The sequence below is a fragment of the Amblyomma mixtum genome, chromosome 2 (genome assembly GCF_055824585.1).
Source record: "Amblyomma mixtum isolate Tamu chromosome 2, ASM5582458v1, whole genome shotgun sequence".
NCBI classification, from domain to species: domain Eukaryota; kingdom Metazoa; phylum Arthropoda; class Arachnida; order Ixodida; family Ixodidae; genus Amblyomma; species Amblyomma mixtum.
Window position 1 is genome coordinate 213,786,205 of NC_143013.1, and position 133,240 is coordinate 213,919,444.

Here is a 133,240-nt window from a genome sequence, read left to right on the forward strand (position 1 = left end):
AAATAGAAAGTCAGAATATAGTGACTATTAGAAGCAGATTTTAGCCCTCAGTTTTCTTTGAAAAGATTGCAGGATTTCAAAGGCTTGACGTTTAATTTCTGCAAGTCTATCACAAACAGAAAACTCAAATCTCCATAATGTGCACCTTTAACGTTTAAAGCAGACAAAAGTGACACTTGAAAGTTTTTTTCTGGTAGCTTGCGTTGTTACTTCACAAGCAGCACTCTTTAGTCAGTCTGGTAACTAATACGACTTCACATGTACTCCGATTTTAGATGTTAATTGTGTTCACTTTAAGTGCTCCAACAGAATTTCACAACTTCACAGAATTTTAATATTCATTTTCATTTAGGGCTATAAGGTTGCAGATGCAAAATTTCAAAATTCTGCACCTTTGGCTATCTTCCACAAGCAGTTTACTTTAAGCCAAATTTCTGCTGCTCTTTTAAATGCAACCTCTTTTGTAAAAATTGGTAATCAGTTGCCTTATGAGAGCATTTTCGCATTCTGCGCATATTTGCATTCGAGTCAAAACTTGCATCTCAAGCAGTTTGTTTCTTCAGGCTTTTAAAAAGGGTGTTCTGGACAGCCTTTATTGTGACAGAGCATCAGAATCAGTATTGAAGTCCCAATGTGTTTCAGAGGTCTTTTAAGGCACCTGTGTAACTTTCAAGACATTTAGTAAATAGCCCTATGCCAAAGCCATCAATGTAAATGTTAAACACCTACCGTCATAACGCTTTTTGTTTTAATGAAAAAACTATAAATAGCCACTCCCACACATTATCTGCTAAAAACAGGAAGAGTGCCTGAACATTACTAACGTTATATGATAGCATCAGTATATGATAGAGCAAAAGTTCAGTTGGAAAGCAGTAACGAGGTTACCATTGCGAGCAAAAAAGGTGTAGCGAGCAAAAGAAATCAGCCAGCTTTCACGGAATGTTGCGTGTGTGACGAAAGCGAGGAAAAAAAAATAAATAAAAGAGTAGCAAAGTGAATGCTGTTGCAAGGATGAAGAACAATTCAGAAGGGCATATGCTAGGGCTTGTTGGTTCATATTTGAAAGGTAAAAACGTACACGAAACGCGCTACATTTTTACCTTTCAAATATGAAGAACAACTTTTGACCACTGATTTCTTGCAAGCAAAGGAATCAATACAAATGGTTCTTGAAGAGATTCGCAGGAGGAACTGGCTGGTTAGGGTTGGCCCCATTGTTTCCTAGGAAGAATTCTGCCTTAATCCACTTGGACCTGTTAGTATCAGTCCTATCACAACGCTTGTCTCCATTAGTGCTTCCTTGTAACCGTAGCAGAGTTGTGTCTCCTTTGCAGTGGCGTGCGAGCTAGGCCTGGAGCAATATTTGCCCCTGCGTTTCTCCTGCTATTCAGTGTGTGTACATAGTTCGGCACGTACGTGACGCATCTTCTACACACAGGTGTAGTTCCTGAATTAATGTGCAGGATGTCAGGACGCAGTTCAGTGCCTTTGTTGGCGCATCTGCCACATGCACACGTGGATCCTGAATTAATGTGCAGGATGTCAGTGTGTGTGTGTTGCAGTAATGCCAAAGAACAAAAGCCGGGGACTGTAGACTCAACGAGGAAGCCATACTTGCACTGACGTTACCGTGGCAACACACCAACTGTATCCAATGCGCTGGTGGCCATGGGCTTGTAGTACACCCAGGGTACAGCAAAAGTGCCTGCTGAACATGCCATGCCAGCAAACCCCCTCCCTTTTTTTGCGCTTTATACGTGGTGATTTTTTCATTTTTCTTCCCATCTATTGTTGTCACATTGCATACTGCCTCACTGTTGTTACACAACAGGTCCCTTGAAGCTGCAGAGCGTGTGCGACATTGTGTGATGCACCGTAGCTACATTTGTGATTTGGCAATAAAATGTTTGCCAACACTCCGCCTTATTGTTGTTCCTTCAACCCCTTTGTATTGACCGTGAGATCGAGAAATTGCCATCTGAAGTGGACAATAAGTGCACAGCTGGAATGACACAGTAAGAATAAGAGTGACTTGTTACCCATCTTCTTTTGCTTGGCAAACTAGTGCGTATATCTCTTGTCTTTTGGTAGCCAGCAGTGCCTGCACGGGTGGGTTTGGCATGCATTCCTGGCGACTGCAGTTTGCTCCACAGTTTCATTATATTTTCTTCTCTGCCTTGTGCAAAAGAAATATCAACCAGCCTTCGCATTTTCATCCTATGCTACACTAAAGGCCATGAATGTCCCATATTGAGTACAGTAAAACCTCGGTGATACGTTCTTTTTTTCTGTTGTGGGGAAAAACTTATTATCCGAGAAAACGTATGATCCAACCCACCTAATTTCGAGAAATGTAACTGTTAAATAAGGTAAAGAAACATTTATTGACAGTTTCACTGTATAAAAATGTTGATTGGCATTTCTTGCCGCAAGAGCTGAACAGATCCTGTTCCAGTGCTCGCTGAGTTCAGTCCACGTTCGTGCTGTGTTTAGCGCGGAAGGGAATTCGTAACGCATCCGCTCTGTCGGCGGCAATGACGAAAGTAACCAAAATCTCAGAAGTACTTGTATTTGGGCGTGCTGGTTCATAACTTTTCAGGAAGACACAGGGGCGCAATAAAAGACACGGACATAGAAGTAGACAGGGACGAGCGCTTACTATCAACAGGCTTTATTCGACGTAGACCGTTAATATACCTTCGCTTTACCCAAGCGCCACTGTGCGAATCACAAGCACGTGGATACCAGAAGAATGCACTAAGAAGACTAAGGTCGCCTGTCTTCCCCGCTTATCGGACTGTAGACTATTGTTGAGAAGCCGCGATCAGATTGAACGGGAACTGGTGGAAGCCTATTACATCAGAAAAAAAGGAGATAACTGCATCAGTGACTCATCTGAGATACTTTGCCGATCTGAAATGGTTTTCTTAGATAGATTTCTGAAATCGCTTGCCTTTGGATTTCTTTTTCTTTTTGTGTTCTCTCGTATCCACGTGCTTGTGATTCGCACAGTGGCGCTCGGGTAAAGCGAAGGTATATTAACGGTCTATGTCGAATAAAGCCTGTTGATAGTAAGCGCTCGTCCCTGTCTACTTCTATGTCCGTGTCTTTTATTGCGGCCCTGTGTCTTCCTGAAAAAACCAAAATCTCATCCGTGTCATTTTCGGACGCTTCGTCCCTTTGCACCCAAATATTGTGGGGAAGCCACCTGGGAAACGCAGCTTAAAAAAGCAGAAACACTGCGACAATCAGCTACCGCGGCGGTTGATTGTCGCAGTGTTTCTGCTTTTTTAAGCTGCGTTTCCCAGGCAAAAAAAAACCTTCTCCTCCTTGCCCTTATGCACCGCGAAGAAACTTCAGCGTTTCTCCTCTTCACATCGCGTCCTCGCAGAAATGGCCGGCGCAAATGCTAGCGCACCGTTATTTTCTTGCTCTGGGTGGTAATGGTAATGCTCCGCATTGTTGCACTGAAGCACTGTAGAAAAGCCACCACAGCGGGAGACTGCCGCAAAAACCATGTTGCGTGTCCTTTCATTCGGCCCGCTTGAAATGCACATGGCGGTTGGTCAATAAACGTATTATACGAACACAAATTTTCAAAATTTTAAACGCAGTAGACGGGAAATTGTGTTTTCCGGGAATGTATTAACCGGGAAAAATACAGTGTCACTCAACGGGACATCTTTAATGTCCGTGATTTTGACCATACGAACCGAGAAATCGTATGAACCGGTAACGTATCAATGAGGTTTTAGTGTATATATCGCGTGTCATCAACACAACCTCTGTCAGCCTTCAGCGCTTCAGGTTTTTTTGCTGCACGGTGTCTTAAGCTTGTTGACAGCAGTGTTAGACGCCACATAAAAACACACTACCAGATTACTGTCAAGCATAACTGGATGCAGCCATCCAGAGATATCGTATGCAGTCAAACCTCGATAATTCAAACGAGGTTAATTCGAAATCGCGGATAATGCGAACATTTTCTGCGGTCCGGTAATTTCTGATGCGAATTTGACCGGATTATTAGATGTGGCGGCCTGTGCCAGCCCCATTAATTTGAAGATGTGGAGCGCTACGCGGAAATTCCTGGTTTCACCGCAAAGTGGTGTCGCTTCGTAGGCCCTTTGGACCTACAAAGCGACACCGCAGACCGATGCAGATGCTCGATGTGCGAAGCACCCCAGCACAGATACTCCCAGCACAAGAACCAGCCTATGGTATGGCTAGCGGACCAACAAAACGCATGCTTGTGGGTCATTCCACGTGATAGGAGACGCAGCAGACACTTGGCATTTTAGATTTGGGTGGAAAAATTCATATTAAACGCAAGTCTCAATAAAAGTGTAGTTGTCTTCTGTTAAAGAAAAAAAGTTCTTTTCTCATAATATCGTGCTCCAAAGTGCAAGAAATTGCCTTAATGTGGACATTTTAAGAAACTATTGTTCAGGAACCATTTGTTGCAGAAAATGTTTGTCACCACACGTAGTCAGGTATTGAGATGCCCCGTCATGCCTAAAATGATAAAACGTGGATGACGCCATTTTGGTTCAAAATAGATGAGCTTAACAGGGGAAAAATTTCAATATTTTCACATATTTTTAAAGTGAATTTGGAGTTTAAGATTTGAGAAAAGTTTTTTGCAGTGTTGTCTAAAATCTTGTCTCATCAGTGTTTGCGTTGAAGTTGAAAACAGCTCTTGTGTTGTTCTTGAATTTAATTGCGAATATCTCGATTTCTGCGAAAACGGTCACATTGAAGGCTAAAAAACCCTGTGTGGGCAACAGCGTGCAACAAAACAAAAATAGCCAAATGGCCAGACCATTTAATGAGTTTCACATATCAAAAAATTGGAGAAGTATTTTTTGTTATTGGCAAGAATTAAATTTTTAAATATGAGTCGCATTGATTTGGCACCAGCTATGGTTGGGTAAAACACGGCTTTTATTTCTGGTCTCACTCAAATCATTGGTAGCTGTCATTAGCATTGAACATATTGTGATAAGACGGCCCAATTGAGCGATTTCACTTTTTTAATTATTCTTGAATATATTTGGGTGGAATGCTTACAGTATACATGCATTGCCATCAGGGTAGATGCCTGGTCACTGCATCAACACAACTCCTTTTTAAACAATGATTTCTTGCCAACAACAAAAAGTACTCTTCCAATTTTCTTATAGGTGAAACTAATTGACTGGTCTGACCATTTGGCTATTTTCATTTTGTTGAGCGCCGTTGCCCAAATAGCATTTTCTGGCCCTCAGTGTGGCCATTTTTGCAGAAATCGAGATATTTGCAGTTAAATTCAAGAACAACACGACAGTTTTCAACTTTAACGCAAACAATGCGATAACAAGATTTTAGACGACACTGAAAGTTGTGTCTCAAAATTTAGACTCGAAATTTACTTTAACAAATGCAGAGGTCTTGAAAATTTTCTCCTGTTAAGCGCTCCAATTTTTAACCAAATTGATGTCATACAGGGTTTACCTTCTGGGCCACAACAGAGCATTTCTATACTTGACTACATGCGGCGACAAACTTTCTCAGCAAGGAACGGGTCCCGAACAATCTTTTTTAAAAATTTATCGGTAGCACAACAGCGAGCCACTGATCATCTCCGTGGCATGCGCAATGCGTAATCCGAAACTACAGGACTGTTTGCAGTTCAGTTTGCTGCTATAGTCAGTCACATCACACAGGATGGAGCGCAGCTTTTTCGCTCTTGATCTCCATTGGCTTCAGACTGCTGTCCCTATGATCGCATTGCTAAATATTTATTGCTTTGAGTTGCACACGCACGTCAGGACGATGCAAGAGGAGGGGGGGGGCTATTGTTCAATATAGGGAGCACATTTCCACAATGAAATTTTTTGTCTGGGCCCCATTTTTTTTACTGTGCTCAGTTAATTCGAAAACTGGATAATTTGAACATTTTTAGAAGTCCCAGAGACTTTGAATTAATGAAGTTTTACTGTGGTTGTCAGTTAATTAGTCCTCACAGTGCTCAGGATTCGACAGGTACTCGCACACATATCGAGCTGAAGATTGCCGCTGAGCAGAGTACAGTTGAAATGAGCACATCGCATGCTCTGATATGCATGGTCAAGATGTTTGAGCACTGTGTTCTTGAGACATGACTTGTTTATATTCTTTGTTGTCGTTAAACTTGAAGGCTACTGTACCTGTGACACTGGTGCACTGAGCAAATTTTTGTGAGCAACTTAAGGAAGCGTATAAGTACTTGTGATGCACTGCACTTAACTGCAACCAAAATGATGCTGCATAGTCAAAAAGAGTACATGCATGCATACATCAGCCTGCTGTTGATACGCTTCTGCTGCTGTCCACTCTCTCCAATGAGAGCCCACTGTTTTCAACGGGTGAAAGCTGAGAAAAATACAGGCAACCTGTGAAACACACCTGACCACATAACTTTGCTGCTTATGCAGTGGTGTTGAATTCACGATCAGTGACAGTATTGTGGCATGAATGTGAAAACAAATATGAAAATAAACTAGAAACTATTTGTTTTCAGGCAGTAAATCAATACGGAAAGCTTATCTTTAGGCGTCTGTCCTGCAGATATTACCTAACTGATTGCGCAAGTATCTGTTACTTACAGAGGCAGAGAAATCTTGGTTCCCTCCGAACTTCATGCGCAAGTTTAGCACATTCATGCAGGCGTTGTGATTTCCAGTGTCAACATAGTAGGTTACACTGAGCCGAGTGTAAGGAGATAGCGCCACCCAGCGGCGTTCGTGAGGCGAAGACAAAGCACGAGGAGCGCGTGCGGAGGGGAACGCGGGGCAGGTCGAAGAGGATTACGTGGCAGAGAAGAGAAGAGCGCGGTGGACGACGGACGTGGACGAGTTCTGCTGGCTCCCCGAGTTCCGGGCTTGGGCCTTAGCCGCAGACGTCCGGGCCACCAGACCTGGACATCCATCGTCGAGAGCCTCAACCACCAGTCCCAGGCGCCACTCTTCTCCGACCACCCGTCAGCTGCTTCACACAGGCCGCCTCTGGCGCCTACGTGACCTTTTCCGGGTTACCAGACCTGGGAACCGTGCCGGGAGCCCACGAACGCTGACGCTGCGGTAGCAATTGCATCGACGTTGGAACGCCAAGAGACTCCTTGACTGCCCGACACCCAGCCAGTCCTCCCCGCTCGTTGCTCGAATAAGACAAGTAGTGTGAACTTTCCTCTTTGACTCTTTTTCCTGTATTTATCATAAGCACTTTGTTCTGTTCCCCCGTGTGTTTTTCCCGTGTATTGTTGCGTTGTTCTCTTGTTCCTTTCCTTTCTTCTCGCTCATATTGTAATTGGTTTCCTTTCCGTTAAAAGCCGCCTCGTTTATTGTTTGTACTTTGGTGTTTGTTGAAAATAAGACCTGCGATCTTCTCACAGAGTCCTCACAAATTTGGCGTCCACTACGACAGGACGAGGTCGGTTTTTATTTATTTGCCTGTTGTGTTAATTTAGGAACAATATGAGCGCTTCAGATTTGGTTGCTTTAGGCGAGCGCATGGGCTTGTGCGGCGCGGAGTTACGAGCGTGGGTGGAGGACGAGCTTCGTAAGGCACGGGAAGAGAGAGCCGCGGAGCGTGAAGCTGCTAAGCAGAAATTGGAATTAGAGGCACGGAATTTAGAGGCGGAGCGTGAAGCTGCTAAGCAGAAATTGGAATTAGAGGCACGGAATTTAGAGGCGGAGCGTGAAGCTGCGAAGCAGAAATTGGATTTAGAGGTACGGAATTTAGAGACGGAGAAACAGAAATTGGAGTTAGAGGCGCGGAACTTGCAGCTACAAATAAGGCTCATGGAGGGTGGCGCAAATCCTCCGAGTGACCGTGGAGAGCGTAGCGTCGCACCGGCTAGCTCCATTAACCCGCACAGCCTCATACCACAGTTCAATGAAGCGCGGGATGACCTCGATGCCTACTTAAAGAGGTTTGAGCATGTGGCCACGGGGCAGGGCTGGCCAAAAGAAAAGTGGGCAACGGCGTTAAGCTTGTGCCTTGGCGGCGAAGCACTTAGGGTCTTCGGTCGGCTCTCGCCTGAGGATTCCGTGGATTATGACAAAGCGAAGCTTGCCTTGCTTCAGAGGTTTAGGTTCACCGCGGAAGGGTACCGAGAGAAGTTTCGCCAGAGCAAGCCCCAGGATGGAGAAACGGCCTCGCAATATGCTGCCAGGTTGTTTAGCTTCTTTGACCGTTGGGTCGAGATGCGGGGAGAAGGCCGCACTTTTGAGGTGGTTCGCGAGATGGTCGTGAGCGAACAATTTCTGAACAACTGTCATTCTCGTTTAGCCCTTTTCTTACGTGAGCGGGAGGGCAAGACAGTTGCCAAGCTGGCGGAGGCTGCCGATCATTTTCTTGAAGCACAACGGCAAAATAACTTGTTGGTCTTTAAAGAAAAGGGGGAGCACACGATAGGTAAAGCCAAAGACGAGATTTCAGGTCCACAGTCTCGCCTTCGGTGTTTTCTTTGTGACAAGACTGGGCACAAGGCGTCGGATTGTCGGACGAAGCCGAAGCAATTGTATTGCACCTGGTGTCGCAAGGTAGGACACGATACCCAGTCATGCAGAGCTAAGAGGCCAGGAGACCGTGAGGAGTCCTCCTGTTGCATGACACTTCGATATTCACATCCCGATAACCCTGCAGGGGTAACGCGCGTAGAGGGCCAGTTGGGGGAGATGGTCTGTCCTTCCAACCCGGTGGAAACTGCTATGCCCGTGGGGCACGGTGAGGTGTTCGGCCAGCCTGGTTCGGTATTACGGGATACGGGCAGCACCGGTATTGTTGTGCGTGAGTCTCTTGTACCGCCAGCGGCACTAACAGGGAAAAAGGCTACATTATTCTTGGCCAATGGGACCCGTGTAGAAGTTCCGGAAGCAGAGGTGGTGATTTCTTCTCCATACTTCTCGGGTAAGGCCATCGCGCGCTGCTTGTCTACACCCTTGTACGACATTATAATAGGCAATGTCCCCGGGGCTAAACCTCCATTCTCGGTCGACCCGCCAGTTCTAACTGATCAGGCAGTTTCCCTTGCCATGACGAGTTCGGTCGATGTTCCTTCCCTTACGTTGACAGCAAAGGTTTCAGAGAGTAGTAAAAGCCCCACTCTGAACACACTCCACTTGTCACGGCCGGAGTTTCGCCTCAAACAGGAAGAAGACCCGACCTTAGAGGTGTGTCGCAGGAAGTTGGGGCAAATATTTCGTGGCAAGGGACAGACCGCCCACTCCTTTGATACAGATGACGGTGTTCTTTTCCGGTCGTACCAAGTGTGTCCCGGCCAAGTCGTTGAGCAAGCGGTGGTACCGAAGGGCTTACGCACGCAAGTTCTTAAGTTGGCACATAAGAGTGCATTATCCGGCCATCATGGAATACGGCAAACAATAGCTAGGGTGCTCAGTGAGTTTTACTGGCCCGGTGTACAGGCTGACATTAAGAGTTATGTCAGATCGTGTGACATGTGTCAGCAGACTGTGTCGAAGGCAAGGGAGAACAGAGTGAATAACATCATAGGACGGGAACATGTAAAATCATGGTGGAAACCGAGGTCGGTTTGGAGAAAACGGTTTCACAAAGGAAAACGGAAGTACTAGCCGGAAAAGTTCTCGCGACGGTGAAGTGGTTTGATGTGAACAATGGAATACGGAAGAATGTAGCCCACACCTGTTCTTGTTGGAATTGTTTTTGTTTGTTCATGTTTGTTTTTGAGTGTCGGCTATCTACTTTTTATGCTTTTCGTGTTTCTTCGCCCTCTATGGACGCTTTACATTGACTTTCCATGTGCTCTCTGTGCTGTGTGTGCGAAGGTCTGTGAACGCTTCAAACATTGACGACCGTCGTATTGTGTGTGATGTGTAGTGTGCGCACTGTGGTGCGGTGTTCTGTGTTGCGATCGTCGAACGCGTCTGGTGTCGCTCTCCTGAAGTCGAGTTCTTTCCCTTGGAAAAAACTTCCGAAGAGGGGGCCTTCTGTAAGGAGATAGCGCCACCCAGCGGCGTTCGTGAGGCGAAGACAAAGCACGAGGAGCGCGTGCGGAGGGGAACGCGGGGCAGGTCGAAGAGGATTACGTGGCAGAGAAGAGAAGAGCGCGGTGGACGACGGACGTGGACGAGTTCTGCTGGCTCCCCGAGTTCCGGGCTTGGGCCTTAGCCGCAGACGTCCGGGCCACCAGACCTGGACATCCATCGTCGAGAGCCTCAACCACCAGGCCCAGGCGCCACTCTTCTCCGACCACCCGTCAGCTGCTCCACACAGGCCGCCTCTGGCGCCTACGTGACCTTTTCCGGGTTACCAGACCTGGGAACCGTGCCGGGAGCCCACGAACGCTGACGCTGCGGTAGCAATTGCATCGACGTTGGAACGCCAAGAGACTCCTTGACTGCCCGACACCCAGCCAGTCCTCCCCGCTCGTTGCTCGAATAAGACAAGTAGTGTGAACTTTCCTCTTTGACTCTTTTTCCTGTATTTATCATAAGCACTTTGTTCTGTTCCCCCGTGTGTTTTTCCCGTGTATTGTTGCGTTGTTCTCTTGTTCCTTTCCTTTCTTCTCGCTCATATTGTAATTGGTTTCCTTTCCGTTAAAAGCCGCCTCGTTTATTGTTTGTACTTTGGTGTTTGTTGAAAATAAGACCTGCAATCATCTCCCAAGATCCTCACACCGAGGCACTTCAACACAGTAAAAAGAAAGAAAAAAGAAATACACATCTTGAACTGGCCTCTTACTCATTCACTGCACTGGACATGTTTCCTTCAGCTGAAAGACCTTCTTAGAATTCAAAGCAAAGCATCACCGCACATATTTCTAGGAGTACCACCTAACATTCATTATTTAAGGCATGTTTGCAACACAACTGCCAACTTTCAACTTTGAAATTCTAAGAAAAAGCAGTTTCTTGGATTCCAATCAACTTACTAAGCACGTCTAGTTGCAAGAAGCTTCCATAGATGGCGCTAGCTGCTCCAGTGACTGTGAAGGTTTTGTAGAGACAGCAACGCATCAGGTGACTAGGCGCACTGGCGCTGCAAAACTATTTGGTGGAATGAGACAGCTGCGGACAATCCGCCCCTGTAGCCTTCACCTTGATTTCCAAGAAAAGCTACCACCGAGTATAGCTCTTCCATGTCGCACTGCTTGGCTCGCTGGATATGAAGAGACGTGGGCCCTAACTGAATAAGTTAACCAATACCAAGCAGGCCAACATGGCATAACAGTGGGATCAATATATGTTTATTACTTCGCTACATACAGCCCTGGCCCCCGTCACTACGAGCGTGTCCTGTGGTTGAGCACTTTGTAGAGGAAGCGGATGCGCTTGTTGAGTTTGTCGAAATCGGTGGGCCGTGACCGGCGCCAGTGGTAAACGACGGGCCGCTTTCGCAGCAGCATTTGGAACTCGTTTCCCTGGAAGCCCCGCAGCCAATTGGGGACGCCCTTCATGATGTCGATGGGCTTCACGTCCCCACTGCCCAGAATGTCTGCACACAGAGGAGAGAACAAAGAGAATTTAGGGGCGATCGATCGGACTGATTGTGGAAAAAAATGCGGTGGCTTTCTTCTTTCACTCGCCAATCAATCTCAAGCCTATTCCAATTCCGAGTCCATTGTCTTTCATTCCCCAATCTATTCCAATTCTGACTACTGAGTTGTCTGATGGAAACCTCCCAAACACCGTCTGCCATGGTTGGCCGGACAGTTTCTACCTTCGTGGCACTTCCAATGTTACTGCATTAAAAAAGAAGAAATTCCTCTTGAGAAACTGGGAAATCAGCCATCAATGACTCCGGTAGAGCATAAATGCTGACTGATAGGCATCTGGCACAAAGCGCAATGCAGAGATCACAGTGAAAAAAACGCTTGCAAAGGTCGAAGAAAGGCCAATGACACCCCTCAGCCAATGTCTCGCAATGGAGCACCATCTGCAATCACCTGATAACATATTGCCTTGCTTACCTCAAATATCAACACCTGGAGCAATCCTAGCAGTTTCTGTTTCATTATTTTCGTCTGTAATGGAAGCCATTTTTCTGGCCCAGGCAAGAGGCAATGTAAGAGAAACTCGAGCAGTATCACAGCGAGAAAAGAACCGCCAAACAGGGAAAAAAAATTACGAACGATTTGGCACAGTTAGGCCAAATGCGAATTTGCTGCACTAGCACTTTGGCTTTCACTTCGGTTTCGTTAGAAGCTCGGTTTTCAAGGTCAGGCAGTCCTCGGACAAAGATCGGCAAAATCAGACCTCAGACGCTTTGCCTTGAAGGTATGACACGACCGACAGCGTTAATGGGTTAATAATGCCTACACGTACGGTACCAGTGATTCTCTTGATTCTCTACTTTGCATTCATAGATCGCTGGGAGTGGAATAACGTCGCGACCAATCATTAATTGAACTGCTACCTGCCATGGTGGGCATCATATATGCGTGCGTGTGTAAACACATGCACACACTCTTGGCAGGCTGTCCACAACACGAAGGGCAATCTTCAAACTTTGAGTTACTGCAGGAATGCTGCTAGTAGAACTACTGCACTAAAAAACCTATGCAACATATCATGTAATCTGGTACACAAGAACTACTGAGACACAAGCAGACAAAATCATTACCCTCAGAAACACTGCACAATAAAGAATGTCAACTCTGACAGGAAGAAAAGAACAGTATTTAAAAGCATCTGTTCGAACAAACAAGGGTTTTGTAGAGCACCAATGAGTATGTCCAGTAGTCATTGAACTTTAAGGTTTCACGCATTTTGGCAGTGGGTTTATCAGTACCAATAAAAAACCCTCATTTACTTTGAGTGGCCTTCCAAAATGCATAAAACCTTCCACAAATGTCCAAGCCCTAATAAAGCAGGGTGCGTAATGCTTTGCTCACTGTCACTACCATCGAGTGCCTAGGACCTCCCTTCTAACGACATGCAGAGTTATTCTATGAACTGCAGTGCACCTATTACAGTATGTACATCAACCCATATTTATTCATTAAGCTGCACACCATCACTTAATGCACCTATTAAAAGTCTCTACGCACCATGAATCAATGGTAAGGCAGCCATCTAATTCCATCAGCTATCGTGCAACGCAAGACTGTGAAGCCAACTCCACGATGAAATGTGAGCTCAAGACAAACCTCACTGAGCAATTGCATTGCCAGCAAGCACTCAATGGCAGGGAAACAAGAGGCACATTCATAGCAAGTAGAAAGAGTGAAAAAAACTGCTTTTACAGAGTTGCAGAAATAACAACAAAACAGTCGTCAATCTAGAGTCACAGTTCAGAATTTTCTCCACTCACTGCAGCACGTCTGAAGCATTTCGAGACTGTCATTCTACATGTACTTAGCAAGGTACGGTATAGCACGTGGGGCTTCCCCAAGCTACATGCGGGTTATGAGGGACACTGTAGTGAGGAGTGGCTCTGGATTAATTTAGACCACATGAGGTTCTTTAATTAACGCTGACAACTCATAGCGCATGGGCTTTTCTGCTTTTCCCCAAAGCTGAAATCTTGGAGCCGCAGCTGGGATTCGATCCGGCAACCTTGAGCTCGGCATTTGAACACCAAAGCCACTCAGTCACTGTGGTGGGTTGTGTCAGGAAAGCAATGGGGATGAAACTGCTTCGCTTCTGGGGGATTCTGCCAGGCAAGAGATGAAGCTTGGACCACTTGGACTCAAACTGCAATTACACTTTTAGTCAGTGGTATATTTGGCACCCCTCAGTGTCCAGACACTTCATATTGGGATACACATATACACACTCTGTTACAAGAAAAGTACCAGCTCGTCTGTTATGATTGAACGTGAAAGAATTCTGCATTACAATGGGCAGCGATGCATTAAAATGACTATACGGCATGTGAAGAGGAAGTGAAGAAAGCCTTAGGAGCAATGCAAAGGGGAAAAGCAGCCTGTGAGGATCAGATAACAATAGATCTCTTGAAGGACGGAGGGGAGATTGTGCAAGAAAAACTAACCACCTTGTATACGCAATGCCTTCTAATATCGAGCGTACCAGAAGCTTGGAACTACCTTAATTCGCAAGAAAGAAGACATCAAAGATTTGAAAAATTACAGACCAATCAGCTTACTGTTTGTTTCCTACAAGATATTTACTAAGGTAATTGCCAATAGGGTCAGGACAACCTTAAACTTCAATCAATGCAATGACCAGGCAGGTTTTCGTAAAGGATACTCGACAATAGGAAATATTCACACTATCAGTCAGGTGATAGAGAAATGCGCAGAATATAACCAGCCCCTATATATAGCGTTCATTGATTATGACAAAGCATTAGACTCAGTGGAAACCTCAGCAGTCATGCAGGCATTGTGGAATCAGGGTGTAGGATTGCACAACTGCCATAGTTCTCCATAAAGTCAGCAATAAAACTCCAATAAGGAAAGGTGCCAGGCAGGGAGACACGATCTCGCCATTGCTATTCACCGCCTCTTTACAGGAGGTATTCCGGGGCCTGAAATGGAAACAGTTGCTGATAAGAACTAACGGAGAATACCTGAGTAATCTGTGATTCCCTGATTACATTGCCCTGCTAAGTCACTCAAGACATGAACTGCAAAGCATGATCAATGAGTTAGACAGGCAGAGCAGAACGGTGGGGCTAAAAATTAACATGCAGAAAACCAAAGCAGTGTTCAACAGTCTAGCTCGCATTTGGTAGCGAGGTGCTGGAAGTAATAAGAGAATACGTCTATTTAGGGCAGGTAGTGACCGCTGATCCGGAGCACGAGAGGGGAATAACTAGAAGAATAAGAATAGGGTGGAGCACATATGGCAGGTTCTCTCAGATCATGAATGGTAGCTTACCAATATCCCTGAAGAGAAAAGTATACAATAGCTGTATCCTACCGGTACTCACCTATGGGGCAGAAACGTGGAGGCTATGGAAAGAAAAATGATAGGTGCAATGTTGAGAGACTGGAAGCGGGCGGAGTGGGTGAGGGAAAAAATGCGCGTCAATGACATCCTAGTCGAAATCAAGAGGAAGAAATGTGCTTGGGCAGGGCATGTGCTGCGAAGGGAAGATAACTGCAGGATCCTAAAGGGTAACAAAGTGGATTACCAGAGAAGGCAAGCGTATCAAGGGGCAGCAGAAAGTTGGGTGGGCGGATGAGATTAAGAAGTTTGTGGGGATACAGTGGCCACAACTGGCAAAGGACAGGGTTAATTGGAGAGACATGGGAGAGGACTCTGCCCTGCAGTGGGAGTAGACAGGCTGATGATGATGACGATGAAGTGAGCCAGATTTCATGTGCAGAAATCAAAGCTTACTGTCATTTCTGACTCTTCAGGAAGGTGCCAAAAAGCCCATCAAGAGCTTTAGTGACTTGAATGCTCTTGGTCACTTGAAAAAGTTGCATATGTGCTGGCTGAAATCATGTTCACAGATCCTTCATCACAATAACGCACTAATGCGGACTGCACTGTCCATCACAGTTCCTGTTTTCCTAGAAACCCAATCCCGGCGATTTCAAATCTGCTCCAGAAGCTAAACTGTGCCTAGTCCTTTTTTTTTTTCTTCCAAATGTTAAGGACGCATTCGGAAAAACGCCACCTAGATGTGGTAGTCAATGTCCAAAAGCCAGGACACAAGCACCAAATGAAGACATCTAACGAGGGCACCAAAAACAGCAGAGACACTAGAAGCGTGTGCAGTCCAAGGACTATATCTGCAGCAACACGTCCGTCTTTTCATTCCGTTCAGCACCAGAACTCATTGAGATTAATTCTCATTTTCTGAACATCCCCTGAACCTTCACACCATGCTGGGAAAGCATTAGAGACTTCGGAGCCGAAATGAAACGTCCCAAATGGAAACTGAAACCTGAAACGACCTTGCAAACGTCAAGCTTTCTGCCTAGTACAGTCGAACCCGGATATATCGAATTCGAAGGGGATCGGAAAATAGTTCGATATAGCGAAAATTCGATATACAGATATAGGCTAAAACTGCACTCCCGATCATAACAAATTGTGGCTTACCGTTTGGAATAGCCGCGAATCACATAGTATGGGCACGTAATGTGAAAGCACTTTATTTCGCGGAAAAAAAATCACTAATTTTGGGCTGCTTTTTCCCCTGGGAAACGAAGTTCAAAACACTGGCCTCGATCTTCTCGAGACTGTCCAGGTGCGAGAGCACAGTGCCTTCCATTTCGCCGCAACAGCGCCGAATCAGGCTAACGCTGACGCCAGTTCAGTGGCTGCGCACGGACGCGTTTCTTCGACAACACAGTTGCCCTCGTCATCGCTGGAGTCGGCGTCTTGAACGCCAGTTACCGCTTGAACTTCGCTGTCAGCGTTAAAGTCCTCAACAGTCACTTCGGACGGAACGGCGCCGAGAAAATTGGACAAGTCGCGAAACGCGTCGTCCAAGAACACATCGTCATCTAAATCTTCCGGACATTCATCTCCGGCCACTTCAAGGCCTGCCTTGCCAAAACAGTTGGCTACTGGGGCCTGCTTCACGTCGCGCGTTGAAACACAGGCACACACACAAAAAAAAACAAAAAAAAAACACGCGAGGCGCAGATGGAGCGATAAGAGCGAGGCCTATGCGAGCGGCAGTCAACGCGGCTGCGAAGGAACGACAGAGGGAAAAGAAAGAGCAGGGAGAAAGATCGACGCTCTGGGCTGCGTTTTTTTTTTTTTTCCTGAGCTCTCTCTTTTCCCCAGACCCACGATGTGCCCACGAGCGACCGTTTTCTCTCTCTCCCTTTCCCCAAGAAGCGTGGCTTAGAACCGGCGCCGCGCGTCTCCATGCCGCACTCTCTCTTCGCTAAATGACCTTGACGGAGCACACGCCGGCGATACACGAGGAGCGGGAAAGCTCGCGCCGGTGGGGCGCAAAAACGGGGAACAAAAAAAAAAAAAGGGTCCTGCGCCTGCTGACTGACTGCGGAAATGTTCTCGCTGAGGCGGCTGAGGACCGGACAGGCATGTCTTTGGGGAAAGCGCACCGTCCAGGGGCGCGGCGCGGCGTTCGATATATCCAATGTCCGGCGAAAATGGAATTCGATATACAACGCAACTGTCCTATACTTTTACATAGTATTTTCAAGGGGGTAATCTGTGTGTTCGATATAGCCAATAATTCGAAATATGCGGGTTCGATATATCCGGGTTCGACTGTACTTCACTCTGGATCATTCTTGTGTAACCCTCTAGAAAAAGACTGCACACAGTTGTAGTCATTCCGAGCATTAATTCTGCTCTCAATTCTACCTCGAGACTTCAAAAAGCAGTACTCTACCAAAAATTTTTAGATGGCAGCAATAATTTGCGTCCACTCATTGTTTGCTGTTAAATAAAATGAGAAATGAAGTTATTATCCTAAGACGTCCCTAGAAATGTTGTAGAGGTGCAATAGCTCTGAACATGTGACCTCGCTTCTTGCACTTCCCAAAACATCCTAATTTGTGGCAGGTCCCACGCAGCGAAATTAGTAGAAGCTCTGCTCGAAAAAGAACATTTCCCATATTAACAGCAACCAAACCTAACAACTACTGCTTGTTGAGTCTCAATAACCACCACAAAGCAACCCTCAGTAAAGAAAGTTAGCTTACGTTCAGAAGAACAGAAAGGAAAATCAAACACTGACCGACAAGATCCAAAACCTGGCTGCAAACCGCAACTCTCATCCGCCCACTCCTTGTTAGATGCGAAACGAGGCTCAACTTTGTAACTCTTGCACGACACTAGGAAACTTCCCATGAGCTGCATAATGTGAGGTGGCAGTGTTATTAAACGAGTCCACGGTACAAGCTCACTGAAGAGCATTCTGCAAGCTTCTCATGTGCCACTAGCCAATGAGAGACCGGCGGGTGAAAAATTCGACTAACCACCGGAATGAGTCATGCTGCGATCAAGCGCACCACAAACTTGCACAGAATCAACCCTTCTCCGGCGAAAGTGAACGAATTCGCCCTCTAAGCAGGCCGAGCAGAGTTAGTGCATTCTGGGGGTGGAGCATGGCACTAAGAACTGAACACAGGAGCAGCGAGCAGAATCAGTGGTGTCAATTCACTTGTCATTTGCGTACAGGAAACTCGCATCCCCACAGTGCACTGCAGCCGTGCAGGGGAGCATTCGCTGCATTTCGCACGTGCTCTTGCGAACCATTTCATGCACACTGCGAAACAAAAGTTCGACAAACACATTTCCTTAATAGCACATCACAAGCAAAAACTTGTATGCGGATGAGTGCATAAGAACACAACTCCCACAGTACGCTGTTGCATGTTGGCGATACCAAGCTTGACTCAGCAACAACACACATTACTATTACAGGAAAGCAAACACAGAAGAAATCGAACCCCAACACGGCAGGTAAGTGCATTTTGCGGCCATCGATTCAAATAGTGTGGATTTCGGCTGGGGCCCCTGCAGACATCTCTGACCATCTTTTGTTCTGAGGTAAAACTGATTTTATTGCTCTCTCGGACTATTCTGGGGGTTTTCGGCAGCGAACAACGTATTTATTGCTGAAGAAATTGGATTTAGAAACTAGCCCCTGCCAAATTTGCGACATCAAGACTGAAAAAGGACTCTGTGAACGCTGTGTTTGCCAGTTAGCGGTGGTGTGAGCCTAGCCTCTGGTATCCGTGCACAAAAAAAACTGCACTGGCACGCCATAGTTCACTAACACAACTAGTCAGTAGTTCGTCTTTCACTAAAACGCACTACAGCTCGTGATCCAGGCCAACTTCAGTTTCTCTCGGCGTTCCTTTAACATGCGTCTTCATGGAAGGAGGTGCAAAACTTTGAGACACTTAACCTGACCGTATGAGTACAATGCCATAGCATAGAGATCCCTTCTGCCCAAGTACTCCTTTCCTTTCGTAGATTGCGGGGAGTCCTTGTACCACTACTGGTGCAGTGGTTAAGCGACACATCACTACTTCAGCAGGTGGCTGTTTTAAACATAGCCACCAGTCAGCCATCAAGTCCGCCCCATCTGCCCACTGACATCATCAGGGTAGGAGACGTGTGGTGAGGTGTGTCGCCCTAACTGGTTGCTAGTTACTGTGAGCAGCAATTTTTCAAAAATACTTCTATATTAAATTTCAGTAGCTGAGTTTGGGCTAGTTGATGACAGTTCTTCGAAAGCATAGTGGAAAAAGGACACGGACGACACAGAACTGGACGGGACAGGCACTAACTTCCAAATTTATTTTCGAAAAGCTACCACGTCAAATATATAGGAGCCGATCACCACTATAAAACAACAAGCATGCGCAGAGAAGAGCGCAATGAAGAGTACAGCACGTGGAAAATAAGCAAATAAAAAAAACGCAACATCTCTTTTCTGTTCGTTACTTCCCCCAGCACCGTACTTTTCTTTTCCTTATTTCATCGTAAATTTTCTTATTTCCTTATTTTCCACACGCTGTAATCTTGATTGTGCTCTTCTCTGCGCATGCTCATCGCTAATCGCTTGATGGTGGTGATCGGCTCCTATACATTAGACGTGGTGTCTTTTCTAAAATAAAGTTGCAAGTTAGCACCTGTCCCGTCCAGTTCTGTGTCGTCCCTGTCCTTTTTTGCGCTATGCTTTCGAAGAACTATAGGGTCCGCATAGAGCTTTCAAATTTGGTTCGAATACCCACAAAGACCAGCTCTATAGATCTGTTCCGCTAAGATGTGCCCACCGAAATCATTTCAAGGTTCCTTATGATTACAGGCGGACATGGGAGAGGCCTTTGTCCTGCTGTGGATGTGGTTGAGCACATGATGAGGATGATGATGGTGCAATATGTCTCTTGCTGCAAAACAACCAAGTCCACTCACCAATGTAGTCGTTCTGACCAAACAGGGCTCTTCGTTCACACCAGGCGTCCTTGGGGGTGTAGATGGGCTGTGTGGCAAGCTTCTTTTTCTCCTTGGGAAGCCGCGGCAGGTATCCTGGGAGTCCCAGCAGCATCAGAACGAGGAAGAAGGAACGAAGTTAACGGCCACAATCAACACAGAGCGTACCAAGACTTCAAGAAATCCGAACGTGAAAAGAACCGACAACACATGTGGACACGGATGTACAGACTGACGGTTGCTAAGCATGTCGCCTTTGAAATAGGGTGCTGGTAGGTTCCACCAGGCTCAGATTTCTTTTTTTTTTCTCTATATATATTTTTTTAAAACCAATGTTTCAAACTAGCAAAAGCGCTGTGTAAAAATGAGCCCTTTTAAAATAAATTCCATTGGTTTTCATGCACATGTTGCCAAGAATTCCTCAAGAAATTGAGCACTCTTACATTGCATACCCAGACATACTGAGCCAGGGCATCTGAGGAATGGTTCGTGTTGCGGCCCCATAAAAACTATCTGTTGCAAACAATAATTTACAATGTACTATTTCTTCTAAATAAGCTGAAAACACATTTTGTTCCACTGACATAACTCGCAGAGCACTGCACGGCACATACGTTACTAGACAGTTTTCTTAGTACTTAGTTTTTTATTCAGTCACAGAAATTCTGTTAATGAATATGCAAAGTGCATGTGTTATAATTGCCTGCCTTTTACAGTGGATCCCAATGTGCGACACTTTAGAGAATGTTGTTTCTTTGTAGAGCGGTTTTATTCTTATGTACTTTTTTCTTTTTGCTTTTGTAACATAAATTACGTTCATGAATGGATCACATGTATTATATTTTCACTTGCATTCCGAACCACTGTACTGTCTATGTAAAGTTGCTGCTGCCAAAACGGCTCCCTAGCCTAGTCAAGCTGTGTTCACAGCATTTTGCCACAGAAGGCGCGAACATTGCACTAATGCTGAGACTAAACCTGATTTAATTTGATACGGTACCAAGCTTGAACCCCAAACTTGTGTGTTTAGATCCTTTCCCAGCTATTAAGCCGCCAGTCCTCCAAAAGTTTCTTAAAAACGTCTACGAGAGATACATTCACATTACATTTGTTGCCCCTAAACCATAGGCTCTCGTACATAGATAGTACCAGTTTCGTGCTTGGTTCCGCATCTGGATGCGCACAGGCAGAACATGCCCAACTGTTCCTTCAGATTTACCACACAATGCCCATCAGTTATCATCCTGAGCACATTTCTTTTTGTAGCTACGCGTTATAAGGCATATCATGCTTAAAACAGCAGGATGGCATCATGGCGCACATGCAGCTAAAAGCAACAGTCGCAATTAAGACCAGCAGTTGGAGGCAAGTGGCCATCAAAGTCGATAGAATGGTGCAGCTTCCATGCCTTCCACATGTGTGCAGCCCATTTGACTAAGCAGGAGACCAAACTGCCAATGGCCTCGCAGTTTTGGACCCCAGCACGACACACAGAGGTTAACGGAAGCACTTATGCTAGCACAAGCAAGTCAGACATATGGCGTGCAGCTCGAATTCTTTTCAGTGGAACCGTTTTGTACATGAACCGACATTTCTTTTTTTTTTTTTACATGTGGAGTTATATGAGCCATAGCGGGAACAGGCACCGACATGTGGCGCATAATACTGACAGCTCGGTTCAACCAACTGCTGACCCCACAAATAGGTCAGTTCCATGAGTAGGTCAAATACACTGATTTCGAATAACCAATTTTCGCAGAAGGCCTACACACCTTCAATGCGTGTCACAATGCACCGCACCTTTTCTATATTTTTCACGTAATGACTTTGTGCTCTAAAATTATTAAAAATATTCACTTTGATATTATTTGGCGAAAATCACTACTCGCACCAGAATGCCACTATTCGCACAAGCCTAGGCACGAACCAACAAGTCAGAAAGGAACTTTCTACACAAAGTTTAGAGCAACTTTCACAGCAAGTTGCAGTTCTGAGTTTGAAGAATGCTGTCTGTGAGAGCTGAACGGTTTTTCACGCTTGTTAAGGGACCCCAAGAAACACCTTCTATCCAAGCTGGAATGCACTATGGTCAGTATCAGAGGCCAGCGCTTATGGACTCACCTACTGCTAAACTTCTTTCAACGTGATTCGCCTCAGCAGAGTTACTAGCAGTTGAAAACATCCCTGTAGCCCTTGCAACACTTCCCATCCCTTTTTAACATTCCTATTGAACCAGAGGTAATGTGATGGCGGTAATTACTGTCAGGTTCTCTAAATTTCCAGAGCAAAACTGGCTAACAGCAGGTAGTACATCCCCGCCTTGATGTGATGGCAGTGGGAATGGTGCAATAACAGCGTGGAAGGAAGGGCAGCGGTTAGAAAAAGTGCAGCGAATGGCTAACGATTCCTATAGAACAACTCTATTTGGTTCAGACATTTGTCACTATGTGAGCTAACGACTCGGCGAGTGTATATACCGTGTCCAAAAGAGCAAAGGGGGCCATGTCAAGTACGCTTTAATAAAATGTAGTGCAAATTGCAACAAAATAAAGGCAGAAAAAAAGGGAAAGACGGAAGCAGCTAAAAGGCTCCAACCTGGGGGATGCAGGGGGCTCTCGTAGCCATAGCGCCGGATGTACTTTCTCCGTTCCCAGAAGCGCACCGACATCTGGATCGGGGTCCGAGCCACCAGCCGCTGAAGAGCTGAGTGCAGTATGGTGCTCATCACTGCTGCTGTTGCTGAAAGAGAGGTGCCAAATAATAACCACTCAACAAATGCAGATGTAACCAGCCTGTTTGTTGGGTCAAAAGTTTGGATGGTGTACCATCTAAAGCACAACACTGCGAATAATAGAATGCCTTAGATGGTTCCTTATGCAGTCCATCTCTTTCAGAGTTTGCCAGTTCAGTGCCTAGTCATGTGGCTTGCTAATACCGTGTTCACATGCGTATCGCTTCTTGTAACTGCTCCTGCATTGTCTGTTGACAGAGACGAAAGTTTCTATAAAAAAACTCTTGGCGACCCTCGGTGGATTGTTTGAATGTGTTAGCAGCCAAACGTTCGTTATATCTGAGATGGTATGTTTAGGTTCGTCATACCGAGGTCAACACACTAGGTTCGTGACATCCAAGGTTCAGATATCACAAGAGGTAGCATACTTTAGTTCATTATATCTGAAGTTGAACCACTAAGATTAGTAATATCTGAGGTGGGGTTTTAAGGTTCGTTATACCCGAGGTTAACACCTGAAAGTTCATTATATCTGAGGTAGCATACTAAGGTTCTTTGTATTCGAGGTAGTGTACTGAGTTATATTACAGGCAGTATACTAAGTTCGTTCGTAGCCCAGTGGCAAGCGACCTGCCCACTGTGACAAGTGGCCACCCAATGCTTATGCATTAATCAATACATAAAAAAAGATAGCAGGAAGGCACACCCAAGAGCAAATCTCCCCAAAAATGCTGGTAAGCATTCATTCGACAGGTTTAAAATTGACATGTAAGAATCATGTTAAGGTTGCCCACCAAGAATGTTATGCCACTTTGACAAAACACAAGCTCAGTGACAGCAGTATCAGCCAGCCTTCTTTAGTGGTGTTTCATACGAGCTAGGCACTGTACCACACAAGACGCTGTGTAGGTTAATACCTCCAAGCAGCAACTTGGTTGCAGAGACTTGCTACGCTACGTCAAGCATTGCTGTCATTGGTATAGTGCAGAAGAAAGTCACGGAAAATGCATGAACTATTTAGATTAGCTGTGAGCCCTTACTCTTATTAGAAACTGATACTCATTAATACACCAACCGGTACACTAAGAATCCGAAATCGCTGCCTGGCTTAAGGCTGTTTGCAAAGAGCTGCCAACAGCTTTAGACCTGCCTAATACAAGTATGTACACAGTAAATGTGGCTCTACAAACCTGTTGACAAGCATCACAAGATGACAGGTGCAGCTGACACCTCTTCACGAATGTGCACAGTAAAAAAAGGGGCAACAATACAAGGAACAAGAAAAGCAAAAAAAAAGCGCTGGATAAGTGTTGCAACAAAATTGCAAGAAGCAAACAGAATGAAACCGCCACTTCAACTCTCCTGGCGCAGTCCTTGCATTGATTTAAAGTCTGCTGATCGAAAGGTATGCGAATGAATGAACGACGACACGCACTCATGTTGCGCCCCAAGGCCTGGGCCAGCGACATTGGCCGAAACAGTTGCACGCTATCACATGGCAGGAGCGAGTTTAATTACGCCAGTCTACAGTGCTAAGAAGTTCGCACTATGCACGCGGAAGACGCATAACCGTTCACTTCGGCAGGATTACGCCAAGTGTCTGTACTACTACAGGATTCCAACATGCGATTTCTGAACTAAAGGTTCTCTCAAGAGGATCACCAACCCAAAAGTATCACCATCTTCTTACTGACAGTTTTTTTCCGCTCTCTCTCATGAACCTTTGGTCGGAATCTTTTCTTTTCTAATTCACTTCCCGACCAGGCAAATCTCTACCGATGTGTTCACGTTCCAATCTCTGATGCCTAAACTGCGATGAAACAGCTCAGCACGCTGTCGTTAAAATGATGGTAACAACAGTACTGGGCTGCATTTACTCATAGTGCTTTGGCGCCGCTGCACTTTAAGCCCGGACATCTAAACAAGGGAAAAGACTTTCGCTAGGTGCTCGTGCTTAGGCACTTTTCGAAACGATAAAGGAGCGTCCATTCTGCCGGCAGCCGTGCCGAAATTCTCGAAAAAAACTGTTCGGGAGCAATCGATTGGTCGAAAGTGAACGCTTTATCGCTCTCTTCAGGCAGCACTATTTCTTTTCTTCTCTTTTAATCGGCTAACATTCTTTTTGATTGGACCACGTTTGAGAGTTGAAAGTTTCCTCCGCGAGTGACTTCTCGAAGTCGGCAACAGCGGACGACGCAATCACACGCTAGTCAGGAACGGCACTTGCTACTGAGCGGACCGCTTTAATTAAACGCAATAGATGCTGCTTGACTTACCTTGTAGCTAATTCCGAGTACTGCAAGTAAGTACTTAGGCGGTAATCAAACACACCGGCAAGTATGTCCCTGATTTATAACGCTTGTACCAACATTTGCATGTACTGAGCGGCGTGCGATCATACGGCGGCTGCCATATTTGCCGTGCGGGTTCCCACTTTGCCGCTGCTGATGATAGTGAAAGTAAATAAAGATGAACTTAATTCTTGTGCAGCAATAGCCTAAAACTATTATTTATTTTTATAATTCTTTAATATTTATTACACTAAAGTTTTTGTAAAAAACGTAGAGTTTGAAACACTGTTTAAAAAAAAGCAGTTCCGGTTTCGAAGTTCCTGCGCAGTAAACGTCGAAATTTTTCTTCGTTGCTAAGAAGGGTTTCCGCCATGCATGCACTTGAGTGAGGAGAGCCCAGATAGCCCAGTCATCGGTGAGCGCACGTTCAGTGCCACTGGCGATTTCACTATTTTTAAACTTTCAAACTTTCGTCACGAGCAATGAAAAGGGCGCCCATCCAGCGCTGCAGCGTCAAGAAACTTACAAGTCAAGGCACACAACGACGTCTGTATTGACCCAGATATGCACACTATCTATTCGTGGAAGGTTTCTTTCGATTTACGTATACTTTGTCCCAAGCGCCTTTCGATCTCCGAGTAGCCCTACTGCACCGTACACCGAGGTGGCCTGGGACATGGAAAGGGACGAGAAACACTTGACTTCCATCTCATTACACCTCCCTTCTTGGAAAAACGCACGCGTGTGGAATGGCAGCCGACAATATCGATACGGAAGGTTTAGGAAGTAATTGTGCTATCTAACATCATTCTTGTGCCGTGTATTGAATTCTCCATGGTAAATATAGCGTATCCTGAATAGGTCTCTAAACGGGTCCTGTATATATCTGTGTAGAGCTTACGCACGATCGATCGAGCCGCTCGCGCGAAAACATGCAACTATGATCACACAGGTAATTATGTTGCATGCCTGTTAACTGCAATCAACGCATGTGACAAAATTCAGGGGGGAACATGAGAGCACATGCGCGCCTTCATTTATTCAGCATAAGTGGGCGCAAGATCGCGCCGCGGGGAAATGGAATTCTTTTTTCTTCAAATTCTTCAGCGCCTCTCCCACTTGTTCTTGTACATTTTGAGCCCAAAAGTCCATGGGTGAAGGCAGGGCGCAGCACTGTGCACTGAAACAAAAGGAAAACACACACATGTTGTAGCAGCATTTCCGCGGAAAGGAACATGTTTGTGCTGTGCACGTACGTACGATTCGGCGGTGTCTGTGCCGGATGCAGACCGCGTGCGCATTTAAAAATAAAGTACCACGCATGCGGACAGGAGCTGTACATATAAAAGATTGAAGGTTCTGTAATTACACCCCAGTCAAGCACATTCGACCCTGCAGCGCATTAAACACACCATGCGTGCAACAATTGTTAGAGGAGTTAATTGTTGGCGGTTGAGCAAATAAATAGACGCGTGTCTTGGTGCTTAACTTGGCGCTGCTTCGTTAAGTCCAGTTGCACAATTCACGAAAGGAAGTCATTGACAAACAGAACTGCATGTTGATGAAAGTCAGCGCTATCTAATAGGCCAAAATGACGGGAAAAATCATGTCCTCACCTCTAGTCCTTTCCCTCGGAGTCCCAGTTACTTCTTGCACTTGTCGCAGGGGCATCCGCCGGTGGCGCACTTGCACTGCGTGGTGCACGTGCACTTGGGGTCTGTGGGATATAGGAATATATTAGCAGTCAGATGTGCACGTGGCCTCGAATTTACGAGCGCGTTCACAGGACCCGTTTCGAGCCATATTCAGTATACGCTATATTTAGCATGGAGAGTTCAATACAGGGCGCAAGAATGATGGTAGCTAGCACAATTACTTCCTAAACCTGCCGTATCGACATTGAGAGTTTCCACCCCACACTCGCGCGTGCTCTTCCAAGAAGGGGAGTTGTAATGAGATGGAAGTCAAGCGGTCTCTCCTCCCTTTGCATGTCCCGCAAGACGAAGGTCACCTAGGTGTACTGCGCAGTAGGCCTCGGAGATCGAAAGGCGCTTGGGGCAAAGTACGTAACTCGCTGCAGAGAACCTGCCACAAATAGATAGTGTGCGTATCTGGGTCAACACAGACGTCGACGTTGTATGCCTTGACTTCGACGTTGCTCGTACAGGGGGTTCAGGAATACAGGCGCCTAACGTAGAGGTAACGGTGAGTAACCTTGACAGAAACCACTAGTAAACCCATATGCGGTTCGATATTTATTGCGTTGCTTTTGCGCCAGGAGGAATGATTTAGTTCTTAGAAGAGTCAGTAATGCAGTAATCCCCCCCCCCCCCCCCCCTCCCAGAAACCTTTGGGCCTGAATCGCACCGGCGCACAGTTTCCCCTTTTAAGTTTTCGCGAGGCTTGAGTTGAAGCATATGCGGCGCTTCCAATGACGTCACGAGTGACAGGCATGGGATGACGAAGCGACTTTGTACGCAGTGTATACCGTATTTCCAGGGCCGCAAGTCCGGGCCTGAACACTGACAAACGAATACCCGTACACTTCCGCGAAAGAAATTCATTGGTCCCTTTTGGGTTCACTAAGTTGGTAATATGCGTGTAATTATATTACTGAGAATACGCTATTTGCTAAATCGAACCAAGGTCGGCTGCACCCGTATAAAGAGGGCTACGACTTTTCTCACTCGAAGCAAGGGGCACCTGCGTTCGATTTAATTTATAGAGTGCCCTGTCAAAAAATCTGCCGCAAACTGCCGAGATACGTTCGTTTGCTTTCCAGCAAGGAGAGAAACTTAGAATCGACACAAAACTTGAGCCTATCACGAGAGTCCTAAGCTGAACATTCAGGTGTTCAGTCAAAACCCGATCATTCAAGTGCAAGTGGTCCGATTAGTTCTGCATCTCCACTTTCAGAACAGACGAAAAAATATGTTGGAACTTACCTCCACACTTGCAGGCACGGTCCATGGTCCTTGGAGAAAGGGTTGGTCTTCTTTCCGCTCTTTTCTTCGCACGAAGCCGGCTTCTCGCTGACGGTGATTTTGAACAGCGCGCCGCGACTTTTATAGCAGGTTTTCGAGCCGCCGTAGCGCCGTGTGCAATGCGTGTCTGATTGGCCCTCGCCTTTTTAGTGCCGTGCGCAAACCGCGTGTGCCATGCGCAAACAACAAAGCCAATCAGAATGCTGCGCTCGGGGGAAACACAAAGCGGACAGTGGACTGATAATCGACCTAGCAAAACCACTCTCCTCTATCGGGCCACACATTCCAAGCTGGGTAGAGGGTGTTGCCGCAGCGTGCCGCCACCAGTTGATATCCAGACTGCTGTCACGAAGTTTCGAAACTGACTTTACAAAGAAGAAAATGAACCTCCTCTGCTGATAATCTGGTTTGCAGGTAAATGCATTCTGACACGAAAGATGTTACAGATTTCCCTGCTTTCGCTCAGATTAGGACTGTTATGATCGTTGCAGCAGAAAAGAGAGGGGTGATAAAAGCCTTCATCAATCTGGTTCGCTCAAAATGACACTAACTAAAAACCGTTGTACGCAGCCTGTAGCAAACAATCAACTGCATGACTAGAGCGCTTTCGTTGCTATCAAGAGAACTGTTCTGAGCATGGTTCTGAGTTTATTTGTTCGTGTTACCGACGCTAGCGACGCGCAGCGGCGAAGGCGATTTTTTTCTCCACATTTGATTCGGGCAGGAAGAGTTTCTTGGCTTAGCTGCGCAGCTGTTAGCAGAATTTCTCAACGGGCGTAGCATCTCCATTGGCGGAAGTATTTGCACGATTTGCACGCGGTATGCTACGCTTGCGCACGGCACCGATGAGGCGATAGCCAATCGCGTATGCCTCGCGTTCACCTCCGCGACGACTCACAAGGGTAAAGTTGAAGCGCGCCTTTCAAATAGTACCAACGGCAGAAAGCTGGCCCCACCGTTCAAAATCGCAGTGGTGGTTTCTACGAAGGTGTTCTTGCAGGGCCACGGGCTCGGCATTATCATCCAATTCATATTCTTCCCGTATTTTCCAAATTAAAAAAATAATTCTTCAGCGCTTGACTTCTTTTTCTAACAAGTACAAAATCCGAACTAGCGCAGTATGGTCTCGAAAAAATAAATAAACCGAGTTAGCTTTACTTGCTCTAAAGGAACTGATATGACAGAATTTTGCAAAAACGAATTGGTGTTAGGCATTTTTTTTCGATTTCACGAAAGCGTTCGTCCTCATCAACCACGGCATTCTCCTTCAGAAGATGTAATACCATGGCTTTCGTGGTGAAGTTCTCTCTTTAATAGCTTCTTATTCAGAACGTCAACCCAATTTGTCGACATTCAAAGGCATTGCTCAGGCGTAAAAGCAGTAGCTTCGGGTGTTCCTCGAAAGAGCATTTTAAGGCCCTTCCTGTATTTTAATTTACGCCATTGATACTTTAAATACCGATAAATCTGCTGTCTGTATTATAAACGCCGACGACATGAGTGGACTTTTTTCAGGACAATCGAGCATCAATTGAGCCGATGGAGCAAACAATACATTAGCATTAATAAACACTTGGGCCACTGCGAATAATCTAAAAATTAACGTTGAAAAGACTAAAGCGGAATCTTTCAACCACGACAAAAAGTGCTCAATCTTCCATTCCTTGAAATTGATAATACTGCAATTGAATTAGTTCCTCACTTTAAAACCCTCGGAATAATTTTTTCTGAGAATATGTCATGAGGCAGCCATGTTACGTATACCTTGTCCGGAAACTTTCGCGCACGACTGGCTATTTCTTATGCTAGAGTACCCGCCTCGCATTCGGGAGGTACTGGGTTCGATCCCCAATGCCGCCGGGTACCCACCGGTTTCTTTAATGGGTGCAAGATTTCACCTGGCCTAGTACTAGCTTTTATTTGGGTGAACTGCTTGGGAAAAGGGTCTTGGACCAAACCGTTGCGTTGGAATTTATGCTGTAAGACGTGGTTCACAGTTGCAGCCGGTGGCACTTGCACTCACAGGGAAGATCTGACACTCGCTTTTAAGCGTGTGCGCCCATCCACACGCAATCATCTTATTGTCAATAAAAACCATATTAGTTCACACCTCAGTCAGCGTCAGTATTATTTTAGAGACCGCTTTAAGGCGCGCCACAATCTTATTTTGGCAAGCTAGACACAGGGAGTCAGAATGAGCAAAAATGACTATTAACTCGTATAATGCAGTAACAACGAGCTAGTGAGACATAACATATTTTAATAACATTTTATCAGCTCTTTAAAAATTGCGAGCCGAATTCACGTGAGAGCAGTGAGCGTGCGGCAATACGTGTGCACACAGCTTTTCAGTCCCTGTCTGGTATATGTCATAAAGACCATCCTCTTGTCGAAGTTATTCTGGCGCAGATACCTTTGTAATGTCCCTCATGTCCCCGTGTGCGAGTAGCTTCGAGGCGCAAAAAAGAGAAAGAAAGCTTCAGTACTTATCACATAGCTCGTAAGCTGGATCTACAAAACGCCGCACGCATCGGTCCATCCCATCTTCTATATATAACGTCTTTCAGACCACAAGAAGCTGCCAGCGAGAGTTCGGCCACATAGCTTCAAACAGCCCCAACAGCGCGAAGCGCATGTACTACTACACCACAGCGGGTGCGAAGAGTGCACAGTCGTAAAAAGAGTATTCATTTCTCATGATCTGTTTTATGGTACGCCTCTTATGTTTTATACTTCGATCCCTCTATATACACCTGCATTATTGTTTCGTTTGCTGAGCCTTGTGGTGACATCGCCGCTTGACAACGTCTCCTTCGTTCGCTATGCCGGTTCATGCCTGGGTCTAAGTCGGAAGACCGCTTGACTGAAGCTTGCACTCTGAAAGGAAACATAAGCGAAGCTTGATATGTTATTACAGGTATAGTACGGCTCACAGGTGAGCTCATAAGAATTAACGGAAGCAGTGAATCTTCGTCGGCCAGTATACCGCGCACAAGTATAGAGACCATTACTGTGTGCATGTGGAGCTATAGGTATTTTTCAAGGAATAACGCATAAAAAGCACTGAAGTGAAGCATATGACAGAAGACACGCATACGATTAGGATCGTGAATATGATTTCGGGATACAAATGAGCTCTCGGAAGAGATACTGAAAATTGGTAGCGTACATGCCTTGCTCGTAAAGAGGAGCTGTATTGAAAAACTAACACACGGGCAGGATGCGTTTGCTAAAAATTACCCAAGGATGCCCGTCAGGGCACTGTGATATCGGTTCCTTTAATTTTGGGCTCACCTGACATGTGTAGCAACCAGCGTGTAACCATGCGAGCGTTACCTCCCCATGATGGGGTAACACAGATGGGAACACAATGACAATAGAGATTATAAATACCAAGATAAGGGCGAGTCGAAAGAAGATTAAGCAGTTCACGTAAACCTGCTTCTCTTGTTTTCATTGTATGCACATTGTTCTACGATCATATCAATAACTAAAAATTTTAGACGCAAACATATACCTCTGACAGCTACTGGCAAAGCGTTAAGCAGAATGAATGTTGCAAACTACACGTGTGAATTCTTTTGTGTGTGTGCGTGTCTGCGCTGAACCTCATTAGCGTTGAAGTAAAAAAGAAAAAGACGCAGGCTCGTAGCAAAGATCTGAAGGGGACTGCCGTTTAAAGGAAGACCCATGTGAGCTGAACACTCTGATATTCTATGGACATTAAGAGCTCGTTGACATGCAGTACACGGCGTTAGTGTACACCTCGCAAATTCTTCGGACTGGCAGCGTCGATTTAAAGCTCCAAGAGAACAAGCTCTCGCCAAAAACGAGGGGAAAAGGTCTGGCAAAAAGTTGGCTCGTGGTTTAATATTGAGAGCACTTTACAAATAAAATGTATAATCACCACTGACAAGCCGTGATACTTGGTACCTTGCTATGGAACATTTGGCGCAGCGTTGAGTGTTTTTCTTGGGATGTAAAGTCTGTAACGCAACCGACGTGCATTTGACGGGCGGTGAGCATCGAAGTTGCGTAGCTTTCCATACTTAAGTGTAAGCTAAAGCTGGTGGTGGCAGATGTTCTTCTATCTCGCGACCTATGAAGGAGCTATGGCTAATGTGGAACCTAGCGAGCGTGCGATTTGACAGACTTCTTTTCGATGCCCATTTCTGGCAAACGAGTTAGACGTATAATTGAATATGCATTGCAATACCTTTCACGCAATAAAAACTTTCCAAAGTTAACGAACTTATCTCAGCCAGGCACGAACAGGAGCACAGGTATAAATAAAGTCAAATACATGAACGGAGGTGTTACTGCATTATGACGCGATAGACCCCTTGCGTGACTGTACTTCGACATGGCAGCACTGAAAATATCACCTCAAACTTCAGAACACAGTACCACAATAGACTTCAGCTCAACTTTCAGAGGTTTACACAAGAACAGGTATTTCAAGTGCAAGTTGTCTGGACCATTTTATATATCTATTTTCATAACAGAGAAATATCTGGGCAACTCACTTCCACACTTGCAAGCGTGGTCCATTGTCCTCGCAGAAGACTTCAGTGCTTCCTCTCTTTTCTGTGTTGGGAGTCAATTTCTCGCTGGCGCTGATTTTTGAACTGCGCGCCGCGGTTTCTATAGTTCGCTCAGAGCCGCTTTGATGCCATGTGCTATGCTTTCCTGATTGGCCCTCGTCTTATCGGTGTCATGCGCACGCGGAGCTCACCCTGTGCAAAAACTGCCGCCAATGGAGCCGCCAAGCTGCTCGCGGAACCCAGAACAGAGAGTGGATAGATAATGGCGTTTGCGAGGCCATTCTCATCTTTTGGAGCACACATGCCGAGGCTAGAACCGGGCGTTGCCGCAGCGTGCCGCCAATGGCAGCCAATGACAGCCAGTGGTGTAGACGTGATGCACCTCACCATTGGCAGCATATTGCATCCAATTGTGAGGTCCGGTCGCTTGAAACGCTTGAAAGCAGCGGGTATATCCAAGTGACCACTGACAGAGGGCGGGAAAGACACTAAATGGAGAATGAAAGATGGGCAGATTATAGAACACGACCCCTGGTGTTAGCCACTGACTGTGAAAGAGGGAGGGAAGAGGGCATCGTGGTTTGGTTTCCCGGCCCCTCCATTGCCAGCCTTGTGATGGTCAGCCTCTTGTTGCGAAAGCAACACTACGCGAGTCGCCGAGCCATTTCGCGGAGCTGACGAAAGGCCATAGTGCGCATGCGCGAGGAGCTGTGACGTCACACGGTGCACAGCTGGCGTGCCGCCGCCGTCGCTGCGCGGGGGACTCAGAGGTGCCGCCGCCCCGCTCGCCAGTTGCGCATGCGCAGTAGCGGCGCATAGCCAGCGTGCCGGGGCCACCGCCGCTGCCGCTCGCTCTCCATCGCCTCTCTCTCTGCTCGTTGCTTTCGCAATCCTTCAGGTTTAACCAGAGCTAAACCACTGGCAATTTTTTATGATGATTTCATTTTCAGTGCCACAAGTACAGTTTATGGAGTGAGTGCGGTGACTAACATGCTTCTTAAACACGAGAAAGGACTGAGACCAGTTCCCTAGCATTTCCAACCAGTTCTTTTTTTTCTTTTTCTTCTGGATGCAACCAGCTCCCTGCGCTAGCTAGCTTTAAGGCTATTAGGTCATTCCTCAACTAAGTTCGAAGCTTCCGCATGGGAAAACAAAAATTCTATTGGGAATAAATTCCTTGAGTTTAATTATTGTATATTAGCAGTTAACTATTTGTGTACAGAATGAATTAAAAAAACTAATAGTTGCGCCAATCTAATGGCAGAAACTGCTGGCTTCTTTCTTACAGATAGAAAACAAAGCTCACCGAGGTACGGCGCAGTAGATCTTTTCAGCAAAAATGCATTAGGAAATGTTTCTCGCCACTGCAGTGTCGTGCACAAGGGAGAACGGGCCGTGGGCGAAAGATTTGCCTCATGTACTCGGCCAGCTCAGCGAAACTGTGGCTGCTGGCAGCAGCACCAACAGAAAGCGGCGGAGAAAAAAAATTAATTGTTTAAATTTTGAGGTTCCAGAACGCGTGATGAAGAATACTGTCTTCACCGTAACACGAATAATCGGTGGAAGGGTGCATCACGTATGCGACGCTGATATCTTGCGCTGTCCTCTTAAGTAGGGAGGCAAGTCGTGTTGCTCGCGCTCGCTGTAGTTTGATTTTGAACTCGCATGTCAATTAACTATGAAAGCTCGATTACAAGCATGAACAGGTTGCATATGTCAAAACTCGTGTCTTTTTTTAAGGCGTAGAAAAGCGGCGCGGGATCAGGGATCAAAACACTGCCATGACGTTCACAAGCAGCCTTTCTGCGGTAAGGCAATTATCCCCTTTCAACATTTTGCATTTCGTCTCCTAATGGTACGTTTGGTAAGAACTGTCCCTGGCCCGAAGCATTCGCGGCAAAAAGCGCGATTACATTTATTTTGTTTTTAAAACGCGTCTTTCTTCTGTGTGCGGCACCGATTGTGTGTGTTATGTCGTTATATAATACGAATTTAAGGACGAGGCCTTTCTCAGAAAGTGAAAATAATATTTCATATCTCCATAGCTGAAGGAGTATAAAGAATATCCTTGCAGCTCCCCAACTGCAGCGAGATGCTGATGTGGACTTCATGCGTGCATCGTAAACTTTGGTGGGCAGCCAAGTATATGGACTAGACATTGCGCTGCATAACAAGGATCAGTGCTCCATATAACTTTAGTTATTTTGGTCAGGTGATGAATAGTATTAACAATGGCTGACGGAGCATAAGCTGAGGTACTAACGCTCCAAGCGCAACAAACGCTAGGAGATCACGAAATAGAGAGCGGAGTTTTGTGATTTGTAATAATTACCAGGGCATAAAATATAGATTTAAAAAGCGCCAAATAAAATATGAAGTCTCAAGATATGCAGCTCGGCGCTCTAACGCTTGATCTGTGCCTAATACGCGCTATTCGATGGGGTTATAAAAAGTAAGCAATGGGCCCTGCTCTACCGAAGGCAGCTATCTAGATTCTGTTTAAAGGCTTAAATAATAATAATAATAGTAATGTAATAAAATTACACAAATATTTATTCCCTTTATAATGCAAGGAAAAGCTGCAAAGCTGCAGCTTGAATGTGTCTGAGGCCCCAGATACAGGCATGGCATACAGCACATGGACAGACACGAGACAAATTAACACATACACGCGATGAACACACATAACGGATGAAACACCGCTGAAAATCTGACACAATGGCGCAAAATTATTCTTGCCCTTTTAATAAAGAGATAAAAAAAGTTGTCGATGTATATCTTCTACGTATTTATCTGCACAAAATGCATACTATGTGCTATTTGTTATGGTATGCATGCGCTATAAATTGCGATAAATTATTGGCACTGTTTACGCAAGGATCCATGACATGGAGAAGAAATCAGTATGTGCAGCACTTGTGTGTGTGTGCTGAGGGTAGTAAATTAACATGTGTGTTTGACCTGATGGCGCAGCACAAAAACGGGGCGCATACTTTTTCGCTATGACTGATGTGTACTGTTTTTCGCTTTCTGCGGCTTTTCGTGGCTAAGCAGGTTGAACATAAAAATACTATACTTAAAACTTCAATTTCATACTTTTTATCCCCGTCGTAAAGTTAGGTCCATAGTCTCAGAATTATTTTTAGAGCTTCACGCTTTGTGCGCAGTTTTACTAGGATCAGTCAGCGTGATTTCTGTTACTTTGCTAGACTCGGTGATTGCGAAAATATATGCAGTTTGACATTCAGACACGTGTCGTTCCCATAATGTTGAATGGAACACGCGAACACCATAGAAGAAACAATCAGAAAAGCACTTTTTCTTATTTTTATTGGCATTCAAAAGCCAGAAAGACTTGGGCGTCTCTTTTTTTTTCGCCGCGGCCCTTCGGTCCTGATGCCGACTTGAAGCATGCTTGGCTCAAGCGCTGCATTCTAAAAAAAAAAAAGACAAGAAATAAGAACAAGGCGCGGTTACCCACAGTGAAGTAGCCTATATAAGCGAAATAAATTTGTGACATCGCCTTACATTGCGCATTCAGAAGTGTCGCTAATATTTTTGATACAGAGTGCTTGAAAGCTAAATAAAACCTTAGCGTATTAAAAATTCGCGGAAGATTTAGATGTTGGTCGATTTATATTGCCGCGAATCTTTCTACTCTTTGTTTGTTCATTCTTCAAAGCTGCCGGCGCGCTGCTTTATCGCTTTCTTTGTGCAAGACGCGACCAGATTTATCTCGATTGATCGCATCCAGGTGGAGCCGATTCTAGGTCGTTCCATACTGTTGTGGTAACTTTGCCCGCCGTATCTGGAAAGTTCGCTATCGGCTCTAAGTTGAGCACGGCCATGAGCGGCGGGCATTTTGTTCGACGACCGCCGAGCATGCACGCTTGTTGCTTTTGCCGTCGCTGAGCCACACTCAGTTCATTGTGGGCGCAGGTCAGCCCAAAAACAGGTTCTTTGGCAAGACTCCTGTCGCTGTCTTCCTGACTGCCTGGATAGCCGTCACCACTACGTAACGATATATAGCTTTAGGCAAACGAGCAAAACCCAAACACAGATACCAACGGAACTCATGCGGCCACAAAATCGCTAGAATTCTATGCTACCCCTCAGCTTAAGTTAAAATGGCAGAGTTCGAAGACCTCGAAACGAGATATAACGCCGACATTTCTCCTTCAAACGTGCCTATATGTTCCTCAACTTTCCGAAACCACACTAAAATTATTCTTAGGAATCCCGCTGTTCTGCACAAAGGTATTCAAGCGCTTACCTGTGCTGGGTTCTTTATTTTAGAATAGCATGACTTGAATGAGTAAGAAGTACCCTATTTTCCGTACAGTAGCCCGCATCGGGTGCATAGTCCGCAGGGAAGAATATCGGTTGAAAATTAATTTTTGGATCTTCCACAGATGTTTAAGGAAAGCAGCCCATATCCGTGCACTTTTTTTCATCCGTGTGAAATTCTTTATTGACCGCTCGGATCGACTTTGTTGCTAGCGGACACTTGACTATACACTGAACTTGAACGCTGACAGAAAGGCTCTTCTTTTAGCAGCCATCGCAGCCGTTCTTCGAATCGACTTAGACGACCTTAGTGTTACATCGCCGCTCGTGGCTGGATTCGCCGAGGATTTGAGCTTGTGCTCACAAATCTAAGCACTAGAGATAGCCTACTCTAAGTACCCAGAGAAGCATTTGCCTGCATAACGAAACTGACTGCATATCAGAACTAATTTTGCAGTGTTACTTAGTACAGCAAAATATCGCAAGCGCAGCCGGGTCCCGTCTTTTTTGTTTACACTGACACCTGCGCTAGGCTTGTCTAGCTTTAGCAAAATAACTTGAAATATTAAATCATGCACAGTCAGCTTTTAAAAATTTGTACTCCGCTGACAACAGCCCATAAAATGTGGCACCCATTAATAATCTGTTCTGTCGACTAGATAGCTGAAGTTAGTAAGGATGCTCTGTGCTTAAGGTTCTGTGACGTTGCTGAAACACCTTGCAGGTAGTGATAGATCTGAACACTGTGTAGAGATGCATGAAGAAAAGTGGCACTACCTATTATTGGCTGGTGGTCGGGCGCCGTTTAGAGCAGCGTCATGTTGGTATGTGTGATCTTAGGTTTTGTTATTTTTGCCATTGTCATTGCAATTTTTTTTTGGTGAACGAGTGCATTGTTTTTCACTACTTCCCACGTCTTTCACCGTCACCAATTATCGTAATGCTCCACAATGCGTTGCATACATTTCCTCGAAGAGTATGGCTACCGAGCGTACGTTTACGAAGGCATGTTAAATCGAACTACGATGTCTAGATTTCATTGCGCGGCAGTCAGCGATAAATGAGCATCGCTTGCAGCTTGTGAAATAATGGCGCAGACTAAGGGATGCGGCTGCCTAGATCAACGTTTCTAGATAAAGACAGTTGGAAAACCCTATCCGGGTATGCGGCCCCTTTCTGTCGCCGATTTCATCTCAAAGAGATTTGAGCGCCATCTCTCGGGTTCTGGGAGTACCGCGTTTGTTTTTTATGGCCTCCGTGACCAGCTCGAGCATCGGCACTTTAACACAGCGCTTGATCTCAGAGGCCACGATTTCTCTTCACCGCCGCGGCGCCCATTGACTGCGCTTGGTCACTGTTTGCTGCGCGAATGATTAACGTTAGTTCGCGCCTCGCATCGTCTGCGCCGGGGGCGACTGCTTCTAGCGAAGTCCGCGTGCGCTCCACGTCTGGGGTACGTGAGGGCAGGATGCTCGAGGTTGAGCTTTTGGCTGTAATATCGAAAAAAAACTGGAATCCCTTCTTTCCTCGGTTTAGAGAAACATGACATACCGCTTGCCTCCTTGCAGTTTATGTTGATAATATGCCTCGGGTGGGTAATATTCCTTAAATACGTTGTTTTTTTAGCGGACGCGAGCCATCTCCTTCCGACAACCCTCAAGCTGGGAGTAGCAGACGACGCGCTCATCCTAAAGCGACCGCAGCGCCACCGCCTAGACGGCGATCGCGTGGGGCCGCTCTGCTCCCTGGCTCGCCGGCGCAGTTTCCCAACTGTCTTTATCTAGAAACGTTGGCCCAGATATAGGCCTATGTTCAGATATACAAACTTGCAACTGGCAGGATGGCGCCTATAGGCCTGTAGGGAATAGCGGTGACCCACCTGGTGTTTCACGACGCCTCACTTCTTGCACCTGTCACAGCCGCATCCGCCGCTGGAGCACTTGCACTGCGTGGTGCAGGTGCACTTGGGATCTGCGAGAAGATTAAATGAGACACACTTGGTTATGAGAGACAATTCTGGGGCGCGTTGCACAGGCAGAAAAATACGTATAAAGAAATGCTAGTCGGATACGACTTATGAACGAAGCGGCGCATTAACATCAAAGGAGGCCCTGTAAGCAATGGTATCGAGTTATTTGGTTGCGGCTGACTTTTGCTGCCAGCTGCTATTAGGCACATGCTACTTTGCATGCAGGTACTTAGACCTTTGACCGTACTTTGTCCATTGTTGCAGGTGCATGCAGGTATTTTGACCGTAACGTAAGATCAATGACTCGATGACATAAGTGGGAAGGCCTCCGTAGACGACGATTTCCCACTTCGTTCTAGAAATGTAACCGACCATAAAACGCGAAGGCGGTTGGGGATGGTTGTTATCCTGCGCGTTGGTACGACTCGACATGCCTATTGGCTATGCCGAGTTATAGCCATTGTACGCTTCGATACATCGGAAACCAGCACGACAGCCAGGGCTCTACAAATGGAGAGCACTTTAGAAGCGAGAGTGCCTGTCTATTTAAGCTGGGACGCAGCTTGGAAACGAATGGCAGGTTACCCAACCGGTTTTATGACAGCCTTGCCGCTATTCCTAAAAGCAATGTTTAAGGGAGATTTCCGGTGTTTTGAATTGTTTCCAGTCTCATGCCCAACAGAATGCTAGGCATTCGTCTAGGAGTTGAATGCAGTTCTAGAATAGTGCAGCTACGTGTGTTTTTGGAGCGAATATGTAACGTCCACTTGCAAGGTTTTCGTCGAAGAACTTCGAAAAGAAAAAAAGAAACGAAGTAGTCTTTCCCTCGTAGCGCGCATTTTAAGGCAAACGCCTTTAATGCCTTATCGTTGTCGACAGAATGCTGCCACCAGAAGGTTATCAGAAGACGTGTCACGCTTTTTCTAGTCAGACCAGAAAAAAAAAATCCTTGTGTACGATGGTATCCAAACCACCATCCTTCCGTTCCGCAGCCGGGCGTGCTAATGGCTAAGCTACTTCCTGCCAACGCATATGCAGTTATCCTTGTCTAGGACGCTGGAGAGTGCCTCCCAAACGGATGCCTCCCAAACGCCCTCCAGTGTCTCCAGCATTTAAGATTCACAAACAATTGTGTACTTAATTAACATCTTAACCACACATAAGTGACACAAGCAGCAACACCACGCTAAAGGCTTTCTCCTCACCGCACTTTAGGTCAACAAAGTGCCCCCCTGAATTTTGGCGCCTACTGTGAACTCTCTATAAGCTCAGTCCAGAAGCCGACATTACCGACTATATATGTACAGGTGCCGTCAAAAGTAAATGGAAGGCAATATTCACGAAAAAATTTAATCATTGGCCCCCATTTCATGCATCCTTGAATACATATGTGCAGCCTAATTGTTATTTTGCGAATTGCACTGTGCACCAACAAGCACGGGCCATTAAACTTTAGATTTAAAGAAATTAAATTTTTTTGACAAAGTCGCTTTCTATTTACTTTTGACGGTGAGTGTACCTCCCATTTGCGTGTTACGACTTTATTCGTTTACGACTGCGCACTAGAAAACGTACTTATGGTCGTATTGTACGGTCCGCCGAGAGCTTCTTGACGTCTGCAAAGCCTCCCGAACGCGAACTTTAGGCAATCTCGCGTGGTTGATATGCCTATTGATAAAGCCGGCACTGACTCCACATTCGTGATTTCTACATTCGTCGGCGGACGAGGCCTAAATCGGTCATACGGCCATCATGCGTGCACGGCCACGCCCGTCTGAGACAGCAATTGTTACATTTTCATTGGCGACTGGAGCGAAATGGCTGTAAAGTCAACATGACAAAGGGTATTACATGATATCACTCCTCATCAGCTGGGTGATCTTATCTTATCACGGCAAGGCCGCCCCTTGCACTTTCATTAAGCAGCTGGGTTACAAGAATCAATACAGAAATAGCTTGACGGCTCGTCCCACTTCCGGTGCCCTGCTAAAGAGATCGTTATCGGTGTGCACAGACAAGGGTCACGTCCGGTATCAAACAACCCTCGATATGTGCTGTGGCCGGCATTCAGCCATTAGAATAACTTCATTGACTAGAGAGATTAAGATCCCAGTAGGTAGATCGCCTGCTCGGCCAGGGCTGACAAGTTTTACAGCTACGCCGAATGGAGCAGAACGGTACAAGGAGGGAGAATGGTTTAAGAAAAATAAAGTAAGGTTTGGGCATTGGCGCAGATGAAAGTACGCGCTCGGCAGTGTGTGAAGGACAGTATGGGTGATTTGGGTCACTGCGGGTCCTGAATAAAGCCTATGCGGTGCTGGAGGACACGTGATTTGTGTTTTTGGAAGAGTGTGAAGAATCACGAGTTGCAATCGACGCGCATAGTCCGCATGACGCGTTAGTGACCAACGGACGGCACTGTAAGCGCCCAACGCGTCAGCCTCTCTTTTGTCGTTACGGGCCCTTCACAACTCTGTCATTGTCTGCTCAACACAATAGCCAGGTGGTCGAGCCCGTTGTCTACCTAACCTTGAGGCTACCCTCGATAATGCTTGAGAGTTACCGTGTTGCTAAGGCTGTTCGATAAGTACTCGTGAAATGTAGCAACTCGGCTATCGGCTGTAAGGATATCGGCTGTAACTGCTCCTCCTGGCGCAGAACGAGAGGCAATCAGCCAAGGTCTCAATGTGGTCATAGTTACAATGGATAGCAGACAATTCAAACGGGGACAGCGAAAAATAACAAACTGCGTTGCACCACTCGACGCTCGTATAAATGAGACAACGTTTCCAACTCCTAGCCGTTGAGATCGAGGAATTTTTCCGGCTTTAAATTGGGCACTGCTTTTAGTAGAGCTTTCACTTTGGTACTATATGACCGGCAGTGGTCTACAGGCCTTGCTAACGAAAGCGATTTTCGCAAGATTTTCAAAAAAAAAAAAACCGGCATTATGGTCACAGCCGTCGGGACACAATTCCATTGATCTCGGAAGTCAGCAGCATTACGCTTTCCAGACTTTATAGACGCCTTATACTACATATTTATTGCTGTTGACCTTATATTACGTATCTGACAGCCGCCGCGGTGGCTCAGTGGTTATGGAGCTCGGCTGCTGACCCGGAAGACGCGGGTTCGATCCCGGCCGCGGCGGTTGAATTTCTTTGGAGGAGAAATTCTAGAGGCCCGTGTACTGTGCGATGTCAGTGCACGTTAAAGAACCCTAGGTGGTCGAAATTTCCGGAGCCCTCCACTACGGCGTCTCTCATAGCCTTAGTCGCTTTGGGACGTTAAACCTCATAAACCAACCATAAACCAACCAACCGTATCTGACAGCGTTAAAGCGTTCAGCAACATTAAAGCTGTTAAAGTCGGATATCTATGTTGGCTTCTGAGGCAACCTTAGGCCACACCTTGTGGCAAAGCTACAATCATACCCCGCACCATAGAAGTGGTTTCAGTACCGCACATTCAAAGAGGAAAAAAAAAACAACAGAAAACTAGCCGATAATGGTAGAGAAAACACAGTACTGACCTCCGCATTTGCAGGCTTTGTCCATGTCGCTTCAATGAAGATCGCTGTGCGCACTTTCTCTCCTTCTCGCCTCCTGCGTTCTCTAAGTGTATTTAATGCCGTCGAACAGTCCCGCGGAGTCTTTTATAGCCATGTTGTGGCGATGCTTGGGGCTGTGTGCAAAAGCAAACCGATTGGCTCCGTTTCCGATGCGCGCGTGAGCGCGAACATCCTGCCGTGTGCAAACGCTCCAGCCAACGGCGATGCGGGATCGGGGAATACGTGCGTTGTGACGCTGAGTACAAACCGTAGACTGGGAAACTCCTGGTGAAGCCACTCTCCCTGAACGAATCTTATCTCGGAGCTCTTCTCGTCATCAGGTGTCGTCGCCATGCAGGGCCCCCGTTGACGTCACTGTCGCTGCAACTGCCCTCATCTGGCCAGCGGCGTGAACTCGAAGCGTTCTTCATCGGTGATGTAGCGTTTTCAGGTTATCACAATCTTCGGAAGCGAAGGGAGGGGCATTCTTTTATTTAGGTGATGAACTGCTTGTGTTAACTTTATAAAACAAACTTCGACATATAAAAAGCTACATCGTCGCACATTTTCTGCACATTGCTTTTGTACGATAGGACATTTGGAGTGCAAAGCGGTGGCCGTTATTTTGAGCTTTCTGGAGGATGTAATCGAGAGGAAGCTGCTCTAGAACCGATAGCCTTCCGAAAGGCATCTACCATGAAATGTAGTTTCTGTAAGTAACGGCAAAAAATTTTTTTTAGAGTGCTTAGCTTGTTCCATCGGGGGCTTGATTAACGAGGCTGACGACTGGGAGAGTTGTAAGTGACTCATCTTAAAACCAGCCAAAAGACGCAACATAGGAAAAGAGAACAAAACAGGAGAGAGAGAGCGGCTAACCGTTCCGTGAAAAAAATAACAGAGACACCGAATTTCGGTTTGGTTTGTCGAGGTATAACGTCCCGAAGCGACTTAGGCTATGAGGGGGGTCGTAGTGAAGGGCTCCGGAAATTTCAACCACCTGGGGCTCTTTAACGTGCACTGACATCGCACAGTACACGGGCCTCTAGAATTCCATTATCTGTTTGCAACAGCATTAGCAGCTGGTGACCACAGTTGAAGAAGGGTACTCCGACAGCGCTGTGGTGGCTGTGGCGAGAGAGAGGCCTCTTATTGCTTACTGCATGTGCGTTTCTGGAAATTCGAAGCTTCATAGAAACCGCGTGAGATGGGCCCTCATTCGGACCCTGGAAATTCGGCCGTTGGAGCCTAGACCATCTTTTACATTCGACACCTCAGCTGCCAGCTTCGCAAGATTTCTTTCGCCACCGATGAACAACGCTTCGACTTCACGCCGCTGGCCAGAAGAGGGCAGTTGCAGCGACAGCGACGTCAACAGGTGGTTGCACTGCGACGACGCCTGATGACGAAAAGCGTCCCTCGATAAGGCGAGCTATTTCGTTCAGGGAGAGTGGCTTCACCAGGAGTTTCCCAGTCTACGGTTTGCGCGCAGCGTCACAACGCACGTTTTCCCCGATCCCGCATCGCCATTGGCTGGAGCGCTTGCACACGGCAGGATGTTGATGCACACGCGCGCATCGGAAACGGAGCCAATCGGTTTGTTTTTGCACACAGCCCCATGCATCGCCACAGCATGGCTATAAAAGACTCCGCGGGACTATACGACGGCATTAAATACACTTAGAGAACGCAGGAAGTGAGAAGGTGAGAAAGTGCGCAGAGCGATATTCATTGAAGCGACATGGACAAAGCCTGCAAATGCGGAGGTGAGAATTGTGTCTTTTCTGCCGTTATCGGCTAGTTTTTTTTTCTTCTTTGAATGTGCAGTATTGAAGCCGCTTCTATGCTCCGGGGTATGACTGTAGCTTTGCCATGAGATGCAGCCTAATGTTGTCTTAAAGGCGAACATCAATATCCGACTTTTTTTTTTGTTTTAATGCTACTGAGCAGCTTAAATGCGGTGAGGTAGGCAACATATACAGGAATACATCTGTGTTCTAAGTTATCGAAAGCTCTGCTATGCGTAACCATGCCGACTTTCGAGATAGAGGGAACTGTGTGCTGACGGTTGTAGTCATAAGGCAGATATTTTTTTGAAAATCGTGCGAAGATCGTTTTTGTTACCAGTTGCTCTAGACCGCTGCTCGTCGTCTAGTACCTAAGTGAAAACCCTAAAACAAAGGAGTGTCGAATTTCAAGCTGGAAAAATTCCGCGATCGCAATGGCCAGGAATTGGAAGCGTCGTCAAACCTATACGATCTTCAAACAATGCCCTTCGGCACGCGCGTTCGCGACCAAGAGAATAGCACATATTTCTTATCCCAGCGCAGTCTATTATTTGCCGCTGTCACCGCTTGGATTGTGTGATATCTACGGCAACTTCCATAACACAGATCTCGGCTGATTGCATCTCGTTCTGCGCCAGGAGGAGCAGTTACAGCCGATATCCTGCGGAGAGGGGGGGAGGGGGCGAGGGGTTGTGGAGAGTTTCGACGTTTCACCACTCCTTAGCGAAATCCCCTAGCAACACAGGAACTCTCGCGCATTATTGAAGCTGTAGCCTCTAGGTTAGGCGGACAACTGGCCCGGCCACCCCACTATTGGGCTGGAAAAACAACGGCAGAGATGTGAAGGGTGCGTTATGACAAAAGAGGGACGATGAGCGTCTGCAGTGCCGTCCGTTGGTCACCAACCCGTGATGTGGACTATGTGCGCGGAATGAAACTCGCGATTTTTCAAATTCTTACTTTACCCGACTTTACTAGGCAACCCCAGTTACCCCGATGATGATGATGATGTCCTAAGGATTAATCATGTCTTTTCACATCTTCGTCCTCGTCGTTTTCTTCGCGCTTTGTTGTCAAGGGTCCAAATCACCCGTATTGTATACTTTCCCTCATAGCGCATACTTTTGAAGAGTAACACTGACCAAAGCAGGCTTTATTTTCCTTAAACAATGCCCCCAATTCCTAGCGTTCAGCTGCATTCGGTGGCGCTGCAAAGCGTGCAAGCGCAAGCCGGGGAGGTGATCTGCCTACTGCGATCTTAATCTCCCTCCTCAGTAATGTTCTCCGAATAACTGAACTCCGGCCGCAGCACATATCAAGGGTAGTTTGATACCAGACGTGATCATTGTCTATGCACATCGATAACGATCCCTATAGCAACGACCGGAAGTGGGACGAGACGTCAGGCTATCTCTAGGCTGATCTTGTAATGCAGGTGCTTAATCAAAGTGAAAGGGGCGGCAGCGCCGTGATAAAGTAAGATAACCCAGCTGATGAGCAGTGATATCATGTAATGCCCTTTGTCATGCTGACTTGTTTACAGCAGCATCTCTCAAATCGCAAATGAACATGGAGCACTTAATTGCCGTCTTACGCAAGCGGTGTTGCATGATGCCAACGCGGCCGCTTTTGGCGTCGTGTGCCAACGAATGTGCCAGGGGAGTTAGTTGCTGGGCTATCTGGTATTGTAGATTTAAGTTCATAGTTTTGCAGCGAAACGGCACAAGGCCAAAGGAGGTCAGAAGGAGGACGAACAGAGCGTCTTTCTTCTTACCTTCTCTGGCCTTGTGCCGTTGCGCAGGAATACTATGAACTTAAATGTGCCAGTTTTATCAACAGGCTTATCACCTACGCGAGATCGCCCATGGTTTGCGTTCAGGAGGCCTTGTATACGTTAAGAACCAATAGCCACTCGGACGTTTTCTGGTGCAGACTCGTAAAAGAATAAGGTCGTATTACGCGAAGGAACGGTAATCTGCATACTCTGCTTCTGGATTGGGCGTATAGAGGATTGACACGAGAGTCTGAAAAACGCGCGAGGAGGGAAAGCACTCTCACTTTACTTTCTTTTATTTTATATTATTCATCGGCGAAAACCTTGCAAGTGGACAGTGCACATTCGCTCCGAAAACACAGATAGCTACACGGTTGAAAGAAACTGCTCTTAACTCTTTGACGCATGTCCAGAATTCAGCTGTGCATGAAACTTCACGCCATTTTGTTTTTAAGAACAACGACAACGCTTTCGTGAAACCGTATGCGTAAAATGAACCTCCTATTGGTTTCGAGGTGACATCAAAGCTGAAATAGAAGAGCACTGAAAGAGTGGTCCCCATTGCTAGAGAGCACGCGCGCGTGAGACAGGGAGAGAGAGAAGCTTTTTAATCGAAGTACAGAAAATTCAGCCGGCGTTTAAATTCTCTGACTCGTTGCTCTGCGTCAGGAAGGGATTCGGGGAGAGAGATGAAATGAGAGAGGTGTAGGAAATGGGACTTCAAAGTCCAGGCGTAGAATGGCTATAACTCGCCACAGCTGGCAGGCATGTCGCCGAGTCATTGCTTTCACGTTGTAGTTAAGAACGAGCTAGCACGCACCTACTCGCGGCTGGCTGCTAAACAGTTAACAGCAAGCCAACAATTCGATACCATTGCTTACAGGGCCTCCTTTGATGTTAATGCGCCGCTTAGTTCTGGAGTTTTATCTTTCTAGCATTTCTTTATACGTATTTTTCTGCCTGTGCAGAGCGACCCCGCATTGTCTCTCATAACCAAGCGTGTCGGATTTAAATCTCCTCGCAGATCCCAAGTGCACCTGCACCACGCAGTGCAAGTGCTCCAGCGGAGGATGCGGCTGTGACAGGTGCAAGAAGTGAGGCGGCGATCAACTGCAGGTGCGTCACCGCTATTCCCTACAGGCGTATAGGCGCCATACTGCCTGTTGGAAGTTTGTATTTCTGATCATTGGCCTATATCTGGGCAGCCGCATTCCTGAGTCTGCGCCATTATTTCGCAAGGTGCAAACGATGCCCCCATGTATAGCTGACTGTCGCGCAAAGAAATCTGTGCATCCTCATTCCATTTAACGTGCCTTTTGTTGCCTTCATAAATGTAAACTCGGTCGCCATACTCTTCGAGGAAATGCGTGCAGCGCATTGGGGAGCATTGCGACAAGCCGTGGCGGAGGAAGACGTCGGAAGTAGTGAAAAACAATGGACTCGTTGGCATGAAAAAATGAATGATGACGACAACAATAACAAGACATAAGATCACACATACCAATATGACGCTGCCCTAAATGGCCCCCGACTACCAGCCGATAATAGGTAGGGCCACTTTTCTTCGTGCACACACAGTGTTTAGCTCTTTCACTACCTACAATGTGTTTCAGCAACTTCACAGAACCTTAACCATACTGAGTCCTAACTAACTTCTACTACAGTCTGCTCTATTGAACATATTAATTACGCGTAGCGTATTTTCCGGAGTATAGTCAGCGGAGTATACACGTTTAAAACCTGAAATTTCGCAATCTGCGGACTATGTATGGGTGCGGACTACGCATGATTCAGTTTCTTTTAAATATTTTGCTGGATCCGAAGATGCCGAGTGGGGCTCTCAAAGTAAAAAAAAAAAGAAAGGGCACACGACTCCAGCGGAGATATTTTGCCGTGCTAAATAACGTCGCAAAATTAGCTCCGATATGCAATCGGTTTTGTTATGCAGGAAAATGTTGCCGATGGTACTTAGAGTAGGGGCTCTTCAGTGCTTGGATTTGTGATCATAAGCAGAAAATTTCAATGAATAACACCAGGAGTGGCGATGTAACGTTAGGGTCATCGTTGTCCACCTTGAAGAACGGCTGCGATTGCTCCGAAAAGAAGGGACTTCCCGGCAACGCTGAAGCTCAGTGTAGTCGACTGTGCGCAAACAGTGAAATCGAACCGAGCAGGGGCGAAATAATTCCACAGGGATGAAATAAGTGCTCAGATATTAGCTGCTTCTCTAAAAAATCGGGAGAAGGTGCAAAACTTATTTTTAACCGAAATTCGTCCCTGCGGACGGGGCGAACTATCGAAACAAAAACTTTCATTCAAACTGAAGTTTGCCTCTGCGGACTGTGCGCCGTGTGCGGACTGTAGACCGGGAAATATGGTACTCCTTTTTTCATACAAGTCATGCTCCTCTAAGCTAGATGTACTCAACAAAACTGCGTACATGAATACTTCTTTCAAAAGCAGCGGATTTGTAGGAATAATTTTACACGTATAATGTGTGGTCTCGGAAAGTTGAGGAAAGGCCGTATATATCGGCGCGATATTTTGTTTCGATGTGTGCAGGCACTGCCATTTTAATTTAAGCTGACGGGTATCATATAATGCCTGCGCCTTTGGGACCTGCGAGTTTGGTTGGTATCTGTGTTTCGGTTTTGCCCGTTTTCCTCAAGATGTATGTACAAATCTGCCAACATCGAAATATTCCGCGAATTTGTTGTGCTTGTCATTTTTATCTAACTTTCAGGCACATACGTGTATAAAAATAATATCGACACATCTAAATGAACGATGCAACGCGATGTCACACATTTATTTCGCTCATAGAAGCTTATCCTTCTCTTATTTCATTTTCAGAATGCAGTGCTCGAGCCAAGTTTGCTTCAAGTCGGCATCAGGAGGACCAGAAGGCCGGGGCGAAAAAAAAATGGACGCCTAACTCCTTTTGCCTCTTGAATGCCAATAAAAAACTATAAAAATTACTTTTCTGGTTGCTGCTTCTATGGCGTTCGCGCTGCGGGCTAACCGCGGTGTTCCAGTCAATATTCTGGGAACGACACGTATCTGGATGTCAAGCTGAACATTTTCTTCGTAATCACGGAGTCGAGCAAAGTAACAGAAATCACGCTGACTAATCCTAGTAAAAATGCGCACAAAAGGGAAAGCTCTGAAAGTAATTCTCAGACTATGCACCTAATTACGCGACGCAAGCAAATCAACGCCCACAAAATATTTAAGCCAGCAGTACGAGCGAAGACGTTGCATGACATCGACAACATTCTTCGGCTTTGCGGCGGGGATATCAAGTACGAAATTCAAGTTTTAAGTACACTATTTTTAAGCTCAACCTTGCTCAGCCAAGAAAAACCGTAGAAAGCGAAAAACGGTACACATACGTCATGGCGAAAAAAATATGCGCCCCATTTTTGTGCTGCGCCATCAATCAAACACTCCTGTTAATTTACTATCGTAAATGCATATACACAAATTCTGCACAAACTGATTTCTTCTCCATGTTATGGGTGCTTGCTTAAACAGCGCCAATAATTTATCGAGATTTATAATGCACGCATACCGCTGCACCTAGCATAATCACCTCGCATTGATGAAATTTCTTTGAGATAGCCCCATGATTTCAACGCTTTAGCTATTATTTAGATAAGTGCCATCACGAAAGCCAATTGCTTACTTTTTATATTGGTATCAAATACCGCTAAATAGGCACCGTTCAAGTGTGCGCTCAGGTCTGCATAGTTTGACCCTTCGGATTTTATTCAGGGCTTTTTAAGCCTGTATATTAAGCTTTGCTGGTTATTAGCAATAACAAAACTGTGCTGTACATTTCGTGATCTCCTGGCGTTTGTAGCGCTGGCAGCGTTATGATCTCAGCTGACGCTGCCCCACTAAGTCATGGCAAACTATCTCTCGCCTAATAAAAAAAAAATTTAAGGAGGGCGCTTAAGACTACTAACGTGGTTTGAATGCGAAGGCGTTGTTTTTATTCTCTTTTTATTATCATTTATTTGTTTTTAATAGTTCCCCTCCTTTATAATGACACACCTACTCATCAGCAACAGCCGCAAGGCAACGCATATACAAGGTTCACCTTTGTTCCCCCAAGAAGCAACGCGGTTTTGGGGCGTATTGCTTGCGTGCTCGTCTCGCAGTCCGGAAGCTCTAGGTTGAATTTCCCGGCACCTTCGGAAGACATTCCACTTTTCTTTTCGACCGTGACGTTATCTGGAATTGATGGGACCATTGTTGCTGGCCAACGCTGCTGGCCCGAAAGACGCGGGTTCGATCCCGGCCGCGGCGGTAGATTTTCTATGGAGGCGAAATTCTAGAGGCCCGTGTGCTGTGCGATGTCAGTGCACGTTAAAGAACCCCCAGGTGGTCGAAATTTCCTCAGCCCTCCACTACGGCGTCCCTCATAGCCTGAATCGCTTTGGGACGTTAAACCCCATAAACCAAACTTAACGTGTTGCTGGTCAACGCCAACGCCGGATTTCGTTGCCATGAATCACATAATGCTTATGTGGAGCACCAATCCTGTTATGAAGCGCAATGCTTAGTCCCTATTCTTGGTTACCCACCCAAGTTTACGCGAGGCCATTAAGTCAAAACTAGAATGGCGCTACATTTGGGGAGATGGGCGGATATTCCTTATACTCCTTCAGTTGTGGAGACACTAGATATTATTTTTTTTTCTCTTTCCTGTCATTGCTTTATACGACCACGTAGCCACGTATTCAGTACAACACAGAGGAGAAAACGCTGCAAATTCGGACGAAAATAAGCTCTTTTTAGCGAGAATGAGAAGGCAGCCGCAACGGACAGTTCTTAGTGAAGGAATTACCGGAAGACGAAAAGCAGAATGTTGAAAGCGGGTAACTTCCTCACTGCAGGAAGTCTGCGTGTGAACTTCATGGCAATGTGTTGCTTTCCGGTTCATGGCTATGTTCCACGCCCACCAAATGCGTGATTTTTGAAAGGAGACGAAAGATCTTTAAAAAAATGCGAAAGTATGAAAACTACGAAGCCCATAGATGGGATAGAGCTGGCAGAGCTGTCAAAGTTAGTTGATAAACTTAAGGTAAACCTCATAAACAGTATAAAGTAGCCTAAAGGCGTTCAAAAAGAAGTTAGCGCAATATCTTAAAGTTGCCGAATAATTCTGCACAGATATCTGCAGCGGTCGAAATATTCATGATGATGAAAATAAAGCCAATGGTGTGGACGAATTGGACATCCCACATGTAGCGAAATGTGAGGTAAAACGAGCTTTGCAAGCAATGCAGTGGGGAAACATGGCAGGTGAATATCAGATAACTGTAGATTTGCTGAAGGACGGTGCGTATATTGTGATAGAAAAGCTAGCCACCATGTATACGCAATCCTTTACGATTTCGAGAGAACCGGAATCTTGGAAGAACGCTACCGCCACGTTAATCCGTAAGAGGGGGAGCGCAAAATAATTGCACTTAGATCAATGCGTTGCATGCAAGGTTTTTAATATGGTAATCGCTAATCGAATTGGATAAACCTCAGACTTCATCCAACCAAAAGGCCACGGTGGCTTTCGGAAAGTCTACTCGACAATAAACCACAGTCAGACCATCAATCAGGTGCTAAACAAATACACAGAACATAACCGACCTCTACATATAACCTTCATGGAATACAAAAGAGCATTGGACTCAGTCGAGGCCTCAGCAGTCCTACAGGCACTGCATAACCATGCAGTGTGTATAATGGGCATATGTTGATTTGGTTTGATTTATTGGGGTTTAACGTCCCAAAGCGACTGAGGCTATGAGGGACGCCGTATACTGAAGGGCTCTGGAAATTTCGACCACCTGGGGTTCTTTAATGGGCACTGACATTGCACAGCACACGGGCCCCTAGAATTTCGCCTCCATGGAAATTCAGTCCGCGTCTTTCGGGCCAGCAGCCGAGCGCCGTAACCCCTGAGCCACCGCGGCGGGTAATATGTAAAGGTGCTGGAAAATATAGCTATATAGCAGTTGCCGACCATAGTCCTTCACAAGGGAAATTATAAAATTCCAGTGCGTAAGGATGTCGGGCAAGGAGACATGATCTCTTCCATGTTATTCAGCGCCTGTTTACAGGAGATATTCAGTGAACTAGAATGGGAAGATTTGGGGGTAAAGCGGATTTGAAGGTACCTTAGCTATCTCTGATTGACTGATGACGTTGCTTCGCTAAGTAACTCAGAGCACGAACTGCAAAGCACGATCGAGGACCTATACAGGCAAAGCAGAACGATGGGTAAATATAATAGGAAGATACCCGCGATAATATTCACCCGCCTTGGATAGCTGTAGAGACATTGGAAGTGCTACAGAAATACTTCTACATTGGGCAGGTAGTGACCATAGATTCCGACCACAAGAGTGAAGCAATGAGGAAAATAAGAATGGGGTGAAGCGTATATGGCAGGTTCTCTCAGATCATGAATGCCAGTTTACCAGTATCCCTCAAGAGGAAAGTATACAACAGCTGTATTTTACCGATACTCAGCTACGGGGCAAAAACGTGCAAGATTGCGGGGATAAGGCAACCGCAGCTGGCATAGAGCAGAATTAATTGATTAGATATGGGGCACACCTTTTTCGCGCAGGGGACGAAGTTTTTCTGAATGTTTGAAACAGAAAAGGCGCGAATGGGACGAGGACAAGAAGAAACGAAAAGCAACAGGACAGACGCCAACTATCAACTTAGGTTTATTGCACCACACTCTGCATTTATACGCAACACCCAGCCGTATCACAGAAGCCAAACACAAGAAAAGAACCAAAGAACCAAAATTAACATCCACAATAAGCACACAGATTACAGGCGATCGAGGTGACCGGCAGGAAAACACCTCATTACAATAGACACGTCACCTAAGAAACCAAAAGCATCTAACGTGAAAGCTCCCTCACGAAGCAGCAGCACTCGTCAAAAGAAAACACGACACACACTTTTGCGTTCAAGTTTCTGAACTTCGTGCGTAAACAAGACAAGACAAGTGACAATGAAAAACTAAAACTAAAATGGCCAACAGGAACGCGGAAAAAACGGTGCTCATGAAACAGTACTAGTGGTATAACAAAACAAGCGACAATGTAAAATAAAATGACCATCAGAAACTCGGGAAAAAAAGGAGCAAATGAAATTTTAAAAAATCTTCGAGAGACACTCTCGGTGTCAAAGTGAAAGAATATGCTGCTATGGATTGAAATTCGAGAAGATGGCAAAAGCTCGCGAGAATCGCGATTGTAAAACCTAAAGGAACACTTCGAGGAAAGCCACCTCTGCGTCACTGATCGAGTTGGACGGTGTTAAGGTCCTAGTACACGGGCCTGGAAAGACTACTTCCCGACGTGTGTCATCGGGAAGCAAGATGCGGTGTCAGGGTCGAAGAACGCGGGTCCGGGAGAAATTACCACCAAATGTGGGTCGTCGTTAAGCAAGGTACGGCGAAGGCTAAGCAGCGGCGGAAGCAGCCAGCACACATATGTCTCCTGGGTGGCTGAGAGTACCTGCTTTCTACTCGGCGACCGTTGCTCCAAGCCAGCCGTCATGGACCACACAGGGGACCCAGTGACAGCTGATTCAATTATGTACTTTGTCCGGTCGGAGTGCAGGACGAAAACGAAAGGGCTGAAGTTTAAGCAAAACAAGACTCCCTTTCCGAAGTGCCTGCACGTGTCGAACACCGCCGCCGCCGCCGCGGGGAGACGGACGTTTTCTTCCCCAATTGCTGCGAGCGTGCAGGAGGACAAAAGGCTTTCTCTTTGGCGTGCCAAGCATCGCGACGAGCTGGCGGGCATAGTTCGAACATCTCCAAGGACAAGGACCACTTTCCGGCCTTTCTCGTGACCTCTTCGTTCCGGCCTCGAGCGGCGGGTGTCAGTTGATGAACAACAGATGTCGGTGACCCGCAGGAACCTTTGACTAGCCTGAAACCACCACCTACCGCAGTCGACGCCTCGACGGCAACCTTCTTTCCCTCGGAATCAACACGTGACAGGGGCGTGACCCTAAGTGCGTTGTTGTGTTTGTGCGCAGAGGTGAAAGTTCTAGGCCCCTCCCACTCCGGCGTGGGCGTCCTCAACCTAGGGAATTTGGGGACCAAGAAGGGTATAAAAGTCGACAACGAATGCGGCAGAATCGTCTCTCACTTCTATCTCTTACGCTTGTAAATATGTGAATAAACCTTCTGTACAGTTTCCTCCTAAATGGAGTTCGCCATCTTCCTTCCGAGTCGGGACCTGATTGCCTGAACGACCCGCCGCAACTCCTGGACCCCTCCGTCCTCAACAACGGCTTGCTGTCGCACAAGTTTCCTGCTCTTTTGATATAATAGGCCTCTACACTATCCAGCTCTACTTTATCTCTGCCAGGTGTCAAAAACATCGTTTTGTTCAATACCGGACAGCAATCTTTGCAGGTATTGTAGTGGTCTGCTGGGAACCTTCCATGTTTGTTGCGCACATTCCGTAAGTGTTCAATAGCGCGTTCGTTGAAACAACGCCCATTTTGCCCTATGTACACGAGTCCGGAGCTTAAAGGAATCTGGTACACCACTTGTGATCTGGATACGGTGAACTTGGTTTCATGTTTAATTCCGCAAACTGGTCTTTCGTTTGCCTTGTCCATGGAGCAGAATTTCGAAAGTTTGGAAGGTGCAGAAAAGACAACATCAACCTGCTATTTACTAGCAAGTATTTGATGCCATGGGATACCTTATGAACGTAAGGAATAACCTGCACCGGTTTCTTTTTTGTTTCCGGATTTTTGTCTCGATGTCACTTGTCCTTCTGCAAGAGCATTTCACAAACAGCCACGATCAAAGGGGCTGGGTACCCTACTTTCTTCAGCCTCTGAACCTGGGCGCCAATACATCAGGGCGCCAAGACTTCATGTGATGACAAGACTTGCCTAAAGCATTCTGCAGGGAGTTGGTGATTATCGCTCTTTTGATGAGCTTTGAATGGCCACTGTCAAAAGGTAACAAGCCTTTCTGAGATCTGAGAGTGTACGCCCAGAACAGGTGATCCTTCAAAAACTAGCCGTAAGTCTCGGAAATGCAGTTCGCTATTAACCGGTACCTGCCAAGTAAAGGTGAGCTCCTGGCTGTGAATGCTGAAAACGGACAGTTTCGACAGCTGTTGCTACGTAAGTTTCCGGAACGTCCCTCAGTATAATTAAAAAATCGTCAACATAACGAAAAATAGAAACAACATGCGGATCACATAGTTGACTTTTGATTTCATTTCCAACGGCTGAATGATGTTGATTACGATACTGTGGCGCTCGACGAGATTCGGTAGCGCTTGCAATGAATTTTCAGTCCATGTGCAGAAACGTGAACTACAACACCCCATATTATGCGTCATTTTTGGAGCTGGAACAGAAAGTAATACTAGAGCACCTTCCATCGCCAGACACCTGGCGATGCAGGTATAGTTATATTTACAGTTAATATAGTTGTAGTTAACAGTCATAGGTAATACTGTAACGGCAGCGACGACGCTGAAGCGCTATGTGCGTACGAAACAAAAAGGCAGTTCCGGGTCTCGAGAGCTAGGCCCTCAAAAGGACTAGCTGATGACGCAGGACATCTGTCTAGACTCCGTCGTCCGTGAGGGCTTAAATTTATGTCAGTATAATAGGTAAAGTTAAGTTTCCCTGGAAGGGGCAGTATTGATCTCCTGCAGGCTCACCAGAGACCCATTTTTAGGCGAAAAAGTCTACCGCATATCTCGACAGTAAAATTCAAACTGCAGAACGCTGAAAAGTAATCTGAGAAGCTATTCTCACCTCTCTTCTCACCCCATCGTCACCCATCAACACACTCTTTCTTCTCCTCCTCCCCTTCCACAGTGTAGAGTAGCAGGAGAGATATCCATCTTTCCGGACGACTTATTTGCCCTTCTATTCATTAAACTTCTCTCTCCCTCTCTCTTAAAAGAGCTGATGTGCGTAATTAACAATTAATGCACCCTGTCCGCCTTACTTCAGGCTCTGTACTGCGATTAATGTGCCAGGCAGCATTCCTTGTTTAAATACAATTGTTTCTTTGCGACTGAGATTTTGCCCGAATTGTGCTCAACCGTACAGAAAACAAGGATCATTTTCAAGTTCCTTATGGTCTCAGAATAGAGTCTCATATATGACTGACACTCACCCAGCTCTGTCGAATGTTTAAACTCATTTTTCACTTGTTCTCCAAGTTCACAGGCAAACATGTTCCGAATCAAATGCCACCTCGATGATTAGCAAATTCTCGTACCACTTTATCACCCCGTTTCTAAAAGCGGCATTCTACTGTCCAAAAAGCTACGGATATCTCCTATATTTTGCGCAGTAGTCATATGCACTGTAATCAACTTTGTACGCTTATTAAAGTCGTTATGACCACCAAAGTCCACCGCTGACCGTCAGTTTCACTCCAGATAAGCATTTTATTATTTAAAACTCTCCTGTATTTGACATGAGGGCTTGTCGCAGTGCAGTTAAACACATTACCTGAACTGTACCTGCTCCAGAGTCCGACTTTTTTCATAGTTCTAAGCAGCACATAATTCCAGAATAATAATATCTTCCAACTAGCACAAGCACTACTTATGCCTCGGGATTCGCTTCAATTGGACTGCTTGGGTGCAAATGAGGCTTTTAGGCTTTCTCAGCACTTGCGCGTAGAGTATGAATGCAGTGCGATATAAAGCATGGTATCTCTGGAAGGATATGCTTAGAGACTGTAGCCGACAGACACCTGTGGCGTTAGTGCTTTTCCAGAAATATAATTAAAAAAGATGCCCAGGCTTAGCTTGGTTAAGCCAAGAACGCGTTGCATATGGCGCGGTCTTTTTGCGCGAGGTATTGCTTGGCGGCGCTCGATTTTCTCAGCACCTTTTCCTCCGTGACGTATGAATGGATGGATGGATGGATGGATAGGAGCGCCCCCTTTGAAACGGGGCGGTGGCAACCGCCATCATGCTCAGCCGTTCTGTTTTTTTTCTTTTCTTCTTCTTTGTTTTTTTTATTCTTTTATTTTTGTTTTTTTCTTTTGTTTTCTTGTTTACTGTGTTTGAAATTCTCACCAAGAATCGCCATCATCTTTACCTACGGATTTTCCTCCGGCTGTCGTGACGTCACGTCACGTGGTTTGGTGGTTGCCCGGCCGCGCCCAAGGGCTGAACTGAGTGATTGCAATATGCTACGCATAATAAAATAGGGTTAGAATGTAGCAAATCACTACTGTCTTCAAAGGAAGCTCGATACATAGGCAATATATGAGCACGTATACATATTAGGTATACGATGTGTGGACCTGCAAAGCGCGTATTTCTCTTCAGTGGCCGTTCTTAGTGTGTTCATGCTGTATAGCTTGTGTTGCGTTTTTATATCTAGTACACTTTTGCTACTCTTTGCGCTTGTTTATCATCGTACCTTAGCCTTTTTCTTTCTTGCTGTAGCTTTGTATGACATTCGCTGGCGACACTGTTGTTCAGACGATTGGCTGGAGGTTAGTGGCCCTGTAGCTATGGGTTTTTACTTTTTTAAAGTCGGGGAGAGGAACTCGTCCCGTTTTCACCAATGGTGCACTGAATGCACTGAGTGTACCTTGGTTACCAACCAAACGGCCAGAATCAGGCAATGAACAACATGTGATATTCTGCCTCTTCAGAAGAGCGTTGGCCATCCTCGATGCGGCGGCTCGCTTACCGCGAAATCGGGGTGTAAAATGGTGGCGGCACGCTGCGGCAACGCACGTTGCTAGTATCGGCATGTGCTCTCCGATAGATGAGAGTGGCCCCACTAACTCCGTTATCTATCCATTCTCCGTACTGCGTTCCGCTAACAGCGTGGTGTCCCCATTGGCTGCAGCTTTTGCACACGGCACGCTCCGTGTGCGCACGGCACCGATAAGGCGCGGGCCAATCAGGAACACATTGCACACGTCACCGCGGCGGCTCTAAACGGGCTATAAAAGATGCGGCGCGCAGTTCAAAAATCATCGCCAGCGAGAAGTTGACTTCCAACGCAGACAAGAGAGGAGGCGCTGACTCCATCTTCAAGTATCATGGACCGCGCCTGCAAGTGTGGAGGTGAGTGGCTTCAGATTAGTTCCTCTGTTATGAAAGTGGATATATAAAATGAACCAGACAGCTTGCACCTGAAAGACTTTTTCTTGTGCGAACCTCTGAATGTTGAGCTGAAGTGTGAGGTTCTATCTCCAGTGCTGGCACGTCAAAGTAGTCATGCAACCGATCGATAACATCATAATGCTATAACACCTCAGTCCGTGCATTTGGTTTTATTTGCATTTGTACTACTGTTCTTCCTTGGAATCCTAACGGCTCATTCTCGCTGCCGGCGACTTGCCTGGCTGAGATTAGTTCATTAAGTTTAGAAAGTTTTTATTTCATGAAAGGCATTGCCATGTATATTCAATCATATGTCTGCATCGTTTGCCAGAAATGCGTATCAAAAATGACTGTCAAATCGTGTGCTCACTAGGTTGTACACTACTCATAGCTCCTAGAAAAGTCGCAAAATAGGAGAATATCTGCCACTACCGGCTTTAGCTGACACTTCAGTATAGAAAGCTACGTTAATTTGATACTCATCGCTCGTCAAGTGCCCGTCGGTTGCGTTACGAACTTTACATTTCAAGAAAAACACTTAGAGCTCCTGCAAATGTTCCATAGCAATGTACTAATACCACGGCTTATCGATGGTGATTATATATTTTCTTTATGAAGTGCTCTAAATACTAAACTACACGCCAAAATTTTCTAGCCCTTCTCCTGTTCTCGTTTTTGAAGAGAGGGTATTCTCTTAGAGCTTTAAATCAGCGCTTCCAGTCCGAAGAATTTGCAAGGTGTACACAAACGCCGTGTGGTGCGTATCAAAGAGGACTTTAATATCGTTCGATTAAGCATGTGGAAGCGCTCAGCTCAACTTGTGTCTTCCTTTCAATGGCCGACCCATTCAGGTAATCGCTACGGGCTTGCGTCTTTTTCTTTTTTACCGCGGCGCTGATGACCAGCTTTTTTTGTTTTTGTTTTTCCTTTCCCTTAGACCCCAAGTGCTCCTGCACCACGCAGTGCAAGTGCGCCACCGGCGGATGCCCCTGCGACAGGTGCAGGAAGTAACTGGAACCTGCCCGGAAGAGCTGATGGTGGGTGAATTTCTATGCGCTTCATTAATCCAGGTGTCATGAAATCATCGAAACGTCAGCACGTACGCCATCGCTGCCTTTGTATGGAAGCCATACTGTATTAACATGCAGAGCGCAATTAGAGCCGTTTACAACTGCCGTTCAGATCTAAAGGCGATTCTGTTGTGCCGAACTGTTCTACGGTCATTTACAACAGCACTTAATCTACAGACAAAAACAACAGTGCTTGTCACGCCATGTCTGCAAGGGTTCCAGGCGGACAGACATAAGAGTTCACTTGTGTAGTCTGCTACATTCTGCTTAACTGTTTTTCAGTAGGTACAAGAGTTTTATGTTTGCGGCTAAAACTTTCAGTTATTGATATGAGCATACAACAATGCCCATACGAGGAAAATAAAACAAACAGGTTTACGTAATCACGCTAATTTTGTTTGCACTCACCCTTTTCTCGGAATTAATAATCGCTATTGGCACCGTGTTCCGATTGTGCGTGGTTCAGCAGTGCTACACACGTCAAGTGAAACCAAAAACAAAGAAACCAGGTCGCCGATATCACAGTGCTCTCATGGGCAACCTTGAGAAATTTTTAATAAGTGCATTCTGCCTGTGTTTGTGTTTTTCAACACAATACCTTTTTACGAGATAGGCACGTATGCTGCCAAATTTCAAAATCACTCACGTGAGTTCAGTTGTATCTCGAAATAGTACTCCTGGTCCGGTTCGTATGCGTGTCTTCTGTCATTTGCATCTCTCCAGTTCATTCCATATGTTATTCGTTGCAAAAGGCCTGTATGTTGCAGGCACAAAAGGTCTGCGCTTGTACGCGTTATATTATCCGACCAAAATTCCCTACCACCGTTAATTTTGACGAGGTCATCTATGAATATAAACCTGTAGTAACATATCAATCTTCGCTCATGTTTTCTTTCAGAGTGCAAGCTTCTGTTCCGGACTTTTCCGACTACGGCCCAAGCATGAACGGGCACTGTGAATACAGGAGACGTTTCCAAGAGACGATGTCATCGCAACACTTAGCGAACGGAAAAATAATATAGACGCATTTAGAGGGAAGCAGAAAACTTAAGAGGCGTACCATAGAACCGCTCATGAGAGACGAATAAACCATTGTTGCAGCAGGACACACTGTTCATAGCAGCTGTGCACTCTTTATTGCAACTGTGAATTCCGTAATATATGCGCTTCACGCTACTGCTGATACTGGCAGCTATGGCCACACTATCGCTGGCAGCTTCTTGGGGCCTGCAAGAAGGTATATATATATATTGCCACATTCCTGGGCACTCTCGTGGCGCCGTCTCCCGGCCGAACTGCCTTAACTGGTATTCTGGCTAGCCTTAGCCATGGTGGCGGGCAGTGCACCTTCTTCGTCCTCTCTTCTGTGTGGTGCCCTCGGGAGTCCGCTGCTGCCTGGCGCTTCACAGTATAACGTGTCCTGGCCGTCCCGACTGTCTAGCCGTGACATATTTGGTGGAGCTGTTCTGGGTAACGTCCCATGTACACTGACTCCGAAGACGCCTTTGAAGCCAGTTCCCAACGAGTAGACACAACCCCCGTCCACAAAGCGAGCCGCCGCCTGCTAGGACTACAGCCAGAGTTCAGCGGCCTGACAAAACCAAGGAAGATGACATCAACCACTGGCAGCCAGACCACTCAACGTTTTGGAGCTGACGCTCCGTTTGTGCTCTACGCGCCCCGGTCACCGCCGACGTTTCATGGAGACCGGTTTGAAGACGTTGAAGATTGGTTGGCCAGTTTCGACCGTGTGGCAGCCTTCAATCAGTGGGACGGTGAGCGGAAGTTGAGGAATGTCTACTTCGCGCTAGAGGACTCGGCAAAGATCTGGTTCGAGAACCACGAGACCTCTTTTGCCACCTGGGAGGTTTTTCGGAGTGAATTGCTAGCGACATTCGGGAACAGTGAAAGAAAAGAGAAGGCTGAAGTCGCTCTGCACTCCAGGTCGCAGCAGCCAAATGAGAGCGTCACCATGTTCGTTGAGGACATGATGCGTCTCTGCAATCGAGCCGACCCTGCTATGGCCGAGGCCAAGAAAGTGCGGCACCTAATGCGCGGTGTCAAGGAACAGCTCTTTGCTGGACTTGTCCGCGACCCTCCAAGGACAGTGGCCGATTTCACAAGGGAGGCAATGAGCATGGAGCGCTCCTTGCAGGAACGCGGCGCGCAGTACGGCCGGCAGGCCAGTATGGCAACCGCTCAAATCTGCACGCCCACGACGCTGCCCGCAGAGGATCTACGAAAGCTCGTCAGGAGCATTGTTCGCGAAGAACTAGCAAAACTCCGCTTCGAAACCCCACAGCCTAGCGTCGCTGCACTGTCGGACGTGGTGCGGGATGAAATCCGGCGAGTGGTGCAGCCAGCACCAGTGGTTCCGGAGCCGCAGCCCCACATCATGACCTACAGCGAAGCACTTCGACGGCCTGCGGCAGTGGCACAACCTTTTTCACCTGTGCCGGCTGTGCAGTACCCACGTCCAGCTGTGCCCACCACCGTGCCGCAGGAATTCCGGCCCGCCATGCGTAAAGCGGATGTGTGGCGTACGCCGAGGAATCGGCCACTCTGCTACCACTGCGGTGAGCCCGGTCATATCCTGCGCCACTGCCCCTACCGTCGCATGGGTTTAAGGGGTTTTGCTTCGGACGCTCCTCGCCCACGCTACGGCGAGCGACCTCAGGACATTGAAAAGTACCTGAGTTCCAACCTTCAGGCTCCGACTGTGCCGCAACGTCAGTCTCGATCCCCATCGCCACGGAGATTCTCTTCTCCCAGCCGTCCATCAACCTCTGGCCAATTCAGAGGCACGTCCCCACGGCGGGAAAACTGAAGACGGCGTCCTCCGGGGGTAGGGCCGCCGCGGCTGGACCAAGACAAGATCCTCCACTCGACGATTTGCAGCGACGACAAGACCAACGACCACCTGACCCGACGAGCCCACCGACGAAGGGCCAGCGATTGGCTTCAACGGAAATACCAGTTACCGCCGATAATTTAGAAATAACCGCACTAGTGGATACAGGCGCCGATTTCTCTGTGGTAAGCAGCCGGTTAGCCACGACCCTCAAGAAGGTTTTGACACCTTGGACTGGGCCGCAGATCCGCACAGCCGGCGGCCATGTTGTGACGCCGACCGGTGTCTGCACCTTGCGAATTCAGATCCGCGGCGTCACTTTCCCCGGCTGCTTTGCTGTGCTTCCTGAGTGCTCTAAAGACCTGATACTTGGTTTGGATTTCCTCCGGGAATACGGGGCTGTCATCGACTTTAAGGAGCTCATCGTCTCGTTTGCCGCACACCGCTCTGTTGCCGACGAACCCCAGCAACGCAGGACTAAGTTGCGGGTCTGCGATGATGACGTGGTGATTCCGTCGAGAACCAGCATGTTAGTAACTGTGGAGTGCGATGACAGCGCCGGCCCCCATGGTATCGCTGAAGCCAACATGTCGCTGCTCCTGGGTCGGCAAGTGTGTGTAGCTCGTGGGCTTATAGAATTGAACAAAAAGCGAGCTGAGCTTTTGATCACAAATTTCGGTTGTGAACCCCAACGTTTACCGGCCAACACAACGATTGCTTATTTTGAAGAACTCGGGGAATGCGCCGGAGAGTACTCGCTGACGGGGACTACAAAATCGGCAGAGTCAACGAATGCTCCTGTTAAACTCGACGTGAACCCGAATCTCCTGCCTAGTGAGAAAGGCAACCTGCAGACTGTCCTTGACTTTTTCCGGGACTGTTTTGCGTCAACCTCCCGAGTTCGACAAACGCCGATAACAAAACACCGAATTATAGTCGACGAAAGCCAGAGGCCATTACGCCAGTCGCCGTACCGTGTATCTTCAAAGGAACGAGAGGCAATTCGAAAGCAAGTTCAAGAAATGCTCCAGGACGACGTGATCCAGCCATCGAAGAGCCCGTGGGCGTCGCCTGTGGTCCTAGTTGCAAAGAAAGATGGGACCCTACGGTTTTGTGTTGATTATCGACGCCTGAACAAAGTAACTAAGGAAGACGTTTATCCTTTGCCGCGCATTGATGACTCCCTCGACCGCCTGCGGCACGCCAAATACTTTTCATCACTCGATTTACGCAGCGGCTACTGGCAAATCGAGGTGGACGAACGTGACCGTGAGAAGACCGCATTTATTACCCCGGACGGTTTATACGAATTCAGGGTGCTCCCTTTCGGTCTATGCTCAGCTCCGGCAACTTTCCAACGGATGATGGACACTGTGCTTTCAGACCTCGAATGGCAGTCCTGCCTCGTGTACCTGGATAATGTTGTCATCTTCTCCGACACTTTCGAAGAACACCTCAGCCGCTTACGCGCTGTTTTTGAAGCTATTCGTTCAGCCGGTCTCTCCCTTAAGCCAGAAAAATGTCACTTCGCTTTCGAGGAGCTGAAGTTTTTGGGCCACATTGTGAGCGCCGAGGGCGTTAGCCCAGACCCCGACAAGACTGCCGCCGTCGCTGCTTTTCCCATTCCTGCTGACAAGCGAAGTGTGCGCCGTTTTCTGGGTCTCTGCGCCTATTATCGGCGTTTTGTGAAGAACTTCTCCCGAATCGCTGAGCCCCTTACCCGCCTCACCAAAGATAACGAACCGTTCTTCTGGGGTCGGGAGCAACAACTTGCCTTCGAAGAGCTCCGCACGCGTCTTCAAAGTACACCCATACTTGGGCACTTCGACGAGGCAGCTGGCACAGAACTGCACACAGACGCGAGTAACGTTGGCCTTGGTGCGGTCCTTGTACAGTGGCAGGATGGTGTCGAACGCGTAATCGCTTACGCAAGCCGCACGTTATCACGATCTGAGGTGAACTATTCCACCACCGAAAAAGAATGCCTAGCCATTGTGTGGGCAGTAACGAAATTTCGCCCCTATCTGTATGGCCGCCCTTTCCGAGTAGTGAGCGACCACCACTCGCTGTGTTGGTTGGCAAACCTCAAGGATCCTTCAGGGCGACTCGCACGCTGGAGCCTCCGACTGCAAGAATTTGATGTCACCATTGTGTATAAATCAGGGCAAAAGCACAGTGATGCAGATTGTTTGTCCCGTGCCCCACTCCCAACCAACAGCGCGGACCTCGACGACGATTCCCTTTTCCTTGGGGTCATCTCCGCGTCCGACTTGGCTCAACGCCAACGCGACGACACTGAATTACGGTCCCTGATTGACTATCTCGAAGGAAGCGCTCGGACTCCGCCCCGCATCTTTTCACGCGGACTGTCATCATTCTGTTTACGGGACGGCATCCTGTACAAAAAGAACTATGGGCCGACGGAGGCTGTCTATCTGCTCGTTATACCTAATGCCTTTCGCGATGAAGTCTTGCAGGCGTGCCACGATGACCCTTCCTCTGGCCACCTTGGTTTCTCCCGAACTTTGGCACGCATACGGCAAAAGTATTACTGGCCCAAGCTCGCGGTGGTTGTGAAACGCTACGTCCGAACTTGTCACGATTGTCAACGTCGCAAGACGTCGTCGACTAAGCCGGCCGGACTCCTGCAGCCTATTGATCCACCCCGCGTTCCTTTCTACCAAGTGGGCATGGATTTACTCGGCCCCTTTCCGGAGTCTTCGCTGGGTAACCGGTACATTGTGGTCGCCACCGACTACCTCAGTCGCTACTGCGAGACGAAAGCTCTTCCCTGTTGAACAGCGACGGAAATTGCCGCCTTCTTCATGCACAACATCGTGCTTCGTCATGGCGCACCCATAGTCGTTATAACTGACAGAGGGACGGCCTTTACCTCGGCGCTGACAGAGGAAGTTATGCGACTCAGCGGCACCAGCCACCGACGAACAACAGCTTATTATCCGCAAACTAATGGACTCACTGAGCGCCTAAATAAGACGATCGCCGACATGCTTTCTATGTATGTCGACGACGACCACCGCAACTGGGATGCAGTACTCCCTTACGTTACTTTCGCATATAACACTGCGCTGCAAGAGACGACTCACTTCACACCGTTTCGCTTAGTCCATGGTCGCGAAGCCACGACTATGCTCGATGCAATGCTTCTTCCTGGTAGTGTAAACTCCGCTGTCGTGGGGGCCGATCGCTTTGTTCACGAAGCTGAGGCCGCCCGCCAACTTGCTCGGCAGCATATTCGGCATCAACAAGCAAAAGACACTCACCGTTACAACAATCGCCACAGGGATGTCACTTACCAGCCCGGAGAAAACGTTTGGGTGTGGAGCCCAATCCGCCAACGAGGGCGCTCTGAAAAGCTGCTTCGGCGGTACTTTGGCCCCTATAAAGTAATACGCCACCTCGGTGAGGTAAACTATGAAGTTCTCCCTCAAGGAACCGTTCGTTCCTCTCGACGACCAACGTCCGAAATTGTGCATGTCGCACGAATGAAGCCTTACCACGCCCGCTAGCAACTCACTCGTCTCTACCTGCGGGCGCCGAAGACTACGGTGTTCAGCGTGCGCGCCCGTCGAGATGGTGGTCGGCCAGAACCGCCTCATGGAATCCCACACTCGCCCTGCTGTCTAACCACAACACGCTGCCGCTTGAATACTCCGTCGGACAGAATACCCACGCCTCGATTTCGGGAACGCTCAACGACCGCGTGCTGCTCGAACTGGAAGTAACAAATGTCCAGACGACTGAGAGCTGTCTCTCTCCTCGCATACGAGATCGTGGACGATAACTGCTACATTCACCAGGCCTACTGCCCCTCTGCACGGGCACCCCTTGAACAGCAGGTGTTCGTGTGCCACAATCCCGTGCCCGGGGAGCCCCCATCGGTCCCCACGACCTGCCGCGCCGAGGGCGGCGCTTTCCCGAGGGGGGGAGCAATGCCACATTCCTGGGCACTCTCGTGGCGCCGTCTCCCGGCCGAACTGCCTTAACTGGTATTCTGGCTAGCCTTAGCCATGGTGGCGGGCAGTGCATCTTCTTCGTCCTCTCTTCTGTGTGGTGCCCTCGGGAGTCCGCTGCTGCCTGGCGCTTCACAGTATAACGTGTCCTGGCCGTCCCGACTGTCTAGCCGTGACAATATATATATATATATATATATATATATATACAGGGTGAGATGGACCGATGCGTGCGGAGTTTTGTAAATCTAGCTTATGTGCTTTATACTAAAGACTGAAGCTTTGTTTACACGACAAAACTACTCGTACACATGAACCTGAGGGACAATGCAGAGGAATTGGTCAGAATAATGTCGACAAGAAGATGGTCTGTAAGAAAGTACCAGAACCATTCGCCGAGAGCTCAGAGGTGTTTACACGCCATAAAACAGTGCATAACGCCGTCACATACACTAGATATAATCGGTGAAGGAGTCAGGAATTTAATTTGCTATTTTCTAAACCATACTACATCTCAAAGCATAAAGGAAACGCTGCTAGTGCTACCGAAGGCCAGTGTTAAAGACCTGACGCGCCTTCGTGCTTCCATCTGAATTCTTTTAGCGTCCTTGGTGTGACGCATATCTGCTGCTACAATTACTCGGCTTAGCTTGCTATAGCTACAGATATATGTTTGGTACGCCGGAGACTAAGGCTTCAGTTTAACTTCGACCAAGTGTATAATTTTATGAGGTCCGCTGCATATCCAATAGCGGTCAGTTTTTGATGTTGTCCTGTTATGCTATTGCTACCTAACCCGCAAACTGGCAGCTACAGCAGGACAACGTATCGCCGAAGGTCAACCGTGGCTGTCATGCGTTTCAAAATACTGCAGGCACTGGCGCTGTCTAGACAGGACAGGTTGCGTCACGAGCGCCAATTCTGACCTATCGGAGATACAGGGCACACGTACTCCAGATAGCGTTGGAGGGCACGACTCAAGACGCGCGTCATCAAATAATCTCGGAATTCAGACGGTGCGATAAACCATGCATTTCAGGGAAGTGCAGGTGCTGCGGGCTGACGACACTGCATTTGTGATAGCCGCCTTCGATAGAGACGAACTATTCGCAGTCGGCGGAATACTCGTATGGTATGTCTATAGCACTTTTATGACTGCTTTAGCAGTCTGTAACGCCTTACACTCGAGCACAATGGTACAAGTTAACAATGAAATACTTTCACAGTGGACATTTTTGTCTAAGTTAGCAGTTTGAAGCAACAGGGCGGCTTTCAACGAATCGGTGTTCTAACAGGGGACAATGGTTGAGAATACGACGCGGAATATGCTTTACGGCGTCATCACTTCTGGTGCGTCGCCAGGGCGCAAAGATGTTTACTATTAGTGTGTTCGGCGCACTGCCGAAGAAAATGTGAAATGTTCTCGACCGGGGCAGCCGGAAAACAGAAGCCTTTAGTTTCACGGTCACCAGCCTGCAGCCAGTCCTCTTGAGCCGAAATGGGCCACAGTGCCACCTAGAGCCGCAATAACAAAAATAACGAGGCCAATAAATTGTTATGACTACCGGGCGTACAAAGCAACTGAAGTCTACGAGCTTGAGCCAAGACGACGTGCACTAAGTAACCTGAGCACTGCGCATGCAACACGAACTGCCGCGGAGAATCAGCACGCGCTGTGCGGGCCCGCAGCACGTCCGCATAGCGTGTACTTCGTACTTATTACATGATGTATTTCGATCCGTGCTACAGAGTGGTGCATCGTTGTAGAGACTGTAATGTGGAAACTCGCACAGTTAGCGTGGACGGGCACAGTCCTTGTCCCAGCGGTGCCGCTCAGCAGGCCAGCGTTCGCAAGCGCTAAACCCGAACTTCGTCGGCTTCGCCTATCTTCTTCCTTGCCTTCGTCGGCGCTAGCTGCTGGGGCATCGAACTCCAACTCTCTTTCTTACAATATCCCCGGGGTGAAGAGGCGCCATCCTGGCGGCCTAAGGGCACGAGACGATGGCTGGGTCGTAGTAGGGCTTCAGGCGGTCTAAGTGCACAATTTCACGACCGCGGCGGCGATGGTCAGACGAAGGCGTGATGGGCTCGACCAGATAATTAACTGGGGAGACCTGCTGAATAACGCGATAGGGGCCCTGGTATTTGCTCAGCAGTTTTGTAGACTGTCCGGGGCTGGAGGAGGGCACCCATAGCCAAACGAAGGATTCAGGCAGATATGACGGCGGCAGACCGGAAGAAGCGGCGCGGGCGCTTTTCTGACGGTGCTGATCGTGAGAAGTAAAGGAACGGGCGAGTTGACGGCATTCTTCGGCATGCGCAGCGGCTTGAGAGACGGTTGTAGAGTCGGACGAATCGGGGCGGTAAGGGAGTATGGTGTCCATGATGGAGGAAGGCTCGCGTCCGTAGAGAAGAAAATACGGGGAAAAACCAGTAGTGGCTTGCGTTGCAGAGTTGTAAGCGTATGTAACGAAAGGTAGAACGCGGTCCCAGTCGGAGTGATCGGTAGAAACGTACTTGGCCATCATGTCGCCGAGGGTCCGGTTAAAGCGTTCGGTCATGCCGTTCGTCTGTGGATGGTACGAAGACGTCGTGCGATGAACGATATGACACTCCCGAAGAAGGGCTGCCACTACGCCGGACAAGAAGACGCGACCCCGATCGCTGAGCAATTCCTGAGGCGCACCGTGACGAAGAATGATATTCTGTAGTATGAAACCGGCTACGTCAGAGGCCGTCGCAGCTGGCAACGGGGCAGTTTCCGCATAGCGCGTGAGATGATCAATGGCGACGATGATCCAGCGGTTTCCGGCGGCAGTGCTGGGAAGAGGGCCATAAAGGTCGATTCCAACACGGTCGAATGGTCGGGCCGGACACGGTAACGGTTGCAGAGGAGCAGGTGAGTGCGGTGGTGGGTTGTTGCGCCGCTGACATTCCAGACAAGAGCGTATGTACTGGCGGACAAAACGGTACATACCCCGCCAATAATACCGAAGACGCAGGCGGGTAAAAGTTTTCAGCACACCGGCATGAGCACATTGCGGGTCGTCGTGATAACTGGCACAAATGGCGGAGCGGAGATGCCTGGGGATCACGAGCAGCCATTTGCGACCGTCGGGGAGGTAATTCCGACGGTACAGCAGCTGGTCACGCACGACAAAGTGATGAGCTTGACGACGGAGCGCTCGAGAAGGGAGGCGGGCTGATCGGTTGTCTAAGAAATCCAGAAGAGAAGTAATCCAAGGATCCTAGCGCTGCTCAGAAGCCATATCAATAGTGTCAAGAGAAGGTGTGAGGCCGGAAATATATGGCGGGTCAGGCTCAGAGGTCACAGGGGAGCGCGAGAGAGCGTCGGCGTCGGAGTGTTTACGACCGGAACGATAAATGACCCGAATGTCGTAATCTTGTAAACGCAGAGCCCAACGAGCGAGGCGGCCAGATGGATCTTTGAGTGACGACAGCCAACAAAGGGCATGGTGATCTGTAATGACATCGAACGGGCGCCCATATAAGTAAGGACGAAATATTGCGATCGCCCAAATAATCGCCAAACATTCTTTTTCTGTGACGGAATAGTTAGTCTCCGCTTTTGTGAGCGCACGGCTGGCGTAGGCAACGACGTACTCATTGAAACCAGGTTTCCGCTGAGCTAGAACGGCACCGAGACCAATGCCGCTGGCGTCTGTGTGCAGTTCTGTAGGCGCGGAAGGGTCGAAATGGCGCAAGATCGGAGGAGAGGTGAGGAGCTGGCGCAGCGTTGCAAAAGCTTCGTCACATGCAGGGGACCAAGCCGACAGGTCGTGGCTACCAGCGAGAAGTTGCGTCAGCGGGGCGATAACCGCAGCAAAATTCTTGACGAACCGGCGAAAGTAAGAACAAAGGCCAAGAAAGCTTTTGAGTTCTTTCAGGGATGTGGGCTTCGGGAAATCAGCAACTGCACGGAGCTTGGCAGGGTCCGGGAGTACACCATCCTTGGACACGACGTGGCCTAGGATAGTCAGCTGTCGAGCGCCGAAGCGACACTTTTTCAAGTTCAGCTGCAGGCCAGCGTCACTGAGGCAGCGAAGAACCCTCTCCAGGCGAAGAAGATGAGACGGAAAATTCTGGGAGAAGATGACAACATCGTCCAAGTAGCAGCGGCATGTCTGCCATTTAAGCCCACGGAGGATGTTGTCCATCATACGCTCAAAAGTGGCAGGCGCGTTGCAGAGACCGAAGGGCATCACATTAAATTCATACAGCCCATCAGGCGTGATGAAAGCTGTTTTCGGGCGATCGACGTCGGCCATCGGCACCTGCCAGTACCCAGAGCGCAGATTCAACGAAGAAAAGTACTCCGCTCCCTGCAGGCAATCCAGCGCCTCATCTATACGAGGCAGGGGGTAGACGTCCTTCCGAGTAATTTTGTTTAGCCGGCGGTAGTCTACGCAGAATCGAATGGAGCCGTCCTTTTTCTTGACGAGCACGACTGGAGAAGCCCACGGGCTGTGAGAGGGCTGGATCACGCCGCGGTTCAGCACGTCGGTCACCTATTCATCAATGATGCGGCGCTCGGCGGAGGAGATGCGATAGGGGCGTTGGCGCAAGGGTCCATGGGTGCCAGTATCGATATGGTGGCGAACCGCTGTTGCACGACCCAACGGTGCTTGAGGAGAGTCGAAGGATGCGCGGAAGCGCTGCAGCAAAGCGATGAGCTGGGCGCGTTGGTGACGTGGTAGAGCGGCATCGACAGAATGGGAAAACATATCCGGGGAGGACGGGTCGGCGACGTCGGCGGGAGGGGTGAGGGCGTTGATGTCATGGGTGTCAGGGTCATCAAGGACAGGAGAAGCGTCGTCGAGATCGATGACATCAACCGTGCCGACCGATTCTCCCCGATGTAAAGTGGTGGGGAAAGGCAACGGGTTCGCGAAGTACAGAGCGCCACAACCACCAGAAAGGGTGAGCACGGCATGAGGGAGCAAAACAGACTTGCGGTGCGCACAAAGAGGAGAGGGTGAATAAAGAACAGTATCGTCAGAGAGGGCAGCACAAGTCAGCGGCACAAGAACAGAAGAGAAAGCTGGTAAGTCGACGTCGTCAGCGGCGAGAATAGGCGCGGCGGTAACAGGGGAGGCGTCCACAAGAGCATCACACAGCGGCGACAAATCAATTTGAGCACGTGCACAGTCAATGATGGCGCGATGCGCGGACAGAAAGTCCCACCCGAGGATGATGTCATGAGAGGAGCGGGCGAGAACGAAGAACTCAATGGTGTAGGAGAGACCTTGAATGACGAGGCGGGCAGTGCACGCTGCGAGAGGGCGAATGGGGTCAGCGCTGGCGGTGCGAAGCGAAAGGTCAGAAAGCGGCGTCATCACTTTTTTTAATTTGCGGCACAAGTTGCGACTAATGATGGACACGGCAGCACCAGTGTCAATAAGCGCGTCAACAGGAAGACCTTCAACGATCACTTCAATAACGTTCACAGGAGCGGCGATAGGGCTTGAGACGGTCGTTGACGGCGCAGTTCTTGCCTCCGGAACTGCGGCGCCTAGTTTTCCGCTTGAAGTGGTGGGGATCCGGCGGCGCATAGGAGAGGGCGAACGGCGTCGAGGAGACGGTGACCGATGGCTTCGGTTGTAGGAGTCGGAGCGAGGCAGAGAGGGATTCGGAGGCGGCAGAGGAAAAGAGACAGGGACGGAGGGCAATGGAGCGTCGTACGTTGGCGAGCGCCCGTAGTCGTAAGGACCGGAGCCGCGCAAGCAGCACCAGCGGGCCACTTGACCAGCGAGACCACAGGCGTAGCATATCGGCCGGTTATGTGGGGTGCGCCACGGATTGATAGGGCGGGGACCGGTGCGAGTCAAAGGATGGTGAGTGCGGGGCAGCGCAGGGGCGAGCTGCTGCTGAGGGTACACGATGACAGGTGGCGCATAAGTGGGAACAACCGGCTGAGGTCGTGGCCGAATGAGTGCTTCCGCATATGTCAGCGGTGCAGTGACCAGAGGGGGTGGATTAGTGGGCGGCAGGACCTTAGCTACCTGCTCCTGGATGACACGCTGAATTGAAGGCGACAGCGATGGCGAAGGGGCGGGTTGGGAGGTAACCAGCGATAATTGACGAGCCACCTCCTCCCGCACAAACTGCTTGATGTGCTCAAGAAGGGTCAGCTGATCGTGGGCAGGACTGCCTGCTTCCAAGCTCGAAATGGTGGCGTCCGAGCAAGTGGTACGGCGGGTGACATGTCGCTGTTTGCGGAGCTCGTCGTAGCTCTGGCACAAAGACACGACGTCGGAGATGGTTTGGGGGTCTTTAGACACCAACATTTGAAACGCATCGTCCTCAATCCCTTTTAGAATGTGTAGGATTTTGTCAGCCTCGCTCATAGATGGATTGAGCCGCTTACACAAATCAACGACGTCCTCGATATAACTTGTGAAGTTCTCGCCGTTCTGTTGGGCACGACTGCGCAACCGTTGTTCAGCACGAAGTTTTCGGACAGCGGGGCGGCCGAAAACGTCAGTCAGGCTGCTTTTTAGAGCCGCCCAGGTAGTAAAATCCGCCTCGTGGTTGCGGAACCATAAGTTGGCGACGTCGGTCAAGTAGAAGATGACGTTCGTGAGCTTAACGACGTCATCCCATTTGTTGTATGCGCTCACGCGTTCGTAGGAGGCGAGCCAATCTTCTACGTCAGTGTCGTCAGTGCCGCTGAAGATCGCCGGGTCGCGCTGACGGACGGCACCAGAACAGAGGACAGGCTGGGCAGGTTGGACCGAGGTGTCGGACGTCGTGGTAGAGCCTTGTAGCCTGGGCATCGTGGCGTAGGTCCACGGGGAGAACAAGCAGCACCTCCACCAAGTGTAATGTGGAAACTCGCACAGTTAGCGTGGACGGGGACAGTCCTTGTCCCAGCGGTGCAGCTCAGCAGGCCAGCGTTCGCAAGCGCTTCTTCTTCTTCTTCTTCACCTCATTATAATGGCACATACCCACGTGGGGGGATTGGCCAAGGTGTAGTGGTATACATAAGAAAATTTTCATAGGATTAAACGTGAAAGCGCAAAACCCGAACTTCGTCGGCTTCGCCTATCTTCTTCCTCGCCTTCGTCGGCGCTAGCTGCTGGGGCATCGAACTCCAACTCTCTTTCTTACAAGACTAACGATATTTTGCATAAATTTGAATTCAAGCAAGTGCGGACGGTAAAAACAGATGTCGGTTTCAGCATGAAATCATTTTTTCGTTGTAAAAATCACATTTCACGATACTTGGGCTCACACTGTAAAGCCAGGCGTTCAACAGATCAAGATGCCTGTCTTGAACCCGAACACTCCGATAGCGGACGATCGCTGAGTACACCATTAGAGAAAACAACTAACACGGGAGTTCGCCGGGTTTCGGACAGGAGCCCGTCACTGTCAGAAACTTCCTACTACGACGTAATAAAGGAAGTTGTGAAGTTTGTTTGGGAGACCATAACGTAAATGTCGCTTCTCGGTGGGCAGAAGCGACATTAACATGTTTAAGAGCGAATGGAGACCGAGCTGACAATTATTCAGGGCGTGTTTGTCCGCAAACTTCGAGGAAAGCCGAGAAAGAAATCATACAGCGTACAGACGTTTTCACTGTGTAATGTGCCACAAAGCTGCCGGAATCTCAATCAGGAGGCTCTTTTCTGTGAGCACAAGAAAGGTAAAATTCATTCTCGCTATATCTAGTTTAAGGCGAGCTTCAAATAGAACCTAACTGCATGAGCGCAGGTGTGTGAAAAGGAGTACGCAGGAAACTGATCCACCAACGTCTACGTGAAATACTTTAGGGTGGAGAACACTGGAATTAATTTGTAGTGGTCATTGTAGATTAGAGATCTTGCGAGGAAAGAATTTGCATTGATAAGAGCGAAAATTTAAGCTTTTCTTGTTGTGACATGAAAAACATTTGTTGAGAAGGACAAAATGCTCAGGAGAAAGTTGTTAGATTAAGAAATGCTTGTGCTCGATATTCATGGCATCTACGAGGTCTGTTAGAAAAGTATCCGACCTTTTGCCGAAGAAAAAAAACTGGCATAACTGGAGCGTTGGAAACCTAATCACCTTCAAAGCAGTCTCCTTGGGACTCCACATACTTCTCCCAGTGGTGCTGCCATAGTTGGAAGTATTTCGAAAAGGCCCCTTTCGGAATGGAGTTTAGCTCAGCTGTCGTTGCAGCGATAATGTCCTCTCTTGTCTGAAATTGCGCTCCTTTCAATGGCCTCTTGATTTTGGGAAACAGCCAGAAGTCACAGGAGGCCACATCAGGAGAGTAAGGAGTCTGTTAAACTACAGCAGTCTGGTTTTTCGCGAAAAAAGTGGGAATTTAGTGCGAGGTATGTGCAGGAGCATTGTCATGATGGATGCGCCAATTTACTGTTGACCTCAACTTCGGCCTCTTGCGCAGCACAGCACCACGCAGGCGACGGAGGACATCCCTGTAGTATTCTTTTGGTCAATGTTTACTTTGTGGGGTGCGTACACGTGGTGTGCCACACAGAGGTAGTCAAAGAAAGCAGTCAGCATCACTTTGACATTGCTGCGCACTCGGCGAGCCTTCTTTAGTCTTGGTGACGTGGAATGCTGCCATTGTGACGACTGAGATCTGGTTTCCAGGTCGTACCTGTACACCCAAGACTCGTCACGAGCGATTATGATGTTGATGAAGTCGGGGTCACTGTTTGTGGAATCCAGCATATCCTGTGAGACTTTAGTACGAAGCTGCTTTTGCTCCACCGTGAGCAGCTTCGGTGCGATTTTCGCGGCATCTTTCTCCAAGGACAAATTTTCGGTGATAATGGAATGTTCAGAAAAATTGGTGATGTCCACCTCTTCCACAATTTCTCGGATAGTCACACGATGGTCCCGCGTCACCACAGCGTTCACTTCGGTAATGACCTGGCCATTTCGGCATGATGATGGCCGACCGGAGCGTGGCTTTCTCTGCACTGATGTGCGGCCGTCTTTAAACCAATTGTACCACTGCTTAATCTCTGTGCTGCTCATAGCATTGTCACCGAAAGCCGTCTGAATATTCCGAATGGTTTCCACTTGGCTGTCGCCCAGTTTCTGGCAAAATTTGATGCAGTAGCGCTGCTCCTGTCGCTCCGCCATTTTCCTTGCGATAAAAAACCGACGAGAGCACTGCGCACTGCCTCACTCAAACGCTGCGTGCCAGTGACTGACGCTATCGGCAGGCGAGAAGAAATTTGTGCATGCGCACGAAGGTTCAAGGTAGGCTGGTGCAAGCGTGCTTGTTTCAAATCCATCAGGTGTTCGTAAAAAAAAAATAAAGTCGGATACTTTTCTAACAGACCTCGTATTGCAGAAGGATGAAGAATGGGGCCACGTTTTCCAGAGAAGGGAGGCAGAGCTATTGAGCATAAAGGTTTTTCGCAGAACTAAAAAAAAGGCATAGGAACTCAGGTTTCGAACGGTGCCTCTTACTGCATGTTGAATATAGCCAGAAACTTCGAACAGCACCTCTAAAACCCTGAGAGAGCGGTCCAACGTCACGTGAGCTGGCCTCTCTCTCCTGATATGCAGCTACCCTTTCTCTTCGTTGGAACGGGGGTGGGTGGAAAGTATTTTCTTTTAGGTTGATCGCCTCGCTTTTGTTGTGCTCTTAGCTTGATAGACTTCTATCGTCTATATTATCGGGTAATTTAACACGTGCTAATGACACCCCGCCGATGATAAGTTACGCAAGTGCTTGGGACAGTTAGGACTGAGCAAGCTCGAAACGCAAAAAAGTCCGAGTCGAAAAATTCGACAGAGCCGATCCCAAATTGCCACAGAAATTTCTGTCGTCCGGTCGTTACGAAAGATTTTCTTCTACTGTTGCGAAGTTGTCTGTTGCGACAGAACTGGCTCTGTCGTTACGACACGAGACTGCTCAATGCTACGGAAAATCCTGTTGTTACTATAGAAGTACTTCTGTTGTGAGGTCCCAAAATACTACAAGAAAATCTGCTGTGAGAACAGAATTTTTCTGCTCTGTATTTCGACACGGCTAATTAAGTCCTCAATAATGCTTTTGTGTGTGAAACATCTCAGGACGTGATTGTTGTTAAGACAGGGTTCACGTGCACTGCAGGTGCTGCCGCCGCAGGTCTCTGGAAACCGGATAATACCCGGCAGCTGCAGACGAGCGAGGCATTGGTGATCGGCGGTCCGGTTGCATGCACCCGAGACTAAAACGACCCGCACCGACAGGCCCGCCTGGCATCCCCGAATCACGTGTTTCCTGTGCGCGCATCCTGACGACACTCGATAGCCCCCCACGTAAACACGCTAGGCCGTCCCCCTCCCTTTCCACCGGCGCCTGGGAAAGCGTTTCCGTCGTCTAGCTCACGGGGTTCTTTTTCATTCAGCGCGTGCTCGCTCTGAGGCGCCTGGCAGGCGACACGCATCTCTTATGTCTTCCGGTGAAAGCCATTGTCTCCGCGCGCGGAGCACGCTGGATTGGCTTCGTACGCGGGGATTTTCCATTGCTGTGGCGCAGTACTCGTTTCCCGCTGTGTCATCCACAGAACCTACTGCGGAAGTCTTCCATTTTGCGCGGCGTTGTTTTTGCTGTGTCCCTGAGACTGGCACGCACCCACGAGGGAGATTGGCCGCTCAAGAAACAAAGAAAAGCCTGATATTAGGGGGCACAATTTAGACACGGAATAAAGAAATAGAAAGAGGACAGTGATTTTTTAATACAAAAATGCAATCGAACGAATGTAAGCTCAGCGTAGAATAGCGAAAAAAAGGATGAACGGAGAATTAAAAAAAAAAGCACGCACAGCTTGATCAGCGTCCCGTGCAGTGAATCCTTCCACAGGATGGAATGAACTTGTGCATAGCAGACTGAAATGTCCCATGTCGGTAGCCCGGCTGTATATAGCACCAAAGGGGAGTAAATGTGGCATTGTGAGACACAGCCTTATATTTTAGAAAGAAATTGCAATGAAAAGTTTCCGGAAAGAGGGGAATCGGCGCCAGGACAGGAAGAAATGGCTCAACGTTTCAGGCTCATTGCAGAAAAAAAGACAATGCTGTGGCAGAACACCCGGATCTATGAAGGTAGAAATTTAGAGGAGGAATCCTGCACCAAAAACTAGTGAGATTAGCTCGCATTGACGATAAAGGCGTTGACCTGAATTCCTCCTGCACGTTAAAGGCCGAACGTTATCAGATAAGAGTAATAATGGCTTCATGAAACGTCATGAAACGGGCACCTGCCCACGAGGGAAGGCAAACAGGCTGCCTCAAGGAAGACGATACGAAAAAGTTCACTGTATCAGTCATCTACATTCCGCTAATAAAATCGGCCTAATGCTGTCGAGAAGATGCCCAAGGCTTTTATTTTTTATCATCAGCCCAACGTTTACATGTTTCCAGGTGCTGGGGATCCAAGAATACCACAGGGAGCAGTTCACGTTATTGATTTGGTTTGGTTTGTGGGGTTTAACGTCCCAAAGCGACTAAGGCTATGAGAGACGCCGTAGTGAAGGGCTCCGGAAATTTCGACCACCTGGGGTTCTTTAACGTGCACTGGCATCGCACAGTACACGGGCCTCTAGAATTTCTCCTCGAAAGAAATTCAACCGCCGCGGCCGGGATCGAACCCGCGTCTTTCGGGTCAGCAGCCGAGCACGGTAACCACTGAGCCACCGAGTTCACATTATTGAGAAGTACCTCTGGAGAAATTTGAAATAAAACTTTTAACATGCCAGAAGGGATGCCATCGGGATACGAGCCAATTAAGGGGCGGGTTGATAAAACGTCTGTAAGCTCCTGCATTGCCACCTCGACAAAATCAGACGCCATGACTGGGTAGTTGTAAAGGCCTCGCTCAGGCTAGGAAAAGCGAGCGTATAGAGTTCGAGCAATTTGGTTCATATTAATCAGCCGCCTCGCTTGCATTGGGCTTCGCTGACCTTGTCCATACTGCCTGCTGACCGCTGGTGCCCGTCCCGACGAGATAAAAGCACTTGCGCCAGGTATATCCCACTTGGTTAATACGGCCGGAGCAGTCTACAAGTGACAACAGCAGGCTTTTTTGTCTCTTCCTGCCGTCATCTGCCATGGCAATATCTCTTATTCCACTGATACCTAGCAGTGTATGCTCTCAGTTGTCTTTTACAGACAAAAAATAAGGCAGCGCGCAAAGGCACCGACAATGTCAGGACGTTGTGAGTAGAACGTGTGAATATCTGAAAGGTTACATTTATTGAACTGACGTATCATTTGTGAAACGATGTGCCACAAAATTTGTGTGTTTACTTTTTGTTTTCGCTAAGCGAAGAATGACTGCACGTCTTACTTTCCTTTTAAGAAACTCACCCACGTCTACATGCACCCGCATGTGCGCGGCGTTGCATTGTAATTACGAGAGAGAAAGAGCATCATTAATTGGGCCTAGTACTGCGAGTTTTGTACTCCAGAAAAAGAAAAAAAAATCTACGAAGTTTCGCTTTACTTGCTATGTGGCTGCAAACGGGGAAGTCGAGAGTGAAGAGTCGCCGTTAATCTCAATATCAGATAACGAATTCTTTCGGAGCATACGGCCGTTTTTTGGCTAAGCAATTTTTTTCGGATGAATGCTGAGTCTAGTTGGGCTGGCTGCACCGGGGCATTGTTCTACTTCTGATAATACAACATGAAGACTAAAAAAAAAGGGGACTGAAGTAGCAAAATAAAAGTTGATTGTTATGGGTTCCGATATAAATGTCGTTGCTGCTCTTAGGGCACACTGCAAACTTGCAAGGTGAACCGAGCCTTGCAGAAGGCTCTCATTAGACGGGCTATATCTTCCTACCACATTACGTAACGTTCTTTTATTGATTACGAAAATTTATGAAATGAAGAAACCCTGGACAGAATACGAAAAAATATTAACAATGTTTTTATAATCCTAATGCAAATACTTTGTTTTTGTGTGCTTTCTGCAGTTTTGCGCAATTATACTTCCTTATCAGTAAATGATATGAAAATGAATTTGATAGCATTCAGAAGGCAAGACTACTTAGAATACAGTGCAATCTACTGACGATCAGACTCTGTTTATTTTAAGACAAAAACCTCCAAAGTTAGCAGAAAAGGTTTCTCTGCTCTGATTTGTAAAAGTTTTGATAAAGAAGGACAACAGAATATTAAAACCGTCAGAAATAACTAAGTGCACTATACTATAAGTAAAATTGCAGTCTAAAAATTTTGAGACACGCCCGCGCATGATATTTCATGTCACCTAAAATCAAATTTGGCAGGAGTTGCAATATGCGTAAAAAGTGTCTGTTTAGAGGACCTGCGTCTACTACACCAGCAATATTATGTGACACAGAAATTCGCTGAATATTTCCTTATCCGTGAAAAATACGTCCATGAATGTTTTGTTAATTACTGGACAGACAGGGACCTCTGCGTCCGGTAGAGCACTGAACTCGAAATTTCGAGGTCGTGGGTTCGGATCCCACCGGCCGCATGTTCTTGTTTTCCTTCTGCATTCTAATCAATTATCATTAAATAATTAACATCTTTATCTCCCAATTAAGAACACCACCAATTAAATAACAAAAAGCATCCCCTGTGCTCCTTGCTTTCGGTGCCTGTTGGTTTTCTTCATGTATGTTATTAATTACTAGATAAGTTAAGTACAAAAAAAGCGCTAAACACTTGTAGTTGTAGCTTATTCTAGTCGGGAGAAATCTCAGTAGTTGGTAAAAAGCTTTCCATGCACAGATTTTCCAAAGTTTTAGAGAAAACAAAAAAGTTAGGAAGAACTGAAAATAACCGAACACACTCTACATTAATAATAAATTAGTTCTGTAAATTTTTGGGCATCTCTGCTAATACATTTTTGGTTTCTGCAGCCGAAATTGGCAAAAACAGGAGCGCGCGTAAGTGTCGCAGTACATGCCTTCGCAATCGAGCGTCCTTGTTCATTAAAATATTTTTCTTTAGAAGCATAATGGACAATACCTACTTATCGCTCATCAGCCGATTACGTATAAAACTATGCGTTAAATGAATGAGGTCGACTAGTCATGATCTTATGTGATATAAGCCGCCTCTGGACATCTCTGTCCGCACAACCTCAGTACAGATAATAACCGCTTTTTTTTTGCATATTTCACGTAGTAATAAACCCGTATTATGCTAATTATCTGCAGAGCTGTGTAATTTTGGGACACTTCGACTGAGCGCTGTCAAAGTGATACTAATTCATTGATTATACTTGGTGAAGCTTAAATTTGCGCAGTTTGGCATTCCGATAGGCAGCATTCCCAAAGTGCTTAGTGGAACACTGTGATCGCCACGCAGCGTATAACAGAAGCAGTGCCACGAAAGCGTTTTTTTTCATTTTTTATTGGCATTCATAAGCCAGGATGACTTCGGCTTTTTTTTTCTTCTGCCCTGGCCGCCTGGCTTTGAAGCCAACCTGAAGCATCCATGGCTCAAGCGTTGCGCTCTGGAATATAAGAAAAGGAAGGCACTGTCACATAAACTGGGGCTCGAGCTTTTACTATATACGGTATCAGCCTGATATACGCGCCACCCCGACTAGTTATAGGCGTGCATAAGTACCGAGAGCTTATTCCTCTATATACCAGAACACAAACTAGAGTTGGCGCATATAACGTGCATTCCTGAGTTGGGTGTCGGAACATTTGTGCAAGACTAGATGGAAATGAGCGAAAGCCAAATACAGACACACAAAAAACGCTAGTATATACGAAGTTGCAGGTCTAAGACGCTTTCCATCAGCCGAAGTTAGGAAATAGTTCACAGTACACAAGTTTCGGCGTTAGGTATCACGCCGACATTTCTCATTTGAACTACCTCTTTACTCGATCCTCGACTCTCCCAAGCTGTAACTTCAAGTGATTCCAGGCGAACTATTTAACTGCATTCAAGTAGTAGAAATCTACAGGCACTCTGACACTGAGTTTACGCAAGTCTGGCTTAGAGTAGCATAATCAGCATGGTATGATAAAAGCAAACATTATCAATACCTTCTGCAAAGTATTCTATCGTAGAAGTAAGAATAGACACAGCGTAGCGAGCGTTTCTCGACATCATTTAATCTCCTTATAGGCAGTGGAATTGCTCAGGATTGCGCACAGCTAAACGAAGAGTGCTGGCACTACAACTTAATGGCCGGCAGTTGAGCATTATTTAGAGTGGCACCTTTTCAGTTTATTCGCCTTTATTGCTTGGTATCTCTATGATTATGATCATACGTTTTCATTAGACAGAATATATGATCCGCGTCAGTACTCATAAGTTTTTCTATAACCGCATACGGCTGTCTCCAGTGATTTGCTCTGGACGTTATATGCTTCAGAGTATGGCGACGAGTGGGCGTAGGATTAAGAGAGATAAAACAGACGTGAAATCTTATCGGGGAAGACAGATTCCATTGCGATGCAGTCGGCAAAATGACAATTCACTGCAGATAACGAAAGAATTCCTTCATATCACGCATCAAGCAATGCGCAGCTATGCGTTCAGAAATATGGGCTTGCTAACAGTACGAACGCGCTAACGTCAGAAGCAAATACTGCATACGCACCTGCCATTGGGCAGCACCTTACTTCTTGCACCTGTCGCAGCCGCAACTGCTGGTGGAGCACTTGCACTGTGTGGTGCACGTGCACTTGGGATCTGCGAGAAGAGCAAATGAAAAAAAAAACATGATTAAGTAACGCACTTCCGGGGTCCGTTGAACAATCAGACAAAGACGTTTCAAGAAAAGCCAGCTCACAAGGAATGCACGAGGGGTGATTGGTATTCTGAGCATTGGTTGTATTTCACCTGCCGGAAAACTATGATTATAGTTAGTGAACAAGTGGCAAAAACAAGATACTTAGTGGCAGTAGACGCTATAGATAAAGTTGGAACGTTGGTGCATTTTTATCCCGAAATGCTTAGTGGGGACGGTGCAGGGAAGCTGCTTCTACAGCGAGTTTCACGACAGCGTGGTCCCTGTAATTAGCACCACAAGAGTGCCCGTTCACTTGACTTTGGCGAATGAGATTTGTAGCTTTTCCGATGACCTGCTCTTGTGCGCTGATCAAGTAAGGAGTAGTCGAGAATTAGGAAAGAATTCTGCGAGCTTGCGATGACCGGGGAATTTTGCAACGTAAAACGGAAATTCTAGAAGCTTGAAAAAAAAAAAGATATGTGTGCGAATACTTGCGCTACTCGCGCCTTGTCAATCACCATCTGAAGCATCTATGCTTCATTAATGAGCAGAATTTAGCGAACAAGGTGGTCTCGCTTGACGCCACTTTGTTCAGCAATACTGCGCACCATCAGGAAACATACTTTTTCTACTCTCTGACGGAATTCGATATTAGTATCGTCCCTAGAAATCACCGAAGCAAAAAGTAAGCAACCTCATGCTAGTGAAATGCAAGGTGCTAGGGGTTTGCGAATATCCAAATTTTTCGAACTGCGGATCGAATTATCTCTTATTTGATTCGCTGAACGAATCAAACAGTGCGTGCTCAAAATTATTCGAAACGAATGGAGTATATTCTCTAGCGTTTTAATACTTTTCGAGTGATTGAAAACGGTGTAGTTTTCTTCGACGATCTTTTCAATATATATAGGGCTTACTCGGACGCCGCATAGCATGCTGTCCCGATTGTTCTGAGCGGAATTTTGACTCTCATACAACGCTCATACAAGGCTCCAAGTTTGGAAGACAGGGCAGGGCTGAGGAAGGTTTAGTGTACTTGCCTTGACGTCCGAACTAGGAGGCCATTGTTAACATGCTTTCAATCCTTTAATCTAGTGAGATGTGGTAGTGGTTTATTCGCTGTTATCATTAATGTAGCAAAAACTAATTGTCATATATGTGTTACATGACGGTCATACGGCTGTCTGTTATATTGATTTTGTGCTGCGTATCTCTAATGCAGGCCATTGTTGCCTCTTCCGACACCGAAGGCTGAATTCCTTAAGTTTCAGCGCACTACCGCCTGGCCGCCGCTAACACTTCACTTTGAACTCTAATAACCATTTTGTAGGAATATTAGCTACTTGTGCGAATATTCGTAAAAATATTCGATTCCCATTCGATTTGGTTTCCAGCTGCAATATTCGTAATCAGTTCGGTAGAAAAAATACACTATTCGTGATCGATTCGATTTGGAAAAAGTACTATTAGCACACACCTAGTTGGCGCATGATGCCAAAACTGGCCGTTCGGGAATTGGACAGGGCGTTCTACAAGACGAGGACTACGTTCTATTCACCTGCACTAGGAAGCTTGCCATAATGCAGTAAGTTCACAAAGGATATCTCCTGGTATCTGCTCGAGTCGGCCATCCTATCTAGCGCGCCTTTGCTGCCCCTTGCCCTCTGATTAGCCTCATTGTTATAGGAACGAACACGAAAACAACGATACCAGGTCAGGTGCCTCGCTAGGCGCGCTATCGGCGAACGCGATAAGGACCGTTCCAGGTATCCTAGCACTCCCGACCCGTCTCGCGGCCGGCGGTGCAGTGGACGCAAGCAAGCCACACCACGGGTTCATGAATAAGAGACAGCAGTTGGGGCGTGCTAACTCTGAACCCTCAGTCGCTGCACCGAAGATGATCTGTGAGCTGCGCGCGCAAGCACAGTGTGACATGGTCCTGGGCTCGAAAATATCCAAGACATCTACATCGCAAACAGCTAGTCTAAACCACCGGGGGAACTCCCGGAACCATCGCTAACAGTGGGTGTGCCAGGAAGACGACACGAATGCAATGAAGAGAATGCTAGCTCTAGCTGCAGCTCAGTGCAATTGTTATACAACTGACCGTGCTCCGCAGCTCACTTCAACAAGTTGCACGTGCAGTTCTCTGGTAATCACAAGGAGCTGTTAAAGCAGCAAAAATGGTGTTTACCCTGGATACCCTGTGTGTTGCGCCGCGACTTAGAAGCGGATATCATTCACCTGCGGTGGGTATGTTCAGAACTGAAGCTAATAGGATCTGGCAACTGCCAGCACTGTAGAGTCAGCAGCTTGACAGCGTGGTATTTTTGCCAAAGGACTCCACTTTCACTTATTTTTCAGTTATGTATTGGGCAAATCTGTGCCTGAAGTACATTTTTTCCACTTACGCCTTGAGGCAATAGTAACGTAAATACAAAGGGAAGTTAAGTCTTTACTTCTGCTGCATTCGACAAATTGCATTCGGATGCATTTCTTTCGTGCGTTGTCTGATAGCCGAGCTCTGTTTGTTCGTTGATATTTTTTTTTGCACCATGCACGGCTGCTCGTATCCTGAAGAACTCTCAGCCCCTTTGTTGATTACATGTGTCGAAAGGTTTATTTCATAAACTACCTCTTTCCTTGCAGACAATTCAAAGGTCCAGTGTAGTACCAGCACAGTCCAGGTGCCAAGGAAACGAAATAGCCGCGCTTTTATGAAGAGGCATAGAAGCGATCGTTTAGTGCATGACGTTGGGTGGGGCTCATACGGCGCTTAACCCCTCGGGAGCTTAATATACATCTCAAAGTGCATCGTTGGGAATGCAAAGTAAATCTAATTAAGTAAATATCGCCGCTGGGCAAGATTCAGGCAAGACATGAATGTCGCGCAAGACATCTCCATACTATGGCGCTGTTTAGTTTTGCTGCATTCCTGCGAGCGTGAACGAATACAGACTCCTGCCGGAAGTGTACAATGGCATAAAAATAAAAAAAAGAAACAGTCGTTGCGTCTTGAGTACACCTTCTGAGTTCCATTTTAAGAGCATAGGCATTAACAGGTAATTTTTTTTTCGTGAAGTTCATATGTTTATGGCGGAAGTGTTATGGAGAATAAAAGTCGCGATAAGCGGTGTCCCTCCGCTGGCTCGGACCGCTATGTTGAAGAATAAACGAACACGACGCGTGATACAATTCAACAGGGCATACAGAATCCGCTAAAGAAAAAAAAAACGGGTGGCGCACACCATAAGTTAACACGAAGACCAAGAACCACAACCTAAGCATTACAGGCCTTTCGTTGGGGCGCGAGTAACCATGTTCACTGCACCAGGTATGCCAGCTGCGACATATATGCAGCTAGGTTGTCTGTCTCGAATAGCAAACGGATAACGAGGTGGTCACGTCACCTGTCCACTCGAATAATTCGATTTATTGTGCACACGCTCATACGTCACGGCACGGTGATAACGGTCTAGAATATCCGCGTTGCTATGGCAGCGCGATATAGGCGGCCGCTGCGGTTTTATGTTTTTTTTTCTTTCCTTCTTATGGCAACACCACGTCCTGTGACTAATCGAGTGCGCTTGCTTTGCTGTACACCAGTTCACAGGCAAAAACACAGGCTGTTATTGGGCTCCCAGATGCAGCGGTAAGCCGACGCTGTAAGCAACACGGCTGGAAATATACTACTCTGGTTTACGAAAAGAGCGCTACACAACGCCTATTATCAGCGCTTATTCGCTAACGTGCGAGTCGAGAGACAGCGGTCAAGCTTTGACAGCCGGCGTCTAATTATCGAACACGCCCCGATCGAGGCATCTGCCCTGCTCAGAATTGTATCTTGCGTTGCTGTTTAGTACAGACCTCCGTACACTTAATGCAGTGGAGGTACGGCGCTCTTACTGGCGAAAACAATAACACGCTCCCTATTGCAATTACGCCAGGGGTACTGAAAGAAACGCCGAATTTTCTAAACCATGATAGCCAGCTCCGTTACTCTTTGGCGACCGCTTGGCGCCTTGCCTCTTTTGTACCGCATGAAAGTTACTAAACGTCATAAACACGAAATTATTGTCATGAACAGTAAGCAATAAATTCGACTACGCGTATAGCGGGCACTGATTTTAAAGCTTGAAATTAAAATGCAGTCCTGCTTACAGAGGATGACTACGATAACATCACAATTATAACCTGCAAAACATCACACGATGCGTGAATTCGGTTACAGTTGGGACTTATGCAAAGAGAAATAACGGAAAAATTTAGCACAGAACACTCAGCTTACCTCCACATTTGCATGCCTTGTCCATGATGCTTCAATGAAAATTTTTTCACACTTTTTCTCTTCTCTCCGCGTATTTTGCGAAACTGACTGTTTAACGGTGTTGAATAGTCGCGCGGAATCTTTTATAGCCATTTTGCGCCGATGAGTGGGGCTGTGTGCAAAAGCTACCCGATTGGCTCTGGCCTTGATGCGTGCCGTGAGCATCGGCAACGTACCGCGTGCAAACACAGCAGCCAATGGCATCGCACGCTGAGGGCAAAGGTGCAGCACGGCGCTGTGCGTAAGCCGTAGACTGCGAAAGGAGTAAGTAAAGCTATTGTCCCGTAGAGATTGTATTCGGCTTATCAAGTACCACTGCTCGTCACCAGGCGTCGCCACTATTCAGACGCCCGTTCACTCCTTTCGTCACTGAAGCTTCCCTGCGCTTTCCCGCGCTGGCGGCTCTAAATGTGCGTAGGCGCCGATTATACATACAAAATGTTTAAGTGGTTTCAGGTACCAGAGGAAGAGCGTTTTTGTGGAAACGCACAGCTTTTGTTAGCCTTTGCTGCCTTCGCTGCCTATACATGGTAAACATCGCTAGGTTTACGCATAGTTTAAGAATCAATTTGACATGATGAAGCAGGTACTTATGTGCTTGTCCTCTCACGGAATCAGTAAAGAGCCATCTTCTGTAAGTGCAGCCTTGCCAATATATACGGATTTCCGCGGTCACCTACAATGAACCAAGACTCTGAATGGGCCCGGCTTCTTTGATGTAGTGGCTCGTTTTCTAGGCTGAGTTTTGGAATTGTGATGAAGGCAGTTTTAGTGCTTTCTGGGAATTGAAATGTATGGAAGTGATTAATAGCCTACAGAGGACCACATTGGTAAGATGGATTCGAATAAACCCTTACAACAAACGATTGCAATTTCACAACACGGGAGTGAAGCTTGTATTCTGTGAAGTTGTGTCTAATTTGTTAATCACTAAAAAAAAGCTAAGAGATTTCCTCAATGCGTGATTGGTATTTAATAATTCGCGACTGGGAAACATAGCTTAGAGACCGAACACTGTAGTTAATCCCATACTGCTGAGACTAGCCAGAAAAACGAGTCGTTAGTACACCACATCATAAATCCGTAACGCTTTTCTCCAAAAATATCTCGTATATTTTACTCCAAAACTTTGCTGATATTTAGAAACTGCCTTTTTTCAAGTTAGTAAAAGGAATATTGATGTGCACGGAGATAAAGAAAAATTGTATAGGGAGAAGTACAATGTTAAACGCTGTGGCCTAGGGGTTGCGGCGTTGGGCTGCGGAGCCCAAAGTTGAGGCAGAGAATTTTGCTCACGGTAGGCCACTTCCACGGAGGTGAAAGCCGATGACGTACTTGTGGTCTGGAAGTAAGTGCACAAGAGGCCTGCTCAAGGAAGTCGATGCGAAGAAATCAGCTCTTTCATTCATTTTCATTTTGCTATGGCGGTTCCTACAGAAGCCTGACCTGACGAACGTACCAGGACACGTGACCAAAAAAATGAAAGAGACAAATCTGCCTGGTCTGAAGAAGTCAGGGTTGTGCACTCTGAAAGGGTATGAGACACAATAATGAAGTTCCATTGCTGTGTACATAACATAACCATGGCCTTCTAGAAATACCGTCATGAAAATTGGGGTGTAACCTGACAACCGAAGAGAGGAAACCCAGTTGGTTGGTAACAACTTTATTCATAGTCCTGCAGAGCTTTCGCCGACGGGGCCTTAGGTCTCCCACGTGGGGACGTCGAGGCGCTGCCTCGCCGTCGCCTCGCGGGCCTGCTGGACGGCCCAGAGTTGGTCCCCGAGGCTGGGGCTGCGCAAGGCAGCGGCCAACCGCGGCGGGAGGGTTCCGGAATTAGCACCGTGAAGGTTTTTGTTGCAGTCCCAGAGCATGTGAGTTAAAGTGGCTACATTGGCGTTGCAGACCTTGCATATATTTGTCGGGTATGTACCGGGGTAAAGCCTGTGGTATAGTTCCGGGTTGGGGTACGTGAGCGTCTGCAGTTGTCTGAGGGTCACCGCGTGCGCCCTGTCCAGCTTGTCGCTGGGCGGAGGGAAGGTTCGGCGGGCCAGGCAGAGGGCCCAGTCATGCTGGGATTTTTCTTCCATTGTGCACGACCAGTAGCAATAACGCTGTGCGATGGGTATTGTCTTAAGTGGTCCTGTAAGATTCTATAGTCAAGGTAGGCATAGGAAGTGACTCTTCATGGTTCAAGGCTACACTACCAAAAAAACAAGCTAAATTGAAATGAAGAGGCGGTTGAAGGGACGAGGGAGCGAATGTCTAAACCCGCCACCGCGAGAGAAGCGTGGTTTTCCGATATGAAGCCTTTGTAACCGGAAAAATAAATCTAGAGGAGAAACAGTAAGGGTTTGCGCTCGAGGCAAGAAAATAATTTTATAATTTTAAGAAGACAGGAATCGTAAGAATTACTGAAGCCGTATTTCTAACGAAGCACCACGAACCTCATATTAAGGAAGATTATTCACCAAAAAGCTAGGCGAACCGAGGCATAACCTGAAGGGCTGCTTCTCGACAAGTAGGAAAGAGCCAAGCTTGTAAGCAGGGCACCTTGAAAAAAAGACGCAGCAAAACTGAAAGACGAGGCGGACGGAAAGTTTACAGATGAGGACAAGCGAGTCTCCTCGCATGCCAGATCTTTTGTGGCTGACATAACGCTCCTAAGCCGAAGGCGTGTTCCCTTGTAAGCGAGATATGCTGTATATGAAGTCACGAGTTCAAAGACGGAGCGTAGAAACGCTCCGAAACATTTCAGGGAATCAACCTGAGCGATCGGCTCTCTGCGGTGCGAGCGAGGTATGGACACTGAATGGGCAGCAGAGGAAGCAAGGATCGAACACTTGCTGACAATCAGTGAGAAGGAAAGGGAATCAAGTCCGATCTCTAATTCGGGAAGGTGCTATCGCAGAGAATGGTGCCGTGAATGGATGTAAGCGGACGAGGAAAAGAAAGCCATGTCGTCAGCGTACACATATACTTCATCCCAGTAGTTCCCTGTAGCACTACCAGGGCGGCTTTGAGTTCACAGGCAACGTTCTGACGCTGTGGAACGCAGTGCCAGCACAGAATAGGCCTAGGGGCATATGGGATAGCGTGCTCTAAAGTGCGAATGTTCCATGCGCTATTTCATATCAAACTTTTCAAAAAAAAAAAAAGCGAACCTTTAACTTTTAATTAAAGTGCTCTCTCTATCTCTCTGTTTTTCCTTCGAACCTTCAATTACATTCGTGCTACGCATGCTATTTCGCGGATTTATCGTTCGTGACTCTTGCGTGCTATAAAATATCTTTTACAAAACGGCGGCGCCCTTCGAAGCAGGCCCTATCGCCTCGGACTGAATTCGTTGGTGTTGCTGCCGTTTTCAGTGCGTTCATTGTAGGGATGCAAAACTATCGATAGTACTGTCGATACTATCGATAGTTGAGTCACTACCGAACTGTCGATGGTATAGAGAACTATCGATAGTACTTTTGGTAGCGCGATCTCGATAGTACTATCGGAAGTTAGTGCTTTCGGTAGTAGTATCCATAGTACTATCGATAGTGCCTTCGATCGTTCTGTCGATAGCCGTATCGATACTACTTGCTATACATAGTTCGATAGATTCTACAAAATAAACCACACGCACCCACTGCAACCTAAACTTCGTTTCCTGAGTGTGTGGCATGGAGGTGATGGTATGAGTAACTGACAGGACTCGCCCGTTTTTGCAGTGTACGCGTCACCGAGCTTTGCAGATGTTCCTTACGTTAAGTTACTGAATAAAGTGTTAGTGTCGCGAATGTCTTAGTTGCGAAGCATGTGTGCGAAAAGCATTTCTGCAGCGGTTACGTCAGCAAGACGACGTCGGCAGTGCGCGATGGTGTCGTGTTTGCCAGCACAAGTTGTTGTGCTGTTTGTTCCTTCATCGGGTGCAGTCCCAGCTATTATTTCGAACTGTTCCGGAGCACGTTAAAGAACCACAGCTGGTTCTTTAACGTTAAGCCTGATAAGACCTGTACAACATGAACTGGCGGGCGAGTTGGTCTGACATATCTAGTGAAGCAGCGCTACGGCACAGAGCCAAAGGGGAAAAAGCTGTGTTCGTCCTTTTCTCCCCTTTGGCTCTGTGTCGTAGCGCTGCTTCACTAGATAAGATAGAGATACTCGTAAGACCGTCAAACCAATGAGGTATCGCAAATGTTTTGGCTATGGCGCTGGCCAACAAACGCACAATATAAATAGGGTTACTATCGATAGTCTTTGTATCGATAGCGGTACTATCGGTAGTAATACTATCGATAGTAATACTATCGATTCTACTATCAATAATACTATCAACAGTCTATCGATAGTAGACTATCGATACTATCGATAGTGAATTTCCCGATAGTTTTGCATCGCTAGTTCACTGGTCAGAAATGGGGTATCGAGACTTCGCGTCGTCTCATCTCACCTACAAAAAAGCATAAGAGCACTAAATTTGCTTCATTTTTTTTTATTTAGAGTTGTGAGTCGGCCGCTTCTAGCCCTAAAAAGGAGCTTCGGTTTGTTGCAAAAAATGCTCCACTAGTCTGGCCTTAACTTCGCGTCTCTGTTTAGATACCTTTAACTAAAAGTGCGAATGTGACCTGTGGCATAACGCCCCACAAAATACTTGCGTTTAGCATACGTAAGCGGAGCTCAGGCCTCTCCACATTCACCCGCCGCGGTGGCTCAGTCGTTAAGGCGCTCGGCTACAGAGCCGGAGTACGCGGGTTCGAACCCGACCGCGGCACAGGGCGCCCGTGTGCAGTGCGAGGTCAGTGGACGTTAAAGATACCCAGGTGGTCTAAATTATTCTGAAGACCTCCACTACGGCACCTCTTCCTCTCTTTCTTCTTTCACTCCCACCTTCCTCCCTTCCCTTACGGCGCTGTTCAGGTGTCCGCCGAGATATGTGCTACAGATACTGCGCCATTTGTTTTCCTCAAAAACCAATTTACCAATTTACATATGTAAGCGTGCATACGTTTATGGCACGTAGACAGCTTCGATTTATACCCTTTGCTAATCATGTCTATGTACGCCGCGAGCAGACAACACGGAGACGACTATGTGCGAATGAACGCGTTAAACGCGCTCTCTTGATTCGCTGACTAGGCATCTCCCTTTGGTATTGCTGCAGGTTAGTTATGAGATAGAATATAGAGGTAGACATTATCACTGAGCGATATCGAAGGCAGGAAAACATTGAATTGGGGAGAGGACAGTGCACAACATTGAACAACGCCTGTAGACTGCTTGTACCTGCGATAAGAGAGGCCGCCTTAAAAACAAAAGATTTCTAGAAAGAAATTCCAGAATCCAGGAAACAAGATAGCATGGAATGTGAAAGTTCAACAAACAAGAGACTGAGAGCCTGTGAACGTCGCTAAAATTACCTGAGATTTAATCTCTCTAGACCGCCCAGTGAGGTTAATTCTGCACTCCAAACCAAAACATTATTCTGGCCAGGATTCATGTAATGAAATCGGCCTAATTTTGTCATGAAGATGCTCAAATTTTTTATTTTATATGACCAGCAGAAGTTTTGCAAGCTCCCAGGAACTGGGGATCCAAGAATACCGCAGGGAGCAGTTGACTTTATTGAGAAACTTCTGTGGAGAAATTTGAAATAAAACTTTTAAGCTGCCGGAAGTGGTGGCGTCGGGATCAGTAGACATGGAGCGGGTATCTGAAACAACTGTCAGCTCTGGCATTGTCACCTAGACAAAATCAGATGCCACAGCTGGGTACGGGAAAAGCCACGCTCAAGCCTAGGAAAAACGAGTTTATAGGCTGCGACCAATTTCGTCCAATGAATCCGCCGCCTCGCTTGGGCTGCATACCACTGACCTTGTCCATACTGCCTGCTGACACCTGCTGCCCGTCCCGACGAGGATAATAGTGCTGGCACCACGTATATCCCACTTGGTTAATATAGCCAGAGCAGGCCACAAGTGACAACACGCTCTTTCTTCTCTTCCTGGCGTCATCAGGCATGACGATATCTCTGGTACCACTGATACCTAGTAATTTATGTTCTCAGTTGTCTTTTGCAGACAAAAAATAAGGCATTGCGCAAGGGCACCACAATGTCAGGACGTTGTGAGTACAATGTGCGATCATCTGAAAGGTCACATTTGTTGAAGAACTAAGGTGCCATTTGTGAAATGATGTACCACAAATTTTGTCTGTATACTTTTACGGTTGGACTTCTTATTTTCCTTTTAAGCAACCCACCCGTGTCTACATGCACCAGCATATGCGCGGTGTTGTATTGCAATTACGAGGGAGAAAGAGCATCATGAATTGTGCCTAGTACTGCGAGCTTGCACTCGAAAAAAGAAAAAAATAGGCGAAGCTTCCCTTTACTTACTATGTGGCTGCAAACGCGAAAGTCTGCAATGAAGAGTCGCCGTTAATCGCAGTGTCCCATAACGAATTCTCACGGAGCATACAGCCGTTTTTTGGCTAAGAAATTAAAAAAAAATGCTGAGTCTAGTTAGACTGGGTGACCCGGGGCATTGTTCTACTTCTCATAATACAACCTGAAAACTAAAAAAAAGGAGGACTGAGGTAGCAAGGTAAAAGTTGCAGGTTATGGGTTCCGATATAAATGTCGTTGTTGCTCTTAGGGCACACTACAAGGTGAACCGAGCCTTGCAGAAGGGTCTCATTAGACGGGCTATATCTACCTTCCACTTTAGGCAACATTTTTTGAATGATTACGAAAATTAATGAAATGAAGAAAACATGGACGGAATACGAAGAAATAATAACAATGTTTTTGTAATATTAATCCAAATACTTCGTTGTTATGTGCTCTCTGCAGTTTTGCGCAATTTTACTTCCTTTTCAGTGAATGATATCAGCATGAATTTGTTCTCGTACAGGGGAGAAGGCTACGTAAAATACAATGCAAACTACTGGCGATCAGACTGTCTATATTAAGTCAAAACCTCCAAAGTTAGCAGAAAATGTTCTTTTCCTCTAATTTGTACAATTTAAAAAAAAAGGTCAACAGAATATTGAAACCGTCCGAAATAATTAAGAACACTATACTATAGGTATAATTGCAGTCTAAAAATTTTGGGACACGTCCGCACATGATATTTCATGTCACCTAAAATCAAATTCGGTAAAAGCTGTAGTATGCGTAAAAAGGGTCTGTTTAGAGGACCTCTGTCTACTACATGAGCAATATTATGCAACACAGAAATTGGCATCATATTTCCTGATCCGTGAAAAATATGTCGATGAATGTTTTATTACCTACTGGACAGACTAGGGACCTCCGTGTCCGGTAGAGCACTGAACTCGAAATTTCGATTTCGTGGGTTCAGATACCTCCGGCGGCATGTTGTTTTTTCTTCTGCGATATAATCAATTATCGTTAAATAATTAACATCTTTATCTCCCAATGATGAACGGCACCAGGTAAACAACAGAAAAAGCATTCCCTGTGCTCCTTGGTTTCGGTGCCTGGTGGCTTTCTTTATCTATGCTATTAATTACTAGATGAGTTACGTAGATGTAAGTGCTAGACATTTGCGGTTGTAGCATATCCTTTTAGGAAGAAATCTCAGTAGATGGTAAAAAGCTTTCCATGCACATATTTTTCAATGCTTTAGAGAAAACAAAAAAATTAGAAAGCATTGGAAGTAACAGAACACTCTACATTAATAATAAACTCGTTCTGTAAATTTTTGAGCATGTCTGCTAATACATTTTCCGTTTCTGCAACTAAAATTCGCAAAAACAGGAGCGCGCGTAAGAGTCGAAGTCCATGCCTTATCAATTCAGCATTTTTGTTCATTAAAACATTTTTCTGTAGTAGCATAATGGACGATACCTACTTATACCTCATCAGGCGATGACATATAAAACTATTCGCGCTAAATCAAAGATGTCGACTAGTCATTCATTGCATGAACTTATCTGATATAACCCGCCTCTCGATATATCTGCTTGCACAACTTCATTACAAACAATAGCGGCGTTGTTTTGCACGTGTCATGTATTAATAAACCCCGTATTATGCTAAGTATCTGCACAGCAGTACAATTATGGTGCACTTCGTCTGGGAGCTGTCAACGCTATACTGATTACTTGATTATACTTAGTGAATACGGAAATTTGCGCAGTTTGGCATTCCGATAGGCCGAATTCTCAAAATGTTTAGCGGAGCACTGTGATCACCACACAGCGTATAACAGGAGCAGTGCCACGAAAGCATTTTTCTAATTTTTTATTGGCATTCATGAGCCAGGATGACTTTGGCTTTTTTTTTCTTCTGTCGTGGCCGCCTGGCGTTGAAGCCAACCTGAAGCATCCATGGCTCAAGCGTTGTGCTCTGGAACATAAGAAAAAGAAGGCACTCTTACATGAACTGCGGCTGGAGCTTTTACTATATACGGTATCAGCCTGACATACGCGCCACCCCGCCTAATTTAGGCCTGCATAAATACCGAGGGCTTATTCGTGTACGCACAAGAGCACGAACTAGAGTTGGCAGTGAATTCCTGAGTTGGGTATCGGAACATTTGTGCAAGACTAGATGCAAATTAGTGAAAGCCAAACACAGACACACAAAAAACGCTGGTATGTACGAAGTTGCAGGTCTACGAAGCTTTCCATTAGCCGAAGTTACGAAATAGTACACAGTACACAAGTTTCGGCGCTAGGTATCACGCCGAAATTTCTCATTTGAACTACCTCGTTACTCGATCCTCGACTTTCCCAAGCTGTAACTTCAAGCGATTAGAATTCGAGGCGAATTATTTAACTGCCTTCACGTAGTAGAAATCTACAGGCACTCTGACACTGAGTATACGCAAGTTTAGTTTAGAGTAGCATAATCAGCATGGTACGATAAAAGCAAACATTATCAATACCTTCTGCAAAGTATTCTATAGTAGAAGTAAGAATAGACACAGCGTAGCGAGCGTTTCTCGACATCATTTAATCTCCTTATAGGCAGTGGAACTGCTCAGGATTGCGCACAGCTAAACGAAGAGTGCTGGCACTACGACGTAATGGCCGGCAGCTCAGGAATATTTAGAGCGGCACCTTTTCAGTTTATTTGCCTTTATTAATGGGTATCTCTATGATTATGATCATACGTTTTTATTAGACAGAATACATGATCCGCGTCACTACTCGTAAGGTTTTTTATAACCGCATACGGCTGTTTCCAGTGACCTGCCCTGGACATTAGCTTCAGAGTAAGGCGACCGAGTAGGCGTAGGATTAAGAGAGGTAAAACATACGAGAAGTCTTATCAGGGTAGTCAGATTCCATCGGCATGCAGTCGGCTAAATGACAATTCATTGCAGATAACGAAACAATTACGTCCAATCACGTATCAAGCAATGCGCAGCTATGCGTTCAGTAATGTCCGCTTGCTAATAGTACGAAGGCGCTTACGTCAGAAGCAAATACTGTATACGCACCTGCCATTGTGCAGAGCCTTACTTCTTGCACCTGTCGCAGCCACAACTGCTGGTGGAGCACTTGCACTGTGTGGTGCACGTGCACTTGGGATCTGGGAGAAGAGCAAATGAAAAAAAAAAACATGATTAAGTAACGCACTTCCGGGGCCCGTTGAACAATCAGATAAAGACGTTTGAAGAAAAGCCAGCTCACAAGGAATGAACGGGGGGTGATTGGTATTCTGAGCATTGGTTGTATTTGACCTGCCGGCAAGCTACGATTATAGTTAGTGAACAAGTGGAAAGAACAAGATCCTTAGTGGCAGTAGGCGCTCTAGATAAAGTTGGAACGTTGGTGCATTTTTATCTCTAAATGCTGGTTGGAGACGCTGCAGGGAAGCTGCTTCTACGGCGAGTTTCACGACAGCATTGTCCCTTTAAAAAATAGAAAAATAGCGCCTGTTTACTTTTTTTTTTGGCGAATAAGATTCATAGCTTTTCCCATGATCTGCTCTTGTGCGCAGATCAAGTAAGGAGTCGTCATGAACTGGAAATCGATTGTTAGAGCTTGCGACGACAGGTGAATTCCGCAACGTAAAACGGAAATGATAGAAGCTTGAAATAAAAAAAAGGTATATATGCGAATACTTGTGCTACTCGCGCGTTTTCCACCTCCCACTGAAGCATCCATGCTTCATTAAGGAGCAGAATTTACCGGCCAAGGTGGTCTCACTTGACACCACTTTATTCAGCGATACTGCGCACCATCAGGAAACATACCCGGTCTACTCTCTGACGGAATTCGATATTAGTATCGTCCCCAGAAATCACCGAAGCAAAAAGTAAGCAACCTCATGCTAGTGAAATGCAATGTGCTAGGGGTTTGCGAATATCCGAATTTTTCGAACCGCGGATCAAATTATCTCTTATTTGATTCGCTGAACGAATCAAACAGTGCGTGCTCAAAATTATTCGAAACGAATGGAGTATATTCTCTAGCGTTCTGATACTTTTCGAGTGATTCGAAATGGTGTAGTTTTCTTCGACGAACTTTTCAATATATATAGGGCGTACTCGAACGCCGCATAGCATGCTGTCGCGATTGTTCTGAGCGGAATTTTCACTCTCATACAACGCTCATACAGGGCTCCTAGTTTGGAAGACAGGGCCGGGTTGAAGCATGTTTAGTGTACTTGCTTTGATGTCCGAACTAGGAGGCCATTGCTAATATGCTTTCAACCCTTTAATCTAGTGAGATGTGGTAGTGGTTTATTCGCTGTTATCATTAATATAGCAAAAGCTAATTGTCATATATGTGTTGCATGACGGTCATACGGCTTTCTGTTATACAGATTTTGTGCTGCGTATCTCTAAATGCAGGCCACTGTTGCCTCTTGCGTCACCTAAGGCTGAATTCCTTAAGTTCCAGCGCTCTACCGCAGTCCCGCCACTAACACTTCACTTTGAGCTCTAATTACCGTTTGGTACGAATATTAGCTACTTGTGCGAATATCCGTGAAAATATTAGATTCCCATTCGATTTGGTTTCCAGCTGCAATATTCGTAATCAGTTCGGTAGAAAAAATACACTATTCGCATTCGATTTGGTTTCGAAAAAAGTACCATTCGCACACCGCTAGTTGGCGCATGATGCGAAAACGGGCCGTTCGGTAATTGGACAGGGCGTTCTACAAGACGAGGACTACGTTCTATTCACCTGCACTACGAAGCTTGCCATAATGCAGTAAGTCCACAAAGGATATCTCCTGGTATTTGCTCGCACCGGCCATCCTATCTTAACTCGCCTTTGCTGCCCCTTGCCCTCTGATTAGCCTCGTTGTTATAGGAACGAACAGGAAAACAACGATGGCTTGTCCCAGGTCAGGTGCCTCGCTAGGCGCCTTATCGGTGAACGCGATAAGGACTGTTCCACGAATCGTATCACGCTCGGCGCGTCTCGCGGCCGGCGTTGCAGTAGACGCACTCAAGCCATACCACGGGTTCGTGAATAAGAGATAGCACTTGAGGCGTGCTAACTCTGAACCCTCAGTCGCGGCCCCGGAGAGATCTGTGAGCTGCGCGCGCAAGCACAGAGTGACATGGTCCTGGGCTCGAAAATCTCCAGGACATCTACATCGCAAGCAGCTTGTCTAAACACCGAGGGAACTGCCGGAGCCGTCGCTAACAGTGGGTCTGCCAGGAAGATGACTCGAATGCAATGAAGAGAATGCTAGCTATAGCTGCAGCGCAGTGTCATTGTTATACAACTGACCGTGCTCCACAGCTCACTTCGACAAGTTGCATGTGCAGTTCTCTGGTAATCACAAGGTGCTGCTAAATCAGCAAAAATGGTGTTTACTATGGATACCCTGTGTGTTTAGCAGCGACTTAGAAGCGGATATCATTCACCTGCGGTGGGTATCTTCAGAGCTGAAGCTAATAGGATCTCGAAACTGCCGGTATTGTAGAGTCGTCAGCTTGAATACGTGGTATTTTTGTCAAAGGACTCCAATGCAACTTTTTTTTAGCTATGTATTGGCAAATCGGTGCCTGGAGTACATTTTTTCCGCTTATGCCTTGAGGCAATATTAACGTAAATAGAAAGGAAAATTAAGCCTTTACTTCGGAAGCATTCGACAAATTGCCTTTATTATTCCTTTTGTGCGTTGTCTGATAGCCGAGCTCTGTTTGTCCATTGATAATTTTTTTTATGGCACCATGCACGGCTACTCATATCCTTAAGAATTCTCAGCCCCTTTGTGGATTACATGCATCGAATAGACTATTTCATGGACTACGTGTTTCCGTGCAAATAATTCAAGGATCGAGTTTACATCAAGCCCAGACCAGGTGCCAAGCAAACTAAATAGCGCCGTTTTTATGAAGAGGCATAGAAGCGGTTGTTCAGTGCATGTCGTGGGGTGGGTATCATACGGCGCTTCACACCGCGGCAGCTCAATGTACTCTCAAAGTGCATCGTTGGGCATGCAAGGTCAGTCTAAGTAAATGTCGCCCCAAGGCCAAATTTGGACAAGACGTGGACGTCGCGCAAGACATCTCCATGCTAGGTCGCTGTTTCGTTTCGCTGGCTTCCTGCGAGAGTGAAGGAATAAAGACTCCTGCCGGAAGTGTAGAATGGGAAAAAAAAAACATTTGTTGGGTCTTTAGTAGACCTTCTGTGCTCGATTTTAAGTGCACAGGCATTAAACGGTAATTTTTTTTTTCGTGAAGTTCGCATGTTTATGGTGCAAGTGTTAGGGGAAATACAGGGCGCGCCAAGCGGCGTCCCTCCGCGGGCTCAGACAGCTCAGTTGAAGAATAAACGAAGACGACGCGTGATACGATTCAACGGGGCATACGGAATCCGCTAAAAAAGAAACGGGTGGCGCACACCATAAATTAACACGAAGACCAAGAACCCCAACCTAATAATTACAGGTCTTTCCTTATGGCGCGAGTAACCTTGTTCACTTCACCAGGTATGCGAGCTGGGACATATATGCAGCTAGGTTGCCTGTGTCGAATAACAAACCGATAACGAGGTGGTCACGTCACCTGCCCACTCCAACAATTCGATTTATTGTGCGCACACTCATACGTCACGGCACGGTGATAACGGTCTAGAATATCCGCGTTGCTATGACAGCGCGATATAGGCTGCCGCTGCGGTTTCATGTTTTTTTTTCTTTCCTTCTTATGGCAACACCACCTCCTGTGACTAATCGAGTGCGCTTGCTTTGCCGTACATCAGTTCACAGGCAAACACACAGGCTGTTATTGGGTTTTCAGATGCAGCGGTGAGCCGACGCTGTAAGCAACACGGCTGGAAATATACTATTCTGGTGCAAGAAAAGAGCGCTACACAGCGCGTGTTATCGGTGCTTATTCGCTAACGTGCGAGTCGACTGGAAATATACTATTCTGGTGCAAGAAAAGAGCGCTACACAGCGCGTGTTATCGGTGCTTATTCGCTAACGTGCGAATCGACTGGAAATATACTATTCTGGTGCAAGAAAAGAGCGCTACACAGCGCGTGTTATCGGTGCTTATTCGCTAACGTGCGAGTCGACTGGAAATATACTATTCTGGTGTGAGAAAAGAGTGCTACACAACGCCTGTCATCTGCGGTTATTCGCTAACGTGCTGGTCAGGAGACCGTGGTCGAGATTTGACAGCCGGCGTCTAATCATTCAACACGCCCCGATCGAGGTATCTGCCCTGCTCAGAATTGGATCTTGCGTTGCTGTTTAGTACAGACCTCCGTACACTTAATGCAGTGGAGGTACAGAGCTCTTACTGGAGAAAACAATAACACGCTCCCTATTGTAATTACGCCAGGGGTACTGAAATAAACGCCGAATTTTCTAAACCGTGAGAGCCAGCTGCGTTACTCTTTGGCGACCGCTTGTCTGCTTGCCTCTTTTTTACCGCATAGAAAGTTACTGAACGTCAAAAAACACGAAATAATTGGCATGAACAATAAGCAATAAGTCCAACTAGGCGTAGAGCCGGCACTAATTTTAAAGCTAGAAATTAAAATGCACTCTTTCTTACTGAGGATGAGCACGACAACATCACAATTATAGCTTGTAAAACATCACACGATGCATGGATTCGGTAACAGTGGCGGCTTATGCAAAAACAAATAAAGGAAAAATTGAGCACAGAACACTCGGCTTACCTCCACATTTGCATGCCTTGTCCATGATGCTTCGATGAATATTTTTTCACACTTTCTCTCTTCTCTACGCGTATTTTGCTAAACTGACTGTTTAACGGTGTTGAATAGTCGCGCGGAATCTTTTATAGCCATTTTGCGCCTATGAGTGGGGCTGTGTGCAAAAGCTACCCGATTGGCTCTGGCCTTGATGTGTGCCGTGAGCATCGGCAGTGTACCGCGTGCAAACACAGCAGCCAATGGCATCGCAAGCTGTGGACAAAGGTACAGTACGTCGCTGTGCGTAAGCCGTAGACTGCGAAAAGTGTAAGTGAAGCTATTGTCCCGTAGCGCATTGTATTCGGCTTATCAAGTACCACTGCTCGTCACCAGTCGTCGCCACTATTCAGACGCCGGCTGACTCCTTTCTTCACTGAAGCTTCCCTGCGCTTTCCCGCCCTGGCGGCTCAAAGTGTACGTAGGCGCCGATTATATATACAAAGGGTTTAGGGGGTTTCAGATACCAGAGGAAGAGCGTTTTTGTGGCAACGCACTGCTTTTGTTAGCCTTTGCTGCCTTCGCTGCCTATACAGAGTAAACATCGCTGGGTTTTCGCATAGCTTAAGAATCACTTTGACATAATGAAGCAGGTACTTATGTGCTTGTCCTGTCACGGAGTCAGTAAAGAGCCATCTTCTGTCAGTGCAGCCTCGCCAATTTATGCTGCTTTCCGCGGTCATCTACAATGAACCAAGACTCTTAATGGTCTCGGCACGAAGTACGCCCTTCTTCGATACAGTGGCTCATTTTCTAGGCGGAGTTTTGGAATTGTGATGTCGGCAATTTTAGTGCTTTCTGGGAAATAAAATGTATGGAAGTGATCAATAGGGTACAGAGCGCCACACTGGTAAGATGCTTTCAAATAAATCCTTCTAAGAAACGATTTTCCATAACACGAGAGTGAAGCTTGTATTCTGTGAAGTTGTGAGTTATTTGTTAATTGCTAAAAAAAGCAAACGCCAAGAGATTTGCTCAAAGCGTGATTGGTATTGAAGAACACGTGAGTGAGAAACGTAGCTCAGAGATAGAGCACTGCAGTTAATCCCATACTGCTGAGACTAGCCAGAAAAACGAGTCGTTAGTACACCAAATAATAAATCCGTAACGCTTTTCTCATAACATATCTCGTATATATTGCCGCAAGACTTCGCTGATTTTTATTAACTGCTTTTTTTCAATTTATTAAAAGGAATATTCATGCCCACGGAGATAAACAACAATTGTATAGGGGGAGGTATAATCAAACGCTGTGGCCTAGGGGTGACGGGCTGCGGAGCCCAAAGTTGAGGTAGAGAATTTCGGTCACGGCAGTTCACCTCGATGGAGTTGAAATGCGAAGACGTACTTTGTGTTCTGTTGTGTTAGTGCTATACGTCAAATACTGCGAGTTGATCAAAATTAGTGCAGCGCTCTCTACTCCATTCTCCAAAGATGGGCATGTCTTGGACGTCAGACACCGCATGCTAAAAATTGACAAGCGGAAGTTGTAGAGCATCTACAGCGCATTCAAACAAGGGAATGTTCAGGAACATTCCGCTTTCTAACAAGGGCCCCAGGAACTAAAATAAAAGTCACGAGGATAAAGCGTGCTCTGATAACAACTGCGGCAGCTGTGTTATTGCTCTTCTAAGTGCGGAGACAGAATAAAACATTAAGTGGAATGCGTATACCTGCCCAGGACATTTTTGCCGGTAGCAGTTACGCAGGACTGCTGTGAGTCATTCGCTGAGTGAGGAAAAAACTAGATGGATGTTCTGCACGGATAAGAAGCCTTGTAGTTCGCAATACCTGTTTTCCGCGATAAACGTGAGACAGATAGCGGTATCTCCCCACACTGTAGCAACAACACCAAGCTTTTTGACCGTCGACATTTTGCACTCCCCACACATTGCTTATCGCTTTGCAAACGTTCGCGCTGTGTCGGTAAAAAGCGCAGGCAGGAAAAAATAAGAGGAAAACAGAATAAAGCTGCACCACATTGGGCTTTTTAAAAATATCTCGCGCGGCGCTCTTGAATTGCTAATTTGAAATTGTGGCTTTTAAATAAAAATTCTTAGTAACTCTTCATCGGCTGCTCGGATGCGACGTATTTAAATAGTTTTGTTCTTGCCTTCGTCGCTGTCTCGGTCCCCGGAGCAGCGGCGTAAAAAGAAATATTTTTCAGGGGCTGTTATATGCCCCTGTTAAAAAAAACAAACAATGAGCCTACGCCCAAACAGAATCTTAGCCATATTTATGCTTCAATAAAGCCGAAGGGTTGGTTTTTTTATTCACTCTAATATCCGCATAAAAATACGAGTGTACGGAGGACTTTCAGGACTTGATTCGTAAAGAACATTAATTTTTTTCACAGAAAAAGCACTCGAACGGAAAATAGCGGCTATGTGCCATATTTTCACAAAATATGGTTTGGTTTTGGGGGGTTTAACGTCCCAAAGCGACTAAGGCTATGAGAGACGCCGTAGTGAAGGGCTCCGGAAATTTCGACCACCTGGGGTTCTTTAACGTGCACTGACATCGCACAGTACACGGGCCTCTAGAATTTCTCCTCCAAAGAAATTCCAGCCGCCGCGGCCGGGTTTCACAAAATATACAAAAACACAGAAGCTTCTACTCTACAAAAAAGTCAGTAAATGCGAACAAATGACATTTTTGAAAACTTCTAACCCATTCATATGAAACTGCGCCTGTCGCAGAGACGCTTTAAAAAAATTCACTTTTTATTTTAGGGATAGTTTACGATCATTTGACGACAATTCAAGGGATGAATAATTAGGTTGACGTGAAAAAGGCACGTTTAATTGAGTGAACAGTCTATACAATTAAAAGGAGGGCGGTACGTCGTGCGATGACGAAGAAGACTGACTCTTTTCTGCAATAACTTCTGCTTCCTATTATAGAGCTGAGTCGAAGTACATATCTTTTCGGTAACAAGCCGACACTGTTTTTATTTTCGTTTTTACATTGTAATATATCGGTGCGGTGTGTACAGAGCATGGGCGAAAAAAAGGGCAGAAAGGAGGGAGGTTGGGGGATATGCAGTGGTCAGAAAAGTTCGGGGGTTGTTCTGACACCGAAACACCCTACCCTGGCTACGCCCCTGCCCCAGAGATACAGCAGCACCCGTATCATTATTTAGCTAGACTGATGATTCGCGGTTATTAGGCTGAAGACCCAATAGAACACCCCCCGATGCTATGCGCTCAGTAGTGCGACACTTGCGTGGCGGCAGCTCTCTGGTTCAGCACCGGATTAGGCATGTCAGATGCGAAAGGAAATAAGTAGGCGATACCTCCTTGCCTGAAGACTTATACATTGTAGGTACGAATTGCGCACAAAAGACACACACAGGAAAACACACGAGAGAGACTGAAAGAGCGCAAACTATCAACTGGTGTTTATTAGATTCAGTGCCGCTCTATAGGCAGTGTGCACACGTGCCTACAAAGAGGGGAAGGAGAGGATAAGGAGGCAAATCAAACCCTGCGCGACAAACCATCAGAAACGCTGCAAAAAATTCCTTTCCGCGTTGTACAGTGAAACGGATGTGTCACTCACACAGTTATCACCTCTTGCCTTGATATGATATGCCTCTAGAAGTTCACGGGAAACTTTGTCCTTGCTCTTGCCCAGAATTCTGATACTTTTTAGCAGTGGCTCACAACCGTTGCATGCAATGCAATGAGCAGGCAAATTAGCTCCTTCATTGTTCCTAATTGAACGCTGATGCTCCCCTGCGCGTTCATTCACGCAGCGTCCTGTCTGGCCCACATACACGCGACCACACTTGAGCGGGATGAGATACACAACGCCCGTGGCGCATTTCACAAATTGTGCCGCATGCTTTATCTCGCATGCTCTTCATCGAGCGCCTTCCGCGCTGATCCTTGGGCACAACCCGGCGAGCTTGCGTGGCGCCGAAAACACCACAGGGACGCCATGCCTATTCGCCACTTTTTTTTATGTTGTGGGCCACCTTGTGTATATACGGGACGACCGTAGTCTTTCTTCGTGGTAATCGCTCCTCGTTGTTGGCGCGGTTTCCTTTTTTTACCTTCCGAAGAAGGTTCTCGGCCACAGCTGAGATGACCTCGCAGGGGAAGCCGGCTGAAAGCAGCCTTTTTATCTGATTATGGAAGCTAGTGTGCATTGCATGCGGGCATGACTTCGTCAGAGAAGATCCCAGGCACGAGCTAACAATAGCACTCTTGACTATCTTCGAATGGGCAGAGTCATAGGGAAGAAGCCCTTTCTGCGCTCGCGGTGCGTAGTGCCAGCAGACGTGATGCAAACCTAGCTCTAGGTTGATATCTAAAAATTGCAGCGAACCATGGGTCGGAAGTTCGTACGTAAAACTCAAACCCTTCCCATAGCGTTTAAAAAGAGTTAAAATGCTATCCACTGAATTAGTGGGGGTCAAAGTTTTTTGTTTAGATAAAACAATTAGAAAATCGTCAACATATCTAAAAGCCTTAAGAACACCCTGGTTAGTAAACTCATGATTCAGGGATCGGTCAATAGCGGCTAAAAATATATTGCAAAGGGTCGGTGCGACGCAGGATCCAATGCAAATGCCTTGTCGTTGAATGTAAAAGTCATCATTAAAAGAAATAAAAGTAGCTTGCAAATAAAATTCTAGCAAGGAAATGAAGCTGTCTGCTGGCACACCGGCTGAGTTTCGAAAACTTACTTCACCATTCCTTTCGATACACTCTCTGACGGCAACAAACAACTCATCATGAGGCACGGAATAAAACAAATCCTCCACATCTACAGAGAATGCGTAGCCAATAGGTGCGTTGGATTTCAAGAAACTGACAACATCACCGGAGGTCTTTGTGGCGAATGGGTCCTCTACTTGTAACCCACTCAGATGCTTCTGCAAATACTGGCTAATGAGGAACTGCCACGAACCTTTCTCACTAACGATTGTTCTGAACGGCACTGAGTCCTTGTGGGTCTTTGCGGTGAAGAAAAACGATAGCGCTCTCTTTCTACGGCACTGAATCTAATAAACACCAGTTGATAGTTTGCGCTCTTTCAGTCTCTCTCGTGTGTTTTCCTGTGTGTGTCTTTTGTGCGAAATTCGTACCTACAACAGTATGCACCAACTCGCCCAACAAGAAGTTCTTCTTAACTTATAGATTGCACAGCGTGATGGTGAACGACCGTTCGCTTTAAGTTTCTCGGCCTTTTTAAAGAAGTGGGGTAGTAAGCTACTGGTACTGTACCTGTAGATGACTCAGTCAGGACTGAGTTTCACCACCTAAACATCAGTAGCAAAGAAAGTGCAGAGGAAGGCAGGGAACGGACATTCAGATAGAGCAGAGAGAGACAGGCTACTGGACCAGGTTCAAATGGACACTGAAAAAGAGTCCACCCCTGTTTTGTTCTCAGTGGAAATCAATTCCGTGGATCTTTCTGGCTATGTTGACGCTGTTCGACAACAAATGACGAATTTATTTGCGAGAAAATTGGATTTAAAAACGGAACATTTTTATCTGGACACTGAACTAAAACTCATGATATGAAGAGAGAAGAGAGCTTGGCAACACCAATTTGGTGTTAATGGCCTTTTATGCAACACACAGACACGCACGTGCGCGCGCACACACACCTGGACATGGACACTGTATATGGCCACTTTGGTTCCCGAGCAAAACTGTCCAATGTGAGTCGTGTAGGAAAATACAAAAATGCAATGATTAAGGTCGGTTTTGTGCATACTGGTGGCGTTTGAAGCTGACATCAGACCTGATTTTGGGAGCTACGGTGATATGCGTGAGGAAAGTCCCATCGGAATGAAAAGAGAAAGAAAAATATGATTTGGCAGAGCTTCCTCGATGCAACCTCACATTTATGTGAGGCTTTTGTAGAAGTTGAATCCTTTGAAGTCCAGCAGCTGTACGCTCGATGGAGCTTAATTCTAGTTTAATTTCCCTGACACGTATGCAGAAACAGCCTCAAGAAAAAGCCATCATGCGTTGGGTCATGGGCTTCAGAAAAATACGATTAGGGCCTGATTTCGAATACAGGAAAATAACGCCCAGTTTTTACCCACCAGATTTCGAACCCATGCATCCGAAGGCAGCATAGTGTTAAATGGCAGCATGTGACAGCAAATAGGATGCAGACTGATCCATGGGCCCCTGTCTGCAGTTGCAGAAATTCTTGGAGGCCTCGTATCTTTGCAACTCCGGGGCACTGAGGTTGCATTGCGGTTGACGACGTGACGCAGACCTTCAGACTCGAACAGACCAAACCCTTGCATGCACGACTATACTACAAACGGAGTTTTTTAAAAAAAATCATAGTAAGCAAAAAAAAAATGCTGGGAGATGATGGACGTTTGTTTTTGTGTTTGGGACAATCGAGAACCAGAAAAGTCATGCTGCGCAGAAGGAGCTCTCAAACTTTATTCAGTGAGATTGGATTTAGTGGCTCACAATTGACTCGGACTTGCGATAAAACCGAGCATCATTCAAGCATTAAAGCTACTCGCAGACTAGAGGTGTACACGTTTAGGGTCACTAATAATGCGATGTTTGTCCTCGTCGAGAAATACTGTGTTGCGAATGGTACGATAGAGGCTAGAAGGAGTCAGTTCTGGTTCCCTTGGTTTCATCGCCGTTTCAATCATGGCGCCAAAAACCGGCGTACTTTGTGTATAATGCAGTCTAGGTCCCATTACGGGATAGTGTCCAAGCATACGCTGGACCGAATGCTTAAAATACTTGTCTTTTCGAATCATGTAGGCATGACCGTAGTTAACGTTTGCGTTAGTGGATTATACACCGACTCTCTTCACCACCAGCTACGACATCGCCTAAATTTTGCTTGAAACTGCTATTCTTTTCTTTCTTTTCAGACTCGATTGATCTTCGCGAGAACTCTTAGAGTCGCTCGGGGCTTAGTTAGCAGTGCGTTCTTTAGACAGCCCGACGAACTGTGCTCACCATATCAACGTGTGCTTACCAAATGGAGGACTCTTGTCGGAAGCCAATCTGTAGTGGAAGAAAGTATGTTGCTACGAGAAGTAAGCTCTGGACAAGGTACCCTATTGTTCTTACCAGGACTTACCAAGAGATTTATTTTCATCAGGTGCACAACTTGTGCAAATTTCCAGGAGATGGGGAGCCAAGGATACCGCAGGAAGCAGTTGAATTTTTTCGGAAGCTTCTGTGGAGAAATTGAAAATAAAAATTTGAAGGGGACACTTAAGCTCCGCGTTAAGGATATGACGCTATGGAGTTGATGAGGTAATGCCCATATATGCGGAATTGGTCATTCTCAACTTGACATTCGTATGTCACTGTGAGCCTTCATACATCTCCTGGCGCAGAGGTGCAGCGGTTAAGCGATGCGCCGCTACCCTGCGATGGCAGGTGCTGCTACCGATAGGAATTGTGCAACCCAAGGTGCTCTTTCCGAGCAACCTCTGCCACTCTTTCACAAATCCGGTGGGCAGGCTGTAATGACCGCGCAAGGTCACGTGACCGTTTTTCCGGGAGTGGCCGCCTGGGCCACCCTATTTAAAGCTCACAACATCGACGCCGGGTTTTTTGTGTAAGTTCCGGAAGTGATACCGTCGGGATCAGGAGAAAAAGGGCAGATTGCTAAGACAATGCCTGCTAGCTGCGGCATTGTCACCCTCGACGAAATCACACGCCGCAAATGGGTGTGGCAAAGGACTTGGACAAAGCGATGAAATGCAGCGTATAGACTATACTGCGAGCCATTTTGCCCTGTGAATCAGCCACCTCGCTTGGTCTGGGCACCACTGACTTTGGCCATACTGCCTGCTGACCCTTTCTAGCTGTCCTGATGCGAATACTAGCGCTTGCAAGGCTACCAGTCAGGTCAGGGCATGAGCCAGGTCAGGTCAGGTCATAGCAGTCATGACGAAGGCTACCAGTCTTGGTCCGAACAATTGGTCTCTGGCCTTCGCTCCTCCGAAACTCGAATTCGACTCTCAGAGGCCGTATCGTATGTGGACAACCACCTGCTCTACCTCTGGGAGGCCCGGCATTGCCTTGTCCGTCGGTGGCGCCGCAAAAATACATAGGAAAATATCGTAGAACTGGTACCGGTAATAAAGACCCTAGGTGTTCTTTTCAAAGAAAATATGCAGTGGAATGCACATATCGACTTAGCGCACTCCAGACTTTCTCGAACAGTTGGTAGTCTCACATGCTTCCGTTACTGTGCGCAAGAAAACATTAAATTCCTTTTATACTATTCCCTTTTCGCATCCAGATTAACGTTTGGTTACTCGGTGGGGGGAACTTCGAGCGACAAAAACTTGTCCAAAATCTATGGACTGCAGAAAAAACCCGTAGGGATCATTTCTAATGCACCATATGACGTAAACACAAAACCTATATTTGATGGCCTTAGATTACAACCGCCACCGAACCTGTTCAACACACTTTTATTAAGATGTTATCATATCTGTCGCAAATATAATGACCCTTTTCTAGAAAAGCTTGCAGCCCTGGTTCCACGTGCAAGAACATATATCACACGTAGTAGTCAGGTTTGGAAGATTCCCTACCCCTTTACTGCCTATGGCTGCCAAGTGTTGAAGTACATACACTGCCACAAGCTCTGAATGACTTCGTTAACGCGTCAAACTAACCCATGCAACAGTCTGCGCATCGTTACTGAAGTTATGTTCAACATGTGCAATCTTGTGCCTTCCCGTTTGTAGTCCTGTCGCCTAACGTACGTGGTTTTTATAAAGCGGTCGCTATGCTTTTAAGGCTTTTCTTTACTTTGCTCCTTTTGCCCCTTGCTGTTTCGCTTTGTAATCGGGGTGCTGGCCTTGGTCAAGCCATTACAGGCTTTTTACTTGCACCCTGTAGCATCTCGAGTGTCGCAATTTCACTGTCGATGCTGAAGAAACGTTAAAGATCACTGCGGTACCCGCAATTAAGAAATGCTTAAGCATGACGTAACATTTAATGACGTCACACCTTATGACGTCACACAAAGACGTCGACGTAACACTTCCACACTTTTCACGGCAACTGAGGCTCGTGACCGGAAGTCGAGACCCTCAAACCAGAATTCGATCACCTATCATTCACTTATCGATCACCTATCGATCAATTATCGATCACTTATCGATCAGTTATCTATACCTTGTCGATGCCTTATCGATACCACAATTATTTGTCTTACTTAATCAAGTTCCATCAGTGATCTGAGCTTTCAAACCTCGCTCTCCGCTTCGTTTTCAAATTTGGCGCCACGCGTTGGCTCCGCTCATACTTCCGGTCACGTGCTGCCACACTTCCGGCGTTATCGAATTTGGCGCCACTTTTGCTCCGGCTCTGCACACTTTTTGGACATTTGGGCTTTTATAAATGAACTAATTAAACCACCTGAACCCCTCCATTCAACGCACGAGATTTTTTGATGCTCTATCCGATGGCCCCATTCTTTTTCGCATAAACCCATTTGTTCGGACGTAATTGTGCGAACAAGCTCGGCCCACTTTTTGGACATTTTTGGCTCTAATTAATTAACTAATTAACCCATCTCAACTCTCCAACTTCCCGTTCGAGATTTCTTGATGCTCTATCCGATGGTAGCGTTCTTTTTCGCATAAATCAATTCATTAGGACGTAATCGTGCGGACAAGTTCGTGATGTCACGAAACCGCAAACATAGCCATACAATGCTTACGCATTAATAAAATTATTTGATTTGGTTTGATTTGGTTTGCGTAGAATTGTTTCTACAGCAGTGCATGACCAAGAGGGTTGAATTCGCAGTTTTTTTTTCGTTGAAGAAATTTAAAATGGGCCCACGTTTTTTTTGAACACACGTATACATTCCGTGAAGAAGCCGATGTTGCCAGGCGCCCCTGAGAGCACATCGAAACGCACGCCAGGAACGACGACAGCCCGCTGCACCTCCTCACCATAAACATTTGTATTTTGCGTGTTTACTGCTGTCTACAGAAGCGTGAGATATCTTTACAACAAGCTGTAGTAGCAAAATAATGATGCTCTTTCAAGCAAGACGAAAGAACCCGTTCCGGAATGATAAAAAGAAGTCCCTCAGAAAATATTTTTGTTTTAATAATCCTCCAGCGTGCGCCCAAACGTTCCGAGATATTCATGTAGCACTGCTGCCGCCGCGGTGGCTAAGCGGTTATGGTGCTCGGCTGCTAACCCGAAAGACGCGGGTTCGATCCCGGCCGCGGCGGCTAGAATTTCTTTGGAGGAGAAATTCTAGAGGCCCGTGTACTGTGCGTTGTCAGTGCACGTTAAAGAACCCCAGGTGGTCGAAATTTCCGGAGCCCTCCACTACGGCGTCTCTCATAGCCTTAGTTGCTTTGGGACGTTAAACCCCATAAACCAAACCAAACCAATCATGTAGCACTGCATGCTTTATGTAGAAAAAGATTGCGCAGTTGAAGCACCTTCTCTATGTGCCGTTGTTTCCTGAAATCACCATATATTGATTTTCAAAAGGGGCAGGAGTTCAACAGAGCTATGAAAAATTGTCCTCAAAGCGAACGAGTTCTGAAGCAATTTTTTCTCCCAGAAAAATTTGCACTAATACAGCGATCGCTTAGCCAGCGGTCAGAGTTTAGCTTTAACAAAAGTGCCGAGCGGTAGTAAGCCGGGTGGGTCTCATTTGGTTTTGCACCGGCAACAAAAAGCTTGCTTGCCGCGTTTTCTCGGCTGATGTGTGGGGAGCCAATCTCAATATTATTTCGTGCAGTTTCCAGTCATAGCTTCACCCTTCCCCAGTGTGTGTGATGTAACGTTTGTCGCGGGACAAGCGCGATTACGCAACTGGTCCCGCCGCCGCGATCAGATTGCGGCCGGTGGAGCTTACGCGGCGGCGACCTTTCGTTTCTTGTTTCTAAAGTATTTATGTTTTATTTATTATAGTGCTTTCTCACTGTTGAATGTATTTTCGCCCCGTCCACAGCTGGTAGGTGGCTGGAGCCCAGTAAAGGTGCAGTGTAGTAGCTTTTTCTCCGGCCACCTTTTTCTCCTTGTAAAGTTGCGAAATAAAGTTGCTTTGGTTGATTGATTGACTGATTGATTGATTGATCTTGTCCTGCAGCAGGTGCGCTCCTCTCCAAGAGTGGCGCTGCCGTCGGCGCCGGAGTTATTCGCCCGTCGCCCTTACGCCAGACGTAAGTGCGGCGCTGCCTAATTATGTTCACGTACCGCCGTCAGCAAGCTTGACACGAACCTTCGATAGCGTGGCTTGGACTGACGCCAGCGCCGCGAAGCGTTGACGGCTGGTGGCGAGTTAATGCACTCGATGGGCATGTTCGATTTTCAGTCCCGGTCAGTCTCGTAATACTTGCGAACTGCAGTCCCGCGTACGATTTTCTCGGGCAGCCCTAAAGCTCTGCCCACCATTCAATAAGCTGCCCGCATCGCCATAGCAAAGCATTCGTTTTTAGCTCCGGGCAGTCCGTGGACTACTTCGGGCTGCGAGGAAGGCAGCAGATGACAGCTGCTCCGGGAAAGTTGAGTTAGACGGTGAGTTAGAAAGTTGAGTTAGATTGAGTTAGACGGTGCACACTCTGAGTACTTTTCGTGTTCCTGAAGGACGATATCGTGCTTTAAACCTTCGTATGAGCTCCGTAGCTGCTCTCTCATCCATCGTAAAACTTTTTGTTCTTGCATCTTCGTTCTATTTTCTTGAAATCCACTGCACACGGACGCGTTCGGAGCTGCGAGCGCGGATTGTTTACTCATGTCGTCAAGAGGCTCTTGTTCGCTTGTTTTGCGACATGATGTCTGCGCGCTTACCTGAAACATCGCAGGTGAACCGCTCGTATACTGGAGCAGCTAGCGCTTGTTGTAGACGTTTTTCGAAGGTTTTAGTCTTTCTAACTATCCGAAACGAGTTGGACTACTCTGTATGAAGTTCGCCGCGAGCAAACCCCCGAAACTGAGTTCTGTAATCAGCTACGCTTAGCTGAGAGTATGGTATTGAAACCGACTCAGTAATCTTGATCGAACGCACGGTGTTGCTTCTGCGACATAACCATCACGGATTTTTATAGTGGTTCGTGTGTGTATTGAGCTTGAAAACATTCGTGCGTGCGATGTGGCCTCTCCGAAACGGTGTCCCAAGCAATTCCAAAGATATATTGGCTGCACGGCTGTCGGGCTGTTTTATAGAAGCGTTGGCAAAATTCTGTGGATTGGTGCTCCATAAAGTACTTTTTGTGATGGTGTGTGCTCGGACTGCGATGGTGTGTCGGTGGCACTGTGTAATGTGGGCGAGAACGTCGATGTGCATGGCAGCTGCCACTTGAGCACCTTTTTTTTCTGTTTGTTTACGGCCGAGTGTGACTACTTATGCCTTCAGTAAATAATTTGTGACCAATTAGTGACCAGACACAGCTTCCTCTGTGCCCCGCCGCGGTGGCTCAGTGGTTACGGCGCTTGGCTCCTGACCCGAAAGACGCGGGTTCTATCCCGGCCGCGGCGGCTGAATTGCTTGAAGGCGAAATTCTAGAGGCCCGTGTGCTGTGCGATGTCAGTGCACGTTAAAGAACCACAGGTGGGCGAAATTTCCGGAGCCCTTCACTACGGCGTCTCTCATAGCCTCAGTCGCTTTGGGACGTTAAACCCAAATAAACCAAACAGGTTCCTCTGTCTGTAATGATGAATTTGATCAAAGGAGAAGCGTTTTCGGTTGTAAAAACGTGTGAACACCTGGTCAGGAATTCAACTCAGGGGAAAGTGCCTAAGTGGCCAAGGTTCTTTTAGGGACGATTCGCAGTTAGCTGAAAGCAGTTGTTTTTTTGTTGTGGAGACCCATGGGAGCGACCACATACCCACTTACCTCAATATTCAAGGTCTTGGGAAAGCTAAACCCGCACACATCGGGTGGATGGGATTTAAAACAGATATGGAGGAGGCGTGCAAAGAAGCCCTTACTTATAGTTTGGAGGATACCATACACCATAGCAATGCAATGAGGGCTGATAGAGGCTACCTCACGTCAACTAGAATGCGCAATGAATTTGATACAGAATTAGACTGCCTACGTGCTATTCGGCGCCTTGCAGAAATACGCTAAAGAGTGATAAAATGCTTAAAGGATCTGACAGAGGCGCGACGTATGCAGTGGAAAATCAAACGACGAATGGACACGCTGTCGGACCAGCGCTGGAAGTTCTTCTGTCGGTCTCTGGATTCTCGAAAGCCATGGCTCTCATTCGGCGTACAGTGCGGGGAGCTTCGAACGCTTCCAGAGCAAAGGCAGCCTTTCTATGCGTTAGCTGTACATCAAGATCGTCACCAGATTGAAGTAGCAACTGACTTCTGCTGGACCATTGTGGGTGCAATGACTACCTCCAGTTAAAAAGCGTGCTCCTCCCACACCACGGTAGTCAGCAATGGATGTTCTCTTTTCTCGTGATGAACCCGATGCTGCCCTTGCATAAAGTAAGCGTTCGTCTTCACCAGGGCCAGACGGCATGCGCTGTGCCGCCTTGATCACGACGCGCAATGAGAGCTAAGCATTATAATCATTCATGAGATCGATGTCATGCGTGGAAAAAAAAATATGAAAAGATTTATTCTGACGTGCCTTGAGTGACACCTTGAGCGCTGCAAAGTTTACCCTATTGCCATGGCGGGTTTTTGGCTGGGTCGCTCCTCCAATGACAACTTCATTGGTTTTGTGTGCATAGTTCAGCAACAGAAACACCGGAAGCGCCTGTGCGTGAGACTTTTTCTTGATGTCAAAGACGATTATGATAACGGAAAACGTGAAGCCATCCTTGATGCACTAGAGGCTGGTGAAACCGGTGGCAGGATGTTTAGGTGGAGCTATCTGACCAAAAAGGTCATTTTTTATCATGTATGACTATGGCCTGACACCTGTGCATTACACCTATCGAGGCTTGCCCCAGGGCGGATTCCTCAGCTCTACTTTGTTTAATCTGACGTTTATAGCCCTCCCAGAGAACATACACCTAACACCGTCCCCATCTCTACGTATGCCAACGACATCTGCATCTGGGCGTCCTTCTGTGACGCGTCTCAAGGTGGGAGCAAGAGTTCAGGGGGGAGCAGCCATAACTTCCTCCTATGTCTGAGTGCGAGATTGGAGCGTTCCATCCGAGAAATACGCGTTAGTGACATTTACACGCAGATGTACGACTCCATATCGGATAACTATCAATGGTCATACCATTTCCTGTTGTACTTCTTACCATTTTTTAGGGATTATCATAAACCGGAATATATCATGGAGCTCGCATTGCACTTTTTAAAAGAAAAAGCTAGCCTCTATCACTCACCTACTCAGACTTCTGGGCGAGAAATCATGCGGCTTGTCGGTTCAGTGAACGTTGCAGCTGTACAGAGCACTTTTACTGGGATTTTTGCAGTGATTTCTGCAAGACGAATTAGCGTGCCCTCCAGGTTGTACAATGTCACGTCCTTCGCACATGCCTGGGTCTCTCTCGCAGCGCATCAACAGTTACAATAATTGCTATCGCTGCAGATTTGCATGCGTAATCGAACGAGGATTTCCCAGCATCACCTTGTGTCCGTGCCGGTACAGAGACCACACGCTGAGTTTTCAGAGGTAATAGCAGCCCACCAGTAGTCCATGCCGCCACAGTTAAACCCGGCGGCACTACCTTCCTCTGTGCTGGGGTGTCTGCGGGAGCCATGTGCGCGCCTCACAGTTCCGGGCATAGCGAAGAAATCGGTTGACACTGCCCCTACTCCACGACGAACATGGAGGAAACGGTACGGTTTTAACGTAGTTAAGCCGAGTAGACGTGCGAAAGCATGTTTTTAGCCTAACTGAGTCATGGTTTTACTTTGATGGGTCGTAGGCACGTCCGGCGACAATATTATACGCAGGTCAAGCAATGATCAAGGCTACGCTGATCTGTTCGCGCTGCAGATGGTATTTGATGAGGCGACGATGTGCAATGCACTGCGCGAGAGTGTGTTGCAGTTTAACACGAGGCTTGATAGCTTTGGCGAGAGCATAGTGCTCTGGTGCACTGGCCAGCGAAGCTAATCTGTTCTCGTCACCGTGGATTCGAATCCCAGTCGCGGCAATATTTGTTTTATTCATTCAATTATTTATTTATTTCACACACAGATGAACACAGCTGAGACAGCTGAAGACTAAGATTGGCCGATAAGATTCATGGTCTGAGTTGGCGAGCGTGTGAGTGCTTTCGAACTATTATGGTGACCGCACTCATGTCTATACAAATGGCTCGGTTTGATCATCTACTAGTTCAGCTTGTGCCATGGTCATTCCTGCAAAACAGGCTAGTATTAACCAACTAATTGCGCATCAGCAATCTCCAGTGGGCCAGAATTGGCCGCTCTTCATGCGGCTGATAGAAACACCTCATAAATTGGGTGTGTTCTGCGATTCGAAAGCTGCCTTACAATGTTTCAGTTCTGCTTTAAGCCATGGCGACCACGAGCAACTCGAAGCGGAGATAAGACATCTACAACACCAGGCACTGGAAGAGGTTCATGACGTCATCTTCCAGTGGCTACCAGGACAGAGTGGCATTGTCGGAAACGGCGCAGCTGACGCTGCACCTCGATCGGCCCTCGGCAGTACCAACATTGTCTAGATACCACTGACAAGAGTCGACGCAGCAAGCAACCTGCGAGTGCTTGGCCGAGACTTTAGCGTCATGGTCTACCCCTGGGAACTCGGCATGCCGTTTGCACCGCCTCGACCTCTTACTTCGACTCAGCCCACCGTTCGGCCCCTGCCGATGCGATGCAACGCTATTGTGTTGCCTGTGGCTGGGAGTGGCGTTTACAAATGACTATTCTCACCTAATCGCAAAGGAAGACTGTCCTGCGTGTGAGAACTGCGGGAGCGACTAAAAAATTGGGCACCTACTTTGTGACTGCCCTCGGTATGCGCGTGTCCTGGGTGCAACACTCCGCCGCTTGAATCCTCGTCTGTTTACAGAAGCCAAAAGGTATTGTGTCCTTGGACTAAACGATGTCAGAGGGCAGCTGTGAAGGCGCTTTTGAAGTTCTTGATACTCGGTTCAAGGTCGTAAATTTTCAGTGTGTACCCTATTAGCCTGTTAGTAATGACAAGCGGACACGTGAAAATCGATCTTCCTTTCCTCTTTCCCCTTGCTATCTCTCCCTCCGTTCCCCTTCCCACGTGTAGGGTAGCATACTGGGCGTCGCCTAGTTAATCCCCCCGCCTTTACGTTCATATTTCTCTCTTTATCTTCTCTTATGGTTGCAATAAATGTTTTTCCTCCTCCTCCTCATACGCGCTCCTAAGGGCCGCGCTCTCGCCCTGGGCCCCCAGCAGAGAATCATCCCTACGCTCATGTATCGCGGTGTTTTAAAGATACATTGCCTTCAAAATGACGTTTCATACTTTCAAAACGCGTTCTAGGATGAACTTGGTTGTTCTCCAGGAAGGGAAAACATCACAGGCGCATTGTGAATTAAAAAAAAATTTCTTTGAAAACTTTTGCTTCCTTCTATGTATCCCCATGAGCCCTAAGCCTACGTTTAACCTCATTCGAATCAGCGCCACCCACGTTCATAAGCGGCGGACGTAGTACGTCCTGAGTTACCGCTTTCTAATCAATCATCATGAAACGATAACACATTCAGTTATGTTCTTCATTGATCAAGACTACAAAATAAATAAATATATAAAAAAGAACTCCCATATATATATATATATATATATATATATATATATATATATATATATATATATATATATATATATATATATATATATATATATATATATGATGCGAAATTGAGAAATGCTTCGTTTATTGGGAGTCGACGTTTCGGACAGAGCCTGTCCTTTTTCAAGGAGTCTTGAAAAAGGACAGGCTCTGTCCGAAACGTCGACTCCCAATAAACGAAGCGTTTCTCAATTTCGCATCTTATTTTAAACTAGCAACCAAGTACGTTTACCTTATTGTGCTATATATATATATATATATATATTGTGATGCCGAGACATTAAAGATGAAGAAGACAAGAGAGAAGCGGGCGGAAGAAGACGAGGAAGTGGATTAAAGAAAGGCTAGGCAATCGAGCGGACGCTCAGCTCAGCGCGTCTCTGTGTCAGTCTTTACAATGGCGCAGTCGACCAACGTCGAGCCTGACCCGGACCTCCCCGACCCGCCGCTTCTCCTTCGAAGCGGCCGGGCAGTCACACGGCCGGCTCCCTCGGCGCCTGGGACCCCTATTCCGCCCGAGAACGGCGTCCATGCCTCCTCGGCGGATTCGGCCTTGGCCCTTCTTCCCGAAGCCCTCTCCGCCCTCCGGGAGTTATCTGCTTCTTTCACTGCAGCGCTTGGCCGCGCTTCGCTGTCCTCTGGATACCCAGTAACCCCGGTACAAATTCTGGAGTTCCGTGGATTTTCTGACGACGCCGAAGCGTGGATTCAAGTGGTCGACGCTGCTGCCCGGCGTTCCGCCTGGTCTCCAGCCACCACGCTCGCCGTCGCGGAAGACCATCTCCGCGGTGGCGCCCGCGCCTGGCACCAGTACGAAGGCCGCCGCTACACCACTTGGTCGGCCTGGACCTCCGCCCTTCTTGTCGCGTTTCCACCCCTGGCCAGTGCGCACGACGCCAAACTCACGACGATGAGAGCGCGGCGCCAGGCTCCAGATGAAGACGTTGCCCTTTATATTCACGATAAGGTCCGTCTTCTTCAGGCCTGCAACATCGAGTGGCCCGCGTCCGCAGCCAAACAGTACATTGTCGACGGGCTTCACGATGCCACCCACGCATCGATTATGTCCACACTGGACACTGACAGCCTCTCAATCTTTGTCTACCGAGCGGCCTCCTTGCATGACACCGTCCGTCGTCGTGGGACCCATGCTGCCGCCGGAACATCTGCCACAGCACCACAGCAACGCCGCGGTTGCTTTTCGTGCGGACAACATGGCCACATGTACAAGGATTGTCCTCATGCTGCCCGCCCACGCATACACTTCCAGAATCACCCTCTTCCCTTCCTGCCGGTGCATGTTGACGGCATCGGGGAGTTGACCGCACTGGTTGACACCGGCGCTCAGCGAACGGCATTGCTTCAGCGTCATGCACCGGGCCCGATGAGTCAATGGACCTCGTCTCCTCTGCAAGGCTTGGGGGGAAGCGCTGTTCCCGTTGGTGCAGTCGATATCTGCATCCGGACTGAGGCTGGCAGAAAGGTCCTGGTGGGCGTCCCGGTGTTTGCGGACTTGCCTGCTGACCTCATCTTGGGCGCAGACTACCTCATGTCCGGGAACGTGGCTCTGTCAATCGAAAACGGCGAAGTGCAACTCCGCTCATGCCGTGCCGTCCCTAGCCCGCCCGCGGACGAGCATGCTAAAGGTGAGCCTTCCGGTCCTCAAACCTTGAGTGCCCTGCTGCACCGACACAGGGCCATTTTCGCGGAGACTAGTGCACAGCTTCCTGGCACTGATTTGATTGTACACCGTATACCAACCGACAATCATCCGCCCATAACTATCCCGCTGCGGCGCTACGCAGAGCGTGAGCGAACGGTCATCGCTGACCAGGTACGCGACATGCTGGCTGCTGGGGTCGTAAGGCCCTCCTCGAGCCCTTGGGCAGCCCCTGTTGTTCTCGCACGCAAGAAAAACGGCACTCTGAGGTTTTGCGTCGACTACAGAGAGCTCAACAAGCACGCGATCCCAGACTCTTATCCGCTTCCCCGTATCGACGACACGATTGACGCCGTCCGACACGCGAAATACTTTTCATCTCTCGACCTGCGCTCCGGGTACTGGCAGATCAACGTAGCCGAAGAGGATAAACACAAGACTGCTTTTCGCATCCCTGCCGGACTGTACGAGTTCAATCGCATGCCTTTCGGGCTACGTACGGCTCCAAGCACTTTCCAGCGCGCTATGAACATGGTGCTCGGTTCTCTCAAAGACCACGCCTGTGTCGTCTACCTCGATGACATTTTGGTCATCGGCGGCAACGAGGATGAGCATCTCCGGAACCTGGATAATGTTCTTGTCCTGTTATACCAAGCTGGCTTCCGGCTAAACCGCGAGAAATGTAGCTTTGGCCTGTCGGAGATCTCCTACCTCGGCTACAAAATTTCTGCGGAGGGCATTCACCCGCTCCCAGAGCGAATAACGGCCGTCACGAATTACCCCACGCCTAACAGTGTGAAGCAGCTGCAGACGTTCCTTGGCATGGCTTCCTATTTACGGAAATTCGTAGCCAATTTTGCCACCACAGCTGCTCCCCTCACAAATTTGTTAAAGAAGGGCGAGAACTTTATATGGGGTGAACGGCAGCAACGAGCCTTTCAAACGCTCAAAGATCAACTGACTCAGTGCCCAGTACTCAGCCACTTTCGTGAAGATTGGCACACTGAAGTGCACACTGACGCCAGCCAGGTCGGCCTGGGAGCGGTTCTTCTCCAGCGCGACTCACGGGGTGCTCAGCACGTCGTGGCATACGCTAGTCGCAAACTGTCCGCTGCCGAAAGCCATTACCACTCCAACGAGTTAGAATGTTTTACGGTGGTCTGGAGTGTCGACGATAAGTTTCGCCACTACCTTTTCGGACGGAAATTCACCATCGTAACGGATAATTCCGCAATTGCCTGGATGTTCACGAAGCAGCACCTCAAGCACAAGTTCGCTTGCTGGATTATCACGCTTGGTCTGGAGTGTCGACGATAAGTTTCGCCACTACCTTTTCGGACGGAAATTCACCATCGTAACGGATAATTCCGCAATTGCCTGGATGTTCACGAAGCAGCACCTCAAGCACAAGTTCGCTCGCTGGATTATCACGCTTGGTCTGGAGTGTCGACGATAAGTTTTGCCACTACCTTTTCGGACGGAAATTCACCATCGTAACGGAAAATTCCGCAATTGCCTGGATGTTCACGAAGCAGCACCTCAAGCACAAGTTCGCTCGCTGGATTATCACGCTTGGTCTGGAGTGTCGACGATAAGTTTCGCCACTACCTTTTCGGACGGAAATTCACCATCGTAACGGATAATACCGCAATTGCCTGGATGTTCACGAAGCAGCACCTCAAGCACAAGTTCGCTCGCTGGATTATCACGCTTGGTCTGGAGTGTCGACGATAAGTTTCGCCACTACCTTTTCGGACGGAAATTCACCATCGTAACGCATAAAATCCGCAATTGCCTGGATGTTCACGAAGCAGCACCTCAAGCACAAGTTCGCTCGCTGGATTATCACGCTCCAAGAATACGCATATGATGTGCGGCATCGGGCCGGGGCTCTTAACCTTATTGCAGATGCCTTGTCGCGACACCCCAGTGGTGACGGCTACTCTCGAGCTCGGCACAGCGAAAGTTGGCTCTTGTTTTGTCAGCAGGATGTAAAGAAGGCACAAAGCGAGGACAGAGACTTGGCGGCTATCATGGCTTCCCTTGGGGACACCGGGAGCAACTCCAAGTTTGTCCTGCGGGATGCTACGTTATACCGCCGACATTGGCTCAACAACCGCAAGGAAGAACAGCGTCTCCTCGTACTTCCTGCTGCTCTCCGCGGGCAGGTGCTCCACGCCATTCACGACTCCCCCACAGGGGGGCACATTGGTCAGCGAGCCACGTTGCGAAAGGCGCAGGAACGCTTCTGGTGGCCCAAGATGAGCAGCAACATCCGCGCGTACGTTGCCAGCTGCGAGGTCTGCCAGCAGTACAAGCGTCTTCCAGGCTGTCAACCCGGGCTTCTAACGCCAATCCCTTTGCCTGAGACTGTATTTGACACTGTAGGGATCGACCACATTGGACCTCTGCCGACATCAGCAGTGGGAAACCGGTACATATTAGTGGCTGTAGATTATCTGTCAAAATTTGTGGAGGTTGCTGCTGTACCCTCCCTCGCTGCACGCTATGTCGTTGACTTTTTACAAGACCGGTTCGAATGGCGGCACGGGCTTCCACGAAAACTAATATCGGACCGCTCAACCACCTTCCGGAGTCGCGAAATCCGTGCCTACCTGCGCCGGGCGGGAGTTGAACACCACTTCGCATCGGCGTACCACCCTCAAGCGAATGGTCTCACCGAGCGGACGAATCAGACCATACAATCGCGACTCGTTCCCTTCTGCATGAATAACAAAAAAGGCGAGGCAGACTGGGACCAGCACCTCCGAGCGGCGGCCTACGCTGTCAACACTTCTGTGCAAAGTTCTGCAGGCACAATGCCTTATAAGGTTGTATACGGACAACAGCCTCAACTTGCAGGAACGTGGAACTTAGAAACACCTATCAACATCGGGACCCCTGTACCGCGACAGTCAGCTTGTCAGCGCATCAGGTCGGAAGCACGGAAAAGAGCGTCTCGTGCGCAACAGGCGCAAAAACGCAACTATGACCGCCGACATCGACCAGCTCCTCGCTATAGAGTGGGAGACGAGGTCTGGGTTCGACGCGGTCTACAATCTTCAGGGTGTAAGCTGACCGCGAAATATGATGGGCCCTACGTGATCACCGAGCGCTTAGGTGACAATACGTGGCGTGTGTGTACTGCGGCGTTTCAAGCAGGCTCGGACGGGCGGAGGAGAAACAATTTCGCAGTGCACGTGTCGCGGTTGAAGAAAAGGGTCGTTCGCCTGCAAGACTGATTAGGACTGTGCTGTGTCTTCTTTTCAGGTCCGCAGTCGTGGCCGAGTGTGATGCCGAGACATTAAAGATGAAGAAGACAAGAGAGAAGCGGGCGGAAGAAGACGAGGAAGTGGATTAAAGAAAGGCTAGGCAATCGAGCGGACGCTCAGCTCAGCGCGTCTCTGTGTCAGTCTTTACAATATATATATATATATATATATATATATATATATATATATATATATATATATATATATATATATATATATATATATATATAGCGAAGTGTACGCTTCGTTAAAGGAAACATATTTATTTGACTCGACGTTTCGATCGGAAGACCGATCTTCTTGAAGAAGATATCGAAACGTCGAGTCGAATAAATATGTTTCCTTTAACGAAGCGTATACTTCACTATATACTCCTGTAAGCAGCCAGTACTTCAAGCTCTCGCAACCTATATATATATATATATATATATTGTCACGTCGGTGTAAGACGCGCTAACACTCAAGGCGGTTTGGAAGGCTCCCAAGAACGTCCGGGGCCGAGTCCGCCGGTGGCGAACTTCGTCCTTTTTGCTTAATGTCCTCACGTTGTCGTCTTCAGTAGCGCTAGCGTCATTAGCCCCCCCGTTCGAAAAGCATCGTCCCGATGCTAAAAGGAATCCAGCGTCAGAGGGAGCGTCACGGTGTCCTTGCGTGATACGGTTTCAGGCGAACGACGTGGTCAACCTCGGGGCGCGCGTCGCGTCGTGAGCGTGGGGTTTGATCAGGAATGACTTCATAGTTGAGATCGGCGATGCGCCGCAGGACTTGGTAGGGGCCGAAGTAACGACGTGAGAGCTTGTCGCTCAGTCCTCGACGTCGGATTGGGGACCAAACCCAGACAAGGTCGCCTGGGAAATATTCGACCTCCCGTCTCCGCAGGTTGTACCGTCGGGCATCTTGGTCCTGCTGAGCGCGAATTCGCACTCGGGCTAGTTGACGAGCATCCTCGGCGCGCTGTAAAAAGTGGGCAACGTCGGCATTTGGGTGGTCGTCGACGTGCGAGAGCATAGCGTCCAGTGTTGTGGTCACCTGTCGTCCATAGACGAGACTGAACGGTGTCATGTTGGTTGTTTCCTGGACGGCGGTATTATAGGCGAACGTGACATAAGGCAGGACTTCATCCCACGTTTTGTGCTCCACGTCCACGTACATCGAAAGCATATCCGCGAGAGTCTTGTTCAGACGTTCGGTCAGGCCGTTCGTCTGGGGGTGGTATTCAGCCGCACGAGAGAGAGAGAGAGAGAGAGAGAGAGAGTGAGTGAGATCTGGCAACTGCCGGCTTCGCAGAATCTCTAGTTTGACTGCTCGGCATTTTTCTGTGAAGAAAGGGCTCCATTATTGCTTTTTGTTGGGCTGTATATTTTGCAAACCAGAGCCCGCACGATTCATTTTCCTCTTGTATCTTGAGGCAATACTGAACATGCAAAGGGAAAGTAAGCCTTTACCACAGCCGAATTTGAAAAATCTGTTTCTTTCTTTCGGGCGTTTCTTTCGAAAATTTCTTTCGGGCGTTGTCTGATAGCACAGCTCTAGTTTGTCCGTTCATTGAAATTTTTCGCACAACGCACGCGTCCTCCTGTCTTAAACAACGGTCGGTCCTCTTTCATTAGATGCGCCGAATAGATCATTTGATTATGGTTTGGTTTGGTTTAATTGGGTTTAACGTCCCAAAGCGACTAAGGCTATGAGAGACGCCGTAGTGGAGGGCTCCGGAAATTTCGACCACCTGGGGTTCTTTAACGTGCACTGACATCGCACAGTACACGGGCCTGTCGAATTTCTCCTCCAAAGAAATTCAACCGCCGCGGCCGAGATCGAACCCGCGTCTTTCGGGTCAGCAGCCGAGCACCATAACCACTGAGCCACCGCGGCGGCAGATCAATTAAATTTTTTTGCAAATAATTCTGAGCCCGAGTTAGCTTCGACCAGAGATCAGATGTCGGGCAAAACTATACAGCCTCATTTTTAATAAATGGCAGAATAGTGTGGTCAGTGCGTGTCGTGGGCTGGGAGTGATATGGTGTTTCGCAACTAATGAGCTAGATGTACTACTCGAAAAAAAAAATACTCGTAGTGCAAGACTGTGTCCAATTAAGTAAAAGTCGCCTCAGTGCAATAATCGGGCAAGACATGGACATCGCGCGAGACACCTGCATGGACAGTTGCTCTCTTGTTTCTCCGAATTCCTGTGAAAGTTCAGGGATTAAAATCTGATCCCGAAGTGCAGAATAGTCGAAAAAAAAAGCTTATTCACGGCGTCCTCGGTCGATCATGTCCTCTTATTATAAAATCACAGGCACAGGAATATGTATATTTTCCCGCGATATCCACATCTCGCTCGTGTTAAGCACAGTGGCCCACTGCCCTGCTGAAAAAAAGTTCTATGATGCAATAACCTCATAGAGGCTTCATCATAGAATATCATGCAATCTTTATGATATATCATAAAATTTATATGATATTCTATGACATCTCTATGACGGCTGTATGATTTTACCGAAATGTATGACATTTGTATAATAATTTTTTATGATATTTGTACGATAAACTGTATGAGTTTATTGCATCATACAACTTTTTTCAGCAGGGTGGACCTGCAGTTTTATCCTGTCGTTCTGAAAGGCCGAATATAGCTCCATCGTTTGCACTTAGCAGCAAGTGCTATGGCGAGTAAAAGCAGTGTTTCCAGATTGGAAAGTAGCCGCAACACCAAAACCTCACCGAAATTTCCCCAGAATCTAAAATTGCCATAAAATGCGTAAAAATGACCAAGAATCAGGAGTTGTCAAACAGACATTTTATTAAAATAAAACCATGTCAGTCAGCCTCTAATCATCACTAATCATCACCGGAACCGGCGTAGCATATCGTCTGTGATAATGAATTTCACGCAGCACATCTCCCTGGAGGCCAGTGTTGTGCGAATCCGCACAATGGCATTCAAGGTTTCCAGCGACATCTTGTTCCTATACTCCGTCTTCACACAAGTAACTTCACTGAAGACCCGCTCCACCACTGCAGTTGACACTGGGTAAGAAAGACAGGCCAGTGCATACAATGCCAATTCTTTGTAGGGCTTTACACGCTTGGAGTTTTCATACTTGAAAATTCCGACCCAGAATGTTGCAGAATCCTCTGGAAGTTGGCCTTTGAAAATAGCCTCCTCAGTCCAAAGATGCGTTACCATTCTCTTGTATTGCATTTCAATAACTTCCAGGTTTTCTTCAATCAGGTGGTGAAGTGGAAGTTGCGAAACTGAAAGTCTTTCAGTTTGAGACAAGACTCGAGAAGGGTGAAGTCCATTCAAGCCTTGGAAAATCGCTTGATTAGCAGGAAGACGCTTTTCCACTTCCTTTAGCAATTGAGTAAGAAAGTTTTGGCAGCGTTGCTTCAACTCTTTCACGGTAGCTTCGTTGATGTTGGACTCCTGGTGCCCGAAACGGCGGAGTTCACTGCCAAACTCAGCTCCAAAGTCTGTCATTCTCAAGGAATACCTATGACCTTGGTTGTTGAAAATTCTTGATTTCATCTTTCGGTGAAGCAAGTCAAGCTCTTTGAACAACTTGTCTGGATCAATGTTAGCTGACTGGAAAGAGGCATTGATCTTTTCGAACTCTAGGACGAGGGGAGAGAGAAACATGAAATAAAGGTAGTTTGCATCATCACAGAGCATTTCATGAATCAGTCCAGCTTTGTACCTCACTTCTTGCGTTCCTTCTTGCGCGGCTAACTTAAAGTAAGCCTTCAGCTGGCTCCAATGTTCGATAAATTTCTTGATGACTCGCCCTCGGACAAGCCATCGTGTGCCAGACAGCTCCAAAAACGGCACGTGGCAAGTCTTCTGGTAACTTTGTGCGTCCACTTCTAGTTCTTTCATGCCTTCAAAAAGTTTTTTGTAATCATGGCGTCGGAGTGTACTGCTTGAAAACCATCCTGGAATTTCAGTTAGGAGGTAGCCTAGGCAGGAAGGCAAGGTTTCAAAGGCGTTTTGCACACAGAGGGCCAAGGAATGGCAGGCACACTTGTTCAGGATGCAATTAGGGGACTCTTCCTTGATCTGTGACCACACACTGTTGTGTTCCCCAACCATTGCAGCAGTAGCTCCGTCACACGCAATACCTACACAATCCGAAAGGCGCATCCCGTGCTCAGAGAGGCAATTCTTGATAATCCGGAAAAGTTCCTCATGTGTAGCATGAATCACTGGATAAAGCGCCAAGAAGGCAGTTACAACCTCGCCTGATTTCTCGCTGAAATATCGTGTGCATATTGCCAGAAACTTCTCAACCGTGACGTCCGTGGTTTCATCCAGCATCAGAGAGAACTTCTTGCCTCTTATGTCAGCTATAACGTCGTCTCGAAGAGACGGGGCCAGGACTGAGTTGATCAAAGCAGTGCATTTCGTACGATGAACACGTAGGTGCTCAAGAGTGCTTCCTTTGCCGTTGTTTTTTATAACTTCTCCTAAATGGTCAATCGCCAATGTAGGGCAATGGCAACAGGCTGCAAGAGCTAACTCCAACTCTGCACGTTTTAGATCATTGGTCAGGTCTGTCTTCTTCTTTGGGAAATTGAACGTCTCAGAAACTGATGCAGACTTGACAAATCTCTGGTGAGCTTCCTGTGCATGTTTAATTATTGCGCCGAGGTGTGGTTTCAGATATTTTCGACATAAAGTGCAGAATGGAATCTTGTTACCCTCTGATTTCATACTTGTCAGCCATGGGAATTCTTTTTCCAGGTGCTTCCTGTTGTCCTCATAGGACTTCCGGGCTCTTTTCGCGGCCCTGGTACTCGTACATTCTGAATCGCTGTCTCCCTCCGAAGTCGCCAATTTTTTTTTAGGCTTGCTTCTATAGCTCATAGCGACAGAGGGAAGCGGTTTAATCTGCAAAAAAAAAAAAACACGGAATTTGGGGCAAATGCTTTAAATACAGAAAAAACCAGTAAGTAATTAAGAAATTTACCAAATCGAGATGTGATCTACCCTGGAAGTTTAGTGAGGATCCTAAGTCATCGGTGTCAAAAAGGCGGTCGCTGGTTACATCCGCTGTCTGGCGTACGACACCATGATACGACAAAAACCAGCGGATTGATGGAACCACGAATTCGAGACTATTCGAGACGAGTGCAACACTGCACGTGGATGGAATGAAGTAGCATGGACGCTAGTGGTAACGCATGAAGTAAATGAACTGATGAATGAATAAATACAAATAGAGGCCAACTGTTACGTTCGTGGGTCTGCTTGCCCTACTTAGTGCTTAACTTTTGCATGGGCAGTGCAGGTGGGTGGTGATTTCGGCATAGAGTGGTTTACCCAGAAATCGCCACATTTTGTCTGGTGTAATCGTTCGCGTATCTGTGGACACCAGGAGCTCTAAAATCTCGCAGGTTTTCCGAAATCTGGTGGCGAATGTCATCAGATGGCACGCTGGTGAAAAGCGCGCTAGTGGAGTCCCTCCGCTGGCTCAGACGGCTCACTCGATGGATAAACGAAGTCGACGCGTGGTACGTGCCTACAGTGCGTACGCAAGCCACTAAGAGAGAAGCGGGAAGCATGGTGGGTGAGTTAACACGAGGACCCAGAATCCGAAACTATGAATTGCCTTTCTTTGAAGCGCGAGTTGCTCTGTTCATTGCACAAGTATGCCAGCTTTGATACAACTCGATTGCCCGTCTCGAATAGCGGACCGATAACGATATGGGCACGTCGCATGTCCGTTCGAAGAATTCGATTAATTACGCGCCCACTGATAAGCCGCGACACAGAGATAAGGGGTAAGAATTTGAGCGTTGTGGTGGCGAGTGCGATAATGCGCGGGTGGGGCGGTATCCCGTTTTTCTTTGTGCTACAGTGCCCTGCTGCATATCGGCTGCACTTGCTGGCCGTGACGCATATTCTGAGGCAAGCAAATAAGCTGTGATCGTGTTCGCGCAGAAAGCGCTGAGCGGACTCTCCAAGCAGACGCAGTTTGAAATATGCTGTACTGGTGTAAGAAGAGGGCTACACTACTCCTGTTATGTGCGCTTATTCGCCAACGTGCAGGCCTAAAGACATCGTCGAGATGCGTCAGCCAGCGTCTAATCTTTCTGGAGGGCACGATCGAAGCATTTGTGCTGCTCTGAATTGGATCTTGAATTGCGGTCCACTGTTGTTGGGCGTACGCTTGCTCTAGCTGCAGTCGAGAGATATTACTGGCAAAAACAACTGCTCTTGCTAGTAGAAGTGCAGCGTGGCTGCTGCCATAAACACAGAATTTCCTTACCCACGAAAGCTGGCAGCGTTACTCTTTGGCGACAGATCGGGCTTTTGTTACACTTTGCAGACTTGCTGAACGCCTAAAACCACTGAAGCATTGGCATCAACAAATAATATGCAGTAACTTCTACTGAATCGTTGGTGCTCATGCTGTTAAAGCTAAAAAGAGTAATACTACTTTCGTTAGGGAGGCTGCACACGACAGCCTGGCAATTCTAAGCTGTGAAACATAGCACGATCTATGATTGCGGCTATAGTGGCCACTTATTCAAACAAAAAAAGAGACAAAAAGTGGCGAACAAAACAGCAGCTTACCTCCTCACTTGAATGCATTGTCCATGATGCTTCAATAAATATTTTGTCACACTTTCTCTCTTCTCTCCGCGTATTCTGCGAATATACTCACAGCGCTGAATAGTCGCGCGGAAACTTTTATAGCCATTTCTCGACGATGAATGGCGCTGCGTGCAAAAATGAGCCAATTGGCTCTAGCCCTGAAGCATGCCTGAGCATCGGCGTTACACCGCGTAGAAACACTCCAGCCAATGGCATCGCAAGCTGGAGGCAAAGGGAAAGGGTTCGATGCCTTTCTGGGCGCGAGCCGCAGATTGCGAAAGGCGAAAGTTAAGCCATTGTGCTTCAACGATAATGTTCGGCTTATCGAGAAGCGCTGCTCATGTCCAGACGTCGGCACCATTTTGACTCTCGTTGATGCCTTTTGCCACTGAAGCTGTTCGCCGCTTGCTAGCGACGCAGCTCAAAGTGTACGTCGACGCCGACTACCTGCGCAAAGGGCTGAGGTGGTTTTAAATGCCACGAGAAAGTGCGTTCCTGGCGCAACACGCTGTTTTTGTTTGCCTTTGCAGCTTGTACACTCTTCAAATGGGAATGCCCTTCAGTTTGCACATAGTTAAAGACACGCTCTGACAAATAAAGCAGTCCCACACGTGTTGTAGTAGTAGTATAAGGGGTTTAGGGGTTGAGGTCTTGAGCAGCAGGTGGTGTTCCTAGGTACAGGATCCCATTGGTTCTTGCTGCCTCCTCGGCCCGCTCAACCAGCGCAAGCTGATCTTGCGGGTCGGAGCTGGACAGAAGCTCCTCCCACTGCTCGACTGACGGGTTTGTAATTTTGGGCTCTATCGGGCTCGCCCGACAGCCCTATGCGGAGTGGTAGAGGGTGGCTATCTCTCCGCACCACACGAATTCTGGAGTGCATTGTGTAGGCAAAATCTTAGGGAAACCTTCAAGTCCCACATGTGTTGCGACTCAAACGGTGTCAGTGAAGTGCCGTCTTCTGTCGGTGCAGCCCCGCCCATATATCCTGCTTTCAGTGGCTACCTACAACGAACCAGAACTCATGGTAGGCCCGGCGCACTACGATGCGCTTATTTGGTGCGGTGACTTGTTTTCCGGGCACAGATTTGGAACTGCACGCTCGCCGATTCCAGCACTTTCTGCGACACGAAATGAGCTGATCAAGAGGATACAGAGCGGACATTGAGAAGATGAATTCAAATGTATCCCTGTAACAAACAATTTTTTTTTGTAACGCGATCGTGAAGCGTGCATGGTGTCAAGTAGTGACTGATTTGTTCATCATTAACAAAAACAAGCCAAGAGATCTGACAAAACCGGTATTTACACCGAACAGCTTGCGACTGGGGTACATAGTTCAGAGACAGTGCACTGCAGTTAAGACCACAAAGCTTCGACAGGGTAACAGGGAGAGTGTAGTTCGCTCACCGTACAAGAGTACCCGAACCTGTTGTTCCTAAACGTTTCATGAATTACCGGTTATCGGCATGTGGCTGGGGGCTGGCTCGGTGTTCTCGCTGGTTATTTGCAGGCTGCTTTCTATTGACGAGAGGCTCAGTTGGATGCTTGGCTTCGGCTAAAATCGGCGTCCCGAGGGGGACTACGCGTTCGCCATTCTACTGGTTCATCGAGAGATCTTAGTACCTGTTTGAAACCCCTTGTGAGAGGAACCGTTCACAGACCACGCTAGGCGCGATTCCTGCTGTGCAAATGTAGGTGCCTAGCTTCACCCATTGACGCAGTACCCTTTGGCAGTATGTAAGGCAGCGGCGTACTTTGGCGGCCATATTGTCTGCGACTGAATCCATGACATTAACGAGCTATATCTTTGTCAATACGACTCTCCAAGGTGAATTCACTATTAAATATGTCCACAGTACGCATCGCTAGATGACGCGCATGAGTGAATTTTTTTCGCTTGCAGGTAATTCAAAGGTCTTCTGTTTTAGATAAACAATAAATTGGTTTTTGAGGAAATGAAATGGTGCATTATCTGTCTCACATATCTCGGTGGACGCCTGAACCGCGCCGTAAGGGAAAGGGGAAAGGAGGGAGAAAAAGAATAAAAAGAGAAATAGGTGCCGTAGTGGAGACCTCCGGAAATTTCGACTACCTGGGAATCTTTAATGTGCACTGACATCGCACAGAACACGGGTCCATAGAATTCCGCCTCCATCGTTATTCGAATGCCGCGGCCGGGATCGAATCCGCCTCTTTTCTGTCAGCATCCGAGTGGCATAACCACAGAGCCACCGTGGCTCTTTGTCCTTGTTGTGGGTATTGAGGGGTTTGTACTGCGTTATGTAGCAAAGTGGGCAACAATGGAATAAGAAAAATAAAAATGCCACGGAGTTGCTATGACCCACGCCTCGCATTCACGAAGCCTCTGAGTAAACGTAAGCCACGTGCAGAGGGAAGCGGATCTCTTTTTGATGCCAGCGAAGTTCTTTGTCGTATAAATGTACGTAGGATAGTTTTTCACTGTAGACTGGCAGAGAACAGTTCAGTTTTAGAGAAACCTTGGATAATGGCGTTTTTTCAGGTAAGTTTGCTACGGGTCACAATCGAGGTAAATTGCTGCATGCCAGCACATCACCGCATCAGCGTCGAGAGTATGGTGGAGGGGTCTTATCTCTCATTTCATCGCCTTATCACCTTGAGCCACGAGAACAAACGGTTGTCAGTGCGCTTGCTCTTTGGCTAATCCTTTTTTTATATCTGTTTGCCGCAGTGATTGCACGGGGGCCTTCTACGAGGACCACAAAGTAGCACTGGCAATTGTTGTATGTCCCCAACCTTCAACTTATCTTCGGAACGCTGAAAGGAAAAGAAGAGAGAAGGTTTTATCTCAGCACCAGATCCAGAATAAAGCACGGATAAAGAAAGAACAGAAGCAAGCAGCAAGAGCCAGAGCGTGTTCAAAGGAGCACAATGGTGTACTTAAGCATCGGCGACCGTATTACCGCCATGCATCGGCTGCTGCCTGTGCCACATTTAAGCGCAACTACGCTTAAGTGGGGTAGAATAGATGAAAGATGTTGATGATATGCAAGATATAAAATAAAATGAATTCAGAGAAAAAATAAATCTAAGAGAAATAAAGCGATAGAATGCGGCGTCGACTAAGAAACTTCGCTAATTTTTATGAACTGTCTTTTTTGCTATTGATTGAAGGAATATCTATGCGCACAGAGATAAAACCACATTCGTCAGCAATCTCACCAGCACGCTTCGTAGATCATTCTGGAACATTGGAGAAACGAACACCGGATAGCGTGCAACCTTGTGGGCGTTGCTGCCCTCTCCACTTCACTCGACGGCGCGGCGGGGAAGGAATCACGCCCGCGCACGCCGTCGATCATTCGGGAAGTTTGGAGATAATATTGCTCATTCCTGATGGAGACCGCGTAGCCTTGAGCATGCTAAGTGATGCCCTCTCCACTCCTCTCGAAGAAGAGATTCGAAATCTACGGAAACCTGTCTCCATGCCTGGCCTGGGGACGCGCGCCCGACGCGGGCATGAGTGAAATTATATAGTTAATAATGTGTGTATATGCACGCCTGCCTTGGCGCAAAGGAACGAACAGACGCGATGAGTGCCATAAATAAAGTACGTTGAGCGCTGTTACTCGGCCCGTGCCGCAGTTTAAGCTTTGGAGAAGCGCTCGCGCATGACTCCCGAGTCGACACGACTCGGTCAACCACGGACGCAGGAGGCAGCGCGCCTTCGAGTTGCCTTCGAGACGGACCCATCGGACTGTCGCAGTGGCCGGTGAACAAACTGCTTTCTGTTTTTTTTTTACCCCACTCTCTCCTGTGTTAGTGCAGTTTAGGTGCAAGACATTTTATTGTATTGTAGCCTCTCTCGAGTGTTACTCTTCATGTGCTGCATTGCACTGTAGATGGCTTTGTGTGTGCTCGTACGAGTGAGTGCATATTCCTCTGTATCGACTCTTTGCTGTATAAAGTTTCTTTTACTTGTTAACTTTTGTTTTGTTTGCGAAAAAACACAAAGGAGGAATATGATTCGGTAAACCATCCTCGACGCAACCTCTCATTTATGTGAGCCTTTTGAGGAAGTTAAATTCTTTGAAGTAAAGCAGCTGTGCGCTTGTTGATGCTTACCATTAGTTTAATTTCCCTCGTCTGATGTGGAAACAGCCTCAAGGAAAAGCAATCACGCATTGGCTTATGCGCTTCAGAAAAATGCGATTAGGGTCTGGTTTTCAAGTGAGAAAAATAACAGTCAATTTTTATCCCCCAGATTTCGAACCAACGCATTCGAAGGCAGTATAGTGTTAGAAGCACGTGACCGCAAATAGGATGCAGGGTTTTGCGACTGATCCATAGGCCCCGGTCTGCACTTGCAGAAACTCTTGCAGGCATCGAATGTTTGCAACACCGGCATATTCAGGTTGCAGTGGGGTTGGCGACTCGACACTGACCTTCAGAGTTCAGCAGACTAAACCCTTGCACGCACGACTGTACTACAAACGGAGTTTTTAAATCATATTAAGCGAAAACAAAATCAGGGAGGTGATGAACACTTGTTTTTGTGTTTGAGACAACCGAGAAGCAGAAAAGTAGTGGTGTATAGAATGAGCTTTTTAACTTTACTCACTGAGATTGGATGTAGCGGTTCACAAGTGAATGGGAGCTGCTATAAAACAGCACATCATCAAAAGATTAAAGCTACTCACAGACTAGTGGTGTACACGTTTAGGGCCAATAATAATGCGATGTTGGTCCGCGTCGAGAAATGTGGTGCGAATGGTAGGCTAGCGGCCAGAATGAGTCTGTTCCGGTCCCCTTTGCTTCATCCTCGTTTCGGTCATGATGCCTCAAACCTGCCTAGTTTGTGTACAATGCAGTCTAGGTCCCATTACGTTATAGTGTCCAAGTACGCGCTGAGCGGAACGCTCAAAATATCTGTCTTTTCGAGTCAGATTGGCACGACAGTAGTTAACGTGCGCATGAGTGGGCTATACACCGACTCTCTTCACCACCAGCCAC

General features: G+C 47.2%; 2 protein-coding genes and 5 long non-coding RNA genes across 8 annotated transcripts; 2 read left to right on the forward strand and 5 right to left on the reverse strand.

Annotated features, from left to right (window-relative positions):
* Window positions 1–11,229: 11,229 nt before the first annotated feature.
* Window positions 11,230–25,009, reverse strand: mRpL51 (mitochondrial ribosomal protein L51). 2 transcript variants are annotated; one of them, XM_089573092.1, is made up of 4 exons: window positions 24,858–25,009; window positions 22,446–22,583; window positions 19,833–19,946; window positions 11,230–11,499 (listed from the first exon to the last, which is right to left on the reverse strand). In XM_089573092.1, exons 2-4 carry the CDS (start codon window positions 22,573–22,575, stop codon window positions 11,288–11,290), a joined length of 456 nt encoding a protein of 151 aa, XP_089429218.1. In that variant the 5' UTR covers window positions 22,576–22,583; window positions 24,858–25,009; the 3' UTR covers window positions 11,230–11,287. The 2 variants fall into 2 exon arrangements, with proteins under 2 accessions (XP_089429218.1, XP_089429217.1); XM_089573091.1 differs by having other exon boundaries at window positions 22,446–22,589.
* An 863-nt stretch (window positions 25,010–25,872) lies between these two features.
* Window positions 25,873–31,157, reverse strand: LOC149362505 (uncharacterized). The gene is made up of 4 exons (XM_089568318.1): window positions 31,151–31,157; window positions 27,818–27,998; window positions 26,489–26,589; window positions 25,873–26,052 (listed from the first exon to the last, which is right to left on the reverse strand). Exons 1-4 carry the CDS (start codon window positions 31,155–31,157, stop codon window positions 25,976–25,978), a joined length of 366 nt encoding a protein of 121 aa, XP_089424444.1. The 3' UTR covers window positions 25,873–25,975.
* Window positions 31,158–35,713: 4,556 nt separating this feature from the next.
* Window positions 35,714–42,481, reverse strand: LOC149362506 (uncharacterized). Its single transcript, XR_016288508.1, has 3 exons — window positions 42,189–42,481; window positions 38,567–38,658; window positions 35,714–35,834 (listed from the first exon to the last, which is right to left on the reverse strand). It is a non-coding gene; the product is annotated as an uncharacterized LOC149362506 (long non-coding RNA).
* A 1,257-nt stretch (window positions 42,482–43,738) lies between these two features.
* Window positions 43,739–48,742, forward strand: LOC149362507 (uncharacterized). The gene is made up of 3 exons (XR_016288509.1): window positions 43,739–43,969; window positions 46,789–46,880; window positions 48,618–48,742. It is a non-coding gene; the product is annotated as an uncharacterized LOC149362507 (long non-coding RNA).
* Window positions 48,743–57,628: 8,886 nt separating this feature from the next.
* Window positions 57,629–60,098, forward strand: LOC149362508 (uncharacterized). The gene is made up of 3 exons (XR_016288510.1): window positions 57,629–57,883; window positions 58,860–58,959; window positions 59,891–60,098. It is a non-coding gene; the product is annotated as an uncharacterized LOC149362508 (long non-coding RNA).
* A 20,064-nt stretch (window positions 60,099–80,162) lies between these two features.
* Window positions 80,163–86,011, reverse strand: LOC149362509 (uncharacterized). Its single transcript, XR_016289015.1, has 3 exons — window positions 85,806–86,011; window positions 81,386–81,477; window positions 80,163–80,281 (listed from the first exon to the last, which is right to left on the reverse strand). It is a non-coding gene; the product is annotated as an uncharacterized LOC149362509 (long non-coding RNA).
* An 8,068-nt stretch (window positions 86,012–94,079) lies between these two features.
* LOC149362510 (uncharacterized) lies at window positions 94,080–100,193 on the reverse strand. The gene is made up of 3 exons (XR_016289014.1): window positions 99,963–100,193; window positions 95,303–95,394; window positions 94,080–94,203 (listed from the first exon to the last, which is right to left on the reverse strand). It is a non-coding gene; the product is annotated as an uncharacterized LOC149362510 (long non-coding RNA).
* Window positions 100,194–133,240: the final 33,047 nt, after the last annotated feature.

What these genes read in the sequence shown, in the direction of transcription:
- LOC149362505 (XM_089568318.1), bottom strand. An exon ending in CCGTGCCTGCAAGTGTGGAG is followed by an intron (nt 26,590 to 27,817) that starts GTAAGTTCCAAC and finishes TATATCCCACAG; the next exon opens with ACCCCAAGTGCACGTGCACC. An exon ending in TCCGAGGGAAAGGACTAGAG is followed by an intron (nt 26,053 to 26,488) that starts GTGAGGACATGA and finishes CTTTTGTTTCAG; the next exon opens with TGCACAGTGCTGCGCCCTGC.
- mRpL51 (XM_089573092.1), bottom strand. Translation starts at nt 22,575, where the DNA reads ATGAGCACCATACTGCACTCAGCTCTTCAGCGGCTGGTGGCTCGGACC. An exon ending in GAGCCCCCTGCATCCCCCAG is followed by an intron (nt 19,947 to 22,445) that starts GTTGGAGCCTTT and finishes TGGGACTCCCAG; the next exon opens with GATACCTGCCGCGGCTTCCC. An exon ending in TGGTCAGAACGACTACATTG is followed by an intron (nt 11,500 to 19,832) that starts GTGAGTGGACTT and finishes CTCTGTGTGCAG; the next exon opens with ACATTCTGGGCAGTGGGGAC.